The 122,872-nt window shown below is 41.5% G+C and overlaps 1 protein-coding gene across 4 annotated transcripts; it reads left to right on the top strand.

The window, feature by feature from the left end:
- The first annotated feature begins 4,114 nt into the window (after positions 1-4,114).
- LRRC9 (leucine rich repeat containing 9) lies at positions 4,115-93,511 on the top strand. Of its 4 annotated transcripts, none has more exons than XM_032783208.2 (33): positions 4,115-4,159; positions 6,968-7,050; positions 10,940-11,158; positions 11,786-11,926; positions 14,274-14,337; positions 14,944-15,014; positions 16,546-16,728; positions 18,361-18,516; positions 22,190-22,398; positions 24,912-25,043; positions 30,143-30,319; positions 34,166-34,283; positions 38,357-38,489; positions 39,769-39,915; positions 41,325-41,446; positions 42,556-42,768; positions 44,291-44,410; positions 45,667-45,858; positions 47,358-47,483; positions 48,381-48,521; positions 50,566-50,743; positions 52,157-52,377; positions 53,381-53,503; positions 54,057-54,187; positions 60,734-60,842; positions 61,293-61,432; positions 64,925-65,061; positions 66,043-66,260; positions 66,449-66,517; positions 68,353-68,478; positions 78,166-78,349; positions 79,000-79,174; positions 93,332-93,510. In XM_032783208.2, the coding sequence occupies exons 2-33, from the start codon at positions 7,003-7,005 to the stop codon at positions 93,378-93,380; spliced, it is 4,572 nt and encodes a 1,523-aa protein (XP_032639099.1). In that variant the 5' UTR covers positions 4,115-4,159; positions 6,968-7,002; the 3' UTR covers positions 93,381-93,510. The 4 variants fall into 4 exon arrangements, with proteins under 4 accessions (XP_032639099.1, XP_032639100.1, XP_032639101.1 ...); XM_032783209.2 differs by lacking the exon at positions 93,332-93,510 and adding an exon at positions 84,040-84,394; XM_032783210.2 differs by lacking the exon at positions 93,332-93,510 and adding an exon at positions 80,287-80,788.
- The last annotated feature ends 29,361 nt before the right edge of the window (positions 93,512-122,872 follow it).

The following is a 122,872-nucleotide window of genomic DNA, read 5'->3' as shown; positions in this document are numbered from 1 at the left end:
CTAACAGCACACACAAAAACTTCCCTCCCTCAAGATTTGAAAGTATCCTGTCCCCTGATTGGTCCTCTAGTCAGGTGACAGCCAGGCTCACTGATCTTGTTAACCCTTTACAGTCAAAAGAGATATAAAGTACTTCTGTTCTATTAACTCCTACTATCTGTTTATGACAGATGTCTGCTTAGCATTCCTAGTAAAACCACTTTGCCTGCTGCTCTATAAAAAAGATATCAACAGCAGTAAAAGTCAATGGCAGAAATACATACCCAGGCTGCACAGTGATCCAAGAGAACCTGATCAGTGATTTCAAAAGTTGATGCAGCAGTCAGCAAAACTATAACAGAGAGAAGCCCAAAAATAAATGTCCAGTAGTAGAGCATCATCAGCACTTAAACAATTCCCTTCACTATTCTATGAAATGATCTAAAATTATATCGAAATGTTTTAGCAGAATGTACCAGAGCAGAAGGTAAAAGATAACACACTGCAGGACTTTGAAATGAGTAATTCAGTCATTTTGAGAGAGGTTTGAAAATCCTTTACATTAAAAGAGAGGCCCTAACAGCTGCTGCCTTGCAGTTTGAAAATGCTGTACATGCGAACATTATGTAAGTGTTAACAGCTTCATAAACCTGCAGGAAATTATCTAGCAGTAATGTCAGTTTTGCTTCTTGTTGAGTTGAACTAATACTTAATATTGCAATGCTTCTCTGCACGTCTGTAGCTGTTGAAGGGATTAGAGATATTATGCAAGCAGATTCCAATGATAAGTCATTCAGCTACAGGCTCAAAAACAGAGGTGGTTGCCTATTATTACTGTTAGTACTACTGACCATTCAGTTTGGGACACAAGGGCTTATTTTTAATGGGTGGCCGTCTAATCACTGTTTTAAAATTATGAGCCAGATAATCAACTGGTGTAAATCAGTGTAGCTAAAATGGAACGATGCTGATTTATACCAGCTGAGGATCTGGCCCCACGGTGCCTTGTTTGTTGATCTAGAACAGTGGTTTTCAACCTTTTTTCATTTGTGAAAACCTAAAAAATTTCAAATGGAGGCATGGACCATTGTGGAAATTCAACCTGTGGTCCATGGACCTCTACCATGGAAGGCTTAGACTGAAAATTGACTGAACAGAATTCAGCTACAAATGTTACACGTGCATGGCATGGCATTTAATGCACCTTGTGAGAGAAACGGTATTAAACTGAGGACTTCTATACTAATGACAACACTTCCAGGTTTTGACTGTAGGTGGGGATATTTCACATACTTTTGACTGATCAGAAAAATGGATAGCTTTTTCTGGGATCTGAAACTTTATTTTCATCATCATCTTTCATGGACCTCCGAGACATAGTCTGTGGATCACCAGGGATCCACAGACCACAGGATGAAAAACACTGATTTAGAAAATAAATTAAAGTCACTTACTAGGCAAGACAGACTTTTGTTGCAGAACCCAGTGTAATAGCATTTAAATTCGTGCAGCAGAAATAGAAATTAGACTAGGCAGGACAGATAACTGATGGCTGTTTTTTCTCTGAAGTGAAAAAATGAGCATTCTTTTCATCATCAGTCATAACTACCATGCCTTTAACCTCATTTTATATAAAAGGGTTTTGTGTTTCTATGTGTGTGTTATATGTGAGTTATGATTTGTTATGTGGAATGCTAAAAAGGCATATAAAAATTGATTCACTTTATTTGGTACAAAAAAGCCTACCACATTTATGTGAACTAATAAGTCAGATGCAATGCTGATAGCTGGGAAGTATGTAGGTCCCTAATAGAAAATCTTTAATCATATATTAAATGAATAAAAGTTGCATTATATGGAATCAGAGTGACATCTGGTGACATGAAAGAGCGATGCAAACACATGAAAGAGCTTGAGGTTAGGGTTTGTCTAGTAGGCTTGGTTGGAAAATGGGGGAGTTGTGGAAAATTTTGATGAAAATAAAAGAAATTAGAAACATGTTTTCAGACAAAAACATTTTCAATGAAAATTTAAAAATTTCCATAGAAAGCAGATACTTTTCATAGAAAAATTCTGTCAAAAAACAGTTTCAATGGACATCTTTCAACCAGTCCTATTGTCTACCAAGAAAGTTACAGATTTAATTTACTTTTTAAATAGATACAGTTACATGGGTGCAAAAAGCTGTGTGGATACTTATTTCAGCTTAGGAATGGAACATTTTGGTTTACCTTAAATTTAAATTTAAATTTCTAATCAATTTAAGTTATGAACAAATAAGCCACTCTAACTGAAAGAAGAGTGTTTACATAGCTGTTTAAATTCACATTTGAAGTTAAACCTGTGCAAATTTCTTGTGTGTACAAGTGTCACCCAGATCAAGAAAGACAAATGAGCCAGAATAAAAGTATCTACCTGGCTACATGCTTCAGGATAATTGGCAACATTGCTTATAAGCTGACAATGACATATCTAGAGATCCAGAGAGAACCAGTCATCTTAACTGAAACTAATAGTACAGAACTAGAGTTGTATCTTTGGGGAATACCGTGTTTTTAACACAAGTATAAATGTGTTAAATTTTCATTTGTAAAGTGTACAGGATAATACCACCTTCCCTTTTCTTCCCAGTGAAGTAAATGAAGGACCTGGGGCCTGATTCTTCTCTTGCTTGGTCTGGTGTAACTCCACTGAAATCAGGATACTTACACCAGCATAAATCTGGTCTCAGGACAGAATCAAGGTCCGCCATTCTTTTTACCTAACAGAGATACAACACTAGAATCATGCCGGGGGAAAGGGCATAGCAGGATGGATGAGACTCCTTGAATGACAGGTTCAGGGGTGAAAGTAACTTACAGGACGTACCAGTACTGCCGGAGTCCTGGGGGGGCGTGTCCTTATCTGGAAGAGGCATGTCCTATCAAGATTTAAAGGCCCTGGGGAAACAGCTGTGGCTGGGAGACCCAGAGTCTTTAAATCAACCAGGGACTCCCAGCTGCAGAGGTGGCTGGGAGCCCCCCCGGGGCTCAGGGGCAAATTAAAGGGCCTGGTGCTCTGGCCACCAAAGGGAACCCTGAGCTTTGTGGGGCTGGGGCAGAGATTTAAAGGCCACAGAGCTCCTGCCACTGAGGGAAGCCCGGAGCCCTTTAAATCCTGGCCTCAGCCCGGCCACCAGGGCTGTGGCCAGTATTCAAAGAGCTCCGGGCTGCCCACAGCCATGGGGAGCTCTGAGCCCTTTAAATCCCAGCCCCAGCCCTGCCGCCAGAGCCACGGCCAGGATTCAAAGGGCTCTGGACTGCCCGCAGCGGCGGGAAGCTCTGAGCCCTTTAAATCCCATCCATGGCTGGGATTGAAAGGGCTCTGGGCTGTCCGCGGAGCCCTTTCAATCCCCGCCGTAGAAGTCAATGCAGTCCGGCACAGCGTACTGGCTCTTGCCGGTGGCGTACCGGACTGTACCGGCTTACTTTCACCTCTGGACATGTTCACGTTCTACAAGGGTTAGTGCTGCTTTCGGCTCTAAGGCAGATAATTCTACGGAGGGATTCCATGAAGGACTTCAGAGGTGGGGTGGGACTGGAGAGTGCTTTGTATCCTTTCCAGCAAGAGGAAGGTAGGGTAGGTCGCTTCTGTCCTCTGTGCTGCCAGTGCCCCGGTGTGAGCGCTTTGCCCCAGGGAGTAACCCTTGGGGCTGGGCCTCACAGAGAACAGTGTGCAGGGGTGAGCAAGTCTGAGCCCCTCTCCCACCCTGGAGAGAGACTAGGGGGCAGCTCTGAGCCCCCCCCCCCGGAAAGATGGGGGGGCACATCTGAGCCCCTCTCCCACCCTGGAGAAAGACTGGGGGGCAGCTCTGAGCCCCCCCTGAGAGATGGGGGGGCACGTCTGAGCCCCTCTCCCACCCAGGAGAGAGCGGGGGGGGGCGCTCTAAGCCCCTCCCCCTGGAGAGAGACAGTGGATGGAGGGAGGGGCAGATCCGACCCTTCCCGCGCCACGGTGGAGAAAAAGATGTAAGCCCCGCCCCGCCGCTGCTGTCACGTGACACCGTCTTTCCTCCTGGTTTGCTGCTCCTCTGCGGGGGCGGGGAGATGGTTTCCTAGGCGACGGCAGAGGCTGCAGTACACAGAGACCTCCGCTGTCAGCCCGCTCGGGCCCTGCCCATGCTGGGTCATCGGAGGCTCGGGTACGTGACTGCCCGTGGTGGCAACATTCGCACCCCTACCCCTACCCCACAGGGGTGTCCCCCGCCTGGGCCCCCCTTCTCTCCCCCGCCCCCCAAAAGGGATGTTCCTCCACCTTGCTCCCCTTACCACACCCACAGGGGTGTCCCCGCCCCCAAAGGGAGTGTTCCTCCGCCTGGCCCCCTTACCACCCCACAGGGGTGTCCCCCGCCTGGGTACCCCCTTCTCGTCACCCGCCCTCCCAAAGGGAGTGTTCTCCGCCTGGGCCCACCTTACCAACCGCCTACGGGGGTGTCCCCGCTGGGCCCGCCCTTCTCTCTCCCCGCCCCCTCAAAGGGAGTGTTCTCCGCCTGGGCCCCCCCTTACCACCCCTACAGGGGTGTCCCGCCTGGCCCTTCCTCTCCCCGCCCGCCCAAAGGGAGTGTTCCTCCGCCTGGGCTCCCCCGCCTTACCACTCGCCCACAGGGGTGTCCCACTGCCTGGGCCCCCCTTCTCTTCCCCGCCCCCCCAAAGGGAGTGTTCCTCCACCTTGGCTCCCCCTTACTGCCCCCACAGGGGGTGTCCCCCGCCTGGGCCCCCCTTCTCTCCCCTGCCCCCCAAAGGGAGTAGTCCTCTGCCTGGGCCCCCCCTTACCACCCTCACAGGGAGTGTCCCCCTCCTGGGCCCCCCTTCCCACCCCTCACTCCCAAAAGGCATATTCTCAGGCTGGCATCCTTACCCCTTTGCAGAGGCTGGGATCCCCTGAGTGGCACCCACCTTCCCAACACCCCTGACCTCCAAAGGGGGTGTCCCATGCCTGGCACCCTTCTTCCCGATCCTCTCCCCCTCACCTCCAAATGGAGTATCCCCTGCCTGTGCCCCCCCCCATGCCTATCTACTCCCAGGAAAGGTTTCAAGCCCCTGCTGCCTATGTTATCTTCAGCTGTGCCCCCCGCAACTGAATTAAGCCCCCTCTTCATGAAATCCAAAATAGTGAAGGAGTGGGGATGCTTTCCTTTCCTGACCTGATACTCCCAGGGCACAGGACTGTGGGAGGTTGCTGATGGAAGACTCAGTAGTTAGTGTTTTTCCCTCTGCATCAGTCATGAACTGATACCAACTGACATTGTGCCAGCAGGACATTGCCTTGATAGAGGTGAAGTTAGAGATTAAGTAGGTGGCATTTTTCCCTCAGTCTTAGTAGTACAGAAATAATGCCCCCCAAACTGCGCCAGGAGTTATGATGCTGTTGGGTGTGTCATCTTTTGGATGAGTTGGGAAAAAACACATTGATTCTGTGTAGTTCTTTTTGATCCCCAGAGTAGCAGGGTTAGCTCTGGGATTCTATCTACATTCTAACTCTTTTCTCATTCAGTTCCACTTATTTCAATTTCCCCAGCACTTTCAACTGCATAAAATATTCTTCATTTTCAGCCTTAAACTATTGGGTAGAGATACTTTGTGTTAAATATTGCAGCAGCATTTCAAAGATGACTGGGATGATCCGTTGTGTGTAGTCTGTACATATTTTATTAAATAAAATGTGTTAAGTGCTTTCAGATTCTTGGAGAAGAAAGTTACGATGTAAATTACAGTATTGTTTATACTAATATCAAGCTGATAAGGTTAAGGATTAGCTAATGTAACTGTATGTGATCACTTAGAAAATGTGTGAAACAAAAAAGTGGTCCATTCTCAGCAGGACATCTCTGTTATGTTTTGATGTGTTCAGCATATTTTCATATCTGCATGTGGGTTCTTTACCTCTTAATTTGAGAATTTCCTTCTTGAGGAATAATAAATTTATAAAATGTTGTGGCTAGTTTTAAGGTGCCTTTCCTTTACTTTTATTAACAGCAAGAGCAACAAATTAAAAAGGCGGATACTACTGATATGTGTTTTAACACAACAAAATACAAGGTCAAACATCTAGGAACGAAGAGTGCAGCCTATACCATAATGCTCAAACAACTTACCATGAGCTCCCAGTATGATATTGTGGGGAAAAAGGACTTTACTGTATAAATAGGAGAGTAGTGAGCAGGAATAGATAGGTAATTTTTATCTCTGTATACAGCACTGGTGAGACTGATACTGGAATACTGCATATAGTTCTAGTGTCCATCATTGAAAAACTGGAGAGAGAAAAGAGTCACTAAAATGGTACGAGGCTGCAGAAAGTGCCTTACAGTAAGAAACTTAAATAATTCAATCTATTTAGTTTTATGAAAAAGAAGATTGAGAGGTATAAGTACCTTCATGGGGAGAAAATACTGAGTAGTGAAGGTCTCTTTAAACTAGGTGAGAAAGGCATAATGAATACCAATATGTGGAACTTAAAATCAGACAAATTCAAGGGCAAAATAAGGCACACATTTTTAATAGTGAGCGTGATTAACCACTGGAACAAACTGTCAAGGGAAGTAGTAGATTCTCCATCCCCTGATGTCTTTAAGTCAAAACGGGACACTTTCTGGACAACATGTTTTAGTCAAACATGAGTTAGTGGGTTCATTACAGGGGTAACTGGATAAAATTCTTTGGTCTGTGTTATACAAGAGGTCATATTAGATGATCAACCTTAAAATCTGTGGTTTCTTCTGACTTTAAACTCTATGAATATAATTTAAAGAAGTAATTATTCCAAACATTCAGGACATTGCTAATTTTCTTCCATTAACATAACTGTGATCCTGTGAAAGACACACCTGTTGGAACTGTATCTAGTTGGAACTGAGATTTTTTCCCCTCAGTTTATTTGAAAGTCTATGGCTTTTAAATTATGTGGGTGGATACACGACAGATAATTGTATTGTCATTCTTTCAAGCAGATACTCTACTATGATTACTCTTAAATACTCAGAAAATGATCCAAATTGATAACCAAAATACAGAGGAAATAATTAAAGAGCTGGTAAGATTTTTGTTTTTGTTATTTTTTAACTCTTAAAATGTCAGTCGCTGTTAATATTTTTGCCAAAACTATGTGGTGATATATACTTCTCTAACAATGCCATCAGTGCAGGATTCTCACTCCTGGACTGTTCAGAGGGCAGTACACGGCATACAATGACAACAGGGGTCTGCAAGGGTCAAAAACCTTGTGAATGATGGGAGGGCGACTAGTCCCATGCTAAGAAATAAAATCCCAGGAGTGAGAATCTTGCAAGAGGATATAGTCAGAGAAGCAGAATTTCAAGGTAATTTTCCCTTTGTTCATTTTTGTTGTGAAGTATAGTGCAGAGATAGTCAAATATGTGGAAATAAGCTTTAGTAATGTAATTGAACAAAATAAACCCAGCAGCCTTTAATCAAGATAGGCTTTAACTTATCTTGCACCAGGTAAGTTAATGGAAGCTTTGCCACTGACTCAGTTGGAAGCCGGATCAGGTCATTAGTGAAGCTAATGGGAGTTTTACCTGGTAGGTACTAAAGGAAGAGCCTCCACAGTATTTATTCTTTTTTTTGGAAAAGTTGTGTTTTGCTATTTTGTCATGTTTAGAATTTTAATTAAATTTTATGTAATGTTTGTTTTCTGGACAGAGACTTGTCTTTACTATAGCTACACTGTGGTGGCATGAAGGGTATGTGTAGCTACATGATGCAGTCAGTAGCAAGCTGCATCCATGCTGCAGTGTGTGCATATGTCAGTGAAAGGCATTCCCCTGCCTGATTCTTTCTCAGCTGTGGACAAGGGCTCCAGCAGGAGTATTTCTTTGCAGGGAAAGGCTGCAGCACCAGGCAGGCAGCAGGACACTACTCTGCTAAAAACAGTAGTGTAGATGGAGGAGGCACGTCTTGGGCAAGTAGAGATCCATGTAGGGTATGTACTCGTGTATAACCCACACGCATCAGGCATGTCTTTACTTGTGTTACCTGCTCAAAATTCTCTTACTCACGTACTCTAGGGGCACCGACCTTTATCCTGTTCCCCGGACTCAGGCATAACCCTGTTAATTTAGGTACCGACTCTTACCCTTCTGTGGGCTCATGATCTTACACTCTGTGGCTTTGTGGGGTCTTTTACTAGTGAAAGAGCCTTACACAGTAATATCCTACTTAATCTTTATTAGCAATTACCAAAACAGAATGCACACACTACACATACTGTTGCCGGCACAAAGTGCCCGAGGGGGGCAACAGCAGGGGGGTCCGTTGCCCGGTGTGCACCACACCAATGAACACACCAGGGGTGGAGAAGCAAAACACAAGTTTATTTGAGATCTCAAAGTGGTGCTGGGAGAACTTGCCATGCCTCAATCCAGCACAACCTTACAAACAACATCTGGTTCCTTTATATCCATGAGAATTTCTCGCTGACTAGCAAGCCCCTGTTTCCCCTCCCTCTTCTGTCCGGCTGCAGCATTCTTTTCTCACACACTTCTTTGTCTTCCCCCTCCCTCTCCTCCTTCCTCCCCCTGTATCAGTTACGTAAGCGCAGGTGCATTAAGTAATCTTGGCCACTGCAGTTCGTTAGTAAGTTTTCCTTCTGCAAGTTATCTTGTCCTTCTGCTAAAGGTGCACAGGCCTCATTATTTCTGCTTTAGACCAGTTGGAACTGCATGGCAACTGATAAGGGACATTGCACCTGGCCTTTTCTATTTATTGGCCTGTTAGGTCAATTAGAATTTAAACATGGAAGAACTTTTGCTCATCTGAGGCCTAAACAGGGAGACTGTATATCCTTATTGCCTTTTACCTTTTAAGTTACTTACGATTATCCTTAGTGACACCAACAATACAATGCTCAGCACTCCCAATAAGGCAGATTATCTTTTATTGATGGCCAATCAGGATCAGGTCATCAGAAGCTGGAATCTCCCAGCACGGTGTGATTGGCAGGGTGTTGAGGTCCAGCAGCTCTGATTTTGTGGATGTGTCCTGGAGTTGGTTCCCAAGAACTTCCTTTTGGACCCCCGTTTATATAATGAAGCTTGAGTCATGCTTAGCTCTATCTTAAGCAATCATTTTACTAAGATATTTCTAAATAATTCTCTAACCAATCTTATGCCACCACCTTAATTGATTTACAACGAGCAAAATCAATTATGTAACAGACAGAAACAATGAAAGAACTGGACAGAGACCACACAGATAAACAATAGAGAAGTTGGGACCATAAAGACAAAACAAGAAATGGGGATTTTACAACCACAGCTGTTGATAAGTGATTGCTTGCTCGACAGAATGCTGTCAAACTAAGTTTTCTTTAACCACCTTAAGAACTATTTCTTTATTTGGTGATGGTGGGAACTATTAGGACAGGATCGCCTTCTTAACAGCCTGATATTACATTGTTTTAATGTAATTTAGATGGAATATGAGAATGTGACTTCTGCTTCTTTGCTGCTGCTCTCTTAATATGGCTGCAGACAAAGGCCTTAGGCCTTACAATATGGCTACAGGAAAAGGCCTTTTCCTTACACTTGCCTAATAAGTGTCTCCCTATCTACGCTGCTGTTTATATCCATGGCGGGGGGGGCTACCCAAGTATATACTTTACACGCTGCTGAAAGAAGCATGCAGTGTAGACGTACCCTATAATTCATTTGAACCCGGTACTCCAGAACTGAAAAAATAGCTTATTGATCCACTACACCATATATTCCTTTTATCATATAAATATAGTTTAAATGGAAATGTGTATTGGTGCTTTTTATAATATACTCGTTCATAAGCCAAATTTTTTTTCGTAAAAAAGGGATGCGCCAGAGAAGGGGGTTGGCTTATGAACAGGTATAGAGAGGGAGAGGTGGGACAGAGCCCCTCCCCCCCAACAGAGGGAGCAAGGAGAGGCAGCACAGCCAGCAGAGACAGAACGGAAGAGGCAGGGCCAGAGTGTCTCTGCTCCTGGCCACGCTGCTCTCCCCACAGCCTCTGCAGCTCTGGGGCTGGCAGGCTGCAGCCCTGCCGCTCGGTGCCCGCCTCCCGAGCAGGCTGTGGGTGCACCGCAGAGCCCACCAGAGCATGCTGTGGCTGTGCCACCCGGCCCAGCCCACTGGAACATGCTGTGACCACGAACGTGCCACTCGTCTGTCCTGCTGGAGCAGGCTGCAGCAGTGCTGCCCAGCCTGCTGGAGCAGCTCCAGCCAGGTCAGATACATCCTCCCCTGGTCCTCCCCAGGTAAGGTGGGAAGGGATGGGAAGGGGAGAGTGTGGGGGTCCTGCGCTAGGGGTGGGGTCATATGGGGGGTGGTCACAGGGGTTACTCCCCTGATTCCCAGCTTCTCCCCCCCCTACCCCCTCCCCCCAAATTTTTCCCTTCCAGTTGCTGTCCCAGCCTGTCAGGGTAAGCAGCTGGCACGCCGGGACACTTTGCAGATGCTGGAGGTAAACAAGCCGTCTCGGCACACCAGTGGCTTATCCTGATGGCCCGGGAACCAAAGTTTGCTGACCTCTGAATTATAGGGTCGGCTTTTGAACAAGTTATAAAAATTTTCCATTTTTACTTATCCATCTTGGGGGGGTCAGCTTATAAAGAAACCGGCTTATGATCAAGTGTATATGGTACATTAGGATGCAGTTGGATATTTTGATAATGAAACAAGGTGCATTTTGAAGCTAGAGCTGAACTTTGTCTTTTGTGAATGAAAAACTAAACATAATATGTGGCCAAAAACTTTATGGAGTTGCATACATACTTGAAGATGGGGGTAGAAGGGGTGGGACTTTTCAGGGTCACAAATAACAATTAAGCACTTACCTCCAGTTGACTTTCAGTTGGAGTTGGGCATTCTCCTCCAAAATGCATTTTTCATACCAGAGAAATAAAAAGAGCGGTAATAGTTATGTTTTATTTGCAGTGCACTTCTAATGGATTGTCTTATGAGAAAATTGATCAAGAGGGACCAGAAACATCTACACTGGAGATGTTTTTCTCAGGTTATCCCAAGATAGTAGGCATGTCATTTTTTCCAAATTTAACAACTCTCAGTCTTGTTGGACAAAGCATTCAGAAGATTTCAGACCTGGAGTATTGTCCGTTACTCAGAAACCTATGGATTGCTGAATGTTGCTTAACAGTAAGTTAATTCTATGACTTATCTTTTTAGGTAACTCATCAGATTCTGATTCCCTTACTCACACTGAATAGCACGTTCCTCCACAGGTAGTCCCACTGATGTCAATCTGTCTACTCAAGGAGTAAGGTACTACTCGCTGTGAGTAAAGGGTTCAAAATCTGACACTCTATTATCTGTAATCACACTGGTTGTTAAAACAGAATAGGTTCTGTTGTAGATGATGATCACGTTACCTCTTTTGATAATTTTAATATTCTTGCATTGTGGAACCCCACTGTTGTGTTTCTAAAATAACTTTTAAAAAACCGACAAAGAGTACAAACTATTTTTTAGGAAACTGGTAAGAAAATTGTTTTCTTGAAAATTATATCGTTTTAAAAGAACCACTTCAACATTCATCAAGAAGTGCTCCAGCAGCTACAGCTTTTTCTTTGTGGGCCATATCCAAAGCCCACTGAAGTCAGTGGGAGTCTTTTCATTTAGATAATGAGCATTGAATTAAGCCCTCTAAGACTGACTTGCCACATTGCTCTCTAGTTTTCTGTATAGATATACAGAATGTTAACGAGCAGGATGCCTTTCTTCCTTGTTGTTCATTGAGAACTAATACATCTTCCTCTACGGCAGAAAATTGATGGTCTACAATACTGCACTAATTTGGAAAAGCTTTACCTGTACTACAATGAAATTTCTACAATTGAAAATCTGGAGACCCTAATAAAGCTGGAGGTAATTTGGTTGAACAATAACCAAATTAAGGAAATACAGGTGAGACTCCCCTCCCCCCCTTGAAGTCCTTCTAGCTAATCCATTCTATTTATACCAAAGGGATCCTGTAGTATCTGAATACAACTTATAAACCAGGCTATCTTTTAAGGCTATTGAACCACAAAAAGGTCTGTCTTAAACCCACTGTCATAAAGAGTTAGGGCTGAAACATCAAGAACTTATGGTATGCTGCATATACATAACAAATAAAATCGCCTCTGCATTTCCTAGGCATACCAAGGTGATTTCAGGAAGGAACTTGAGCTTTAAATCTGAGTTTTCTTGTTTTTGCAGGTTTTTATCAGACCTCAGAATTATGTCAATGCTTTTTTTGCAATTTAATTTCCATTTTAATAGTTTTTTAGTAAAAAAGGTAAAAACAAAAAAAAAAACCTCCACCACCTAAAACTGTCTCATGGTGGAGAAATATGGGAACAAGCCACCAGTCAGAGAGTTAAAGAGGCCCATTAAGCCAAAAGACTATTTCAAACATCCCACAGAAAATGGTGACCCTATGGAGAAGACGAGGAGGGCTGCTCTAGAGTCTTCAGTGATGTGGGTGATTGATACAGGAAGTCTTCTGCTTCCTCAGCCCTTACATAACTTCTTCCAGTTTAAAAAAAAAAAAAAAATCCCCAAAGCTGGGAATCTGCCTATTTCTTCTGATCTGGCTGCGCTAGTGCTGGGTACTACTACTGCATGGGCTAAATAGCTCTGGGTGGCAGAAAATAATAGATCTCAAGACTGAGAAGCAGAGAGCATAGGAGGAGGAGAGCTCTTTTGCAGAGGCCTTTACTGTCCGATATACTCTAGTTCCCTGAAATTAGATTTTGCACAGCTTGAAGAGTCACTAAGCTGTTTTGCTGGATTGGACCCCTTAGAGTTCTAGTTAGCAAAAGGCAGCCACTTTGAGTATCATAAACTGCTAAGTGAAAAAAGGCAGAATTTTTTAAAAATTAAGAACATTTGGCCTTGCCACTCACTTTACAGCCCAAGGGCACTTGCAGCCTTTAGAACATCCATGTGCCTTGTGGTCCTTGCTGTCACTTGGTAATATCAGACGACCATTTTGCAGTTACCGCTTCCTTTCCTCATGGCGTTATGTCAAAGTAGCTTGTATGCACAAGTTCTACTGCTAATCTTTAGGATGGAGTGCTCATCACAGAGCAAGTGAGAGCTCTTGCAGTCAGAGAGTGTTGTAAAGGGAGGGGAAAAGGCATAAACGCACTCTTCTGCCAGAGAGGACGCACCTGCCAGTCTTCCGCAAAGTGGAGAGAAGAGATAAGTCTCAATCCCCATCTTCATATGAGTGTGGGAAACAGCAGAAGGAGGGAGATTCTGGGCTAAGATGAAGGTTTAGAGAGAAGGAAGAAATTGACAAGGGCGGATTAAACCAGGAGCCTTGGAATTTGGATACTATGTTCAGAGGGCTTCACAGGAAACAAAAATTCTGAGGTAGAGGAGTAAAGTAGCAGCACACCACACAACTCACTTGTGCTGGTTGATACATGTTGGAGTACCCTGGGCATAGGAGATTGAGTGAGAAGTGGAGGGAAAACAGGTGTGAATCCTAATGAGAGGAAGAATGGGGCTGATCTGGACTCTGAGACAACCCACTTTTTTGGTCAATCTAGACTCCATTTAAACCCAATCCATTCATGGACATTAATGGAGAAAGAGGGAAGGCTGATGGGAATGGATAGAAAATGTAATACCGGAGAGATTACAGTGGCAGAGGATATGAGTAGGGAGTGATAAAATAGGGGACAAGATAAGAAGAAAGGGAGATTAGTGCTGTGGAAAATGAGACAGAAAGTAGTGACTGAAGAGTTAGGGCTCAAGAAGAACAAAATGAAAAGAGACAATACATTAACATTGTTATTTATTAGATGGATCACAATAAATAATGCTGACATCTCATCCCAGGACATTATGATCTCCATCACACGCAGAAATGATTGACATCACTACTGCATCCCACTGTGATAGCCCAAGGCTGAGATATGGACCAAAACTTAGTGAATACCCATGACATGGGGCATCATTCTCTTGGGTTTTTGATTATCACTTGTGAAGCTAAAGAGCTGCCAGACTAAGTTTCTTTTTAATTTTAGTATACAAGGCTTTCCAAAGTAATTCATTTTGAGCAGCATTCATTGTCTATTTACGCACCAGAACAAAATGGAGCTTATAATAAAAGCTAATATTGTTGAATAAAAATGTGACTAAACCCTTACCAAATTATTCTTACATTGGAATGATCTGCCTTCTGATTTTTAGTCTATAGGAACTTTATTATTTGCAATATTGTATTAGATTGAAACTTTACCTTTTTTAATATTTACAGGGATTGCACACTCTACAGAATTTAAAGGAGCTCAATCTGGCTGCAAACTTAATACATAAAATTGGTAGGTGATATTTACCTGACGCCTGGCATTTCTGCATAGTAATTCTTACTGCTGTGAAGTCTGTATATTGACTTGATTCTGCTCCCATTCAAATCCACGGAAAACACCTATTGACTTGAATGGTGCAGAATCAAGCCCTGTGTGTCAGTTGCCGCTCCTGCTGAAACCAGTGGCAAAACTCTCCTGGCCTAATTCTCATTTACATTAAAGCCCTTTAACACTGTTTCAGCTGTGTAAAAGAGCCTTAAAATGGATATCAATGGAATGTGCACCCACTTTAAGGCTCCTTTACACTGCCTGAGTAGGGTAAATGGGCTTTATTGACTTAAGTGAGAGTAGAATCAGACACTATATTTTTTTTTAAACAGCAACTAGTAAATCTGCTAATTTTTCTCAGGTTCTTTTTTATGTTAGGTTTGGTTTTGAGTGGAAAAAGAAAAGGTTGCTCTGCATAAGATCTATTCACTTGTAATAATGAATTATAATCTTGTGCAATTGTAGTCTGTGGTTAAAACTTATATGTCTGATGAAAATGTGTACTTCACCAAGTACAGTAGGTGCAACCATGGTCTCTTGAATTATGTGTGTCCTTGTGTTTTATTTTAGGAACTTGCTTTGACCCCAATGAACAATTGGAAAGATTAAACCTCTCTGGTAACAGAATATGTTCCTTCAAGGTATGTTGAGGCTTCACATTTCATTTTTATGTTCTTTTAATTGTCACCTCAGTCTCAGTAACAATCAGGCTCTGGATTCTAGTTGATCAGTCCTGGTGGTTGGAGTGGTGGTCGAGGAGAGGTACCAAGGGTTGAAGCCAGATGTGGAGCTGAGGCTGGGCCAAGGGCAGTGCTGAAACTGGGGCCTGGGGACAAGCTTTGGGTCAGAATCCATAGACAAGCCAAATCAGGATTTTAGTCAGAGTCCAGAAGTAGGCTGAAGACTGATGCTGAGTTAGAGTCAGTCTGTGGGTCAGGAGGTGGGTGCAGGGATGGAGCAAGGTTAAAACAGGACTCGAACAAGGCTGAAGCCTGCTGGAACATGGCTTGGACTGGGACAAGATTGAGGACAGGCTGGAAACCTAGGGCATCTGTAACACTGCAAGGCAGCACGAGGGTTCCTAGATGAGTGGTGCTGCCATCCATCTCCCGTAGTGTCTCCAAGTCCAGTATAAGATAGCAAAAGAAAAGACAACTAAACCTTCAGCTTCAAGCAGGCTGAGCAGGCAATCTTCTTCCTCACAGGGAGGCTTTTTTGGCACTATTGTTCAGGAGCCCTTAGGGTAGGTCTTTCTCCCTGTTCTGAGCTGAGTTGCTCCCTTTTAAGCTTCCTCTCCATCCACAGTTCCAAGCATGACCTCAGACGTGTCTGTATGCAGGAGAAATGGCTGTGAGAAATCTGAGTGGAATAACACTGGTTCTTGGATCAGTTGGTCTTGTAGTGTTCTAAATTAGTGGTTCTCAAACAAGGGCTGCCACTTGTTCCGGGAAAGGCCGTGGCAGGCCGGCCTGGTTTGCAGGTAAACAAACCAGCCCAGCCTGCCAGGGCCTTTCACTGGACAAGCGGTGGCCCTAGTTTGAGAACCACTATTCTTAATGTTTTGTCATAGTTTTTGGTCCAACAGACCCTTTGGGGTGCAGGTCTTTTGAGCAAGTCTGTCAAAGGGGTGGCAATGGTAGTGAAGTTTGGAACGAATCGCTGACAGTACCCTGCTAATCCCAAGAAATAGTGAATTTGCTTCTTTGTGGAGGGGATGGGGCAGCCTGCTAGGGCTTGGACTTTGTCCACCAGGGGTCTCAACTGTGGCCCCCCCACCATTGAAGATCCTAGGTAGGTGATGTCACAACATCAAGGGGAAAAACAGGTAAGTTAATATTACAGGGTTAGGTATTCCCTGCTAAAATTCACGGGTTTGGGGGATACGCTGCAGAGAGAGTGACTACTCCACAATTTGTACTTGTCTTTCTCCACTGTATGGAGCTGGATCCCAATAGAGTCCCTGCAGGGTTGCTTCTCCGGTGCTGGGGGAAGAGGAGAATGATACCCCTGCCTTTAATACTATCCCAGATCTGCTTGATTTTGCCCCCTCTGCTGTTGCATATATCCTCTTAATAATTAAAAGTAATGACCTGCCTTCATGCTGAAATGAAGATGTTTTGAAATAAGGACCACCAACATGTTGTTGTTTTAGTATTTTCATTGTTTTTCCAGGAACTCTCTAATTTAACAAGCCTACCGCATTTAAAAGATTTGAGTCTGAATGATCCTCAGTATGACCCCAACCCTATTTGTCTTCTCTGTAATTATGCTACCCATGTGCTGTATCATATGCCTCAGCTTCAAAGGTTGGATACATATGATGTGTCTCAAAAACAAATCAAGGTCCTGGCAGAGGTAAGGATAAGATTTTCATGACATAGCTATGCCAGCAATATTATGATCTCTTTTCCTCTTTATCTCTCAGTTTTTGGTAACACTCCTCCACTGCCCAAGATCTGTCTTTCAGCCAACAAAATTGAAGTGCTTATGTCAAAACTAATACCGTGCAGTGTTGCCAACTTTTTTGATTTTTATCATGATTCTCACAATGTCTGGTGATTGATTATGAAAGAATCTCAGCATTAATTAAAGAAAGTAAGTTTCTACTTCACATGAGAAGAAAAACTTGAAAACGTGAACCTAAAGGCTCAAGACCTGAACGCAAATAAAACTAGCCCAATCTTTATTATTACTTTTAAAATCTTGTGATCTTGGGAGGCCCAACTCATGCTTGGGGTTTGCATTATTGGCCACCTTTCTTTGTTGGTGAGAGGCAGTGTTGTTGTATTGAAGGAAGCCATTCCCTCCATTTGAAAACCGATTGCAAGGCCTTTTAAAATATATTTTTCTTTAATTAAAGGATCTATTACAGACTGCAAAGACTGCCTTTAGATAGGTATTCTGTAAAGAGATTACAGTTCATAGAATAGCAATAACTACAGGAAAGTTAACTGAAAATGAAACATGACATTGTTTTAAAAAATAAAAAAATCTTACTAGTATTCTCATATACAGTTTCCGTGTATTCATATTTTATATTTTTAAAAACATTCTTCAACGATAATATTTTAACTGGAAGACAATCCAGTGTGCAATATGTAGGCTTGGAAGGATTAGATTTTTATTAGTAAATGTAAATTATACTATACACACACACTGAAAAATATTTCCATTGATGATTATAAAAAATTACAGATAGACCAAATTAGAAAAATGCTGCTTGAGGAACTTAGTTTGATTTAAGGAACTTATTTTGTATATTTTGACATGATGTTGACCACTTGTGTTTTAATGGTTATAAAGCTTTAACTTTTTGAATCTCAGCATATTTCATTAAATTGTTTTCCCCCACTATTGTCTGCAACTGACAAACTTTAAATTGATAAAAATAGAAAAAATGCTTACGTTTGAAATCAGTTGAAATCATAAAGTCAAAATCAAATTCTGCTAAGCCTAGCTGTATACAATACCAAGGGCTTCTAATTTTTAATTGTAACCAATAAGCACTGATAAAACGCCCCTGATACTACAAAAATGAAATCAGTGTTTATCCAATAAACATTGGGAAAAACACTAGAAATGGTTAATTGTATCTAAGGGCTTGACTATATGGAGCAGATGTGGACTACAGGCTGTGATTTCTAAAATGCACAAACATGCATTAATTGATCCATGCTGACTCTTGGTGCACACTAAAGATTCCCTAATGTGCATTAATGTAGTGCTGATTGAAACATTACATTTAAGTGGACTGCAGCATCACAAAGAAATTGAAAACAAACCTCCCAAAATGAAATGAATGAAGCCCTTACAACACCATAAATATCTAGTATACAATTCCTGAAGTAATCATTTAAAATTTTAATGTAAATATAAAATTTAATGTCACAAAGTTGCTGAATTGTTAGAAAACAGCCTGTATGAACAGTTATATTTTGCTAACATTATTCTGACAAATAATGTTTCCTATTTTCCTGACACTTGAAGGCTACAGTGATGAAGAAGATAATGTACTATAACATGCGTGTAAAGAGTGTTCATAGGCAGCTCAATGAGGAGCTTGAAAAGCTAAAAGAAAGAAAATGCAAACTGCAGAAATTGCCAGAAGATCGAATAAAATTGTTCAGCTGCAACTTAAAACATGTAAGTTTAAATAGTCAAATATATCAAGAAAATAATGCATCCTTTGAAAGAAATTTTAATATATATCTTGGGAGGAGATGAGAGTTTGGATGAAGAAATCATTTTAGGTATATTTGGCTAAATCCTGCCTTCAGTTATACCCAGTTGGGTTGGACAATGTAACTGAGTGTAGAATATAGCCCAAAGTTTTTAGGGGCTGATCAGTTGATTAAGTCAATGGAAAACTTACCTTACCCCCACCCCCTTGTGTTTATTTAAATACCTACGCTATATTTAAGAGCAATTACTTGTGCTGCAGTTTCAGTAAGCCTCCACAGGCTGTGCTCATATTGCAGTGTTCTAATTTTAAGGCTTAAATGTTATCTTCCTGTTCTTTGAATACAGTATAAGCAATAAGATAATGGATGAGATTCTATTCTCAGCTACACCAATGCAATCCCAAATAATCCTAAACAGTAAAGCATTTTGTTTTACAGTCTGCGCTCTTTTTTTTATGTTCATACTAAATCTTTAAGATGTACCTTGAATTAGGTATTTTTAAAATATGCCTATTTAAAAATACTCCAGAGTTTTGCTTCTTACATATATCTAAATCTTTCAAGTATTTTGATCGGGGATCTGCACACTTACACTGCGCAGAAAGGAATATTCAGAATACCAGTTTTGTTGATGCTCTTAGGGAAAGTGGACTGAGATGTATCTGAGTTGTGTAATTTTATGGAAACGTTACTTTTGGGAGCTAAATCCTTCCCTACTGTTACAATGGAATAAGGGGTAGGTTATTCTCTTACTCTCACACATCTTGGTGGTTAAAGTTGTTACTCTTAATTGCATCCTCTAGCTCTGTGTTCCATACAGAGGCTTGAGTCTGCTATCATGGTGGAATAACCTAAAAGCTTTAAACCACAGCTGAAGAGTGTAGAAGCGTTATGTGATTGATATAATCAAACATGGTAGACCTGGTTGTAAATTTCCCAGAACAAGATTTTCAAACTTGGGTGCCAAAAGTCAAGGCTCTTAAATCCATATATAGGTACATAAAGAAATGGCCTGATTTTAAGAAGTGTTATGGATGTGTCACAGGGTTCACTTACCAGTGCAATGCCTTCTTTTGGCCATCACATGGATTAGCTCTGCTAGCTGGTGTGCCATCTCCTGGTGATGCCTCACCTATCATCATCACCCCCTGCAGACCCACCTCCTTCCAAGTACTGCAGGGTCCTCTTCCTGACTCAGCCCTCCGGCCATGTCACTGTTCATGTTTTCCCCCTTCCAGGGCTGCGTGGGGCAGGACGTATCTCAGTTCTAGAGTCTAGCCACTTCCCCAGTGATGAGTGGTGGGGACCCAGGCCCACCCTCTACTCTGGCTCCCAGCCCAGGAACCCTTTAGCTAACACCTCCTGCTACCTCTCCTTAACTTCTCACAACTTTGGGCTCCCTGCAGCAACCAACTGCCTCTGGCCCTGCAGCTCTTTTTATATGGATCTGCTGGATAAAACACCCTTGCTCTGCCCCACCTCTGTGACCCTGCCCTTCTTTGAGGTCCCACCCCCGCTCACTCTATCTCCCCCTGCTTCCTCTGTCACTCGCTCTCCCCCACCCTCACTCACTTGCTCATTTTCACTAGGTTGGCTGAGGGAGTTAGGGTGTGGGAGGGGGTGAGGGTTAGGCTGGGGGTGTGGGCTCTGGGATGAAGCCAGCAATGAGGAGTTCAGGGTGCAGGAGGGGGCTCCGGGCTGAGGCAGTGGGGAGGGAAGTGGGGAGGAGGACTCCGCTGGGGGTGCAGACTCTGGTATGGGGCTGAGGATGAGGGATTTGGGGTGTAGGAGGGGCTACAGGCTGGGATGTGGAGCTGAGGTGTTCAAAGTATGGGAGAGGGCTCCAAGCTGATGCAAGGGGTTGGAGTGTGGGAGGGGGTATGGGCTCTGGGATGGGGTTGCACGTTCTGAGGTGGAGTCAGAAATGAGGTGTTTGGGTGCAGGAGCAGGCTCCGTGCTGTGGCAGGGAGTTGGGGAGGGGGAGGCTCCAGCTGTGAGTGTAGGCTCTGGGGTGGGGCTGGGGATGAGGGGTTTTGGGTGCAGGAGGGTGCTTCGGGCTGGGGCTGAGGGGTTCCGAGGGCAGGAGGGGTATCGGGGCAGGGAGCTGAGGTGCGGGAGGTGGTGTGGGGTGCGGGCTTTGGGAGGGAGTTTGGGTGTGGGAGGGAGATCAGGGTGGGAGCAGGGGTTAGGGCATGGGAGAGGGCGAGGGGTGCAGGCACTAGGCAGTGCTTACCTCAGGCGGCTGCTGGAAGCAGCGGCATGTACCCCTTCCAGCTCCTACACAGAGGCATGGCCAGGCAGTTCTGTGTGCTGCCCCATTCACAGGTGTCGCCGCTGCAGCACTTGGGGATGGAGGCAGCACATGGAGCCCCCTAGCTGCTCCTATACCTAGGAGATGGAGCGGGGACATGCTGCTGCTTTTGGGAGCTGTGCAGAGGCACAGCAAGCAGGGAGCCTGCCTTAGCCCTGCTGTGCCGCTGACTGGAGCTGCCAAGGCCCCTTTTCGACCGGGCGTTCTGGTTGAAAACCAGACACCTGGCAATTCTACGTAAAATGAATTTACCTAAATCTCAGTTGTAGTGCTGCTCAAAAGAAATCCTGGATTGCAATAGCAAAGGAGTTGTATGTCAACGCTGTAGTGCTAAGGGTTCAATCCTGGACAGGGTAGTGAGAGAGATGAGAGCACGGCCTTATCGAAATCAATGAGACCAAGATTTCACCCTGGGTGTTTTAGAAAAGTCAGTGAGTCTGCTCAGGTCAGAGCTGAGCTTTTTGTCACCTTGGTCAGTAATAGAGCAGTGTAACCCTGGCTTCACTTCTGCTGAAGTATTGACTTTTTTTTCCCAAGGTGATGGCTACTGAGCACCTCATTACTATGCTGTCGAGCTGAGGTTGGCCCCTTTGTTCCAGAGAAAACCTGTCCTAATTTCTTCAACCCACACCCTTCTCGGTGCTGAGCACCATGGTAAAGAACGTGTGGATGCACATGCTAGCTCAAAGTACAGAGCATGGTTTATCTTTTAATATAACATGCAGTTGTTGTCTGTACCCCTGATGAGCATATCCCCTCTGCACCTTTCTCTATGCACTGCAGTTTCAAGCCCTAAGTGGGGAAACTTGTACAGTGCCTGCCTTCACCATGCCTAACTTTAGATCGTGCTGATAGTCTTTCATTTTCGTGAATATCCAATTCATATAAAAAACTCATAGCCATGACAATATAAGGGGATAAAGGTCCGTGGCAGCTGAAGATATCCCAGAAAGCAAAAAGAAAAAGAAATTCAAATTTAAACACAGTAGTCTATCAGGAAATCATTATTTCATATTCTTGATCATAATATAAGCTACTACAGGCCATAGGAGTGTACATATTTTTACTTGTTTCAAGTTTGTCAAGTTTTAAAGTAACTTGTTACAAATTGCAGAATTATTTCTCTAAATAAAGAAGAAAATTCAATTGTCAAGATAAAATCAAGAAAATTATTGTTTTATTAAATTAGTTTTCCGGTAAATATTTTCATGGTCACTTTATACTATGTAGTTAGAAGACTTATCTTCTGTGAAAAACAAATACTGTAATTTTGTACTGTAACTTCACCTGTTGCCTTTGAATCCTGGTGCATTCTTTTTAACAGCTGGAACGTGAACTGACAGAGCTGCAGACATCAGGCAAAATACAGAATAACAAATCTATTAAAAGTAAAAGGCTGGAAATTGAAAAATCAATTGACGATAGTGAGAACACAGATGAAACCAGTGAGGAGTCAAGTCTTGAAAATAAGTTCTTTCTGAAATTAGAAGCCCTGAGGGAAAGGATAACATTCTGGAACAGAAAACTAGATGAGTATGTTTTAATGATTGGATAAGAGCTGCAATTTCAAATATGTATACATTCTAACTCATTGAGGTGGACTTGGTAATTAAAGGGACTGATAGGATTTGGAGCCTGTGTTACATTTATTTCAACTGAGGACAAAACTGATGATAGTATTCAAAAAGTCATTAATTATATAATATAGTTTGGGAGAGAGAGTTCTGTCCAGAGGACTGGAAGAATGATGTATTTTATAAAATATCAAAGAAAGGCAACTTAAGGGTGTATGATAACTGGCAAGAAAAAAACTACTTTAGAACACGGAAAAGTGTTCTGTAGTATACTGTTGAACAGAATTAACCTGGGCATAGATGAAGTACTGAAATAATAAGCAAGCAGGCTTTAGATTAAAAAAAATGTGTAGATCACATCTTTACCCTGAGATGATTGATTGACAAAGGGCTTGCCTACAGATTAGTCTTGAATTTCATAGATTTCACCAAAACTTTCACCTGCATTCATGGAGAATCACTATGGAAGATCTTAGAACAATATGGGCTTCCTTGAAAGGTAATGTCACTGGTGGAGATGTCATGTGAATGTTCAAACTGCTGCATAAGGACAGAAAATGGAGAGACTTATTAGTTTGATACTACTGGTGTGCAGCAGGGTTGCATCATCTTTTCTGCATTGTGATGGATTAGGTGATGCAAAAAGCAACATCAAAGGGAGATACAGGACATATGTGGAGTAAAAGAAAATTTCAAGCTCTTTACTTTACAGGTGATACTGAAATTTGGCAACTGCTAGAAGCCCACAACAGGAAATTTAATGCATTCAGCCCTCTTGGTGAGAATACTTGGTGTTCGCTTGTGGGATAAAGTAACACATGCTGATGTTTTACAAAGGACTGGCCAACAGATTGCAGAGACTGTGATTCAAGAAAGAAGGCTGAAGTGGTTTGGACATAATAGAAATAAAATAAATGATAAAAGTCATTAAAATGGCTGTTAACTACTCTATGTAAACTGAGTTGCTGGATTCAATCTATTTCCTAGTAGACAGGTGTCCTTATTTAAAAAAAAAAATGATAGGACAAGAATTGAACAAAAATGGCTGGAACCAAAACATTTCCATTCACTAGTCCTACATGGCTAAAAAAAAGTTTACAGGTCTTGAAAACATGTATTGGTCCAGCAAAATGCCTTGGCAAGTTGGGAGGTATTTGTCAAATCTTAAAATTCATGCCAGTCTGATCACAATTGGAATTCCAACATAACTTTAGCAACTGCTTTTTCTTGACATTCTTTAGTTAGAGATGAGTGCTTAATGGGTGAAATTCATCCCTGAGCAAAAGACCAGCACAAGATCTATGCACGGCACAACCCCTCAAAATAGGCCTTAAGTGAGACTGAAGTGGTCCTATAGGGTTATGAGGCCTTTGCACAGGGATGAATTTCATCCTCTAAAATTTGGAAGCTGATATTCCAAGCTTTGAGATGCTAATAAAGCATTGAATTTCTAGTTCAAGGGATTCTTCAGATGGTTGGTACTAAAATCATATTAGAATTCAAGTGGGAAAATAAGTAATGAGAGTTAACTGTTTTTTTAAATCTGATACCTCACAATTTACTAAGTTTAGAAAGGAATGTTTGTTACCAAAGGAAAGTTTGGATTGCTAGCTTAATAGTAGAAAGCATTTTATTATATTCTATGGTGTTTTACAAGACAATAGTCCTTAGGCCTATCATTGATCCTTCAGTTTTGCCAGCACTTGCCTTATGTGCTTTGGTGTCTTGAGCTACTAAAGGCTTAGTTTGCTCTCACCCCATCCCAGGGTGCAATGAAAACTGGGTTGACAAAGAGTTCTGTGGGCCTCAGACCTAAAAGAGAACCAGATCATGCCAGGTTTTTTAACTGGTGAGCTGGAGTTGGTTTCCAGAGGGAGAGTCCTAGATTCCTGTCAGTGAGGAGGGAGAAGACGCATGCACACTTCTACTGTGTCAGTTCAGTAATGGAACAATTGAAGGAGTTGGGGTGGGGAGGTTGAACATATCGCAACCTGAAATGTCCTGAGTAGCCACCTATATCAAGCCTGTGCCATAAGTCACCTCTGGATCTACCAGTGTACCTTTTGCGGCTGCACTTCAGACTAGCATCATTTTCAGTACTTCAGAGAAACTAAACCTCTCTTTTACTCCTACAGATGATCCCTCAAATTAATGTTGGGGGTGGAGTGAGGGCAGCTTGCCTGAAGATGCCTGTGCTGTAGCTGTCTTGTTGATCACTACAGGGCCTCACCCTCCAGTGCTGTAAAGCCAACACCATTCACAAACATCCAATTTTCTTATAATTTTTAAGAAAAATAAATGGAAAGAATAACGAATGTGGCTCCAAGTTCTTATACTTAGAACAAATCATCAAAAGCCATCTCAATCCCTATTTTTTTCTGAATTTGATATAAAAAAGCAAGATGAATTTTGTGCCTGTCCTTAGCATTTATTATATTCTCACTAAAATTTACCATGTTGTTTTTGTTGCAGAATTGAGAAAATTTACCAGATGGAAGTTAAAAAAAAGAAGAAAAGCAATAGCTTAGTAGTGCAGTTTTTGCTGACTGAATTGGAAACAGTGGGCAACACTCGCTTTGAAGAAGGCTCACCTAGTGATTCTTGGTAAAGTTATTTTAGACATTACATTTTAAACCCAGTTTCTGCAGCCCAGTGCCACCCACAATTCTTGATGTCTGGTCTGCTCTCTTCTCTCTGCAGCTCATGGAGGCAGATCAGAGTTTTGAAATGGCATGGTTTGACCATGCCCACATTGCTCCTGCTTGCTTCCAGTTTCTCTGCCTCTATGGCTGCCTGTGGAAGGTGGCAGCTTTTATAGCTCACTTCCTCCTTCACATTTGAACAAGATCGTAGACAATGCTGCAAAATCTAACAGTCCCTCCTGATGTCACACCATGCCTTTGAGAAAGAGTACAGACTGGCCTTCACACAAAGGCATTCCTTTTGGACCTCATCCTCAAAGAAGTACCAGTAAAGAGACAGCAGGCTCCCCAGATGAAAGCTGTGGAACCATGGCTTGGGAAGAAAACCCCTGCTCCTAAAGCCTCTTTATGACAAAGACCACGTATGTTTCCCCCTCAAATGGAAGTTTGGAGGTAGGATTTCCCAGTTCCTGGAGCAATGGGTTGCTTCGACCATGGACTAGAGAGTCAGGGATATTCCCCTGAGTTATGGGTGCCAACCCATCTGTTTTTCATCCAGTCCCTCATCTCAAATGACCCAGTAAAGCACAGTCTAAGCTAGAACAAGATTTCTCACCTTCTGAGTATGGGAGTGATATAGAGCATTCCCTCACAAGAAAGGGTTCTCAGGGGTTTGCTCCATTTTCTCTATCATTTAGAACAGCGGTTCTCAAACTGTGGGTCAGGACCCTGTTTAATGGGGTTGCCAGAATCATTAGACTTGCTGGGGATGAAGCAGAAGCCAGAGCCCCATCGCCCAGGGCTTCAGCCCTGAATGGTGGGGCATGGGTGACAGCCCCCCGTCCTGGGGCAGAAGACCTTGGGCTTTGTCTTTGGTCTGCCCTCCAGGGGTCATACAGTAATTTTTGTTGTTAGAAGGGGGTAGTGGTGCAATGAAGTTTGACAACCCCTGACTTAGGTGCATACAGGGGGAATCTGAGCAATTCTAGATCTCAGAAGGCTCAACAAATAGATGAAGAAAATGAAGTTCTGGCTGAAAACCTTGACTTCTGTAGTGTCATCCCTGTCCCAGAGGGATTTTCTGTCTTTTGTGGATCTCACAGATGCATACCTACACATCCTAGTCAGACCATGCCATCACAGGTTCTTAATGTCTGCCTACAGCAGAAATCATTATCAATATCAGGCCTCCTACTATGCTTACCCTCAGTCCCCAGGTCTTTACAAAGATTTGGTGATAATCATAGCCAGACTCAAGTGGGAGAGCTACCTATACCCCTTCCTGGAAGACATTTTTATCAGAGCTCCATCCTCCCATAATGGCACAAACAGCTGTTTCTGACTTTGACTCTCCTGCAGATGCATGGTTTTGTTGTCAATATCCAGAAAAACACCTTGATTCCATCCACCCAAATAACTTATTTGGGAGTGGACATAGACACCTCGATAGCAAGGATATGTCCATTTCTAGAGAGGTTCCGGAAGATTCAAGACCTCCCTGCATTGTTTTGGAACTGCAAGAGGGCACTATTGCAGGGTGAGCCTTCAACTGCTAGGGCCTCCCAGTAGGGATCATCCTATGGACACAATCACTCATCAGGCACCTTCAGGGCTTCATCTTAAAGGTATGGGACCCCTCCCTTTAATACATGAAAGATCAAATGAGGATCCTGGCACAGGTGATCAATTCCTTTAAGTGGTGATCAGCTCAGGGCATTCCTTATGCCTCCCACATCCCCTGATCCCCACAACTGACTTCAACCTAGAGAGCTGGGGAACATGTCTAGGGTCCCAAACAGCTCAAAGCTTCTGCAGCCTGGAGGAAAGGACCCACAGCATAAAACTCCTATAACTGAGACCAATCAAGCTGGTGCTATGAAGGTTTCAGTCCAAGCTAGAGGGGAACCGCTTGCTGATTTAGTCAGACTACACGACCACAGTCACATATGTGAACAACCGAGAAGGAATAAGAACCCCAGTACTAGGTGCTGAAGTTATGCGAGTTTTACATCTTGGGAATAACTCATCTGGAAGCAAGCAGGAGCTGAGAGAGGGACCTGGCCAGTTCACATGGCTTCTAAACTTTGATCTGCCTCCATGAGAGGAGAGCAGCTAAGATGTGGGAGATGCTGCTAGCAGAAGGGAAATTATTGATAAGAAATTTTCTGTTCTTACAATTCAGAGTTAGTGAATTTTAACAATCCCTCTGACCCTACTCCACCCCCCCAAAAAAACAGTTAATACATTGTGACTTGAAATTCTCTGCAGGAAGTGTTTTCTTCAGATACACATGTAGGGTCAAATCGGGCCTTGGTCTAAGTAAGCATCACTCTCATTGACATTCATTCGGAGTAGTACCTGCTTATGATATGGTGGTTAGTCCTGGTGGTTAAATTCATGACCTCAGCTTTGTATGGGAGAACAACACAGGAGCGTAGAAAGAAATGGGATCAGTACCTATGGGCAGAGCATGGCGTGGGCACACAGCCCTTCTATAAATGCTATTCACGGATAGAGCAGGAGCAGTGAACCCTCTGGACTCCTATAGAGAAGTTTGTGACCTTTGGTTCTGCGCATTTCCATGTCTCTCTACCCTGCCTTATATGAAACTAACACAGAGCCCATCAGTGCTGCATTCAGGGAGTGCATAGTCACCCTGCTCACCTTCAGGGAAAGATGCAAGAAACTCTAATATAGACTTATAGAATAATGGGCTTGTGGAAGAATTTACTTCCTAACCCTCTTTTGTTATTTATTGCCTTACGTCCTGAAGTATACAATTTTATCACCTATTTATTGTGGTATATAAGCTATAATTAACCATCAGTACACTTCAAAGCACTTTACAAAGGAAGTAAATGTAATGATTCCCCATTTTACTGATGGGGAAACCAAGCCACAGAGAGAGGAAGTGATTGTCCAAGGTCATCCAGCAGACCAATGGCAGAGCTGGGAATAGACCCCATAGCTGCTCTGTCCACTGAGCCACGCCACCTTCTCAGAAAAATGCAAAAGGGTTCTTTCGCTTGCTCTGGTACCAGAGATATTATTTAAAATGCAGAGAGCGCTCAAAATGAAAAAAGACATTTGTTCTATAAAACACATTCTTCAAAAGAAATTCAGTAATTTTTAAAAAGGTAAATTAGTCCATTATTTAATAAAATGTTCCAGTACCTATCATCATGACTATCAAAGAGTATATAAATATTTTGGAAAAAAATAGATATTTTGGGTGAGGGGTCCTCTTAGTATATCTAAAACTGAAATGTGACTGTTTTTTATAATTTGTTCAATAGTTATTTTAATTAACATTCACTCCATTGATGCCTGATGTAAAGGCATAAAATGTCTAAGGATTCCATTCACTTTTAGGTAAGTTCTTTGGACCAAATGCAACACCAGAGGTTTGGGGGCTCATCCTGGCCTCAGTGAAGTCAACTGAAGCTTTGCCATTCATTTCAATGGGAGCTGTGTTGGGTCCATAGTGATACTTAGGCACAATAGAAGATAAATATTCCACTATTCAAGATTTTGATGCCTCTGTAGACTTATTATTAGCTATCTTTTTTTATTTTATTTCGCATCCTGGAAATTCTATATAAAATAAGATAGTCAATAAAATTGGAATATGGAAATCTGAAATGACAAATAGCTGTTTTAACTACTGGGGCAGCAGTGACAGCGAGCTCCTGGATAGCTTTACTACTTGTTGTAAAGAAGCATTAAAGGTTATTTACATGGTCTCAGTATAAATAACCTTGGCACTTTATTGAGGGGAGATGCAAATTTAGGTTGGCATTATTTCAAGGACAGTTTTCTGCTTGAGTACTCCAAGCTTGTCCACCTCAGCTGTGCCTTTCCCTTATGTTCAGACATGTCTGCTAGAGTGCTGCAGGTTGCGATGTGCTCAGAGGTTCTCTCTGTACTTTCCTTATAAACAGCGTTCTTTGTTAGTTCTGTCATTTTATATAATTAATGAGTTTATTTTAAAGATGCTTTTTCAAGCCAAGGATTTTTAATATTGACAAGGAGAAATGCTAAATGAGTCCAATGTTTGAATCAGAGTCTTAGTACAGAGTCCTTTAGAGAAAAAGCAGTGTTTTTATTCATTGCAAGTTGATCTGCATTTGTTGTTTTGCAGGAGCGCCGCCACCTTTTTTGCCACCATAGGCGGCAGAAGGTCCCGCCCCCGAAATGCCGCCCTCCATCGGTGGTGGAAGGTCCGGCCGCCGCAGTCACCGCCCCCCAAATGTTAGCGCCTTAGGTCACCTAATGGTTTGCGCCGGCCCTGGTTGGTTGTCTTTTTTCCTAGAAAAATGTCCTCTGATTATCGAAAAAAGTATTTGTTTTTCAATTTGGTTTTCTCAGCTTTTGGGAAGCCACTACATTTCCAGAATGGGCTTATTTTAAAAACTGTATTTTAGCTATCTATCAAAGCTGGTGATATGACCCGTTACTGTAGTATCGGAGCACCTCACAGTCTTTAATGCATTTATCTTCACAACACTCCTGTGCAGCATGGAAGTGCCATTATTCCGGTTTGCTGGTGGAGAACTGAGGCTCAGTGATTGCCCAAGGTCACACAGGAAGGCTATAGGAGAGTAGGGAAATGGTCTCTGATCTCCTGGGTCCTAGGTTCATGTCCTTACTGCTGGATCGTCGTTCCTCTTTTAACCGTGCTCACTTTATGCAGGTAGTCCCATATGACCTAAAGCTGTGGCCATAACCATGTGTGGAGGACTTCATGAAATCTGCGATGCAACATGGTATCCTAGAGGCAGGAGAGAAATGTGGTGGATCACAAACTCATTAACATTAGTGTTTTCTGCCTAATGTAATCTGTATTTGTTCATAATGAGGTAACACAAGGTCATCCATCTCTAGTTGAAAGAGAGAATTTCTAAAAGTATAAAAGAAAGAGAAACTACCCCAAAATATCACTTATAGTATTTTTCTTTCCCTTCATTTGAAAACAGAAGAAAAATCAGGTTCTGGCTGCAAAAAAAAAATGAATTAATAAACATTTTCTTCTTGCTTTCCGTTGTTCATTCCTGGACACAGGTTTAATTCCTGCTATGATTTAATTCTATCACGATTTTGTGCCTGGGACTTCAAATCATATGGTATCACAGGAGTGAAAATAAATCGCATCATCCGAGTGCACAACCGTATTCTGAGGATGATATTTGAAGAGAAGTTTCAACTGTTTTTGGATGAAGAAGTTTTAAGTGAAACAGAGTGAGTAGATGATTTTTAAGGACAATTTAGTGAAGCAGTTACATGGGAAGCAATATGAATTTAATGATTTTAAGTGATAGATATGTTTTACAAAGCAATACATAAACCAGCATAAGGCTGTGAATTCAGTTTAAAGATGTGAATGGCCAGATTTTTTTTTTAAAGGAAAGCCAGAGAGAGAGAGAGTTCAAAAAGAGGACAAAATACATGCATGTATGCAACTGTATTGAACACACATCTCAGTAGTGTTCATGCAGGTACTTGGTTGCATATTCAGCCAGTGGATTTGTATGCTCGAGTGCCGGTGTGTCCAAATTTCTTATATGCGGATTTCAGCCTTTACTTTAGAAAGTTTTGGCTATTATAGTTATTCATTCCACTGCCTTCTAACAAGAAGGTTTAAGACCCTGATACTATAATGAGCCCTGTGCAAGCAGTGGGTCCAGATGAGCCTCACCAATGCCGAATAGAGGGGAATGATCACGTGTCCAAGCAGCTTGCAGGAGTGGGAGCTTAATTACTGGAAAGAAGAGTTTCTAAAGTGGGATTTTTTTAATATATGCTCTTTAATTTAAGTTTTGACAATTTTCAGAGTAATGTATACAAGACGTATGGTAATTAGTCTTAAAATATACAACTGTCTACAGTATAGGAAGGGTCAGAAGAAAAGGGATAATTGAGATGGTATTAAATCTTACATTACAAATGGAAACTAAAGATTGGTTTATACAGAAGTTCCCTGCAGGGTGCATAATATAACTAACAAATGAGTTCACTGGGAGTTCTGTGTGTAGCATGAAAGCAGGATCAGGCACTGAAGCTTTAAAAATTAACAATGATTCTTCTTCTAGTGATTGTCCATATGCGTTCCACTTCTGGTGCACATGCTGCAAGATAGGATTATTTTAGCTAACAAGTATCCATTGGGGCAGTGCCTGCTGTCTGGATGCCCTTGTGCCCACCCATACCTCAGTTTGTTCTTGCCGCCCATGGCTGGGAGATGGAATTCCTGCAGTGTCCTCTTCTGTGTACAGTGTGTGACATCACTGATGTTTTGTGTGTGTGTAAATCAGTTAGTCAACCACTACATTATACAAGATCATTATCTATAGGATAGAGAAAAAAATTTTTATTAGTGTTAGGGAGCTTCCTGGTATCGAGATTTAGCCATTAGGGCTGAAATGAAGTCCGTGGCGTTCAGAACTTGCCTCTCCTGTGATATGACGGTTCTGCTTAATGATGGATGTTTTAAGTGCCTTTTTTGTTTTGGAGAGGAGCATATCACTGATAGATGCTCATTCTGTGGCTCCTTCTCCAAGAGAATTCAGAAACTGAGAGAGGTCCATCTTAAACTTTTCTCCTGGAGTGCTCAACAAGATTCTCAGAGTCCGAGAAAAAGGGCCTATTAGGCCTCAGCAGGCTTCCTCCATCAGTGTGCTTATGAGCTGTGGCTCAGCTCCAAGTTACCAGGCTCACTCTTCAGAGAAACTTCTATCTACTGAGACTGGAAGAGTCGCTAAGCCCTCCCCCACCCAGTCATCTGACAGGGATAAGAAGGAACATGATTCTCAGATTGAGTACCAGTGTAGCTCACCCTCCTGGGACCTAGTAAAAGGAGGCATGGATCATAGAATATCAGAGTTGGAAGGGACCTCAGGAGGTCATCTAGTCCAACCCCAAACTCAAAATAAGACCAGTCCCCAACTAAGTCATCCCAGCCAGGGCTTCGTCAAGCCTGACCTTAAAAACCTCTAAGGACGGAGATTCCACCACCTCCCTAGCTAACTTATTCCAGTGCTTTTATCACCCTCCTAGTGAAAAAGTTTTTCATGATATCCAACCTAAACCTCCCCCACTTCTTGTTCTGTCATCTGGTACCACTGAGAACAGTCTAGATCCATCCTCTTTGGAACTCCCTTTCAGGTAGTTGAAAGCAGCTATCAAATTCCCCCCTCATTCTTCTCTTCTGCAGACTAAATAATCCCAGTTCCCTCAGCCTCTCTTCATAAGTCATGTGCCCCAGCCCCCTGATCATTTTTTTTTTCCCTCTACTGGACTCTTTCCAATTTTTCCACATCCTTCTTGTAGCATGGGGCCCAAAACTGGATACAGTACTCCAGATGAGGCCTCACCAATGCCGAATAGAGGGGAATGATCACGTCCCTTGATCTGTTGGCAATGCCCCTACTTATACAGTAAAAAATACCGTTTAGATCTCCTCAGACTCTTGTCAGCTCAGCCACCAATAGTATTACCTGACTTACCCAATGTAATCTCTCAGAATGAAGGTCAGATCCTACCATGGACCCAGCATTTTTGCATCTAAGAGCATGGAAGCTGGCTGGTTAACTACCATCAACAGAAGCTGAATAGCTGACATCCAAAATACACTAGTGCACAGCAGAAACTGACTTATGCAGGAAAATGGGAGATGCTCTGTCTGAACAGCAAAGTGCCCCCTGTCTTCTTTAGAAGACTCAGTCCAAAATAGCAGGAATCATGTGCTGTCCGTACGCATTCAGGACCATACATCAGCTTCATAAGAATTCATTTAGCATCTATATCAGTTCACCATCCTCCTGTCCAGGGTCACACCATATTTTCCCACCCTACAGTTGTTAAGTTCCTCATGCCCTTTATTCATGTGCTTCCCCCAGTTTGGGAGCTCCCTCTTTCCTGTGACCTAGTCTTAGCGGGGTTAATGGGACCTCCTTTTGAGCCCCTAGAATCTTTCTCTCTATATCATCCATCTTTTAAAATGGATTTTTTTAGTTGTTGGATAAGAGAGATTCAGGCCCTCATGGATGGTGCATCTTACATGCTGTTACATAAAGACACAGTGATCCTTAGGTCTCATGCACAGTTTTTACTAAAGGTTGTTTCAGATGGTCATCTGAATCACATGAATCACCAACCAGTTTTCTTTCCCAAGCTTCACTCCAACTAAGAGAAGCGAAGTTGCATGCCCTTGATGTGGTTAGGATTCTTTCGTATTACCTTGACAGAACAAAACCCTTCAGGAGTTTCCCAAGACTGTTTGTAGCAGTTGCTGATAGGGTAAAAGGTCAGGCAGTGCATACCCGGAGACTGTCTAAATGCATGTCTAATTGTATTAGATCATACTGTGAGTTAGCTAGACTAGAGCCACCCGGGCAGGTTAGAGCCCACTCCACCAGGACTCAGGCACTTTTATGTTTATGGTATGAAAAGCATATCAGTTTCAGAAATTTGCAGGGCAGCTATCTGTGGATCAGTCCTTGATTTCACACACCACTATTCTTTAGCTGAGGCCTCAGGATGCCTATTTTGGCAAAGCTGTCATACAATCATGATCTTGATTGTGAGGTCGCTGCTTGCCAATCACCAGAAGTGGAGTCCATGTGGACAATCACTCAACGAGGAAAGAACGATTATTTCTCTTATGGAAACTGGTTCTTTGAGATGATTTGTCCACATGGATTCCATTATCCACTCTCCTTCCCAGCTACTACAGTAATCTTGCCAAGGACCTCCAGCAAAGAGAAGGAAGTAAGAACTCGATATTTGAAATACAAAAAAAAAAAAAAAAAAAAGATTTTTTTGAGGAGGCACAGGAAATGGAGACCACCCTTATGCATTAAAGGACGAAAACACTTGTTTTATCATGCATTTGATCTTTAGTGTTCACCAGATATTGCACACTGAATATCAACATTATTTGTATTTCTTACATAAGTGGAAGTTGTCTTAATTGCAATCCAGCTAATTCTTAGTGAACATTGTACAACAAACATGCTCCGCTAGGGCTGCATATTATTTTTGCAACAGAAGCACTGAAATATTTTCCTGCTTCTTATTCTTGTTAAGAAACTACAGGAAGATGCTGGAATGTCTCTTCTATGTGTTTGACCCAGACTTGCCAGTTAAGAAGAAGCAACTGCTGCAAGTGCTTGAGGATGGGTTCCAGGCAATGGAAGAGCACAAGGTGAGATAAAATCTGTACAGAAGAATGTATATTACTTTGTAGTTGGTAGCCCAGCTCAGAAAGGTCTAATTGGTGCTGCTCTACCTTCCCCTCTTCTTTCATCTCTTCTTAGCCCTTTGTCCCACTCATCTTTCCCCTCTTTTTCTGTGTTTATTCTTGTCCTTCCTCCTGTTGTCTCCACTTTCTTCTTTGCTTTTCCCCTCCCTGGCACAGAAATAATCAGTGCTTTGCTACTTCTTTTCAACTCCCGTTTCACGCCTTCCCTTTTCTTCTCTGCCCTCTCCCTCCCTTTCGGTTGCACAGCTTCTGTCCTTGTTCATCACGAATTCTCAGTTGGGAGGCAGTCCAGCGTTGTTCGTGGAAGCTTCAGGACTAAGTCTTGCCCTTCAGCTCAGGCCCCCAGATTTTCTGCCTCCAGCAGTGTAACGAGTTAGCAGTTTAGTTTCTCCCAACCAGATTGTTTTATAATTTAATTTTTATTTGTTTTTGTGCAGCAGTGATTTATAATCTTTCTTCTTTCTCCTCTCTCCCAGATTGGGTATTTGACAGCATGGAGACTTCAAAGCCTCAGCTATAGCTATTCAGACTAAAGGTGTTTCACATACTTAGTAAGGAAAGCCCACTTGGTGATAAAAAGTCATCATCTCTGGGTATAATCCTTGCTTGGAGTGAGACATCTGCCATTCTATCCTGGTCAAACCCTTGATGTGATTTGTGACTTGATGGCTACGAGGGTGTTACACCCACAAATAGCAATCAGTTGTCCTAAACAGATCTTGTGCATCCAAATGTACAGGTGAGGAGCTGCTTGGGAAAACTGAGATAAATTAGTAGCTGAGACAGCAGAGAGGTCTCAGCCCTCACTATCAAAGCCAGCATAGCAATCCGTTGGTCACTACCAACACCAAGAGTATTCAAGAAAGAACAATTCCTTTAGCAGAGGGAAAATCTAGAGTAGAAGTTTCCCTACATTTTTCTCCAAACCAACCAAAGAACATTTGTGTATGAGAAGTCACAATCCTTTATAAAACTCTTCATTCAGATCCACCCTCCACGCTAAGAAATAGCTGGTAGTACTTACAGCAAGGCACAGGTCGCAAGTTTTTCTTCTAGACAATGTTCCAATTAATGGCCTGTCTAGAGAAACAGTACCATTTGTAATTGGACAGCAGCTGGACAGGATTCATACTCACCAGTTCTTCACAGTAAGAAGAGCTTTTGACTCCAATGCAGAAAATTGCTCACTCATGGGGAAAAAATAAAATAAAAAAAAAGCCTGGCTCTGGCCACACTTTTACCATCATGGAAAAGATTTCCAAAGACCCAAAAATTCATTGCACTAGTCATTTCCTGACAGAGGTCATCTATAGCAATTTTCTGCAATGAACAGGATTGTTGGTAGAATGCGTTGGCTTCATCCCCCAAGTGGTTTCTCAAAATGCACCTGAAGAAATTCATTCTGGAATGTGGAACCACACACCTGCTACAATGCAAAATTAGGTTTCATTCTCAGATCACATCCAAATATCCCCTTGTGGGCAGGTCAGTACAAACATGTTGAAAGCCAACACAGTTTGCACACTAGACCCTTGCATACTCACTAAGGAAGTAAGCCGTTCAGGTTGAGGAGTATACTTGGAAGACAAATTTCCAAAATCTCAGCAAAATCTTAGTTCACTGTGACAGCTGTCAGTAGTGTGTCTGAACAACCTCCCTACCCAAAACCTAAAAACGTGGCCGCATGGGATCAGATCAGTGGTCCATCAAGTCCAGTATGACAGTGGTCAGTACCAGCTACTTCAGAAGAAGGTGCAAGAAAACACATCACAGGCAATTTTGCCTTTCATGGTGGAAATCTCCCCATTAGAGGTTGGTTTATGATTGAGGCATGAGTGTTTGTCCCTTCCAAAATCAGGTAGTAACAAGAGGTCAAATGTAAGTAATGTTGTGAGAAGAGAAGAATCTGCCATCTTTCAAGATAGTTCACATAAAGAATATAGAAAAGAGGAAAAGGAAGAGTTGAAGTCGTTCTTCTAATCCTTCACTGGTCCAGAAGGCATTTTAGACTTGCTAGATAGCTAAGGAACCCACATTGCATCTACAGAAAAGGCCAGACCTCTTGAAGCAAGTACCCCTTTCATTCAGACCAGGAACACCTACAGTTACCAGCCTGGGCATCCTAAGAAAAGTGTAGTTCAGCATGGATGCTCCGTTGGTCTCTGATACAGTTTAGTATCCAGATAAAACTCAACCAGGAAATTTCATTAATTGACCTGGTCAAATTTATATTTCATGTGCAAGGTGAAACAGAAGGTTCTTTGGGCAGGGACTTCCTCTTTCTACAGAGCGACTGCACTGTGGCCCAGATTTCTGGATGCTACTATAATACAAATACATAATAATAATTACGAAGTGCTGGCTATCTCAGCAACACTTGAGTTTCTCCAGATTGGTTTATTGGAGTCCTACAACCAAGCGCCATAGAATCATGGGTACCAGTCCCAGCCCTAGCAGTGTTCTGTAAGTAGGCACATTGGACTCTTCTGGGGAGGTAGTTCTCCTATCATTTTGTTTGAACACTTGGAAGTCCTTTGGAAGATTGTGGCATAAATGGGCATTCCTAGGGCTCTAAAGTTATAGCTTGGGCATATGGAATACGCCTGCCAGTTGTTTGCTGTTTATTTCATTCTGTCAAAAACATGAAGGCATTAGGGTCTCAGAGTTGCAGCAGGCAAGATGTTAAAATGCTGCACCATTTGGCATGCTTGGCATCTGGGAAACTATTCACAGAAGTCCACAGGGCACTGGGAAGAAAGAGTATGAGTCTCATGTGAGGAAGATTTGCAAAATAAGTTTCCATTCCTCTGCAAAGTCATCCTTGAAAGGAAAGTGCTACTGGGTTGGTTCCTACAAACATTCCTGCCTATTATTCTACTATAATACTAATTAAAACTCTGTTTATTCACCCCTCCCTACCTCCAATTTGTGTGAATCACTGTCTGCTATTTCCAACTGCTGGTGAATGAGAAGAGAAACTGTGTAAAGGAAAGAAAAAACTTTTTACCTGATCATTTTGTTTCTGTTAACAGATTCTCTTCTCATTCAGCCCACCCTGGGAGTCTGGTAAATGACCAGAATACAAACTGAATTCTTTTTCTAAAGGGAGACATAGACATATAACTGTCTTAAAAACCTATTATATCAAGTTATTGTCTTAATGCTAATAATCAGTTGCTGGAGTGTTCCCACAGCTGTGGAACAACTCTTCTGGCAAACGGAGCTGAAGGGTGGGGCTTTGTCTTGGAGTCTCCAGCAAAAACATTGGACTGCCTTGTTGAATTCCATATATAGGGGGCATTGTCTCATTAGTGATGAATGAGGAGAGAAGCTGTTAACACTGAATTATCAGATAAGAAATGTCTCATTCTGACCCATGAAAAGCAAAATATAGAGAGATGGGATAGGAGAGCTGTCTCTCTTTTTCTGCGGCATCCTCATTTTGTCTTCCCTACTTATAACCCACCTCTCCCTGTTTTTCTGTTTTGTGAATAGCTTTCTTTGAGTGGTGGGATTGTATCTTCAGAAATATCTCCCGCTCGCCCTTCTCTCTCTCTGCTTCTTTGTTGTTATTGTGGTAGTGCTCAAAGGCCCCAGTTAGGACTGCCCTTCCCATTGTGCTAGGTGCTGTTCAAAGAAAAATCTGATTCCCGCTCCAAAGAAAAAGGAGTCTGGTGGCACCTTAAAGACTAATAGATTTATTTGGGCATACGCTTTGCATCTTAAGAGGTGGGTTTTTTACCTCATTGTTTTTGTGGATACAGACTAACACGGCTACCCCTTTGATACTGTGCTCCAAAGACTTTACAATCTAACTTTCTTTTCTCCTGACTAAATTGTGATGTCGCAAGTAAATGAGCCTGCCATTGTTTTTTACTCCTCCCTCTTCCACTCTCCACCTCTTCCTTAATTTATTTGCATATTGTAAAGCTACTGATTGAGGATATGTGTCTTGAAATTCTTACAGGGGGCGTTGGTCAAATAAACGTACTTAGACCTTACTTTCATCTTTGCAGCTTTCAAGAAGACAAGCTGTTCTCCTCTGTAACAGTTTAAGTATGTGTGAACGTCCCAGAATAGAATTTTTGCAGCAACAAACCAAGGATGAACGTAAAAATAGCAATGATCTTGAGGAACCATTCAGACATGGTAATGTAATCACTTGGAAAGGTGCTTTAAAACATCATTGATAGGTGTAAGGCTCATTTCATAAATCACTGCAAAGTGTTTTGTCTTGTAAGTACAAGAAAATCTTGTAAATACAGTAGATTGTTGTGGTATACAGGTCTTTTTGTGGAGGGACCCAGAAGACCTGTTGCAATCTGGCCCAGTGCCCTTTCTATTTGAAAATCCCTCCAAGCCATACAGTGGCTTGGAGCTAACTCCTAAACTGGTTCAGAGGCAGCTAAGAGAGGCACTCCTGTCTGGAAGCAAATTAGATGTAGCTTAACCTTTCTAGACTCAGCAGCTTACAAGAAGGGTGAGTTATAGGGAGTGAGGGGGAGACACAAGGGGGTTGTGCTAACTTGAAGCCAGGACAGGGCACTCTGAGGAAACAGGCGTCACTAGTGACAGGATGTATCAACCCTTTACTGGCATCGAATGGGTTAAGACGCTTCTTTGTGCTAGAGAAGTGCCACTGTGCCACACTGGCAAGTCATGCCAGGAATGGAGAAGTTTAAAAGGAGGAATCATTACTCAGCAGTGGGCAGCCCAGGAAGGGAGTAGTCTGTTAAGCTTTCCAGCTCCCAGGAAGAGGCCTGATAACTAGCAGAACCTATTCCCTCAAAAAAGGGAGGACATGTCCCCTATGCTAAAAAGGTGAAGAGACTGTGTCCCATAACTTGTGCTGGAGACCCCAAGTGGTCTCTAGGATGGACTATGGCCCATCCAGGGCCCCTCTGAAGAAAGGGAGGCCAATATCCTGGTTTAGGACTACCTTTAGGTTTGTTTGTTATTTAATTTGCCCTTTTGTTTAGCTCCTTTTGCTGACTTTGGATTGTTTGTTTCACCTGAGACTCTGAAAAGGGGAGAAGTAGCCAGAAGGCCTTGATCAGAAGGCTGAGAGCTGGCCACTGCTAGACTGACGCTGACTTCTCCTGCTAGAAGGACTGGACTTGTGTGAAGTAACATCAAAGGGGGTGCTCTGATGGGACAGATCCTTAATACCTCCCTGTTTGTTTGTTTGTTTGTTTGTTTGTTTTTTCTGAATTTACTGCTTATCAATCTTAGCCAAATACTACTGTTCTGGGAACAAATTGTCGGAAGTCTTTGTTCCCAAAATGTACTTGTTAGATAGTTAATCTGCCAGACCAGAATATAGTCTCGTGTCCTATGGTATTGAGCTGACCACCAACATTTTATTGCCCTGTGTTTATAGAAAATTTGGTAGCGTTATTATTAAATCTTCTTTTCTTTCCATCCTTAGGGAAACTCATAATTGCAAAAGTTTTTCTTGGACATAGTGTTCCAGCTCGTGAAAAAGATCCCATCAGTCAAGTCAACTATCCAGGGGCTAATTCAGTGTTCAGGCCTCGGAAACATTTACTAAGTGATACATCTGATGCTGATGATGGTAACGTATCTGTAGGCAGTTGTTAGCATAAAGTGAAGGTTGTGTCAGTATTATATTCTAAATACTGTCTTTCACAGGTCTAGAAGCCTGTTGTGGAATTTTGATCCTGGTGGGAACTCAGAATACAGTCTTGCTCCAGCCCAAGTGCATGTTGTTTTGAACTAATATTAAAGAGGATAATAAAAGATGCTCACTGTTTTAGTGATTACTTGTGGTAGTTTAATTCACAGAGAGTTTAAAGGAAAGCACGAAGGACCAGATTGTGCTCTTCAGCTATTAGTCCATACTAGAAATAGTGTGGTGTACACAATCCTTCACCCAGCTTTGCATTGTTCAGGGCATGTGTGGGTGTATGTGTAATAATTGGGGCCACATACACATACCTCAGTGGAGATCAAACACCTTCATCATTAAAATCCCCAAGCCATCTCCACTTGAGCAGAAGGAGAATTCCTTTAATGCAGAGAAGCATGCTTTATTGTCTCTAGAGGGAGTCATGATCACCCTCACTAAGTCTGTACTATCGATGTACGATGCAATGATCTTTGAGTGGTCGATCCTGCTTGCTCCATGTGGCAAGTCAACTTTGCAGGACAGTGCAGAGTGGGAACAGGGCCATGATTTCACCTCTTCCCTGTCCAGTTGGGGGGATTTGCAATCATTGGAATACTGGAAGAGAGCAATCCCTTTGTTTACTTGAGTGCAGGAACTGTGATTGTACATGTCCTTCCATGGGCAAGAAGACGAGAAAAACAATCTGTTAGGTGATTACACCATAGAATGATTGAGTAGTTTTAGGTAACAGTGCAGTATAGCAGACTGTGCCTTGGGGGCCGAAGCGAAGTTCCCTTTTCCAACGGGTCTGCCATGAAAGAACAGCTGTCCTTGGCTCCACCTCCTCACTCCAGAGGGAAAATAATCTGCAGCAGGAGAAGATTTCATTTAGCACATGGGGGGGGGGGGCGAGGGGGATGAATGGAGAAAAGTTTCTTGCCCAATCCCCACCCCTGCTTGCCCACTCCCTTCCAATCAGCAGGAGAGGGAGTAATGGCCCCAGAGAGGCTGCCTCCCACTCATGCTGGAACCTGCCAGCTCTGCAGCTCACGCAGGGGAGTAAGGGGACATGTTACTGCCCTCTGAGAATGTGTAGTGCAAGAAACAGGGTTGCCCTAGAAAAATAAAAAACTAAATTATAGGGTTCTGCAGTAAGATTTGGTAAGATTTTTAGATGTTGCTACAGGACACCTAAAGAGAATTAAGATCCTAAGAAAACAAATCTCCCTTAAGTAAACAACTCAAATTAACTTTTAGAATGAGCGAAATGTTAGTTCGCTACATCCTGCAATGAACATGAAACAGTCTTATATTTATTCCTTCCACTTGTGTTTGTTTCTTTTCTTTTGCTGTAGAAATGTATTCTTCCGTGGAACATAGAAACTGTGACTGTCGCCATCGACAGTGTGAGTGGTTTGTGTTTGATCACGAACTGGTCTTGCCCGAATACATCGTTGAATTTGAGTACACTACACTGGTATGAACTTTGTTTTCCCTAATAAGATGTTAGACCATAAGTTTTAGATCTCAAAATCAAGAGAACAACAACTAGTTGAAATTATTCCTCCTTCACTCACATTACCTGACAGGACCTAAGTTCAGGGTTCTGTTCCCTCTAACTGTTTAAAGGCCTGATAAAACTCACGTTGAAGTCAGTGGGAAACTTCATACGCTGCAATGAGAGTTAAAATCAGACTCTTATTTTGTAACATTATCAAGTGTGGCAGGGAAGGCACAGAGACTTAAATGTAGCCTTAGCAGTGCAATGAAGCACAATTGAAAATTAGCTCTTCTCTCACTAAATGCACCATCCATCAAGGTAATGAGACACTAAAATGAATGAGATTTGACTGTGCTCAAAACCTTGCTTCATGGAGTCCTTAATGAGAGAGCAACTCATTTTCAATCTGTGTTTTGGTTCAAAGTGTGATGTATGTAGTTTTGAAGCATGCACAGATATTCTGCTACTGGTTGGGATCCTGAACAGGTTTTTCCTTAATTAAAAAAAGCTTTTATGTTAATTTTTTATAAGCTATGTGGTGGACTGGCCTTGTGGTTATATGGCTATGTAACTTGCTGTTGTCATGCAAGAGTTTCAGTTCAGGTCCTGAGCTCTACTAGCTAGCAGAAGCAGGGTGTGCTGCAAAAGTAGAATATTCAGCTCCCACAGGGGAGCGTGGGGGAGATTCCCCCTTTCTATCACATTTGAGTGGTCCACTGCCAAAACAATTGCAGTACTAATGAGCTCCCAGGGGTCTACATCTAACTCTTTCATTGGAGAGTGAGCTATTGCAGTGCTTGGACTTTGGGGGTTTGGGTAGGGAAGCAGACTTCTGTTGTCCTCAGTGCGAGTTCTATATGTGACAGGATATGGCCCACAAACTCTTCATTACTTTTTGTTCATTACATAATGTAATTTGTAAATGCTTATGCAAACAAAAGCATTGTTGTTCTCTTCTGAAAGTGCTGCATTACCGAAAGATGATTTCCTAACTCTACTTTCGGCATATTTATATGCAATTTTAAATAATTTACTTAAATTAAAATAGAAATTTTACTAATGTTGACCAATATTATTTTGCATAGGTCAAAGTTCAGTCCCTGTTTTCTACACTCAGCAATGTAATTGTAGATGAAAGAAAGAAAAATACAGAAGGATTTATATTGTCTAGTGATTTGCAACGTGATGATGAAGTTATGAACATGGAGCCTACAGTAAAAGCCAGACCCAAAATTGTTTGCTTGGATGAAAAGACAGTGCTTTCAGTTGCTAAGGCCAATATTTACAGTCAAATAGTGGTGAGTATTGTCTGTTAAACTTACAGCAGGACAAGGTATTACGTAATCAGTTTCGTGTTATTCAGATTGCCTCATAAACCAATCAAAAGCAGGACGTCACAAATTAAGGCTAGCATTTGGGCTTGATTCTGGTGTTACACTTGTTGTACATCAGTGCAGTGCTTTGGGAGTAATTGGAGATCCAAAACTAGTGTGAAATCAGAATAAGGACTTCCATCCCTAAATTATGCCATTTGTTTTTCATAAAAATATGAATTTACAAATACTGGGCAGGATTCTGATTTTATTTACTATTGTATAAATAATTCCATTGAAATCACATGCAAAACTACTGTTTGTGAGACCTAGATAAGGCCTAACATGTCAGCTTTAACTGAGAGTCTTCTCAAAGTTTTTTTGGGTGTGTGGTTGTGTCATCATAGTGATCACTCAAGATTTTATATGTCAGTTTTGGCATCAGAAAAATATAAATCCAGTGAAGGGGAGAACTCTTGACAGCCACATAGCTACACCCAGTTTTTCAATATCATTGCAACTGATGGGTCTCCAAACCCCTTATGCAAATTGGTATTTGCATACAAAACTCCTTTCATTGCATAGCTAACTGCAGTTTTGCATTTGCAGTTACTCATTTTGTCTGTACAGACTTGATGCAGGAAGCCTGCTGAACATTTGGCATTTTAAATTGTTAAATAGTTTTGATCTCCTCTCCTGTCTGTGTCTTCGATGGGGTAACAGTTCTCCCCTCCCCCTTGCCCTCACCCATAATTCCCTTTCCTGGGTGCTTGACTTCACTTGGCTGGTTCTTCTCCTCTTCTGGGTGCCTCTATCCCCAAACTGTACTCCAGGCATGGAGGATTTCCCAGCTGGCAATCTTCCATCCAGTCTCCCCAAGCAACAAGATCTCTCCTAGTGGGGAAGGATTGGAAACTGTCGTCCCTTCTTACTCCTACCATTACCGCTTTCAGTGGACCAGTAAAAACCATTTCTGAACTGAATCTCCATCTTCCTAACCCACTGTTACTTCAGGGAGAAGCAGCAAAGAGTCCCGTGGCACTTTATAGACTAACAGACGTTTTGGAGCATGAGCTTTCGTGGGTGAATACCCACTTTGTTGGATGCATGTAGTGCAAAAGTTTTCACCCATGAAAGCTCATGCTCCAAAACGTCTGTTAGTCTATGAGGTGCCACAGGATTCTTTGCTGCTTTTACAGATCCAGACTAACATGGCTACCCCTCTGATACTTCAGCGAGAAGATAGAGGGGAAGAACAAATATCCTTCAAAATAGAAAATAAAAGCAATACTTTGTCCCAGGATCCCTGCAACTGCTCTTCACAAACTTTATTTCACTTACAAGTAACTTTTCTTAGCCTTTTTTATAATCTATAGAATAGAGTTACATTTACTTTTAAACATTAGCAGTTGAAGCTCTTTAATGTTGAAAAGCAGTGAAGGAGTAGCACAGAATTTGGTTGTGTATATATATGGTACAGTTGTAATCTCATTAATTTTTGACCTAGGTTCTGAATTTGCATGGGAACAGCCTGAGCAAACTGCGGGACATCTCTAAACTGACAGGGCTTCGAAAACTTATTGTCAGCTTTAATGAATTTACATGTTTAGATGATGTTTACCACTTGGTAAGAAATGTTACTCTATATTTTGTAAAGGAAATTAAACTAAAGGAATATTTTAATTGAAAAAAATCCTTTGTGTGTACAACTTAAATATATTAATGTCTATTGCATGGCAGCAAGCCTGATTTATATCTAATGGGTGAAGTTCACTACCTCTAAACAGAGCCCTTGTTCCTACTCCTCCTTTGTTGTAGGCAATGTGGACCAATAGGTAGAGTACTGGATTGGGACTTTGGTGACCTGGGTTCTATTCCTGACTCTGCAGTTAGCCTGCTTAGTGGTGGTAGGCAAGTCATTTCACCTCCCTTGCCTCAGTTTCCCAGTATGAACAATGGAATAATGATACTCACCTCCTTTGTAGAGCGCTTTGAGATCTGCAAATGAAAAGTGCTATATAAGAGGTAGATGGTGGTATTATTATTCCTGTCTCCCACCCTTTGTCTCTCTTGTCTACTTAGTTGTAAATGCTTCAGGTTAGAGACCGTTTCTTACTGTGTGTGTCTACAGTGCCTAGCACAATGGGCCCTGATCTTGGTTGGAGTCTCTAGGCGCTATCCTAACACAAATAAATAATAACTAACAACAATTAATAACATCCAAGATTAGACTTGGAGTGAGACTCTGACTGTGGGGCAGGAAGGATGGCTTTCACCTCCAGGCCATACAGTGTTGCTCCTCCAGGGCTGCCATTCTAGTGTAGTTTTTAAACATCCCCTACCAGGATTTCTGGGCCACTGGATCTGTGTGATTGCAGATCATGTGACTAAAATCACAACCTGCCTCCAACCCTCTCTTTTGCCTAGTTTGGGGCCAGTACAGAGTCACCCTACATGAGGGGTACAAGATGTAGGACCTTCCCCCACCTTCCAAGGACTTCCTGTAGATCCCACCACTCTCAAATGATGTGATTGTCTCACTCACTCTGGCTAAAGTAGTGTACGGGGCCTTGCATGGCTGAGCATGCTAGGGATGAATTCCACCCTGAAAAAAGAAAACTAAAACTGTTCTGTATTCTGTTGGTAGTAGATGGATGAGGAAATATCAGAGGGTGGGCTGGATTCAATATACATTCAAAGGTTCAATTGTTAACCAGACTTCTATCCAGATAGGCTTTCTGCTGGGCAAGGGGCGCTTTGGGCATTGAATCTGGATGACAGTGCCTTCTGTGGGACTGTCTATTAAAACTGAGTTTGTTACCAAATCTTTCCTTGCTGTACTTTTTTCTGTACAATTGTTCTCAAATCAGTACTGTCTTGCAGCCCAATCTGGAATATTTTGATGCAAGCCACAACCATGTGATCACCCTGGAGGGTATTAGAGGCTTAAGCAAACTGAAGTATTTAGACTTGAGCTGGAATCAACTGAAAAAAACTGGAGAGGAAATAAATGTCTTACGTAAACACACTTCAAACGTACTCAGTCTTGATATCAGACATAACCCATGGCATAAGGTATGTTTCAGTGCTTAAAATTCTCAGGAAAACCTTCTAGCCAAAACAACAATTAGACCTTATAGTGCTAAATGTTGGTCCTCGTTCTCATTTACATTGAGGCCGCTTTACACCACTCTGGCTGTGTAAGGGGCCTTAAAGTGGATATATATGTAATTAGTGTCCACTTTAAGAATGCTTTACGCTGTCAGGCCCTTTGACTTTGTGAACAATCCTGAGCAAGAGGTTGTGCATAATCTGCAGAGGTGGCTCCTAAAAGCATTGTGACTCAGTGACACTACTCTGAGGCATAATTCCTCTCCTCCTTGCTTCTAGTAGGTGGTAACTTTACTGATGATCTATGCCAGCCACCCTTTGCCCCCACTGCACTGACTCAGCTGTGCTGGCCAGTGAAAGGAGACAGGGCAGAAATAGTTTCCCTCACTTTCAGGGAAAATATACAGTGCCAACCTTCTACCTGGTGACACACACATCCCCCAGAGCGGCAGCGCAGCTGTGCTGGCTGTGGCATTGGGGAGCAATGCAAGACTCAGTCCATTGCACGCCCTCTCCATCCATTCCCTGACTACCTACATAATCCTCTTCTCCTGAATTCCAAGCGCTGTGTAGCCTAGTTAAGAGATGTGCGTACTCCTTCATTCTCCCATGCACAGGTGCATAGTCTCATCTAGTTTATAAAGATTACATTGATCATTATTATTCTGGTTGTTTCAGTAAGTATATTTTCCAGCTAGAAATAAAGATGTTATTATTCACTTTCCTTATGAGTATGATTATCCAGTCTGTGTTTTTCTTGCACTATAATTTAATGGGAATTTTAAAATGTTTCTGTGTAAGAGTTAGGGCTGTAGCTCCACCTTGAGTTTAGACTCACACATCCAAATCCCTTGAGCTTCTCTTTCACCTCCTCTGAGGTCATCAAATTCCTTGCATTTAATAACACTTGTAATACTTGCAAACTTCTGGCTTATAAGGCAGGTGCTAATAACTTTGTTATTGTACCGCACTTAATGTCTTACATAGCTATATATAATTACAATCCTTCAGGGCTACATTTTTATCTCATACACGCATGTAAATCCAGAGTAATTTATTGACATCAGTGTCACATTAGATCAATGTAACCAAACCTAGCCCAAATGTATGTTGTTCCTTATAGTTTTGTACAGGTATGGCAAGACTCAGCCCATTTCCCACCCCTTTTCACCCGTCCCCAATCCAGGTGAGCAGGGAACACATAGCAACCTTGTGGAGGCTGCTTTCCCATGCACACTGCTACCAATGGTAGGCATAGCTGGGACATAGGAGCAAGGGGCACATCTTATGTCTCCTTTTTTACTTTCTTGTGTGAGCACACAGGATGGACCACAATCTATCCCTTAACATACATAACATGAGAGAAGACTGGATTGAAAGGAATCATATGTCCTTTTATTGTATGTAACAATATAGACAATTTTAAAAACTCAATTACATCACTTTGCTTTTTTTTTTCCAAGCCAGTCTCGTTGCGTTTGAGTGTCATTGGCCGATTAAAGGCTCTTACTCGTTTAGATGGCGTCCAGATTACTGAAGAAGAGGCTGCAGCTGCTTCATGTTTTATTGCTGGATCAAAGATCTCTCAGGTATGATGTTCCGTTTTGCTATTACTTGTAGCAAATGCAAGACTGGAAACAAGAAATTATAGGCACAATCTGACTTGTATTTTAAAATTTGTATTTAATCTTATTTTTAAAATCACCTAGTTTCCTATGCCCTATTAAAATGCCATATTTTGTGCTCTGAGTAGCTGGCTGTGAAGCAGCAGTTATTTCACAAACATTGTTCTCACTCAGAGCTTCGCTGATATTGGTAATGATGCTGGTTCACAATGAAAGATATTTCATAATGTTAAATTTTAATAATTTTGAAGTTGTTAAAAATGACCTTGTTTAATTTCAGCTCTATTCAAAACACGGGAAATTAAATGTTTGCCAAATAAAAGAGAGGATAAAGCAAGTAGCAGAAAAATTGTCTAGACTTCTGAGGCCTTGTGTATGTGACGAGTTAGTGTGCAGTAAGCCAAGTGTGGTCTGCTGCGCGCCAGCTTGCCACTCACTAATTCACTGTGTGGACACTGCTACAACACAGTGAATTCTTTTGATCTTTATTCAGATCATATTTTTGATCAGTTCTTACTCCAGAAGAGTCTGATTCTGTCTATTCTCTGACAACCCCCCATTGACTAGAATCAGACTTTTCTGGAATAAGAACTGATCAAAAACAGAGTAAAGGCCTCAAGCTTTGCCCCGATCATTTTTTTTAGTAGAATAATAAACATTAAAAATGGATAAGCTTTATTACCACGTGTCAGATCTACTAGAACTATCAGATCCACAGACATATTAGATCTACTAACATATGATACAGTCTCCCAATCATAAGGAGATTGAGCCATAAAGCCCCTTTCTTCATGTTACACTGTGAAAAATGTACATTATTTATACCGTTATATTATCTATTAAGTATTTTCATTTTCTCAGGCATGTCTTTTAGAACATTCTAGGACTGATGAAGTTCGACCACGCATTCTGAGTGTACATCCTTATGCCAAAATTCTGACTGAAATTAGCAAGAACAAGGTGGATTCACAAACTCATTTCAGTAGCAGCTGGTATCCTAAGGTAAGGCTGTCTCTATTAAATATAATGCATTAGGCCTTAGATTTATCTCTGTCACATTTTTATTTTGTTATATTTGTTGAGTTGATGCATGTTAATTAAAAATACATCTTTCTGAGCACTTAAACATGTAATCTAGTACCTGAAGTTAAGAATATAAAAACATAAGAGTTTCCATATCAGATCACAATCTTTTCTTCTGAGTTGGTAGGATATTGAAACTTTAATATTCAGTGTTCATGCATAGAATTTTCAGTACTGAGCCCATATTACATGAAGAACGGTGGTAGGTCTAATTTCAGGCCTACACACATTGCCTCTTGTCTGGCATGACAACCTACAATTACAACTTCACTACATAACGAAAAGCCATATAACACTACATAGGAAGATCCAAGTTCATCGTAGCCTGCCATAATCCATGTCCTGACCTCTCTTCTGAAATCATGTTAATCTGCCAAGAATAAAAGGTTAAAAGCTCCTCTGTCAGTTCAATTTGTTGTGTAGAGTATAGAATAGCTAGAGGAAAACACATTTCTGCTGATGCGCATAGTGTTTTATTCTGCGTGCATTAAGAAATGCACATTTACAGACATTGCCAAGAGAACCAACATTTCAGCATATTTTGTCAACGTTACACTTTGTGACATCAAAATGAAATAGGGTTCATACAGGGATATAGTACGTTATTGTAGAAAGAGAAAATTGTCTCCAAAAGGAATATCACCTAGACAGAAGAGAGAACATAAGTTGTCCTTTGGCTATTAGCATAGCCTGTATAAGAAACAGCTTTGAATTCTGTAAAGGTTGTTTGGCATAGGTAGGAGACAGTGTTGAATATCCCAGGCCACCAGAGACTCAACTTGCTAAATTAAGCTACGTAGCCATTTTTTTTCATCATTGCATGATTGGTTAACCTGATGAAGAAAACTGCAGCCTTACTCAGGGCTGGCATTAGACTCGCTGGGTCCCAGGGCAGAAACTAAGAAGTAGGCCCTCACAGAAGGCGTTTGTGATGGTCTCTGGGGGTGCAGCCACCGGTTGACACTGACCCACAGGCTGGATGACCCAGTGAAGTGAATTGGAGGGTGAAGGTGGAACTCCCTCCCCGAGTCCTGCTGCCTGGGGTTGGGGCTCGTAACTTAGATTTGTGGGAACTCCGGTTGCGTCAGGCCCCGGGCAATTGCACTGCTTGCCAGCCCTGGCCTTACTGGTTGTTTTCTGAGAAAGGGTGGAATCATTAATTGGTTGCTCTCTTTCTGTAGTGTGTGTTTGTTTACAGCCAGTGTCTGTGAAAGAAGGTTCTGTGATGACACCAAAGGATTAAAAAAGTGTTTGGAATCTAATTTAATTTGTTCCTGCCCAAGAATTTTGCAAAGAAGAAAACTAGAATGAATTTGGATGTTGCGTACAGCAAAAGGAATGCTTATCTGTGAACCAAAACTGTAAGGGATAAATCCTTCCTTAGCAAGCACTCAAATGCTGCCAGAGCACTGACCTAGAAAGTTACTATATACAGGGTGAAATCCTGATCCCATTGAAGGCATTTCTGTTTTGCCATTGACTTCAGTGAGGCCATGATTTCACCCCTAAATCGTAGAATAAAAACATGTGTAAGCAGGCGAATCAATAATATAATCATATGTGACATTGGTAGATGAGGTTAAATTCATCTTAATACTGAGGTCTGATCTACCCTAGAAAAAATGTGAACCTGTTTGTAAACTGTAACTGCACAGGTGCATTTGGAAGCTGGTTAGTTTATATTGTGGAGTCATTGCTTGTTCTGGTGCAAGTTGCTGAGGTTTTGGTGTCGGTTTGGGGTTTCTTGGGGGTTCAAAAATGAAGTCCTGAATTGCAAAATGAGGGCTCTGTGATGTCCAGTATCCAAAAAGAAATGCTTTGCTGACATTACTGGGGAACGTCTATGAAGAATGTGAAGGCACTATATGGTCCTCAGTGTATAATTTGATGTATTTTCCATTAGTGCCTATGTTGGAATTAATTGACTGAGATCTTTCAATACTAAAATTTAGTTTTTTCACAGATAACGGTCTTAGATCTGGATGGACAACATCTCTCCAAAATTGCCAACTTAGAAAAATTGGAGAATTTAAGATGGGCCTCATTTAGCAACAATAATCTCACTAAAATAGAAGGACTGGAATCTTGCCTTAATCTTGAAGAGCTCACTTTAGATGGAAACTGCATCTCAAATCTAGAAGGTACTGTATTTAGGAAAAGCAGCAGAGAATCCTGTGGCACCTTATAGACTAACAGACGTTTTGGAGCGTGAGCTTTCGTGGGTGAATACCGACTTTGTCAGACGCAGGACTGCGTCTGCGTCTGACGAAGTGGGTATTCACCCACGAAAGCTCACGCTCCAAAACGTCTGTTAGTCTATAAGGTGCCACAGGATTCTCTGCTGCTTTTACAGATCCAGACTAACTCGGCTACCCCTCTGATACTTGTATTTAGGAAGTTAGTGAAAATCAAGACATTAAGTTAGACACAACAGAAATGTTCCCATATAGTCCAGTGTTCCAGAGGGTGACTTTTTACTGTTAACTTTATCAGTTGCATACAATTTTAAAGCTTTCATATTAAAAAATATGTCATTGCCTTCTCTTTAGCTTTGTGGTGAGTCTTTAGCAGAAATGAAGAAAAGAGACAAAGCAGACTGATTGTGTTTCAGAAAAGCAAAACCAATGTATTTATGTTAATAGGAATTTTTTGGAACTGATAAGAGTGCATGATTTTTAGTATGTAGACTTACTGACATGTAACATTCCTGCAGTGAACCATAAATTTTCCTATGACAGTTACATGTTGGCTCAATAATTTCTAAAATAAGTTAGTAAACTAATGATTCCAAAAGGTCAAAAATTCACTTTTTAAAAGAACAGATTTACCTTATACACACTATATGACTATTCCAAACACTACTGGGTAGTTGCTACGTTTCCTCATATCCTCACATAGGTCATGGCAGCTACTGTTATTGTCAGTTGATTTTAAAATTAGGTTCATAGACCCAGTTTTTTAAAGGTATTTGGGTGTTGCTGTGCTCAGTGTTGCAGTGCCTAATGGAGTTAGGAGCCTAAATGTCATTTTCTTAAAGTATATTGGCACTTAGGAATCTAAATACCAATGACTGTCAGTGGCCTTTTGGCTCCTAAGTGCCTAAATTCCTTTGAAAATGAGATTTAGACTCCTAAATCAGTTAGGCATTGTAGTGCTGAGCTCAGCAACACCTAAATACCTTTTAAAAACTGGGCCATAGTCTTCTGTATAGTGAAAGAAAGTCCAGCTGTAGCATATGAAGGAAGAGGGAGCAAGGAAAAGATCCTGCTGCCTGAGAGATGAGTGAAGAGTTAATCCCTCCCCCTCACTATGCTCTTTGCTACTCCTGGAGGAAGAATCAGAGGGGTGAAATGGACTGTGAGTAGCCTCTTTCTGGAAAATGCTCTTAGCTATCACAGAAGAGCAGGCCACGAATGATCTCTCCTGATCCTGCCTGCATCACAGCCTGAGTGTGCAGGCCATCACTCATGTGTAGCTTGTTTTACCATCCAAGTTGACCACTTCTTTTGCTTCTCACTATATATGCTTTAAGAACATCTTATTGATTTTTCCAGGAATTTCAAAACTCACCAAACTAACACGACTTAGTGTAAATAATAATCATCTCACCACCCTGGAAAGACGCGTTTTTGAAAACTTGTCTCATCTTCACTACCTCTCTCTTGAGAGCAACAGAATTACTTCATTGGTTGGTTTGCAGAAAGCCTACACACTAATAGAACTATACATCAGCAATAACTACGTTTCTACCTACCAAGAGATATATCATTTAAAGGTAAATGTGGACTTGATTGCTTTAGGACTTGCGGGTAAAAGTAAATTCACAATTTGCTTGTAACGTCAGTACAAATATATCTTTCCCGTTTTTAAATATGGGAAGCCATATTTTTTTAAATGGCTGCCTAAATTGTGCCTGCAGTTTTGTTGCAGCCAGGTCGGTCCGAGGATATTAGGGAGACAATGTGGATGGGGTAATATCTTTTATTGGACCAACTTCTGTTGGTGAGAAAGAGAGACAGAGCTTTTCTTCAAGTCTTTCTTCAGGACCTGAAGGACTGCTTTCTCTGTGTAGCTCGAAAGCTTGTCTCTCTCACCAACAAAAGTTGGACCAATACCTCACCCACCTTGTCTCTAAATTGTGCTCGAAAGTCTTCTATTCGCATATGCAATTTAGATGTCCACGTTTAAAAATTGGGCCCAGAGGAATTGTCCTTCGTAAGAGCCTTAGTCTGAACTTCCTTTTGGAATTGAGCGTGCTCAGTGCTTTGAAGGAGGTGCTGAGTAACTAACAGGATTGAACCCAGCATTTTCCAGGTAGAGCCACGCACCATGCATCTCTATTGTGCCTAGCCTAACTCTGTAATTAGAAGAATTACAGTGGAAATAAACTCAAGAGCACAAGCATGCACACATGCAGCAACCCCAGTTCCTTTCACCTGGAGCTGCTGGCATATATACAAGTATTACTGTTGTGATTGGAGACTGGGGGCCTGATTCTCAATTATAGCACTCTGGTAGTATAAAAGGAATTTAAAGTGAGGGTAAGCGTAACTTATGCCCACTTTAGTGCTCCTTTACACTGCCGGAGTTATGTAAAGGCACCTTAATGCAAATGAGAATGAAACCCTGGGTTTTATTAAATGGTGCTTCATATTTGACACATGCAGTTGTAAGATGAAGAGAATGATTAAAGATAAAGGGAATAGCCTAGGTTTCATTCCTTAGAAACATTTAAAAATTATACTATTAAACCTTGAACTACATGTTTTATTTCTTAGGGTTTAAATAACCTCGTCATGTTGGACATGTCTGGAAATCTAATTGTGTGGAAACAAGATAACTACCGATTGTTTGTAATATTCCATCTTCCATCTCTCAAAGCCTTAGATGGCACTGCAGTAGTAAGTTATACTATAGATCATAAGATTATTGTAATTGTTAAAACCATCCTTTTTTACCAATCAGGATGGCATGGGCATCCTGATGATTTCTGACCCTTATTAACACAATTACCTAATATTATTTTAGTGCATGTAACAAATCTGTAGTTTAAACTTAATTAGAGCATGTGAATATTTCCATAATCTGTTCAATAAGAATATAGAATATCAGGGTTGGAAGGGATCTCAGGAGGTCATCTAGTCTAACCCCCTGCTCAAAGCAGGACTAATCCCCAGACAGATTTTTGCCACAGATCCCTAAATGGCCCCCTCAGGAATTAAACTCACAACCCTGGGTTTAGTAGGCAAATGCTCAAACCACTGAGCTATCCCTCCCTCTAGATGGTATAAAGCTAAGGTGATGGTTGGGGAGACACTTTTAGTTTAAGCCCTGATTTTCAGGCACTTTTTTTTTAAACTACCTTTTGGGCTGAAAATTTTCACTCTTAACTTCTTATTATAGTTCTAGGTCTGCTTTAATATAACAAAATTCATTTTAAATGTCATTATACAGGAGACAGCAGACATCGAGAGTGCTAAGGATTTATTTGGTGGCAGACTTACCTGTGATATGATTGCAGAAAGACTAGGACATTCAGACTTCACTAAAATGCAAGAATTAAATTGGACAACCTCTACGATCAGGTGCAGTAATTTTCAAATGTGCATAAATAGCATTTAACATAATGGCTAGAAAAATATAATTAAAACCAGAGCCTAGGTTTAGATAATTCCGTTCATATGTCTCTCTGATTATGGGCAAAATCCTCTTGTTTGATCCACAGAGGATCATATGAGCCACATGGAAAAAAGGTGACTCTCTTCAGTTTCAGACTTTCCTAACTCTCAGCAGATTATTTCATTTGTCAAGCAGAGATTTGTGTGGCCTCTGCACATTTTGGACAGGCAACTCTAGAAGAGAGACTTATTTTGTTCAAAAAGGGCATATTTGCCTTAACCTGTCTCTGTTCTGAATCCTTCTATCCCAAATCTAGCCCAAATGAGGATAGCCATGTTAAGTATAAATGAGGTTTTCTTTGAGTGATGGCCTCTGTGTGCGCTCCATACGCTGGAGTCAGGTTTCCTTAGGAGTGTCTGTTGACCCATACGTGCATTGTACATCCCCTTGTGCTCCCAGCCAAGGTTATAATAGGCTCTGCGGGGCAACACTTTTCCAGTTCCCTCTTACTGCCACCTGGCCTGAGTCAGAACCCCCTGTTCGTTCGTGCTCTTAGTCTGTTGTATATAGTTCTTCTTTGTTATTTTCTTGTAGATAGATAGTTGTAGATAGTAGTTGTCGATAGCATTAGTTTACCTCGTCTGGGGTACATTTCCCGTCCCCACCCCCCCTAGCCCATAGACTATGCTCCATGTTCTGGAGTTTAAAAGCTATGTTTTGTGCCTACGCTCTTTCTCTGTGAGCGACAAGCACCAGCACTGTCTTTACTGCCTTGGGGAGGCTCATATCGCTACTTGTTGCATGATTTTCAAGTCTTCCCCGGACTCAGACCTGGGAAGTGCAGGAGTTCCACCTCAGAAAATACCTCACGGAGGAAACCATGAGACTGTACACCCACTCGGTTCCAGGATCGTTGGAACCATTGGTGCAGCTTCACTCACCCGTGCTGTGTGCTCCTCCCAGCACTTTGCACGCACTGGATCCAGCAGCACCACTGGCTAAGGACAATTCCATACAAGAGGGTAGGAAGCACTCTTATGGGCTTAGGAGCAAGTTTCCATCGAGGACTGCTTCTAAGCATAGCATTCCTCCCCAAGCCAGGTCGGGTGAGATGTTGCGCACAGAACTTGTCATACCAATGCCCAAGCTTCTCCGCATTTAAGTTAAAGCTAAGCTCAAGAAGAATCTGGCGGTACCGCTGGTTGCCCCAGTGCCCGTCCACCTGGAGCAGTCTCCAGCACAAGCACTGCCTGTCCCACGACCAACTCCGCGACCTTGGGTTCCGTCGGCCCCATGGATGTGGCTTTGATGTTCCAGCGTTTCCAGGGGCACTCCTTGGACTCCTGGCTGTATGGAGCCTCTTCTCTCTACAGAGACATGGGAGTTGCCATACCCATCCTCCCCGGTTCTCTCTGGTCTCTCGCTCACCTGGGGGATCCCCATTCTGGCAGATGAACCATTCCTGCTCCTGTTGGACCAGCTCCTACCAACTCAACACCGTGTACTGCTGGCTCCACTGCTACTGGACTCTTTGGACTTCAAGGAATTTTCTGAGCCAGAGCCCTCCTTCTCTCCCATGTCCAGGTGCAGCTCGGACTCCCATCCACGGCCACCTTATCCTCCAGCTTATGACCCTGCTGCGATGGTGTGATACCGGTACCTCTAAGGCCCGCTGTACCCCCAGACTCCCACTCCTTGACCACAGTGGGAGCCATCTTGCCACTTTCCAAGCCTTGTACCACTCGACTCAGGCTCCTTCACCAGTGGTGTCGGGCTCCGAGGTCCAAACCACTATAGAGCACCTCCTCTCTGATGAGGACAAGTTGTTCTATTACAAGATAAATGAGTCCTTTCACTTGTTAAAAGACTGCCAAGCCATGCTACAGTACCTGGGGAGCTATACCGTGGCCCCACATTGCTGTCAACAGTTCCAGCCCTCCCACGTGCGCCCTATCAGGCCTACTACCAGTGACAGCAGGAAATCCCATCCCAGCAACAGCGACTCCTGGCCTCTGCTATGGCCATCTCCTTGTCCCCTGCTCACCAACAACCTACATAGTTTTGATGCATCCTTTCAGAGCTCCGAACTCTCCCTGTTGCCACCCGTGGTGCCCCATGTTATCTTTGGGGGGTGTCTTGCCCCATTTGCCCACAACTGGGGCAAGATCACCATGGACCATTGGGTACTGGAGATTATCCATCATGGGTACTCCATAGAGTTTCTTTCTTTTCCCCTGCATCACCCTCCCCCCCCAGAAGCCTCCAATGGACCCTTCCCGTCAATACCTTTTCCAACAAGGAAAGGGCACCATTGAGGGAGTGGCACCTCCCTATGAAGGGAGAGTCTTTCTACTCCCCGTACTTCCTCATCCCAAAGAAGGGCAGAGGGCACCACTCCTATCTCAGTCTTTGGCTGCTAAACAACTTTATCAGGAAATCCAAGTTCCGCATGGTGACGCTGGCATCTGTTATCCCTTATCACCCTCCTGGTGTCTGGTTCGCGGCACTCGATATGAAGGATACCTCCTCCCACATCAGCATCCACCCAGCCCACCAGAAATTTCTCCATTTCCAGATCGGACAGCACCACTTTGAATTCAAAGCCCTCCCTTTTGGCATCACAATGGCTCTGCAAGTCTTCACGAAGGTCTTCGCGGTTGTGGCAGCACAAATGCACCACCTTGGCTACTTGGTGTACCCGTACCTGAACAACTGGCTCCTGGTTGCAGCATCCCAACAAGAACTTGCCTCTGCCATCCTTCCTGCAGGAGGCAGCCCAACATGTTGCTGCTTTCACTGCTCAGTTCCCGGTAGAGCCCTGCAGCTCTGCGGATATTCAGTTTATATCCACACCCACAGATATCCACATCCACAGATATAAATTTTGTATCTGCACAGAGCTCTACCCAAGGAGCAGCTGTGGATGCTACTCTGGGCCATGCAGTGCTACAGAGTGCAGTTCTCTTGCTTCCCCACACCCGTCTCCACACTGATCACTGCTCGCTGCTCACCCGTTTTTGAAATGCATATAGGGGCTATCATTTGAAGAAGAAGAAGAAGGGTTACTTTCCTGTAACTGGAGGTTCTTTGAGATGTGTGGTCCCTATTTGTATTCCAAAACCCGTCCTCCACCCCTCTGTTATGGACTGCATTACTCAGCAGTACAAAGGTCACTGGAGGAGTATTGACTCACATGGCCTATTATAACCTCGGTTGGAAGTTTGAGGGGACACATGACACCTGTGGGTCAACGGACACTGTTAAGGAAACCTTCCAGTGCCAGTGCATGGCATGCATGTACACCTACATTTGGAATACAAATAGGGACCATGCATCTCAAGGAACCTCCAGTTACAGGTAAGTAACCTCCTCTTTGGTTGCCACTATTTCCTTATTTGTGAAAGATCTGGCTGATAGCACCCTATCCTAGATCTTAAAACACCTCACTAAATCATCAAGAGCAATTACTTTTTTCAAGACCTTCTCATAAACAAACTAGGGAAATATAACCTAGTTGGAGCTACTATAAGGTGGTGTCACAGGGTCAGAGCAGGTTTGGGCCTGCACCCTGTGTTTAGGCTGGTATTATAAAGAGTCGTCCACTCTTCTTTTGTTGGATCACCCAAGTGTCTTTATTTACAGTGCTTGTGCAGTTCCCAGATCCCCCAACAGTTAGTGCCCCACAGACCCTCCCCAGGGTCTCCTGGCCCTTGAGGCTTCCGTGTTGGCAAGAAGACAGAGATACTGCCTCCTGTCTCCTCCCGGGCTAGCCTCTTCATTTTGGTTCTCCCAGGGCTTTTATAGCCCTCGCCTGCTCCAGCCCAGCTGTCATTACTTAGCTCAGCATGTTCCTTTGAGTCAGGCCTCCTTAGGGCTTGCAGCTGGGCTCCCTGCTAAGTACCTGCATCTCTACATCTGGCCTCCTGGCCAGAGAGCAGGCTACAGACAGCATTTTGGCAGGGCTTTAAAGGGGTTTTTACCCCTGCCCTGCCACAGGTGGGTGCATAATTGATTGGAAGACCATTCCCAGAGAGTAATTGTCAGTGGTTCACAGTCAAGCTGAAAGGACATATCAAGTGGGTTCCTGGAGGGATCAGTTCTGGGTCCGGTTCTATTCAATGTCTTCATCAATGATTTAGATAATGGCATTGAGAGTACACTTATAAAGTTTACAGTTGATACCAAGATGGGAGGGGTTCCAAGTGCTTTGGAAGATAGGATTATAATTCAAAATGATCTGGAAAAACTGGAGAAATGGTCTGAAGTAAATAGGATGAAATTCAAGAAGGACACATTAAAAGTACTTCACTGAGGAAGGAACGATCAGTTGCACACAGGGGCGGATCTATGTATTTTGCTGCCCCAAGCATGGCAGTCAGGCAGCCTTCAGCGGCTTGCCCCGTCAGAGGTCCACCAGTCCTACGCCTTCAGCATGCCCACTGTCAAATTGCCACCAAAGCCGTGGGATCAGTGGACCTCCCGCAGGCATGCCGTTGAAGGCTGCCTGACTGTCACCCTTACAGCGACCGGCAGGCTGCCCTTCCGCGCCTTGCTGCCCCAGGCACGCGGTTGGTGCGCTGGTGCCCGGAGCCACCCCTGGTTGCACACATACAAAATGGACAATGACTGCCTAGGAAGGAGTACTGCAGAAATGGATTTGGGGGTCATAGTGGATCACAAACTAAATATAAGTCAACAGTGTAACACCTTTGCAAAAAAAAAAAGAAACATCATTCTGGGATGTTTTAGCAGGGGTGTTGTAAGGAAGACACAAGAAGTAATTCTTCCGCTCTACTCTGTACTAATATGGCCTCAACTGGAGTTTTGTGTCCAGTTCTGGGTGCCAAATTTCAGGAAAGATGTGGACAAATTGGAGAAAGTCCAGAGAAGAGCAACACAAATGATTAAAGGTCTAGAAAACAAGACCTTTGAGGGTTTGTTTAGTCTGGAAAAGAGAAGACTGAGAGGGGACATTATAACAGTTTTCAAGTACATAAAAGGTTGTTACAAGGAGGAGGGAGAAATATTGTTCTCGTTAACCTCTGAGGATAGGACAAGAAGCAATTGGCTTAAATTGCAGCATGGGCAGTTTAGATTGGACATTAGGAAAAACTTCCTAATGGTCAAGGTAGTTAAGCACTGGAATAAATTGCCTAGGGGGGTTGTGGATCACCATCACTTGAGATTTTTAAGAGCAGGGTAGGCAAACACCTGTCAGGGATGGTCTAGATAATACTTAGTCCTGCCATGAGTGCAGGGGCCTGGACTAGATGACCTCTCCAGGTCCCTTCCAGTTCTATGATTCTATTGCTTTGTGTTCATGGTGTGAAAATGCTTAGTATACCATGCATGCTCTGCCCTACTGTAGCACAACATATTATACAGCAGGGTGTATGCTTTGACTGTTTGCCACAATTGATTTGTGATTTATATTTTTTTGGAAAGCATTTCTGTGGTATGCATAGTTGTACATCTGTCAATGAAAGTTACCTCCATTTTGTAGTATGTAAAGATGTCTTATCTTAGCTCTTGCTGTGGCTGAGAGCTATATCCCAATTCCATTGATGCCAGCGTCAAAGCTCCCATTGACTTCACTAGGTCATGCCCATACCCATGACCATATTCATAAACAAGTCTCTACTCTTACCAGTGCAACACTTTTGTATTTGAAAGAGACCATTTTAGACACGAGGGCAGACTATTTAAACACTGCTTTGAGACTGAGTCTCTTCCACCATAGACATTCTATCTCTGGAGACTTTGGCTGTCATGAAAGGTTTTAAGGCAATATTAAAATACCTCTTGTGTATCGTTGATTGTATAGCTTTCAGCTTCTGTAGAGGGATATTGTGTCACGAGGTCTAATTTCTCGAAGTAGCTTATTTATAACACTGCAGATGAGGGAATCCATTCAAGTGATGGTATTCTCTGATCTGGGAGCTGTCCCTCTTCTGCTTTCTTTCTCCTCAGTTGACTCTGCCTTGTAACAGACATCTTCAAACTAAGCAAATGATCCAGCTGGAATACTTTCACAATCTACACAGTACTGCAGCAGGCTGTGGGGAGCATGTAGACTGGAGGGCGGGACCACTGTCTATATAAATGCAGATCCTGTGGCATTACTATACCATGCAAACAGCACGGAGGGCGCTTCAGCCAGTATTTTAGCCCATGCAGTGGAGAGGTTGCCATGGGAGTCTGCAGCATACCTGCAGTGGGGTAGATTTCACTTCCTCGAACCCTCACCTCTCATACTTCACACACTTAAAGTGTAAATACTCAGACTTTATGTGGGTGAAGTGGATTTTGCCTTTAACATAGGAATTATATCAACTCTGTATTACTACACCTCAGAAAACAGCACAATGTATTTATTGTAGAGTTTTATCAGGATGCTCTTGTAAGAGGAAGATGTTAGATTTCTGGCGAGAAATGTAACATCAGTAGACCTGCTCAGGAAATCTGTGTCACTTGATACCTTTTTCTGTAATTATTTTCTTTATCCAATTCAGAACGGTGGATCTTGCACCAGCAGATCAGTTTAGAAATGTTTGTAATGTGAATTTACAGAACAACAATCTCACCTCTTTCAGTGGTTTAATCTTCTTGCCTAATGTCAAGGTGAGTTAATCTGTGCTTTTCTTTTCTATTTTTATAGTGACAGTAAGTACCTTCTCTCTTTATATAAAGTTCTAAATCTCTTTATTCCTGCCTGACAGGTTTCTTTTATAATAGAGCAAGGGGAAATCTTTATTACATTACTTATATTATATACTAATTTACTAAATATAGCTTTCTAAAATTATTTTAGTCAGCAGAATTCATACACTACAAATGAGTCACAAAAAGACTAAAAACCACTTATTTAACCATGTGCTGAAATAAATTGACCACTAGCCTATCTATTGCATCAAGAATTTTTGAAGCCCTGAATACCAGTGATTCAGCACCAATCTGTTGTTAGCTCGTTATCTGAATTTGAAAGAGCAGAGATATGTTGTAACTGGCATCTTAGCTACTATATTAGCAGGGCAGTTTTCTGTTTCATTTCATGTGGTTTGCTTTATGCAGATATTGTGTCTGAATTACAATCACATTGAATCAGTACTGCCGAGACAAAAGCCTCAAAATCACTTAACAAACAGGCAGCAGCTGTACCAGAAAGTGACCTCTAGTGGCTATGGACAGCAAGGACCTTCAAAAGGAAACAGGTACTGTTACATTTTAAAATGAACTTTTGTAATTCTTGTATTCTTTTGCTGAAAAAGACAGTCCCTGGAGGATGACGAGCCAGGGATGCTCTCTTCTCCCCACCTAACTTGAGCTGCCTTCTGGCAAGGAAGCCAGGTGGCCTTTTGCCACCCACTCAGGCATCTCTGACATCACTGGGAGCATCCAGCCAGTCTCTCTTCTAGGCTCTTTGGCTCACTTCTTCCATCCTCAGTTATTGGGATGGGAGGGGGACCGGCAGTGTAGGATTGCCCCTTCTCTCCCCACTCCCTTCAGGGAGGAAAAGTGTGCTACTCCCAATTTGCAACAGCAGTGGCTACTCCTTCAGCTGCCACTGACCCTTTAACTCTGTGGCTCAGAGATACCCTAGAGTGCACTGACTCAGACTGAAGCACAGATAAGTTGAGTGAAGGTCAGTCTCTGGCAGACCCAGGAACAGAAAACAAGTGCTGCTTGCTCTAACCACCAGACACAGTGCCTCTCATAAGCTTCTGGGCCCAGAACTAATTATCCCAGTCTTCTCTCCTCCCACTCTCCTTGTACAGCATTGCATAACTGGACAGATATATTATGGGGCTTGTTTGTCTTCCTCTCAAGCATTTGGTATTGATCACAAGCAAGTTATCTGACTCTGTGGTCATAGGTTTGATCTGGTATGACATGTTCATAGGTCTCTAATTAGGCCTGGCAGGGACATTAAGTACTTGAAATCTTCAAAAGCTGGATAAAGTCCTGCTATAATATTGAATCACTGTAATCTTGATACTGAGGTAATAGTACTCCTCTTTGAGCCAAAACTGTGAAAATTCAGCTACTTTTAGACATGCAAGTATTCTGATGGCAGTCACAACCACTTATTAGAATCTGTGAGCGCCATGCCATAGTGACTGATTCATGCTACTATTTGTATAATAGAGTCAAGCAGTGCTTCTGCATATTCATCCAAACTTCCTTCTTAATATTGTGTCTAGTCAGAGCAATCTTTTCTCTGCCAATAATCCCTTCTCCTGTCCCATCTCCTAAAAGAGCTCTTTTTCTCATCCCCTGCAGCAGAAATCCATACCGATTTTTTTTCCTCTCTTTTGGCACCAACACATTAGGTCAATTTATGTCCTGAAGAACTTTTTCAAATCAGCTTTCAGTTTGCATGTCTCATTTTTGCATTCTACCAGGACTGAAACGTCAGGAAGATGTCAAGTTTCATTCAGTCAGGTCTTTACAACTTTGACAGTTTCTATAGCCAATTTCAGTTTAATCCCATCAGACAAGACTTGCCAAACTGGTCCCGAGAGTTCCCTCCATGCTTTTAGGAAATATTATTAGTGACAGAGCAGCACAGAGAAATGTAAGATTTGGTTGTGTATATGTGTATTTCTCAAATGAGTGTCTAGCTCTTCCTACCTCCATTTTTTTGTGTTCATTTGGCATATGTATGTTTTTATTCTTTGTCCCAAACTCTCCTCCTTCTCTAGGGGAGATGATTAATTGAAGGGACAGTGAGATTCAGCTGGGAATGGGAAGCTTCTGTACAAAAGGCATGCGTTTGTTTTTAGTTCTTTTTGGGGGAAAGGGTACTGGCTGAAATAGGCATGTGGAATTCTTCAAAGAGAGTCATATTTTTGGAGTTTGTTGTACCCTACCCTATACACATCCACATCATGTATTATTTGAAAGCTTATTTGATGTACACTAGGATCAGGTGTGATGTGGAGCTGTCAAGTGGTGTCGTAAGATTGTAGGCAAGGTGAAACAATGGTACCCAAAATAAGAAAGATGTCATTCTTTGCTCAGTTCCAAAAATACTGCACTATGACTAGTTTTTATTAATTTCAGCACCATAATGTTGTGTTTTATTGATCAAAGCTGCCAAACAACAATGTATTATAAGATTTTTATTGGTTTTGCATAGACAACTATTTTATTCAGAAATGATTAAGCAGTTTAGCATGCAGCAAAAATAGCAAATCTCAGCATTTTGCTGTATACTAACAATGTTTTCACATTGCATATTCTTAAATAAAAAAGTGTCTCTCAAGTGTTTACAAAAGCATTTCAATTGAAATGTACTGACCAGATCTGTCTCGTACTGAAAGTTGTGCACCAGTAGCAGTAGATTGCTGATCAGTTTGTACTGCATAGTGGGTAGATATAAATGTACATTGGTGTAGGTTTTAATTTGCAACTGCTATGTATACAGTGCTAGCTTTTGAAATATTCTAGAAAACTAGCTTTTTAATTCAGTGACACTTATGCAAATATAACCTTTCTGCCAGGTGGAGCCAGCAGCAACAAGGGCCAGGTTCAGTATCTAGGGGTTCCTTTTCAACAGTACAACCAGCTCGAGCCCCTACCCAGTAACCTGGGACAATTACGCACCACCCCCTGGGCGCCTCTAAGAGGCAATACTTCCCCTCTCGCAAGCACAGGGTCTGAGGGTAGCAAAAACTTTTAATAAAAGGAGGGAAATAACTCAGAATTAATTTGGGAAAACACTGCAGCTAGGGTTCATAAACAAACCGTGAGCAAAAGACCCACCCCGAAGTAAGTTGGGCAGTGTCCTTTTCCCCTCTGGTTCATAAGTTCAGCAACCCAAAAGTCCCTTAAACATTCCCATGCCTCCTCTGCACTCCACTCACAGTTGCTGTGCTTGGCCAATGCTTGAATTCTCTCTTCCAGCTGATTTGGTTCATAATTATTAGATGTGTGAAATTGGCTTTTTTAAAGCATTAAGTATGTTATAAATCACTGGTTTGAACTTTACTCTGCACATAACAGTGTAATCAAGTCATGATCACTTGCACCTAAGCAACCACTAATTTTAGGGGTTTAATGAGAATTCAGGTTGCTCTGCACCTTCAGGAAACATTCAGCTACCTGTGTGACTGGGCCATGAGGCAGTGGCAAAGCTGAAATAAGAACTCAGGAGTTCCTGCCAGTGCCTTTCTCAGTCTATCATACCACACTCCTTCATTATGGTCATATGTTACAAAAATGAAGCTTTTATAAGTAAAGTAGTAAGATATTGCATGCTGTTGTTTGGTTTTGCCACACCATCACATGGCTGTTGTGAAAATACAGCCAAAGGTTACATAAATATTTTACTAAATTAAACAGCAATTTTCAGCTGTTCCCATTATATATATTCAGGCCTTTTGTGGGCAGAAGAGTGGTTTTCCATGTTTGTTTGATTTCCATGGTCTGCATCCAGTAAAATCTGGCCTACCTTCCGTAAGCACAGAAGTCTGTATAAAGCTATTGAAACTTCAAAAACTAGATTTCTTTCAGTGCCTTTTAGTCTCTGTAGTAGACAGATATAATTTCTATTGTGCTGGTCCAGTTAGTAAATTCCTGTTTACCTACATAAAGTGTCTATAACTGATAATAATGGGAGAGAAATGCTTAAATTACTGATTACAGGGGGAAATGTTTGGAAATTATCTGGCCTCATGTTCCTACTTGCTTCATTGTTTTAGGGATGCAGGATTTGGTGAAAATCTGCCACCAATAATGCAAAGTTTAGAAGTTCTTCATTTGGGCTACAATGGAATTAGTAACTTGGCCCAGCTACAGCTTAGTCGGCTAAAAAATTTGAAATTGCTGTTTCTACAGGGTAAGTAATAAGAGCATTTGTTTATATTTGTGCAGCCAGTATATAATGTTCTACAGGGAAGCTAACTTTGATTCCAGTCCTGCAAACACTGGGCAACCCAGAGCCAAGCTCAACTCAACTATGGGGATGCTCTAATTTATGCCATTGGTTTAGGGTTCTTTAGGTATAGTATAATGAACCTCCCCACACCCTCTCATAATCCCTCCCCAACCCTGACACACCCCTACATTGAAAAGAGAAGGGACAGCGAGTGCAGAAAGATGCCTCTGCCAGTTTTATGCCAGGGGTATTCCCCTGTGCCAAAGAAATTCCTTGCTGGCTATTTGTGGCTAGACTCTTTCCCCTTTATGCCCTGGGGTTGAATCTCAGTTGAGAATCTCACTCACAGCACTTACTCCAATGAGTAGCTCCGTGGACATCACTGGGACTACCCATGGTAGTAAATGCTTGTAAGACTGGAACCATTAATTGAGAGAGCTTGATCCTGACAAATATGATACCATGTCATTAAAATCCAGCTATTTTACAGCATTGGAACAATCATGATGATTTGATCTTAGTCTTCTTCAGCAGCCTAACTATTAACTAGAAAAATAATTTGCTTTAAATAAAGATTAGCCAAGCAATTTTGGACAATCAGATTTCTAGAAGCATGGAGGAACTTCCTAGTAATATAAAGCAAGATAATACTTCCCAAAGGAGAAAGTTCAAGGAGCAACTCTGCAGTAGCTGTAATGGTATAGAGAAGGCCCATTGGGCACTCAAATTCATCCTTTTCTGAACACAGTAACGAAGAGGCACTCTGTGGTATTGGAAGGCAGTACATTTAAAATGAATCAGAAGAAATGCCTTTTTACACAGTGTATAGGTAATCTGGGAAGTTCTCTACCACAGGCTGTGTTTGTTAAGAGTTGTTTTGTGCTACAATCAAATATCAACTGCATTTCATCTCACTTCCCACATATAATCTTGGTTCATCAGGTAATGAAATCAGTCAGATCGAAGGACTTGAAGGTCTACAGCTTCTGCAGGAGTTGGTATTGGATCATAACCGTGTCAAAACAATTGCAGAGGGCTCCTTTGCTAGACAGAACTCCCTTTTGGCACTTCACCTAGAGGAAAACCGACTACGAGAACTGAACAATTTACAGCCTTTAGTAAAATTACAGAAACTTTTCCTGGGACTTAATAAAATTCAGGTAAAATATATTGGTGTTGATACTATAGAGTCAATGGACCAGATATTGAAATCCTTATTCAGACAAAATTCTCATTACCTTCAGTGGTTTTGCCTGGGTAAAGACCCCTGCATTTGGCCAAAGTAAATAAATTTGGCTCAGAGGCTTTGAAATGTGATAACATAACTTATTTTTTAACTTGTGAACAGGAATTGTCTGAACTGGAAAAACTTGAAGGTGTTCCTAGTCTTAGAGAGCTTTCAATATATGGAAATCCAGTGAGTATGTTACTTTGTATGATCATGTATACTAGATATATATTTAAGTTTATGTTTTGGGTAATTAACCTTTCTAATTCATTATAGTTGGGAATTTCTCCTTAATTAACTACTAAGTTCCAGTCACTTACCGTTTTGTAGTCATAATATGGATGTTGATTTATCTCTTAGTGCCTGTCAGGTTGGTGATTTGAGTGCAATCATGCTTTTACATATTATTCTTTTCAGTGCTGCAAGGTAAATTCAGAAAGTGAGTGCATGGTGGTGAGCTGTCTTTTTAATATTCCAAAATAGGTCAGGTCTATGAAATAGATCAACAAATATTAAAGGAGATCTGAACCATTTTTATAGATTATAAGAAGATGTTCCCTGATAATATTATTTGTTTATACAGTGCCCTTCATGAAACATCCAGGATTTTTAGGTTTGAATTTGTCTCTGGTTACAGTTGTTTGGCTTCTTCTCTCCTAGAGAACACAAAGTTTATAAGATTATAAAATAGAAGTGAAAAACTTGTCCTCAACCATTTCCACACTGAAGGTCCTGCGCCCTTGGTCCTACACATATATAACTATGGATCCTACCAACCCTTACGGACATGAGTGGGTCCAATCAGTCAAATACCGATTGACTTTAAAGGGGCAGGAGTGATCTGACTGGGACCACATGCTTGAGTAAGAATTGCAGGATCTCAGCCTTATGTAATTTGCCTTATAACTAGCACACACACAAAAAGACACCAAATTATTTACATGTTTATTTGCACCTACAGTTTGGGCCTATAAAAATTTAAGGTCAGGAGCTAAACGTTTGACCTTTAATTTCTTTTTGCCTCAGTTTCTCTCTCTACAAATATGTATAGCTACAAAAACCTTTTTGAGATCCTTGGATGAAACACACTGTAAAAAGTGAAAGGTATTATGATTTGCTTTTTTTAAAAAATGTGCTAATCGTAAAAGCCACATAGTTATATTAGAATGAGCCCTGCAGAATTTTGAGAAGGTGCTTGAACCTGGAACGATGACAAAAATTTTCTGTAGACCCTACTGTTGTTTGTTTGTGTTACCTTGTTAATAGAGAGAAACCCCTGCAAAGAGGTGAGATTTGACCCTGTAGACCATGTGCTGGCTGTGTTGTGTAGCAGGGTGGAAATGCCATTTCCTCAAATATGTTTCCTGGAGTTGTGAGATTTTTCAAATTTTCCTCTAATAGAGCAATGTAAAAAGGGAAAATGGATGAGATTCTGAAATGGATGAAAACCCAGCAGAATCAACTCCAGCAAGTTCAGGCAGTAGCCCAGTAAAAGCAGGAAAAAACCTGGGTGCAATTTATGAAGGAGCAGAAAGCCCAACAGGAAGTGCAAGAAGCCAAGCAACATCAAGTCCTGCCCAAACTTTCTCTCCAGACTTGGCTGTTTGTGGTGTTCCTTCCTTAGAATTACATAATTCCAAACCCTAAAACCCTCATTCAGATGGGGCACTCTCACCTCTCATGTCCAAGGTGGTATTAACAAGGTACACCTGCTACCATGAATCACCAAGCATCTGTTAGCAGGGTTCAGACACAGGAGAACAGGAGAACCCTATTTACAGATCCTCAGATAACATATTTATCTTTCCTCTTTCAATCCTATTTTGTGCTAAATTATAGAATATAATTTTTATGTCCTCTTCTGTCCGTAACACTGCCTGGGACAGGAACAGAGCATGGTCATTTCCGTTCATTTTTGGCTCTGTGGTTTGGTTCAGCTATTTATTCTTGAGGCAAGTTATTCTCAGGTTATCCTTCTGGATCAGGATTCCATTTTTAGAATAACTTATGTTCTCTCTCCTCAGGTTACTTGCAAGATGTCGCACCGTCCACTGCTTGTGTTTAGATTGCCCAGCCTGCAAGTGTTAGACGGAATGACAGTGAGCACGGAGGAGAGAGCAAGAGCTGAGCTTCATTTAATAGAACAACAAGTAAAGCAAAATTCAACATTATTAGAGTCAAACTGAAATATTAGAACTTTGAAATGAAAAGACCTGTTAGATCCAGAAGGTCCTCTCTTTTGATGAAGGATTGTTTTCACATACACCATTATGCATTGTCCAATTCAGTCTCAAGTAGTGGAACTTCCACCACTTCACTTGAGAGGCTATTGCATAACCTAACACTGTCAGGAAATTTGTCCAGGTATTCAGCCTAAATTTAACCTTAATTTAGTCCCATTGCCCCTAGTTTTACCCATCTTTACTATTCTAATAATTCCTCCTTCCACCCTTAGATATTTGTAGAATCTTAGCATGATCCTCTCTACTTTGTTGTGTAGACTCTTTTAATCTTTCCTCCTAAAGCAAATCTCTAGTCCCTTATCATTTTTTATGCTTTCTCTATGTTCCCTTCAATTTGTAAATGGCTTTCTAGTAATGAGATGCACAGAAATGAACACGGTACTCTGGGTTCTTTTATACAGCATTGTATAGGCAAGGGCTGAGATGAAGAAATCGGGTCGCCACTGAATTTCATAGGCACTTGGGCACCCAACTAATTTAGGTTCCTTTGAAAATCTTAGTCTGGGACTATTACTTTCTACTTCCTGACAACGATGGCTCTAAATATGCTGTCCAAAATTTCACTGGCCTCTTTTGCTACTAGATGCATCACAAACTGGTACCTATTTTGCTCTTCACTTCTTAAATCTCTTGCCACCCATGACAATCTTAAATCTCTTTTCAGAGAAAAACAGGGTTTTTTTGTTTGGTCTGCCTCTCTTATTTATAAGATACACTTAACCTTGACATTGTTATTTGGTGAGCCTTTAGTACAATGATCTTGCCTCTTATTTAACTAACAATATCACTGTGCTCAAGTTAAGACTCGATGATACTATAGCTCAAACAGGTTACAGGCTTGATGCAGAAATTACTGACTGAGGTTCTGTGGTTTGTGTAGGTCAGACTAGATGATCACGATGGTCCCTTCTGACCTTAACATCTCTGACTCTAAGATAAATTCAAGTTTTCATGAAATGTGGATTTCCGATGCAGGCCTGATGGGCCAAAACCAGTCTTTGTGTGAGGAGGTATAACTCCATTCATTGTCGTGGAAGGAGTTACGACCACTTATAGTAAGGCTGAATTTGGACTGATATGTTCAGGGGCCTTTTGCATGGAGAGAAGTGTATTTATGTGGAACTTACTAATTGCATCCTTCATCTGATACTTTTATAAAAAGTTCCAGGAAAATCCAATGTTATTACCAGTACAATGTTATTACCATGATGTAATATTGATAGTTACAATGACTTCGACACAAATGTACTGTCCTTTTTGGTTCTGATAATACCAGACTGATATTGCTTCCATCAAGCTTTTGATACAGCAAAGTGACAGAAACAGGACCTGCCATAGGAGGGTCCACTCGCACAGTCTCTGTCATCCTCCTCATTGGATCAGTCCATAGTCCCAGACTCATCTTTCCTATTTCCAGAAGACTTTAAGTCTTACTAAGACCTTCTGAGGAGGATGGTTGCAGAAGCCTTGGACATCCAAGCTTAGTTTGTCCAAGACAATACTCAAATGTTTGGACATTCTTCAGTCCTCAGCCCCCGGGATGGTTGCCCTCCCTATAAATGAACCTCTCTGGGAGCCAGTGAAGACCTTGCGGCACATGCTAGCTTCCTTAGTTCCCTTGACCAAGCATGTGGGCAAGCAGTAGTATGGCCCCATTCAAGGCTTTGAATATTTCTCCTCTCTCCTGGGTCCAAACTCCCTTGTGGTTACTGCCACAGACAGAAGGACACAACAGGGAAGGTAGAAATTGATGCCCAAGGAGAAAAAGGCCAAGAGACTGGATTTAATGAACAGAGAGATTCATTCCACCTTGTCTCTCCAAATGTGCATAACTAATAAGAGGCTCTATTATCTAAGTATGATTTTGTGAACTGAACACATTGGCCAAATTCACCAACAGACTGCCAGAAGATGCAAGGGAGAGATGTAAGCCTTTCCTGGTAGAAGGCTACCTAGTAGCAAAGACATCACTCCAGCTGGTGCTTGATGTACCAGACGTTTCTTCGAGGATTATGGCCTCAGCTGTAACAATGAGAAGAACCTCCTGAATACAGAACTCCGGCATGGCCCTAGAAGTTCAACAGGATATAGCAGACCTCCCCTTTTGATAGGTGGTTTCTGTTTTTTGAGAAAACCAGTGAGACTCAACGCTTATTTAAAGATTCGTGTTACATTACGCTCTTTTTGGGGGAGGGGAGATCTGTACCCCAGCCATCCAGAGATGGAAACACAGGGGTCAGCAACAATATGCTCAATACTCCAGCAGTATTTCAGACACCTTGCCTATTCATGGCAGCATGCCTTTGCAAAGAGGAGGCATAAATAACAGAGGAGGTGGTTCTCTGGTTCCACTTCTAACGAGCCAGCTCATCCTCTATCAGCTTTGGGCAAAAAGCCCTTTTGACTTTGGCCTCAAGGACAGTATTCTAACCACCAGCAATCTCCCTCTCATATTCCCTTTCTCTGGGGACAGACTGTCTCACTTTTGCTATGATTGGGAAGCCCTAAATGGAGGCAAATGGGTCTTAAGCACTTTGAGAGTGGGAAATACTATCTAAATTCCTCCCATCCCTTTTCAGGGATCCATCTAAAAATTGTTACTTCATCAAGAACTTCAAAGGTCATAGAAGAAGTCCTTCTTCAAAATTGGGGGATGGTGTTTTATTCCCGGTAGTTTTTGATCTCCCAGTTGAAAGGCGGGGTCTGAAACCCATACTTGATCTTTGAAATGGCAACGAGTACGTCATGTATATTAGGTTTTGTATGGTCACTCTAGTGACCCTCCCCTCTCACCTGCCCCTTGTTAGATCACGGTGGCTGGTTTGCTGCCCTCAATCTTCAGGACCCCTACTTCCATATGGCACTGTTGCTGAGCCACAAGAAGTTGCTGAGACTTGTAATAGCAGACCAACATTAGCAATACACAGTTCTCTCCTTTTGCCTATCCTCTGCCTTGCATGTATTTACTAAATGCCATATCTCAGGAGGGAGGGAATGTCTTCCTTAATGGGACTATTCACTTGTGCAGGGCAAATTGGAAGACCAAGTCCTTAGTCACATCCAGTTTATACCATGTCTCTTTGATCATCTGGAACTCATCATATACAAATGAAAATCCATATTAGTTTCAATACAGAAAATAGAGTTCATTGGGTCCCTACTCGACTCCACAAGTTTGTTGGCTTTTTTCCTGAAGGAGTGGTTTCAAGACAATTCACCAGCTATGCCTGTGCTCAAATCTTGCCCCCTCTCCACCGTCTAAGTATGTTTGAAGTTGCTGCTCCACATGGCCCCTTGTACTTATGTCATTTGGCATGCGAGCTTGTCTCCATACTCTTCAGGGAAGATTAAAATCGGTTTTAATGCCCAAACTGTCATTCTTTGCACTTTCTAGGTTGGGTGCCTCTGGCAGTCCTGGCATCCCTAGAGCAGCAGGCAGATCAGAGCAATATTTGTGCAGTTGTACATTTTGCTCATTTCCACTCCTCCCTGCCCCCAAACACAACCATAGTTACGTTTGTCTCGATGATAGGCTGATGTGCATGTCTGGGGACACTGAAAGCCCAACCTTTGTGGAAAGAACAAGAGACATAAGAACATGAGAATGGCCATACTGGGTCAGACCAAAGGTCTGTCTAGCTCAGTATCCTGTCTTCCAGCAGTGGCCAAGGCAAGGTACCCCAGAGGGAATGAAGAGGTAATCAAGTGATCCATTCCTGTTGCCCATTTTCAGCTTCTTGCAAACAGAGGCTAGACACACCATCCCTGCCCAGCCTGGCTAATAGCCATTAATGGATCTATCCTCCATGAATTTATCTAGTTCTTTTTTGAACCGTGTTATAGTCTTGGCCAGGGGTAGGCAACCTATGGCACGGGTGCCAAAGGTGGCACGCGAACTGGTTTTCAGTGGCAGTCGCATTGCCTAGGTTCTGGCCACCAGTCCAGGGGGCTCTGCATTTTAATTTAATTTCAAATAAAGCTTCTTAAACATTTTAAAAGCCTTATTTACTTTACATACAACAATTGTTTAGTTATATATTATAGACTTATAGAAAGAGACTTCTAAAAACATTAAAATGTATTCTGTCGGAGCACGAAACCTTACAATCTAGTAAAATGAATAATGAAGACTCGGCACAGCACTTCTGAAAGGTTGCTGACACCTGGTCTGGTCCTTCCGCAACAACATCTCTCTGCGAGAAAATGTCATTCAGAGAATGGTTTAGTGCGCCTGTGTTGAACGAAAATACTTCCCAACATTACAATGTAGCTTAGTTTCTAGTATGCCCACTGTATACTTTGAGTGGAATAGGTTTGATCAAGAGAAAACATCGCCAAATAAGGACTGCAAGAATTTCTTGGTCTGCGCCTAACAGCTAAATTCTAGGACCCCATCCATTTTATAACTGTAGTACGTTGAGATTGTTTCCAATGTGCATACTATGCATTATCACAATTACATTTCATCTACTGTTTGTTGCCCAGTCACCCAGTTTTGAGAGATACCTTTTGTAGCTCTTTGCAGTCTGGTGCGCTGGGGCTTTTAAACTATCGTGATAGGTTTTGTATCATCTGCAAATTTTGCATCTCACTGTTTACCACTTTTTGCAGATCATTTATGAATATGTTAAATAGGACTGGGCCCAGTGCAGACCGCTGGGGGACACCACTATTTACCTCTCTCCGTTATGAAAACTGACCATTTATTTCTACCCTTTGTTTCCTATCTTTTAACCAGTTACCAATCCATGAGAGAACCTTCCCTCTTATCCCATGACTGCTTACTTTGCTTAATAGCCTTTGCTGAGGGACTTTGTCGAAGGCTTTCTGAAAATCCAAATGCACTATATCCACTGGATCCCCCTTGTTCACATGCTTGTTAACCCCCCCCCTTAAAGAATTCTAGTAGATTGGTGAGGCATGGTTTCCCTTCACAAAAACCATGTTGACTATTCCCCAACAAATTATATTCAGCTATGTATGACAATTTTGTTCTTTACATATCATGCTACATATCAGTTTTCTAAAGCTTTGAGCAATTTACAGTGTTTCCCATCCCTTTCTCCTTTTCATCAGGGAGCTTTTCCATTTGTGTATTTACCAACAATACAACAGCAATGTATTATGTGAACAAGCAGGGAGGAACTCGGTCCAGTCAGCTCTATCAGGAAGCGATTAAGCACTTTTGCATCAAGGAAGATATTATCCCAATGACTGCTCACTTACCTGGGTCCCAGAATCAGCTGGTTGACCACCTCAGCAAGAATTTCTCCAGAAATCTCAAGTGGTCTGCGAAGAACAGCATCTTGAGGTCGATTTTCAGGGCCTAGGGCATTCCATCTGTTGACCTATTTGCAACAAATGACAACAAGAAATGCTCACAATTTTGCTCTTGGGTGGGTCAGTCCCTGCTCTCTCACTGATGCCTTCTAACTGAGCTTGGGGTTTGTGCTAATCTATGCCTTCCCTCCCACTCTGCTCATTCCTCAGGTCTGTCTCAAACAAACAAGATCATGCCAAACTGATACTCATTGTGCCAGCCTTGTTGAGATAATGTCAGTTCTCCAATCTACTCAGTCCAACCTCTAAGACTTCTTCCTCTCCTTCTAGATCTTCTGTCAGAACATTGCGGTCAGATGTGTCATCCAGATCTGGGCAGCCTGTACCTCATGGTGTGGATGCCAAATGGTTAGATCAAGCAGAAGAGAGCTGTTCAGAAGCAGTCCAAGTTGTGCCTGTTGAACAGTACAAACCAATGCACTGGATCAAACCTACTTGGCCAAATGGAAACACTTCTCAATCTGGACTGCTGGTCAAGGAATTTAGCCAATGGAAGCCCAGATTTAGGATGTTTTAGAATACCTGTTACACTTTGAATTGTCAGACCTTTTTCTCAGCTCTCTGAGGGGCCACATAGCAGTGGGTTCAGTGTTTCAACCCCTGATCCAAATAAAGGTTTTGGGTTTTTTTCCGAACTCTGTGGTAGTTAGGTTTCTGAAAGATGTTACTCGCCTCTTCCCTCTAATAAAGAACACTGTTCCCTTTTGGGACCTTAACACTGTGCTCACTGCCCTCATGGGTTCCCCATTCGAGCCTACACTGCTCTCTCTCTGTCTTTGATGAAAGATTACCTTTCTTGTTGCACTAATATCTGTCCAGAGAGTAGGTGTACTTCAGGCACTGGTGATAGGACCTAGAATCATAGAAGAAACATAGAAGATTAGGGTTGTAAGGGACCTCAGAAGGTCATCTAGTCCAACCCCCTGCTCAAAGCAGGACCAATCCCCATATACCTTCATATACCCAGTTTTTCAAAGGCAAAGTAACCTTAAGGCCACATCCAAAATTAACTAAAATGGTAACAAGCATTTCATCTCAACCAATTATTATACTTGCCTCTATAGTTTCTGAAGCCACAGTCAAATACAGGTGTCTGTGCCGTGTGTCATTCCTATGGAAGAAAGTCTGTTTGGAAATTTGTTGATTTATAAGCTTGAAAATTATGATTTGGTACTGAGTCTGCATGTCACAGGTGCAGCAGATTGCTTAGCTTTAAGTCTCCTGGTTGTCCGGTGTCAATCATTTTGTTATAGTAAACCATAATGAATTTTTATTAAAAATATATGAAGTTATCACAAAAATGCTCCCGACATAGACTGATTTTTGCATTTTATCCTTTAAAACATCCAAGAACTTCCAGGAATCTATGTGGCTCCAGGACCTTCCTCCCTTCTCACTGAAAGTTCCCCACCACCACCACTGAAATCTGAGACCACTGACTATCTTGCTGCCCATTTAATCTTAATATTTCCTTGTGCTGCCCCATCAGTCGGTCTGTATCCACCTGTTGTCTTACACTTGGATTGCAAGCTCTGTGGAACAGGGAGCATATTTTCATTTTGTGTTTGTACAGTGCCTAGAACAGGGGGAGCCTGATCCATAGCTGGGCCTCCTAGGTGCTACCCCAATATGAATAATATCAGTAGGGTCCAAATAGGAGACTGAGCCAACGTGCATCCCATTGTCCTTATGGTCCTGCTAGTTAGCTCAGAGCCATGTAGTGAGAATTCTTTGGTTCCATTGCAGACTAGTGATTTCACATCACTGGGTGCACTTTCTTCAGATTTTTGTTTAATTGATCCATTATTTTCCTGCTGTTCAGAAGGTAGGACACATCCATCCCTACCACAGCGTATGTGTAAAATAGTGAGAAGAGCTGGGTTCATTTCTCAGCTCTGCCACTTACTTGCTATGTGGCTTTATATTGGACAAGAGACTTTAACCTCTTCATGCCTCAGTTTCCCTGTTTATAAATCACAGTAGCACCACTTTCTCACTTGGGTAAAGCATTTTGAAGTCAATGGATAAAACACTGTAAGTAGTCAGGATTATTATAGGCATCACTATTCTGCTTTTATTGCCCATTAGTCCAACTTTCCCCCAAACACCTCCATAACATGCTGTCCCTTATGTAAGAGAGGCACTCCCCATAATATCTACAGATCCATTATACTCCAATATTCTCCTTTAAACACAACTTTACCAGGATACCTACAAAACATGTGGCCACTGCTTGCACTAATCCTAATCATCTCACTGTTGCCTTGTGCTCCCCATCTGCTTGTAGTAATTACCCATTCTCTCATCATGCATTTAGACTGTAAGCTCTTGGGAGCAGAAACCGTCTTTTTGTCATACGTGTATAACATGCTTTATTGCAGTAAGGTTCTCTTGGTGCTACAGCAATACAAATTATAAAGGTGTCAATTTAATCAAGGTGTAATTGCTTTCCCTGATATTAGGGGTAACATTGATAGTAAATCACACTCAGTCCAGATATGCCAAAATCCCTGTATATCAGGCTCTACCTTAAACCTGACCATGCAAACACGTGCTATCACAGACCTCCTTACGGATATGCTAGCATGTCAATCTGTAGGATCAGGGCCTTAGTGAGTTACTTTGCTAGTGAACGCATTTTTGCCACTTGAAGCCACAGTCCTTGTATACAAGAGTTCAAGGCACTTGTAGATTGAGTCACTGCAGGTGTAAATGTTTTATTTCAAAACTGACCTGTATTCTTCTACATTGGACATCACTTAAATAAAAAACATAGCAGGATTAGCAAAGCAGGAGAAGTATGTTAAGGCAATATCTTTAGAAATATCTCTGTTTTATGTTAAGGTTCAGTGAAGATGTTATACCTAGTTAGCTAGAACAGAACTGAGCCATTATCTCATTAGGCCATTGAAGTGGAACAACACAAAAGATTTTTCAAGATTGTCAGTTGCATTCTAGTTGTATTTTTTCAAGTCCTTGTTAGAAAGTAAGCTGTGAAACTGTATGGTGTCATTTAAGTGGAAAAAGTGCTTTTGATGTTAAACTTAAAAAAAAATTCTCAGCAAAAAGTAGGTTAGCACTTGAGTTACTACTACTTTAGGTTGTTGGAACGCTTTGTACACAGTATACCATTCTTTTTTGTCTTTATGCTTATATTTATCTCCTATAGTTAATGCTTTTCACTATTGAATTGGAGATGGTTTTAATGATGGACAGTCAATTTACATGCATATTTTATAGGGTTTTTTTACGATTTATTTCTGCATTTAAAAACAATAGTAAATTTCTTTTAACCAGACAAATGAGCACCAACTTATACGCAGCATTATATTAGACCGTAAGATTTTACTTATGAAACAGTACACATAGATTTATTTATTAATTGGTTGGTATGGTATTATAAATATCTTTCCAACATTGCAATTTTACAGGCCCTCTGTTGGTCATCAGTTTACACATTAGATGTATTTTTTTTTTATTAATAGCTCCGGTGTGCTTTTGTAGCTTAGCTCCCAAAGAGCTCCCCAAACTCTATCAATCCCCAGATTTTGTAAACATTTATAATTGTTAATCCATTCAGCATGCACAGCTTCCATTTTTGTGCTACAGTTCAACTGGCAACTAAAATAAAATCATAGATTATTATGGTTGGAAGGGACCTTGGGAGATCATCTAGTCTAACCCTCTGCTCAGAGCAGGACCAATCCCCAACTGGCCCCCTCAAGGATTGAACTTACAGTGCTGGGTTTAGCAGGCCAATGCTCAAACCACTGAGCTATCCCTTGTCTTTATGTAAAGGACTGACTGCTCGATCCTATAATCCTTTACATAAAGTTTTCCCATTGACATTATTATGATGAATTATTTGTATCACAGTAGTGCCTAGAGGCCCTGAACAAATTGGAGCTCCATTTCGCATGGTGCTAACACAGACAGTTCCTGCCCCAGAAATCTTACAATCTACATTGACAACAAGAAAGATGGGAGAAGGAAAATATTATTATTCCCGTTTGAAAGCCAGAAGTTATCTAACTTGCCCAAGGTCACATGGAGTCTATAACAGAACCAGGAACCTAACAGAGTTCTCTTCAGTCCTAGTCTAGTGTCTTAATCACAAGACCAAAGACTTCTAGTATTATTTTTGTATAAGGCTTTTTAGGATCATGCCCTAATACAGTATCTATGCAGCTTATGTATTTTGCCTCAATACCAAACTATGAGACCTATTTACTTGCCTTTTGTTTTATTATGTAGGGAATCCCAGCTGCAAACTCCCCTATGGACTCTGGATTTCCTGGATTACCAATTACCTTTTCAAAACATCCTCCCTTAAGGGTAACAAATGTGAATCTGCTTGAAGGCATCAACCATTTATTTGGCTCTGACCTCATGTTTCCTCATGTATTTGAAGATCCTTTGCAGAATGAGGCAAATAAATGTGAGTATAGTATTCTGGTTCCTTTCCTTTCCTGAATATAAAATATAATTATATATTTTCCAGTACTGGACATTACATATAGGATAAACTGAATAATTTTAATAAGGACATTTTGACTTGCCACAGATATCTTGGAGACTGATCTGGAACTAATGGCATTTCAGTTGCATTTAAAAGAAAGATAACATTAGTTCTTTCATAGTTGACTTTATTTTGTAGTACTTATATATAATTAAATTTTTGTGCACATCCTACAGATGATTATGAAAAACTCATAGGTTTTCAGAGAAAAAACGAACAGTTTGTATTTTTTCCTAGCTTTTGTCATTCTTCTGAGTTGTTTTCATTTTGGGGCATCTGTCAATCTGAAGAATTTACATAAGAATTATCATATTTCAACTTTTTGGGGTTACTAATTTCAATCTGTGAAAAAACTAATTATGTTAAAAACTGAAAAGGAAAGTGATAGTATGACCATCAAGGTCCTTGTTATGCCTGTTAGGAAGCAATAAGAAAGATACAGAATTCTAGAAACCTACAGGAAAAGAGGAACGGATGGAGTTCTTGATGATTAGAAATGGGCATGTTGGGGTTTGGCTGGAGTACTGTTGTTATGTTTGGAGGGTATCCATATACATTTTGTGATTCAGATAAGAAATCTAAGAACCCAGGAATGGTGACAACTAATCCTCGAAGCATCCATGCAGAAATAGCTCTCAGGCAAGTAAAAGGAGCAACAGCTAATCTTCTAAACCAGTTGACACAACAGAGTGGCACTACCCGAACTGCATATATGCACCAGAGCAGCAGAGAAAATGATGGCAGGTGAGGCTCTTATCAGCAATAAGCATTGTTTTTCCTATTTTTGCTAGCGCGATGCCTCCCTTCTTCCTTAATCTGGAGAAAATCTGACTATTTCTTCTTTTCAGGGCTGACAGTTTTCTTTCCTCCAAAAGATGTGTTTTACTTGGGTTATCGTTCCCAGCTTCCCCTGAAGGATATGTTTTCCTCTATCCCCTGATAAAGCTCCTAATGTGATCAAAAAACATGCAGATAAAAAGATTAGAGCTAGAACGATTACTCATTTGGCGTGAGATCCAAGCTGGTTCTGTACTGTAGCTTGCTCGAGCCTTCTTGTTTCATTTTTTTGTTTTCTTCAGTTCCTAATTCTTTGTTTACTGTTTTAAAAATTGAATATATCACTGTAGCAGCAGTCAAGAGTGAACCTGTTATTGTGACCAGGAATGCGCAAGGTTAAAAATGATTATCTCAAAATAAAGGCCCGCCCCCACTAACACTTACTACCAAGCACAGTACTTATTACCTTCAGACTACAAGCCTGTGAGACTATTAATAATAATAATGTGCAATGATTATTTATTTGTGTTACAGTTGGACCTAAGAAACCTAGTCACGGAGCAGGACCCCACTGTGCTAGGCACTGTACATTGCAATAAGAACTACACTAGATAGCTGGTGTTTGCAAGATCAGGGCCCAAGAGAGCATTTGTCTCAGGACAAATTTCACACATTATTGTACCTAAAGACCATAAAGTTCAATGGCAGCTTAAATCCCATTTTGTGTGTCATTGCATTAGCCCTACAGTGTACTATCAGTTGAAAGAAAAACTCGAAAGGTGTTACGTAGCAAGGATACTGCCTATCATACTTTGAGAGTTAATTCCGTGCTTTTTCTTACTAGAAAAAATTGCATGAAGATGGAGGATCACATTTTGCCCCTTGTGCTCAAAGCACACTGGCAATCAAAATGGTAGGATGTAAAAATAATTGGATAGAAAATAATATCTCAAGGACAGTTAGCATTAATAGGTCCACTTTGTGCTGACTGGCTCAGGTACTCCTGTAACCTTAGACAACTCTTAGTTTATTTCAAGGTGAGCTCTGGGAGTTTCACACAAACCTATACTTCCTTGCAGGTGGGCGCCCTTGCCTGAATAGTTCCATGCTAACACAGATGTTCCAGGGCAAATGGTCTGAGGAAATGACCAACGGACATTCATAGCTAATGCCTAAAGGGTGAATTTTACCCCCCAGTGTGTAGGCCTTTTGCTGCCCCTCTGTGCAGGACTAAATGTCTCCCATGCTATTTAATTAGAATGATGTTGTTCTGATGTGTGCACTTATTTTTACTTGGGGCAGAAGTATTTTTCACTTAAAGCTGTGTACATTATTCTTTCCTTGGCACGTGGATTGATTTACACTAGAATAGCGGTCCTTTTTATATAAAAAACACCAAAAAACCAGCCAACTACACAGAGATTGTTTAAATGTCGGACATGATGTGGGAAGGATTCTGCATTATAGAAATGGCTGCTTTACCTGAAATGGCACATTTGTTCCTAAATTCTCTTCCAGCTCTTTTGCACGATGGCCATGCTTTCCTTGGTGGTTTTCTTTATTCTCTTTATGAAGACAATAAACATATTAAGACCATTTTGTTGTAATCTGCTTACTATTGTAGTATAATTAAGTGACAAAAATACATTAAAATGGATTAAGGTTGAGAGGACATTTCAATAACTTAATGGTGAAAAAACGTTACAGGGATGTTGTAACATCACAAAACCATGCATTGTAAACTGAGGAAAGTCAAATTTAAGGTTACACTTCAAAGAAATCCAATCCTGTTAAGGTAAGAAAAGCACAGTGAAGACACTATTGCATCATGCAATAGTCATATGATTTTAATGTTTGTGATCCTATTTTGGTTCAAACTGAATCTAAAGACATTAGATTTTTTTTTAATATCCCCACACACACACCATGACATCATTACCAGGCACCGTTAAGGCTCTTTGTGTGCCTTAACTGTACATTTCTTAACTTAATGTGTTCAGAGTTCTTTAAAGTATAACCTTAACTGAATTTCCTGGGCTTATAATGCTTGGTTTGGGAATAATTTTTACATTTAAATTACAGACATACACCCTTGACCTTATCTCTATTTTACTATAATCTTTTGCCTGGAGATTTTAGTTTTTTTTTAAGCATATTAAAAATGTCAGACACATACAACAATAAAATGATAAACCCAAAGAGAATGTGTTTTTAATTTGAAAATTTATAGATCAACTTTAAATCATTTTTTATTTTAACTTCTTCAGGCAGCTTCCCAGTACTCCAAAGAAGTCAGAGTGTACCAGCCAGTGAAGTTGTGTTTTATAGCTGCTTTGCATCACCAAAGCATCAGAAAACAGCTGAAGTGTGCTGGTGAATCTGGCCCTTAATTTACAATTGACTGATTGGTTTACAAGGCGTGTAAGTAAGATTGTGCTATGCAAAGAGCTCATGGAGAGCCCAGCCCAAGTCCAAAATCACTATGTGTTAAAAGCTTTCCTGTCAATTCCACTGGCTGTGTGCTTCAGTGCATAGGGGTTCTCCTTCTCTCCACTCAAGCACTGCTGCCCAAACTAGCCTGTAGCAATAGAATCTTTAAAGAGCAGTTGGGACAATTTATCTAGCAATGAGAACTTTAGATACCTGTGTATCCCTCCTACCAATGAGTCATTACCACTATTTGCATGAAAATTAACTGTAGTAGAACGATTGGCTGATTTACGTCTGACACACTAGCACTACTTAAGAGTTACCTGTGCTGTTGACCTGAGCCATCCATGACCTACAGAATTACAACAATTACAGACAACAAACAGTAATACTTTAGCTTAATTACAACCTAATTTATTCAAATACAGCCTGTACACAAGATTTCAATTAATTTTACATATATGAAAAATGTGAAGTGTGTTGTTTTGCTGTTAATATAAGATGGATCAAAGAAAAGTCTCACAAAGGATGCTACAGTTTTTCAAAGGACAGCATTTTTAATTAATTTATAAAGTAATGAATAGACTGACTTGTCGATTCTCGAAAATTCATTCTGCAGTCAGAAAGCAAGTGCTGTAAATTTGGGGAAGATATACCCTATTTTTCATACAAAGCAAGAGAGGTTGAATCCCTAATTTAAGTGCAAAATGGAACTTAACCTCAACTGTGAAATCCCAAACAACACCTTCAAAATATAATTTGTTTCCTATCTTTGTTCCCTAGAGTGGTTGAATATTAAAACATTCCAGGCGTCAATTTGACAGGTTTTCAACATTTTATTAATTTACATGTTAGTCTAAAAGATACTTCATGTAAACGAGATACTGCCAAGTCAATGAGAGCTGCACCTTTCAAAAAGAAAATCAGTACAGCTTCATTTAAATGCCTAAAGAGGGTTGTAAGCACCTAGCAGCACACAGCTATGTTTTAAAATATTGGTTTTTACTTCTTTTTAAGCTAAGGTAATAGTTGGAGACAATTCAGGGCGCTATATCCCCTGAGCAGGAATGGAAAATCCTATCAGTTGGTCATGGAGGGGAATATAAGTGAATCCCACATTCTAAAGCTGGGTGGGGTTCTTGCAAGTCACATAGTGGAACATATAATCAGATGTTGAATGTTGTCATTTCTAAGCCAGTAATGGCACATTTCATTTGCTTAACAGCTGTGAACCAGCTAGTCATATATATGTAGGGTAAAATTTTCAGAAGCACCTATGTCACAGGGTCTGCAACTCACTGTTTGGCTCAGCTGGGGAATTACCTCACCACTGTCCACACCCCGTCTGGCAGTTGCTCAGCCTGTTACTTCAGTCACTCGCCAGGCAGCTGCGCTGCCGTTAGTCCGAAGCTGCTGTGCCTCTCCTTCGTGGCTTAGCACTCTGGCCAAGTCATCATCGTCTGCCTCTTCAGGGTTATTACCAGAGTCGCCTTCCTCAAAGTCTCAGGCAGTCTCCGACTCCACTGTAGTGGCTGTGTCACTCCCAAAGTGGCTGGTAGGGGAACCCAGGCCCATCCTCTACAACACCAGGTCCTAATCCACAGACCCTTGTACCAGCAATTCAGATCTATCCCTCTTGGACTTTGCGGCGCCTTCCCTGGACTGCTTCCTACTCTGCCATTCTCAGGCTCCTACTACCCCCTTGCATTAGGGAGCGTGACTGTAGGCTTACCTCCCTGCAACCTCATTCCAGCCTCAACTCCTAGGCTTTATAGAAACCCCGCCTGTTCCTGCCCAGGTGAGATTCCTTCTCAGTCTCATTGCCCCTTAGCTTGCCAGCAGGTGTGATGTAAGGCTAATTGGCCTCTCTTGGCACTTTTAACTGCATCCATGCTTGTGTGAGGTATGCCCCATCACAGCACAAATCATGAGCTTAAGTCTCAAGTTAAAGTCAAAGGGATTTAGGCTCCTAAGCGACTTAAGAGCTTTTCAAAATGGGATTTAGCCATCTAAATCACTTAGACCTTGCAACACTGAGTGAAGCAATGACTAAATACCTTTACAAATCTAGGCCTGCATGATTTAGGTGCTTTTGAAAATTTTACTCATAATCCTTACTTCATAGGATTAGCTATGAAAGTATTCACAGATCAGAGGGTAAAATCCAGTTCCCAGTGAGGTCAATGGTAAATTTCCTCCTGAGCTCAGCAAGGCCATGATTTCACCCATATATATGGGAAGGTAATTGTTACCTACGCATATGATAGGAATAAACATCAAATTAGTTGATTTGTTATTGTGCTGTAAAATTAAGAGTTATTGTTTCCATTACTGCTCTAAATTAATTCCTCCTTTATAAAGCTGTCACTATGGTTTGACTTTGTAATGTTTCTTTCTTGCAGGATGCCAGCCAATAGCCCCTCCAGGCCAAATCAAATGTAAACTTCTATAAGAAAAATGGACATGAGTGAAGTATTGAGTCAAACTCATCCCTGGTATTATTCCATTGACTTTAGTGGAGTTACACCATGGAAGAATTTGTCCTATTCTGTTTATATTCACAGATGCCAGGGAAAAAATTAATAATGATTGATATGAAGTGTGAATTAACTAATTAAGTTCCTACGGCTGGTGAAGCAAACATTCATGCACATATAACATCATAATCCAAACAATGGATACGCCTTGAGACAAATACTGCTTTCACTTATGCTGATGTATATCCATTGAATTCAGTGGAAAAGATCCCCTGAATTACTTCCTCCAGATTTAGCTGTAGCTCAAGGCAAAATTTGGTCTCTCCATCTTTTACAGTATTTTTTTTCAACAACCTCAGGAACTTTCACAAAAATGTGAATCAATTGCTCTTTGATTTAACTGGATTGGAAAAAATCATAGTATGGTACGTCATCTTGCAACAGTAAATGAGAAGGAACAGTATCACTAGATAAGGGAGCAATCCTGCAAATTCTTACTCTGGCAAAACTCCCATGCAGGATTTGGGCAACTGATCTGAAAATATGACTGTCAGTCTACCACTTAGTTATAATACATTTACCTATTTTATCTACAGTGGGCCTTTCGCATTCACATGTATTTAAGTATAGCCACTGAAGTCAGGAGGAGTCATGCACGTATAGCTGAAGCCAGAATATGGCCTCTAATACTGAGAACCCAAATGTACCTGTTCCTTAACTTTTTTTATTATTATTTTTAAGTTATATTACAGAAATTTAAAATACCAGATGATATCACTAGCATCAGTGATAAAGCCATCAAAATTCCATTAAACTGGTTCTGTTTTTTAAAAACTTAAGTATGACTGTTTAAATAATTATTTGAGTAAACCGCCATGTTGCACTTTGAAATTAAAGCAGTGAAAGACATCAGAGCACATATTTTAATGTAATAAAGTATACCATTCAGAGCTTCATGTAATTTTCACAATACATATTTTACATGTCAGGCCCAAAGTAAATGGTTACTAAAATTATTGCATTTTCTGAAAATTTCATCAGTTAGACCTGTTAATATTTTGGAAATTCTGGAATTTTGGAAATGTGTAATTCTTGAGAATTACACATCTTAGAAAATGTTTAAAATTAAAATATAATTTTATTTTTCCTTTGTGTAAGCACTGTAAATGTGTAAGAAAGAACTGGTGTTTCTTACAGTTAATTATAAATGAATATATAGCTACTAAAACACAAAGACTGCTTATCAGGCCACTACTATACACGATTGTGTCAGATAGCCCTTTTTGGTGGCATTTTCCTTTGTTTTTTTGTAGTCATTTTAAAGATGTGCAGTTTGCAGGACAGCCACCAGGTGTCTTTGTTGCACTGTGGATTTTCTAGAGCTTTGCCACAACGTTAGTCATTTAGAAATTGGATCAGTTTTTGCTCTGTTACACCCATGTAAGTCCAGAGTAGCTCCACTGATTTGAGTAGTTATTCTGGATTTACACTGGGATAAGGGAGATCACAGTTTAGGCCATGCAATTTACAGGGCAGACTGCTGCATCTGTGCAGAGTCAGCAGGGTTCTGCACAGGCAGGGCAGTCTGCCCATGCATTGTAAATTGCAGGTTCGGGGCCTTAGTTACTAGGTAGTGACATATGTCCTATACAGATTTCCATTGTTATTTGTATTATGTTGGTGCCTTGGAGCCCCTATCATGCTGGAGCTATACAAACCTGGGGCTTGAGCCAAAGCCTGTTAAAAGCAATGGAAAGGCCTGTATGGTGAGAGTCTGAGCCCTAAAGAGCTTGCAGCCTGGATGAAGACGTGATACACCAGGTGGGTGTAGCAGATAACAAAGAGGATAAGGAGGGGGAGACAAGGGTAGCAGAAATGGGAACACGGGTTACATAGTACATAGACTATCTATGGGCTTGATCTTGTACCACTGGTGTCATTGGGAACTTTTGCCACTGACTTCATTGGGTGCAGGAGCAGGTCTAGTGTGGCAGTCTTTCATGGGCATTGTGGGAAAGGTAACAGGGACCTCGGGGAGGACAGGGTACTTGCTTTGGGGTGATCATTCCATCACTAAGGGCAACATGGAAGAAGATGCTTGAGAAAGGCAGCCACAAGCAGCCACTGAAGGCTGGTGTTGTTAGTGGAACAAAAGGGATGGAAGATGATCCTGTAAGTTATGAGAGTGGACAGGCTGTGAAGGGACCAGTAGTTTGTGTTTGATTTGGAGAAGAGGGAGTAATCCCATTGTTTTCAGTCTGACTACTAATGGAGTGAGGTAATATGTACAGGCCTCAGTGTGCTTGGCCCTGTACAAGCACAGTCCTTTCCCTGTAAAGCTAACAATCTAACATTAACGCAAGATGCAATACATGGGTTTAACAACAATTGGAGGGAGAAGGGGAAGGGAAAATGACGGTAACAATAATAATAGCAAATGGTTGTGCATACAGGATATTCAGGACAGATCCCTGCTCTTGGGATGCTCATGTGGACTGTGCACTGGCCGTGAACCATCTGGAAAGCCACGAGTATAACTTTGAATGGAACTGTCCCATGCATTAAGGCAGAGTCTTGGTGCCCCCAAACAGTCAAAAATTGGGCAGATACCGCAAACTGGTGGTGTGGTCTATAATTCGATTTCACCAACCCAGTAACAAATATGAACTCCTGGATCACTGTAACAGTCTTACCATGGAGTCACAAACAGTCCTCTTGGGTTCTCCAGTTTGTCTTGCCACTCAATCAAGTTGGACTTAGTGATAAATGGTCATTTACACCAACCAAAAATAAAAAAATCGCAAAATAATCAGGTTGCTTCCAGTCCCAAGAGACCAATCACTTACCCCAGATCATTTGGTAGCCTAGATCTTACACCAAAGAGAATGCCTGTAGCCAATCCTGTAATAAACTATCTAAAGATTTATTAACTAGGAGAAAGAAATGAGAGTTATTTACAGATTAAAGCAAGCAAGCGTAGAACACAAATGAGTTGCAAACTAAATCCTAAGAGTGACAAATTTGTAGAGATCTGTCAATTCAAAATGTCTTTCAGGGCAAATCTAGGGATAACCCTGGGGAATCTCCCACTTCAGTTTAGAGTCTCTGGCCCTGTGAGAGTTCAGATAGCATTATCATTTTTCTGTGTGAAACATTTTTATATCTTCTTCCCTCAGAAATCAAGCTGACAGCAACAGTTTCCACCCAAGTCCCTTCTTCATGGGGTGGGGAGAAGAATGCCCTAATCAAAGTCTCTGATCTTTGATCTTGTACAATGGCTCATTTGCATATAATAAACAGAATTTAATCTCTTCTTGTTAGAGACCACCCTCTGCATTACACAAGGCTTTTCCCTGTTTGATGAGATAACATAGAGGTTTACAATGCAAATGCTTGTTATCACTTTATAACATGGGTTATAGGTGAGTGAGAACAATACATGCAGCATCCTACAAGCATTATATAAAACACTAAACACTTTCTATCAAGTTATCTAATATTTATTTTGATAATGCTAACACACAGGTAAGCAAGACTGATTTGCTAGCGCAGACCAGGCCTACTTGGGCAGACAACCCACAGGCAGTTCAGCAAAGACTCTCTCTGATTAGATTGCTCATAAAAAAGGGGTAAACCTCAAAAAGAGCCAACACCAAGGACTTAAAGTCCAACAGTGGAGACACACTCGGTTCCCTAGCTGGAGGCACACCTAGTGTTCTGTGCACATCTATCACTTCTTGTAAGGAGAAGAGGCTTAAAGAGACAGTGTGCTCAGAGTAGCTTTGCTATACCTTCATTACAGTCAGCAAGCTTAATTCCATTGAAATCAATGGAGTTGCATCTGCTTATGCCAGTGATGGATTTGGCCCTATGCATCCACTGAAGTCAATGGCAAGTTTTAAGTAGTGAAAGAAATGGCCCTTGGTTTTTGTGGCTACAAAGGTTAAAAAAAAATAAAAATCTATTTTCATTGTTAAAAACACCCTTTGCAGCCTGGCTTCCTAGAAACATTCACTTTTTTTTAAATGAAGGCTTAGATTTGAAGGTCAAAAATGCTCTGTGAGGCCTCAGTTCTGTGATTTTATCCTTGTGCATACCTGTTAATGCAGGAATGAGTATCTCTAAGGGCAACCGTTGCTGCATTACATACGCAGATCATGATATATATAAAAAAACAAAAGTGGAAGCTCCCTAACTCTGTTTGTGTGTGGAGACCTTTAAAAGGTACTGCTATTTTCAATAACTTTTGTCTGAAAAGTGTCATACATTTCACCTAGCATTTAATTCTTCTAAATGGATGTTACTCTTCCTCCCATTATGGATTCCCTATGCTTCTGTGAAACATTATTTGCATAAAAGGAATTGAATAATTTATAGTGTTATGTGAGCAGGAGCTAGCACACATCTTGGTAGGGGTTTGCTGGTAATCCCAGTGAGTCTAACACATAGCTCATAGCTTGTTTAATGGGATGGAAACTGACAGTTTTTTCTTGTACCTCTGCTACAGAACTCATAGCTTCTGAATGACCTCCATGTACTTAGCTACTTTTCTTGTTGATCTTGCTGCTCTTTTTCTCCATTAATGGGAGAATTCTTAAAGGAAAACATGCACTCTGCTGCAACGTGTGCGCTCAGTATTCCATAAAATAGTTGAGGTCTGGCAGTATTTCCATTGCTTATATAAAACAGTAATAATAATTAAAAAACCCTTCATGAATTGTATTGCTAAAGATAATGTTACATTGCTGTGGCTATGCTTTCATTTAACAGAACTAAAGGTTTGATCACGGGTTATATTTATTTTTAATAGTCTCTGGTGGGAAGAACTAGTTTGGGGGAGTTTTTAAACCTATTTTTTGTTGATTAATTTTTGAGAAATTCTTCTGCATTTTAGACATTTCAGTATGGTGGAGCTACTGCCAAAATGAATTTATAGATAGTGGGATTTTTTTTAAAAAAAAATATTTTGAAAAAAGCTGTTAGCTTGTAGATTAAACCTATAGGTTTCAAAAGGCAATTGTTTGAAAAAAGAACTATGAGAAATTTAAAATCCAGTAATTATTCTTTTCTATAATCATTAGAGCATTTAAATATATATTTACTGGTAATGAACAGCAACATTGGGAGAATTTAGAAACAGCTTGATCGCTTGGTATCTTGTTCACTGGAGGGAGCAGTCTCAGCTGCTTTGACAACCTCGCTGCCATTTTCAATTTAATCACTTGTGATTCTGAAGCACTTGGTTCCTTTTAAACTTTGTGCACATCCCTCGGGATAGTTCTCTTTTTAAAGTAAGATTCATTTCCATATGTTCATACAATTTTTCTCTTACAAATTATGTGCTGTCCAGAAATTACTCTCCTTCCTCCTGGGGGGTGACTTGCCAAACAGGGTTTCTTTGTTAATTAGTTGCACATGTACTGAACATTAGACATGCCTAATGTTTTCAGCTATCGCACGTAAGTCTTTTCACTGAAAGAAGCCTTAAAGTTTCACTTTTACTGAACATTTTTGTTTTAGTTTTTAAAGCAATATCTTACCCACTCTTTCTAATCCTGATAAATGTGTTGTGTAGTTTAAAAATTACTCATGTAAGCTTAAAATTAGGTGACTGGCAATATTAACTAAAGAGAAACATTTTGAAAACAAGAATTATTTTTCCCTTTAAAAAATAATGAAAGTAATAACAGGATAATCTAAATATGTTAGTTAATCCATTTCCTCTCGTTAGGGCTATGCCTTATGTTTAAGAAATGAAAAGGTTTTAAGTAACAAAAATCTACAGGATGGCACATTTCTCAATATTTTATTCCCCAAAATTTTTGAATGTACTCTGCTAATTCACACAAAAATAGGTAGCATATAAACGTGTATCAATAGCGTTTTTAAGTTTTCAATTCTTTCTTATTCTGTCCCATCAATTTGGCTGAAAACAGGTATTTGCAAACACTGGTAGCCTAATTTCTTATGGCTTTTCATTTTTTATGAAGTGTTTTCAAAAGGTTTCAATCAACCTTAATGGTGCATTTTTAGTTAAGGATAAAGAATAGAGAGAAGTCAATTTAAGCTCCCCAGTGAACAAGTGTGTACAGAAAAAAAAAAAAAAAAAAAAAAGGCATAAATGGGCTTAGAAAACAGAGCCAGTACAAGTAAAATGCAGCAAGCAGATCACTCAGGGAAGCCAAGATACAATGGAAAGAGTAAAATACTGCAGAGCTTTTTAAACTATATACAATTGGAACAATGGCCTGGACCCAGACATCTATGTTAAACTGTTAGCAGATAGGTGAAAAGGAAGCTTCAATTCTATAATGGGTGCCGGAGAACACTAGAATGGAAGGATTTAAAGCTGAAGAAAATAAATGTCCGGTAGTTCAATGGGATAGAAATCAAGTCAAAATTGGTATATTTTACTGTTTAATTTACCATGTAAAGAATTGTCTCCTGGTTTTATGTATTAATTAAAGCATTATCAGTCCTAGCCTACAGCTTCCTTTATGACCTCTCTGAGATAATAAATCTCTCTTCTGGGGCACCCCAAAGCTCTTTAAAAAATTGAATAATTAAGTAATGTAGCCTTTGCAGGAATAAATCATATATCCACAAATATATATATAAATAGAGATTCACCTGGGCAATTATCACCTGCTGATTGTTCAATTGTCTACCATAATTGAAACCTGGCATTACTAATACATCTAATACATTTTTCCAGAGTGTCTCAACTATACTGGTGAAAGGGTAAGTACGTACACATTAAAAATCTAAAGACAAAAACAATTCAGATCCACAAAGCCAGTATGATGCATGCTGTCAGTTGTCTGGGTCCAATCACCTCTTTAAAACAAATTACCGTACAGTGTACTGGCAATTATTAACACTTGTAATGTAGTGTATCAATTTATACTATGCTTTTATGTCATCTTACAGCGGAGTGCAGTTGTTTTTAGTGTCCGCCTTACATTATGATTCAATCCATTTGGTTAGCTTAATGCAAAGATTTCATAATGTATACAAGGGTGAATAGTATTAAGGCAGTGCACATAGTACTCATTCTTTTAATGTGAATGTCAACAAGAAGAGGAATTAAGAAGGAAATCATTGTAACTCCAAAAGAACATCTGACTAACCACTACAGACATGTTTTTCTCCCTTTTTTATCCTCTTCACAATCTATAAAGGAGGATTTTTCCAAAACAATTCATTTGGTTGCCAAACCCTTCTTAATTCTAAGGAGATTTAAAACTCATCTACTTGGAGACTGTCTATAGAGAGAGAAACCTACAACCGGATTACAAGATATTCCATCATATGGTAGTTGTTAGCCTGACTGCGGTTACATGGCACATAATAGGACTGCTTAAAAAAAAGAGGAAGATATAATCCTCTCTACGCCCCCCAAAAAATCTTTTCATTAAATCTACTAGCACCTTCAGCATTTTGTTATTTGCATGACTTTATCCTCAAAACCAAAAATGTGGCAGAATAATGGAGATGGCAAGAAATTTTAAAAAATTCACCCAAGTAATGTTGATATAATTTAATACAATCACAGCAAATGATATTTAAAGACCTAAAAGCTCTGAGTTAAACCAGCCATGTACAGCAATGTGTACTGCAATGCATAACAAAATGGGGTGTATTAAGAAGGTTAAGGTGGCTCATCTTTGTGTCTAGGTATTGGAGAACATATGGTGAACTTCCACTTAAGAACATGTTGGTTTGCAACACAAAATAAGTCCTATCTTAATTCTTTTAATTATTCTGTGTGAATGCGTGTTTGTGGAGTGCCTCGTTTCTTTGGAATGAGTTAATAAAATTAAAAAAAAGTCTGACATCTTTGATCCGGCTTCACCCCTCTGCTTTAACTCCATTGACTTAGCATTGGGATCAGATTGTTGCTGCTGCTGTTATTGTTTTTCCCCCTGATAACAGTAGATGGGTCACATTTAGTATTTGGTCCTTGTACACCAGGGCAAAAAGTCATGCAGTAAGGAAGTCCTGAACACCTTACAGTTCTCAAATAAAGGTTTAATCCTGAACTGTAATTGCTTTCATTGGCTCTCTCATATCCTTAATGTTCTTTCAATGTATTTTTTTAGTTCACTTCAGGCATGTAGTAGTTGTTATTAAGCTTTTAAGCATCACCTATAGAAGCCCTTAAAGTGCAGTTGCATGCCCATCAAAGCAGAAAATTAACAGGTACTGATAGGCACTAATATAATACACTTCAGACTTAGCAAGAGTTGTGGTTTCAAGCATTAATAGAGAGGTCCTCTTTACCCACTAGATTTTTTTTTTAAAAGAGAATTTAATATGTTAGTATTCATGAAAAGTGCCAGGTTTACAGGCCTAGAGACTCAAGTCCCATATTTGTCAAGAGAATGGATACTGTCCTTGAATGTTGCAGTGCAAGATTCCTTACACTGCCTTACCAATATTCCTCAACACTGATCTGATGATCTATAAGGGTGTGGATATAGTTCCTGCTCCAGACCATTAAATCTTAGCTCTCTCTTCTGAAACTACTAACAAGCCAAAGGATGGACCACTGACATTTCATTGAACAGCTCTCAGAAAGGAACTTCTTTCAAATACTTCTAACCTGGGCTGGATTCAGAATGAGTGCCTAGAACTGAAAAGAGCTATATGGCATTACCAGGGGTGAAAGTAACTTAAAGGACTTACTGGTATGCCGGAGTCCTGAGCAGAGGCATGGCCTCAACCAGAAGAGGTGGGGTCTTTCAAGATTTAAAGACCCTGGGGCTCCAGCTGTGGCTGGGAGCCCCAGGGCCTTTAAATCACCCTGGAGCTCCCAGCTACAGAGGCGGCTGGGAGTCCCAGGGCTCAGAGGCAAATTAAAGGGCCTGGGGCTCCAGCCACCGCAGAGCTCTGGGCCCTTTAAATCCGAGCCTGGCAGCTGGAGCTCCGGCAGCGCTTTAAAGAGCCCAGGACTCCCTGCAGTGGCTGGAGCCCTGGGCCCTTTAAATCACTGCCACAGAAGCCGGTTCGGTCCGGCATGGCATACTAGCTCTTGCCGGTACACTGGATCGGACCAGACCGGCTTATTTTCACCTCTGAGCGTTACTAATCCCCTGAGCCATACAGTCCTCTTGTTTTCAAATTTGTGGCTGAGTAAGGATCATCATCACTGATAAATATCCCTTAACACATTTTTTCTCTCTTCTGTGCTGACTTCTTTTGACTATTCTTCCAGGTTTAAATTTAGGCTGAGTTCAAGTACAGAGAAGAGTTACTTGGGATGACTCCAGACCTGGCTGTCCAATACACATCAACACCTGAGAAAATATCTGGCGCAGCTGAGTATTTCAAAAGAAAGAATAAACAAGTTTAAAGAAGACAGGGAAAAGAAGTTGAAATTTGAAAAGTAGGTTGGGTAAATTATTAGAAGATAGATTCTAATGCATTCTGAATGAAAGAACAGATACATCTAGATCTTCTAGTCATACTGCAATCTGAAGGGATGAAACGTGGATGGGAGGGTGTACATGTGTGAAGAGGATTTTGATGTGAGGATCTATATCATTTAAATTAATTTTACTTTCTTCTTCGAATGCTTGCTCATATCGATTCCAATTAGGTGTGCGTGCGCCATGTGCACAATCATCTGAGAATTTTTACCCTGGCAACACCTGGTGGGTTGGCTGTGGAGCCCCATGGAGTGGTGCCTTAATGGCACTGGATATATACCCCAGGCAACCCAGCACCCCCTCAGTTCCTTCTTACCGCCTGTGACGGTCGTTGGAACTGTGGAGTGTGGCATAGCTGTCCTCCACTCTCCCTAGCTTTTGCTTCCCAGTTTTAGATAGTTGTTCCAGTTGTTATAGTTGTATAGTTAGTATAGGGCAGTAGTTTTTTTTAGTTATAGTGTTTGGATTTTAATTAAACTTAGTGGGTTGGAAGGGGTCCTCCCCCTGCCAGCCAGGCTCATGCCCAAGGCTCCGGGTTTTAAACCGTGTTCAGCCTGTTCAAAGTCTATGCCAACAGGAAACCTCCAGGACTCTTGTTTGAAGTGTCTCAGGGAATCTCACCAGGCCAACCAGTGTAGGATCTGTAAGGTGTTCAGATCTCAAACCAAAAAGGAGCAGGACTTTAGGCTCAAGAAGCTCCTTATGGAGGCGGCCCTTAGCCTGGATCCCACATCGGCATGCCAAGTTCCGGCACCGCTCACATCGGTGCACAGTGCCCTGGCGGCAGCTTCAGGTACTGCACCATGGGGAGACTCGGATAGAGGCCTGCGGCACCGGACCTCTCCAGCACCGTGTCCAGTACAAATGACTCGGAGCCATTCGCTATCACCAGGCCCGAAGAGACAGCGTAAGCTGGAGGTGACTGCCTCTCAGCAACAGGCACTGGCACCGCCTTTGCCAATGTCGGAGTCACATCCAGTACCGGAGCGACCAAGAGTGCAAGCGCTGATATCGGCACCATTGACTCTGGCACTGAGGGAGGAGCCATTGAGTCTGGCACACGCTGGCTCCCCGACCTGAACTGTGGTTGAGCCCTGCCCTCTATCGACACCGAAGACATTTGCAGCAGCGAGAGACCTCATTGCCCTCACAATGTCCTCCTTCTCCATTCCAGTCTGTCTTGAAGCAATTCCTCAAAAACTCCACAGCTAATCAAATCCTTTTGTATGACATCTATCCATCCAGTTTTGGGTCTTCCAACCCTTCTCTTACCCTTTAGTGCTAAGTTTACCCTCTGTTTCCCATATAGTCTTCCGATCTTCCTTTCACATGCCCAAATCATCTAAGCCTAGATTCCTTCAGCTTTTCTATAATTGGTACCACTTTCATACTTCCTGTAATTCGTTCATTTCTAACCGCAAGCATCCATCTTAACATTTTCAGTTCCACTGTGTTCAAGCTCCTGTCTCTTTCAGAACCCAGCATTGTAGATCTTATCTTTTGATGTGATTTGATTTGATCGGCATTCTCCTATTGCAGATCACTCTGTTGACTTCTCTCCATTTAGTCCATGCCTTTCCTGTTGCTTATAAGTTGGTTATTGAATTCACCATTATCTGGTATTATAGCTACTTGAACTTCTGTAGTAATAGTGGCTGGTCCCCAGACTTAGTCTCATTGTCTTCCTGCAAGGTATCATCAAATCTAGAGACCACATACTCTGTTTTATTTCTGCTGATTTTCATGCCATTTCTCTCAAGTGCACACTTCTGTTTCTCTAAATCTCATTCCAATTCCTCTTTGCTCTCTCCCAAAGCACCACATCATCTACAAAAAGCATGCACCAGGTTGCCATTCTGTGGATGTTTTCTTTGAGCACCAATGTGAACAAAAAGGGGCTTAATGCCAAGCTTTGATATACTGTGATGCTTGCTAGAAACTGTTCAGTTTCTCCACATGGCCGCCTTTTAGCACCCTCATACATATCCTGGTCAAGTCTGATATAATCTTCAGGTAGCTGTTTCGTTCTCATACAAGATGACTTCTCTCCGAATATGTTCAGAAGCCTTCTCAAGACCAATATATATTACGTGCAGGGGTGTCCTCTTTGTATTTTTCCACAAGTAATCTTAGTGCAAAGATAGCATCCACTGCTGACTTGCCTGGCATGAATCCAAACTGATTGTTATTGACCTTTATTTCTCTTTGTAGTCTCTTATCTAGAACAATCTCCCAGATCTTCAGCGTGTGGCTCATGAGTTTTTAATGTCGCAGTAGTTCACACAGTCTTGTATGTATCCTTTTCTCTTAAAAATTGGTACCAATGTGCTCTTTCTCCAGGCATCTGCTCAGTCCTCATGATAAAATTAAACAGTTATGTCAGTATGTTCACCTCTACTTGCCACAGGTACTTCCACACTTCTGCTGATATGCTATTGGGGCCAAGAGCTTACTTATTTTTCATGTTGCTCAATGCTTCTGCAGCTACTTTTTCTAAGACTGGTACCACCAGACCCAGATAGCTTGATTCTCTTGGGTTCTATTCAGTCATAAGACTTTCAAAGTAATTTCTCCATTGTTCCTTACTCTGATTCTCATTGATTAACATAGTTGCACTTTCATCTTTAATTACTGTGATCTCACTGATATCTTTAGTTCTCTCATTGTGGGTCTTTGCCAGTCTATATATTTTGTTCTCACCCTCCTTTGTTTCAAGACAGGCATATAAGCTTTCATGTGGCTGCGACCACTTCTTCACTATTTTGTTTTCTGTTTTTATATATATATGCACTTCTGGAAATCCTGCCACTGAAGTATCGCTTGCCAAAATTGAAAGCACTTTTTTTCTTTTCTTTTGCAGCCTCTCCAACTTTCTCATTTCACCAGATCTCATTGGGGGAAAAGGCTCTTGCTTTTGTTTCACCAGCCAGGCTCTTTGCACATTCTTGAATTTTGCTTGTAATAAGATTCCACCACTGATTCTTATTTTCTCTTAACCCTTCTAAAGAGATCTTCTCCAACACTTTGATTTTAAACTCCTTGCTAACTTAATTAAGCTTCTACTACTTGGTTTTCTGTACTGCTTTGGACCATTTTCATCCCCTTTATAATGTGTATCCATAGTCAAAAACCAGCATTCTATGTTCTGTGTTCTTCAGCTCAGCTCAATTTATCATGAAGTAATGTGCACCCCCATACCACCACTCTTATAGGTAATCAAATGTTCTTCCTTCTTAGTGAAAAATGTATTAATGTCTATCAAATCATATGTCTGGTAATACTGTAAGATAGTTTCCCTTCCTTCTTTGTATGTCCATATCCACAGCTGCTATGGTACTCCTTGAAGCATTTACCATCTCTCCCAAGTGACCATTAAAGTTGGCTCCAATGATGACTTATTCATTTTTTTATCACTTTCTGTACAAAAGTGTCCATTTTTCCCCCAGCAATCGTTTGTTTGTTTGGCACATCTCACTTGGAGTGCATATGCATGCATAACATATAGGTTATTTTCAAGAGCAACTTCTCCAAAATTATCTTGTCACTTTCTATACCCACAACCACTATGCATTCCTGCATCACTTTGTCTAAGACTATACCAAATCCATTTCTCTTGTTCAGCATACCATAGTATGGTAGCTTATAGCCTTCCCTGATATCTTTGCCTTTGCTTCCTTCCATTTGGTCTCCTGAATACATGCAGTCTGTACTTTCCTTTTCATCAGTGTCTGAACCAGCTCTGCACTTTTTCCATGTAATGTCCCATATTACTAGATACCAGTCTTATTTTCTGGATTCTTTTCCTTGATTGCATCTGTCCAAAATGAGGCAGTAACCCTCGCAGTAACACTCTGCTACGCTTCATCTCTCAGGAATGCCCTCATTTCATAGGGGGTATATAAAGGTCTCATTTCATGGATTTATTTGGCAAATATTTACTGCTGGCTGCCAGTCTGATGCCAACTCTCCTCCTTTTTCACCCAAGGGCTGATACTGTCTATGGGTGGAGTTTACTTCCATTAAATGCAAATATATAATTATATTTAACAGTTACATATTCAAGGTACCCATGAAAGCTCAAGAAAAGCTAAAGCATACTTATTATTGTACTAGTAGCTGAAAGCCCATGCTGTCGCAAGGACGTGGCAGTTGGGCCAAGTAATCCACCATCTGTGCAGTCTGCCTCATACAACCAATGAAATTGTTGCATACAAATCAGCTGTGGAGTGAGGTTGGTGACTGGCTGAGTTAGCTCTGATACCTCCCTCTGATATCACAGTGATCTAGGACTCTTGGCATGGCATTGATACATGCCTTACTATAGCTGTACACCACATGGATGTAATTCATTACGCCAAAATGGCTGAGAAGTAAAAAATTGAACCTGGTGCTATTTTAAACAAAAAGAGCTCTCAGCCATACCCGTGGCTTTTTCCATCACTTCATACTAACTCAACAGACATTCTAGGCTCAGAGTGACATACCGACAGAATGACAATCCTGTAATCTTATTATATAGATACTCTAATACATAGGGACAAATCTGGGCATCACTGAAGTCAATGGCAAAACCCCTATTGACTCTATTGGGACCAGCTTTTGTCCATTAAGGAATATTTTAGTATTTTAGTTAAATCCTTTGTTTAGATTGGGCCCAGTTCTGTCACCCTGTTGAGTGGTACCTTAACCCATAATCAGTCACATTGAAATATATGAAACTATTGCCAAATAAGACAGTATTCATGAGTGTGAGTGGCAGGACCAGGCCCATATTCTCTGACCATGGCTCTCCAACATTTTCAGTCTTCAGATGGGCTCATAAGAGAATGACGCAATTAAGTGGACGTCCTTCCCCAGACCCCAATTGTTCGTGCCTTTTTCTGTTCTCCCATGGATGAATTTTCTTGTTGGGCTTATGACAATTTACAAATCCTGGAGGCTTTCCAAGCATTCCGACAACTATAGTCACAAATAATTTCTAGTCCAAATTCTTCATAATTTTGATACTTACATTTGCTCTGCTATGCTTACAAATTAATGCTGCATTTTTCCCCCCTAACACATCTAGAGAGGTTATATTGGGAAGAAGAATATCACTGTGTCCAATCACTGTGATTTTATTTCTTAGTCACAGATACTTTAACGCTATGGTTTGTCCTTAATTCCTATTTTATAGTAAAACTATAAAGGATACTGAATATTCATCTTGAAATAACAGAGGTATTTTGCTATCCCCTTTTTATCATTTTGACCGTAATATTTCCTTGTTTTGTTTTCAGAGCTCAGCTGTTCCATATTGGTATCTTTTGGGATGTATACATGTCTTTCATGTTAGATTTTTGCTACTTGTGACCATGTGTTTCATTCCTGTTTGACTGTACAAAGGTGCAGTTCTCCCCAGAGAACTTAGGAGCCATTTTAGGACTTGGGAAAGGGGCTGGAAGCCACGTGAGGGTCTCATCTTTGTGATCCTGGATTGCTCCAGGACTTACCCTCCTAGGCCAACTGAATAAAGTTCTCTTCGTCGTTAGCGCTTCTCCCTATTCTGCTCTGTGTCTCCTGGATGAGTTGTGGCTTTGTAGAGTGGTTGGGGACCCCACATGACTCTTGGACTCAAAGCTCCATGCCCTACCAATGTTAGGGTCAGCTGGCTGCGAACAGGCAGGGCATAATTTACCCTCTTCAGAACCTGTTACTGGTGCCTCGCCGTTGGAGTACCTTTCGGACTTAGGCTGGTGCTTGCATGGCTGCTCTGCCATGCCTGAAAGAGAGCGAGGGGCCTGGTAAGGAGGCACTGCAGCAGGGACTCCAGGTGACTACAGCCACGCTGCTGCTGAATGCCTAGTCCAGGAGGAGAGAGAACAAAGAATGCTGCTTACAACTGCCTGAAAACTATTAAAAACAACAAGGCAAAGGAAAGGATGGGAGCAAAGAATGGCCAGTGACTGCTGCCACAGAATCAAGATCAAACTGGAGAAGGGAATAAGGTCAGCCTGGCTGTGCTGCAGCTTTAAACACCTCCAGAAACTGCAGACAGGAGGGGAATAGCCCATTTGTATCAGAATTGTGGGAGACAATGGGCTGCAGAAAGGTGTGACAGACCTTGACAGGTGTTTGGTGAAATTGTATCAAGAAAACTAGATATGAATTACAAAACAAATGGAGTCCTAGCATTTTACAGTTTTAATGACAGTGAACAGAAACGTCTGGCCTGGCTCTATGGGACTCACTGTGTTTAGGCAGAGGAGTAAGGGGCATAAAGTGCTATTCCCTTGTGCAGGTGGGATGCATTGTTGGTCTGTATGTGGATGCAGAGAGCAGCTGATGCTGAGCCACCTGTTCCTCCTCTCACACAGGCCAGCTTTGTGCCCCTCTTACGCACTGACCTGCTGGAGCAGTGGGGGAAGCAAGCTGCACAAATTACTCCTTGCCCATGGAGCAAGAGGGAAGCAAGGGCTGAACTGTGACTCTCTGAATCACAATTCAGCCCAGGGTCTGTTCCTGGAGAAGAACAAGTCTGCACTGCCCCTGACACGTGGCTCCTGGTAAAGCCATAGTATGGCCCTGAGTAAAGTAACTAGTCTGTCCCCCCTATAGCATGGGAGCAAATCCATTTCATCTCCCATCTCACCTTTCCTCCTCATTCCCCACTAACAGGGTGAACGCTAATAAAAAAGTGACTTTAATACACAGATGACATACAGGCCAACATTTTCAAGTCTTGAAATTCAGGCATTTAAATCTGCATTTAAACATCTAAATATACATGAGGCACCCAGCTTCAGGCATCTGGAGTGGTGTGAAAAGCCCCAGGCTCTGAGGGGTATGAAAGTACAATACATTCCTGCCTTCACAAAGAAAATCATTGGAATGATGCAACTTCCACACATAAATATACTTTTTCAGGAAGCATATAGCTAAGAACAGTCTATGCTGACTATAAAAGTCTTATAGAAAATATTGTTTATGAACAGTGCATGTTTCACAAGTTTTTAACATGACAGAGCTGCAAAATGGGGATTTAAAATTCATTCTAAAAGTCCTTTTTTTCCACCCTTTACATTTTTCTATTTTCTGTACCTCTCTAAAGTTTTACACCAATCTGTTAATCAGTAACTATAAAGGCTCTCTGAGAATCAGCCTAAGAGTAAACCTGGACAGAAAATCTATATACGGTACAGAATGCAGTGTCTCAGAGAAAGCGTACAAAATCTGCAGCCTAAACAACCCCGACACTCATTCTAGTATTCAGGCCTTGTCAGTATTCTTCAGAGGCTGTAATAACATTATAATGGGACTGGTAGACAACACTGACAAATTCTTTCCAAGACAATCGTCTAGGCTCATCAGCATAGACAATCATTCCTTTCGTTTCTACAGTAATAGGAAGATTTTAAGCAATATCTTTTGATTGGAGTTGGACTTGAAAAATGACTTAGTTGGGGGCCTTATTTTAAATGCAACGAGACTGAAATGTAAAGTGCAATTTCCCATGCAGTCTCTGCAAAGAATGAGGCACTTGTCCCAGTTCACTTAATTGTCCCTGATTGCGGTTTGTGCAGCACAGTCACTTCTCCATCTTCAAAATCATCTTCAAGGGTTCCAGCACTTTTCACTGCTGTTTTAAATCAAGAAGGGCTAAACACCAAATCATTTGACCATTACGGGTCTTTATGTTATTTATGTCTTTATGTCATTATGTCATTAGGCTTTAAAATTTTGTTTATTTAATTGACCTTAAATGGTATTTAAATAATAGTTTTGAGAACACATCAGAGGTACTCCATGCATGTTGATTACAGTGGGACACAAAATGACAGTTAATATTTTGTACCAGTTTTTCCCAGGAGTAGCTACTTGTATGGAAAAGGTGCTCATTTTCTACAAATATTTAAGGCTTGATGATTATGTTTGGTCTTTATTCACATGGTACCATTATTTCTGACTTGCTCTGTGAGAGATGAGGCAGAGCTATTTTTATGCTTCCAATGCCTTTCTGTCTAACGCCCCAATCCCACAATCATCTAGGCCCACGTATAACTTTGCTCACATGAGTAAACCCAGTGACTTCACGGAGCCTGTTCATGTGAATAAAGTTATAGTTCAGCTTATGTTTTCTGATTTAGTGCTCTTCCATTTACTCAAGAAAAGTAGCCTGTTTTAAAAAATATAATAAAAGCCATGACTAGCCGTGCTGAGCTTGGTGAACAGGAAGCCTTAAAATCGTGTTCTTGTGTCACTCCAAATCTTTTTCTTAAAAGTGAACTAGTTTAGTTCAAAATGGAAGTTCAATCAGATGGAAGAAATCAAAGAGAGCGCTCCAACTCCTGGGCAAATGAGCTAGGCAGCATGAACAATTCAGGTAGCTAACGGAGGGAAGGCACAGCAGTGAGTGTTTCAAAGACTGGTGGTATTTGAGGATGCAAGGAGACCACTTTGACCTCTGGAAAAGGGAGAGCTATTCACGGTCTATAGTGGAGTGGAGTGCAGACCCCTGTACTCTTAAGTTGTCCAAGGCAACAAAAGTCCAACTCAGTCTGTTACATAAAATTGTTCATGAAAGTCAGCAAAAGTTGGAGACAGACTGGAATGAAATTAATTAAGTTAAAAGAACTGTGCTAAGGGGTCTTCAAGGCTTCTAGTAAAATCACAGGTTGATGAGACAATGAGCAGAAAAATTCTAGAAATGGAAGGAAATGTTCATAATTGAAATCATTGAAGTGTATTTTCTTTGGCTACTTCTAATGGAATGAGGTTGCCACACCTGCTTGGATATTGTTTAGCTTGGGGTCACTAAAAGGGAATAGATGGGAATGTATGGACTGGAAAGGAGCAACTTTTACTATCATGGCTGCTACCTCCACTGTCTCCTGCGATTCCAGGATCCACCATGACACCAGCGGCATATTAACGCTAGGCCAACAATGCCTAGGCCTAGGGCGGCAAATTTGCTCATGTCCCCTCTCCAACTCCACCCCTTCCCCAAATCCCCGGCCTGCCTCCTCCCCCAGGCGCACCGTGCTTCCCGGCTTCCACCTCCCTCCCAGGCTTGCCATGTGAAAGCGCTGGGAGGGAGAAGTGAGTAGCGGCACTCGGAGGAGGTGGAGCAAAGGTAAGCTCGGGCTCGCAGGAGCGGGGAGTAACCTGGGGGGGGGAGGGCGGGAACCGCTCCCCGCCCCAGCTCACCTCCGCTCCACCACTGCCATCCCCCGAGCGCCACAACTCCCCTTCCCTCCCAGACTTGCTGCGCGAAAGTGCTGGGAGGGAGAAGCGAGTAGCGGCGCACTCGGGGGATAGCGGAGGTGACTTGAGGCCGGTGAGTGTGGGGAGTAACTCTTCAGGGGGGCAGGGAATTGCTCCCTGGCCCAGCTCACCGTCACTCCACCTCCACTATCCCTGAGCACGCCACAACTCCCCTTCTCCCGCCTCCCTCCCAGGCTTGCTGTGGGGGAGCGGAGGTGAGCTGGTGCGAGGGGGTGGCAATTTTTTGAGGGCCTAGGGGCAGCAAATTTGTTAACCACTGCATGACACCACTGGGTCTTTGTAATCCTGATCCTGAAAGGCATCCTGACCAGACTGGGCCAGAGAGAGGGGAACAGATAACATCACCCTCTACTGGCTTTAGCTAAATCCTGGACAACACTAGGCATGTGAGTTTTGGGTGCCTGCTGTCACTCAGTTCCTTGTGTGTTATTTTCTTTCCTCGTCTTCTTTATTCTCTTTTCTATTTCTCTCATTTTAAATAAAGGCAACAACAACAAAAAGAGTCTGGCTTAATCGCTGAGACAACACCTTTTTCAACACTGCCGGGGCCTGTGATAGCAGAGGCAAGAGAAAAGCAATACTTTAAACAGACTGATGCTGGTACAAGTTTGCCAGCTCTCAGAGTGACTGATCAGACCACGTGCTGGGCCTGTGTTTCTCCAGCAGTGAGGTTGCAAATAAAAAAATCAGCACCAGACAGAAGCTGCATTTTCTATCTTTGCTATTGTTTTCTTTCCTGTTTTGTGAGTTTGTCCTTTTTGGCTCAAGGAAAACAACGTCAGGCTCCAACAGCAGCAGCTGACCATCTCACTAAATTGTTATGTTTTCCCCTCAAAAGGGCAGTCCATATAGTCGAAAAATCTGTCATGCATGACTTGCTCCCTATAAAAAGCTCAATGGAGGAAAAGGAAATAAATCATATTTTTTAAATGAAGACCTTACTTAGAGCACTTTAAAGCTAAAGTATTAACTGTTTCCCCCTCACTTCCATTTATTAAAAGTTTAAAGAGATTTTTAGTGGTGGTTGGAACAATGAGACTAAGCCAGTGACAATTTGACATGAAACCCTGAACTACACGTAGCTGTTCCTTGTTGTAGCAATGAGCAAGGCTTTTATTAGTTTCTTGTTGGGCCCAATACACCCATTTTCAATGCAACAGGAACTTGCTGTCCATATTTAGGGGGGGAACTGTTTGTGGGGGATTTTTGTCTTCTGACTTGGAAAGCTGCTCTTTAGGAATAACTGGACACAAATACCTGGGACTGCTAACATTCTCTGGGAGAAGCAGAGATGTTAAAATACAAAACTTCATCAAAAAACAGGCCCAAAGGACATTAAAAAGTAAACCTGAAAAACCTTTCTAATCCCCAAACTGATCTCTGTGCTATTGTTTCCCTCCCATAACACAAGGAGGGAGAGGAAAGGAGGCGTCTTTTAGATGTCGTTTTGGTCACCAAGGGTTTGCCTACACTGCAGTGTAAGCCCAGAGTTTGAACTCTGGCTCAAGCCTATCCCCACTCTTCCCTATACACACACATTGCTTTAACGCAGGGCTCAGACCCAGGGTCCCAGGACCCCATGGGGGTGGAGAGTCTGAGCTTGAGTCAAGCCGAGACCCAGAGTTCAAGCTCTATTGCTTTGCATTGTAGATGCAGCCCCACTAGATCTGTGTTCTGGGAATCCAACAAAAGTATCTCACAATTCCATGGGCCAACTTTGTCTTCTGGACAGCTAAGTTTGATCGACAGTCAAGTTTTCCCACACTGCACCATAAAAAAAAGGGTTAAAGCAGCCACATTTGGGGAGGGAGCTGGGAAGTCTAGAGTATGGGTGGTTAGACTCAGTCCCACATAATGCAGTGTAGATGCTGGCACTCCAAGTTGGAAGCCAGCGTACATTTCCTAACCTGGGGTTACAAATGGGTGTAGATGTTCAAGCTGTAGGTAAAAAACTCAGGATCTGCTAACTCAAGTTCTACTAACCCTGGGCTCACATAGCAGCGTAGAGAGACCCCGACTCTTGACTTGGGTAAGAGAATTCTAAAGGCAGGAACCCGTTGCTGAGGACAGCCTGCTCCCTAGGCTTTGCTGGTTGCAGCTGTCATGGTATATAGGTGGCTGCCATAGTCTGTACTTGCTACAATGTCCAAGTGGTTTGGGCATATTGTAATATTCCAGGTGTGAGGTGACAAACATAAGTAACCACGATAAGATTCACATATGAAAAAAAGGGACCAAATGCAAATGACAAGCTCTTCATAACTGTTATGGCCTGAATATCTAGAAGCAGCTGGAAAGCCAATGAGACACACCCACTCCCCCCATCCTTCAGATTGGAGACCTGATCAACAAATAGCAAGCAATCTCCTACTGCATTTTGGGATGCTGATAGAATGTTTGATCCTTCCTCCAGGAATTATCTCCATCTTTTCTTAGTTGAGCCTCAATCAGCTAACCCTCATCCCTGCTGCAATTTCCACTGGGTAAGCCACCAAGCTGCACCAGCAGGGATAGGAAGAGATGGGAATATGAACACGTTTAAAACACTGTAGCCCACACACACTTACTCACTTCCTAAAAGGCCCATTTGTACACTCGGCGGGAACAGTGAGAAATTGCCCATTATTCCTGTATAGAGTCTTTTGGAAAGAGGGGAGTGAAGCTACTCAAACAGACCCATCTGCCCCTGAGAGCCTTCACAGTCATGCCAGCAATGCCCCATAGTCAACTACGTTGGAAGCAGCCGATAGAGTAAATAAAGAAAGCAGCATGGTCCCCTGATCCTCATACAAACCTTAGCCCAGCATAAAACCTAAGTGGCCTGGTTCAAAGGGGCCTGAGAGAACTCCAGATTTTGCTAGAATTATCATCCCTAACCCAGACTCAAGGCTAGGCAATGTCTGGAGGGATTGTTTGTGGTAAGAGATGGTTTCTGGAATACGGAGCTAACAATCATTTCTTTAAGAGAAGCTGGCAGCTTGTACTCCCTCAAAGAAATACTGGCAATCATATGCAACTCAATACCTTCCCACTGGCTTTCACCAGCCACGGGGACCATAGATCTGAGTCACACAAACACACTACCCATTTAACCTGTGCACACATGTCCACACTGAATCGTTGCTAATGCTGCTAAGGTTGTAATTAAGATTTTGTGCCAAATTGTGAGAGATTACTGTGTTGTTTTTAGTGTGGTGCCTTAGTTTTTGGAGGCAGAATGTAGTACTTTGCAATGATCCAGAGTCTTAATAAGCAACAAAGAGTCCTGAGACACCTTATAAATGTCTGTTAGGCTTTAAGGTGCCACAGGACTCTTTGTTGCTTTTCACAGATCCAGACTAACACGGCTACCCCTCAGAATCTTAATGTTACTCTCAGTGGGAATGTGCTGTTTGGGCATTAGAGTACAGTTAGAGGTGTCCCATAACTTGGCTTTTCCTTGTTTAAGGGTTTATGGTGTGGCGACATTACACTTAACCAACTTCACTTCTTTTCTCAGTGAAGCTGTTGTGTATAGCATTATATTGGGAATGCAAAGGAAATCCTAGCAAGAGGCAAGAGCTTTTTCTGGACTGACACATTAGAAAATGTGAATGATGGCACTAAAATAATAGAAGCATAGAAATGTAGGACTAGAAGGGCCCTCAAGAGATCATCTAGCCCAGGGGTCGGCTAGATGATCTCTTGAGGGCCCTTCTAGTCCTACATTTCTATGCTTCTATTTATTTATTTTCATTTATTCACTCTGATTTAAGTCTTCATTTATTCACTCTGATTTAAGGTTTCACATGCCAGTAATACATTTTAATGTTTTTAGAAGGTCTCTTTCTATAAAGTCTATAATATATAACTAAACTATTGTTGTATGTAAAGTAAATAAGGTTTTTAAAATGTTTAAGAAGCTTCATTTAAAAATAAATTAAAATGCAGAGCCTCCTGGACCAGTGGCCAGGACCCGGGCAGTGTGAGTGCCACTGAAAATCAGCTCGTGTGCCATAGGTTGCCTACCCCTGATCTAGCCCATCCCCCCATGCTGAGGCAGGACTAGGTATAAAATGGTCTACTGATTTCATTTTTAGTTTTTTATCTGTTACATGGAACTGTGCTTTAAAAATTTAAATGATTTTCCAGCTACATACACTAAGAATTGTGTTTTTACTTCAGCAGTCCCAAAAGCAAAGCGAGCTTCTATGACTGAATAAAGTGTGCATACGTTTTTTTGTAATTTTCTGTCCTCAAGAGGGCACTAAAAGACAGTTGGGAAAAAATGGAGAAGATCAGCTTTATCTTAGGCTAGAAACACTCCTGCAATGAGCATATTCTATTTACTGTAAATAAAAACAATCTCATAGCAACCAGCTGGTCCCTCAACTCTCTTCCCCAAAGAAAAGAGTCTGCAGTTTCCCCTAATTAAAACCCCAGGGACAGATTTGTATCCTGTCAACATATACTTCCTTCTTTGTAAGGGTACGTAACAAGAGTATAGTAGAGAGCATTAGCAATAAGACTCCTAGGCTCAGCTCTCGGGCATTTCCTTTAGAAACTGCCCCATTTCATAGTTTTGAAGAAGGGGGAGACAACGTTCAACCCAACTGTGAATTCAGTATCATTTGATGACTTATGAAAGCATCTCACAAATTCTAATCAGCTGTTACCTGTCACAAGGGAATATGTAATAATTTTTGTTACTCTAGTTGCACAGTAGGAGGGTAAACTTTACTTTACACGCTCACCAGGGATGTTACCAAAATTAAATGAAACAGACTTAGGAAAGTATAGTGCATTGAGGTTAATCTGGTGTCCACTCTCTTGGTCTTATCGGCACAGAACATTAATAGAATAAGAATACTGAGCACTTACTTAGCCTCTCTCATTCAAGGATCTCAAATCACTTTTGCATGCATTAATTAAGCTTCACAAGACCCCGCAAGGTGGGTATTTTATCTGTTTTACAGATGGGAAAACTACATCACAGAAAGGTTCAGTGTAGAGATAGTCCTTAGCTACAAGAGTGGGATCCGAATTCTGAATGCTCTTACTCTTAGGAGAGATTGGATTTCGGTAATGTGAATTTTTTAAATAGATGGGGCCTACAGCACCAGAAATTCAGTGATAGAAAAGGACAAAGAAGTAAGATCAAATTATTCCCCCCTCTGTTTAGAATGAGGGTTTTTTTCTTTACTCAACCATATAACACTTGTGTTATAGCAGTGGTTCTCAACCAGGGGTACACATACCTCTGGGAATATACTGAGGTCTTCTGGGGGTACATCAGCTCATCTAGATAGTTGCCTAGTTTTACAACAGGCTACATAAAAGCACTAGTGAAGTCAGGACAAACTAAAATTTCACACAGACAATGACTTGTTTATACTGCTCTGTATACTGTACACCAAAATGTAAGTACAATATTTATATTCCATTCAATTTATTTTATAATTATACGGCAAAAATGAGAAAGTGAGCAATTGTTCAGTCACAGTATGCTGTGACCCTTTTGTATGTCTGATTTTGTAAGCAAGTTGTTTTTAAGTGAGGTGGAACTTGGGGGTACACAAGACAAATCAGCTTCCTGAAAGGGGTACAGTGGTCTAGAAAGGTTCACCAGCATTCCACATGTATTTTGCTGGTAGAATGCTGAGAAACTCCAAGACAGTTGCCACCACAGGGAAACCAAGGTGCTGCATAATAATACACACATTTGACAGCTCTCAGGTTTCCCCTTTTGACAATGAGGGTGCATTGGTATGTGGACTTCATTAATATTGTTGAATTTGCGGCAGAAAACTCAAGAAAGAAGGCCAAGAAATTTTATATTGAGTGACTGGAAAAGTGAGTACAGTACGTTCGTCTATTGAAAAAAATATGATGCCACTGAATCAAAGGAAAGGGACTAGAGGTTTCTGAAGTAGCTTAAGTTACTTGAGTAAAAACAAAAGTAGACAGCTGGAGACTTCAGACCTTAGAATGGGCCAAAGGCACAGGCCCCACTGAACTCAATGGCCAAACTCCCACTGACTTCACTGATGGCCAACATTTCACCCCAAAGAGCCTTGGTGAAGGATTTTGGTTCATCTATTACAAAGCTAAGAAAGCTGGATTCAGGTTGGAATCCAAAACACCAGTTCAAGGGATTTAGTTCTAAGTCCCTCTCTAGCAAAAAGTGAACAATCCAAGGTTGGTGGCAGAGCTGGGGAAAGAACCTGAGAGCCCTGACTACCCGTCCACTCCATTAACCATTAAATACTCATCCCAAGAGCGACAGATGGCAAAACAGGGGTAAAGAAGAAGATGGATTCACGATGCATTTAACTTTAATCATCCGTTTTATGGAGAGTCCAGTTTATGAAAAATTTACAGCTTCTGTGTGCACATAATTAGCATAACTAGAGACACCCATCAGGGATGTCGCACTTTCCCACTATTGTTAGATAAGAGTGCAGAACCAGTGGGTCCTGGCTGGCTGGCTGAAAATCCTTAGAGAGAGACTACACAGTGTGAGAATAGGTATGACTCTAAATCCTTCACGAATGCAGAACATATTTTTATTAAATTAACTATTGCAGGAACAGGATTTTCAGATACAAATGAAAATATAGGAAGTTAAATATCCAGGGAAATGCTTTTTGCATAAGCTTAGTCAGTCATTTTCTTATTTACTTTTGCTATGATATCAGATATTTGAGTTTTGAACAGGAACATCCTGCTTTATGACTTGGCTGCTCCTGCATGACACTGCTATGAAGTCACACTCCTGGGCTTAGGATGGCATGACATGCTGTCATGGACAGGAGTGTGGTGGCACAAATTCAGAATTATAGTGTCATTGAAGGAGTAACAGGCTGGAGCAAACCATTGTTTCATCAGAAATCTTTAATTATTGCAAGAGAGTCACAGGAAAAAATATTACAACAACTGAGGATCCATAGACTTTTGTTGAAGTCTAACATCATTAAGACTCCCTTTTGCCCACCCCCAATCTTTAATTACTTTCTACTAAGGATTCCCTTTAATACTCCAGGTTATTGATCTGAGTAGATTATGAGAGTACTAAAGTTTGTGTTGTGCAATAGGAAACAATCTTTGGTCAAATTGGTGCCACTCCCACAGTTGAAAGTGGTTGCTAGAAATTCACCAGGAAATCTGAGGGGAGTACTGTGGGTTTCTGTTGGAAGGACTTCCAGTATAAATGCTACAGGGGCAGAGTCTGAGGCCAGACACTGGATTTCTTAATGTGGCTCTAGAAATGTCTGGAATGTCACTAATCACAACCAAATAATTGCACATGACAATGACTGGCCCATGTGCTGGAGTCAGAAAGCATGGTGAGAAACCTCCATGTCCCCACTGTGCACCCAACACAAGGGCATGTCACAGCTGAAGTCCCTGTGCTCTGGGGAGTATGTGATCTGGTCCATCAATATGCCCCAGCAGGCTCAAATCACTTCTGCAGCTCTACCCTTTTCCACAGCAAAGAAAGCAGCTTGCACTATCCTCCAGGGTGGGGTGACCTGTACATTGCCCAGCCCGTGCACTGGGGAAACCCAATCCTTTTCAGATTGTTCTCTCCCAGAATTCCACCCACACTGTCCCTATGTGTGCCAGTCCCTAACAATGATGCCGTAGCCAGCATCAACATTAACTATTTCACTGCTGATCATTTTAGCAGAAATATCCAGCTACTCCAGAATTGTGTCTGTAGCAGAGAGAGGGAGAGGACTAAGTAACACTGAACATGTTTCATTTTTCAGAGCTTTTATGTTATAGTACCTGAGCCTCTTAGTGCATGAGGAAAGACGGGTGGGGGAAGAATTGTGCATGGCAAGTTCCTTCCCTCTTCCGTTTTCTGTTTCCTGCTTAGACCGTGAGCTCAGTGCAGGGATCGATCTTCCTTTATAGCCACAGATGATTTTGTTGCAAATCTCATGTTTGTTTGTTTGTTTATTTGTTGTGGGGGGGGTCTTAAAGCCCCAGCTCCTGTAATATGTTTCCGCTTTCTTTTTTTTTTTTTTTTTTTAAAGTAGCTTTTGAGCCCTCATGGTTCCATGGAAAAGCTTGAAAATGTAACCTCTAAAGACTCAAAAAGCAGAATAAATTTCATCATTTTTAAATCAGTTTGATACTTTTTTGGGATTGACTCATGATTTTTGAACATTTGTGGTTGGGAATACTGCATAAAGGAGATCCTAAAATACATCAGATATATCCTAATGTGCACTTTAGGGCTCTATAGAAATAATACCTTACATACAATTGTGTGCTGTTAGAATAACCATAGGAATTTATTCTTGTATGACAACATAGTAGCATTGACCATTATATAGACATTTCTGTTCACAGTATTCAATGTATTTGATAAATATGCCCATCTGACCCCTACTATATATTTGACACTAAAATTTGGGGAAGTTGTATGATCTGTGATATACGGGAGGTCAAACTAGATTGTCATAATGGTCCCTTCTGGCCTCAGAATCTATGAAATGAATGAAAGAAAGCTGGACACTGAACAATTACTTGTTTTGAATGATTAGCATGAATTTTTAAAAGTGACTAAAACGGTCATTAGAAAAGAGACATTTGGGACAATATAAAACTTTGGGCAGTATCCTGTAGCCTATACTTTTTTTTCATCTAAGTACTCTCTATCTAGCTTCTTTTGGACTATGTTCACATTATAATGATGCTTTTCCACATGTTAAAATACAGCGTGGAAAGGAAGGTCTTTTAAATTCCCTTAGTAAGTTTCACTAAATCCCTTGTTGATCTTGAGCCTTTTGCTTTCTTGGACAGTTTTGCACAACAGATTTTGACTCACATCAGAGTTTTATGCCCCTGAGATTAGGAATATAGCTTGTTATCTTCACTTATTTGAGACAGGATTGTGGGAATCCTAGTATTTAACATTCAACTTCACCAGTGCAAGCATAATTTATGCTTGTTGGAACTCTTCCATGAGGTCCTGATTCAGCAAAGCACTTAAACACATGCTTAACTTTAAGCATGCGAGTAGTCCCATTGCCTTCAGTAGGATTAGGCCTTCAGTTAAGGCATCCATAGGATTTATCATGCTTAAATTATGCACAGGTCTAAGTGTTTCGCTGAATTGGTGCCTAAGCACCTGGGAAACTGTGTGCAGCAACTGGACTAAAATAAACTGCCATTTGTTTTTCAACAACTAAATTTGCTTCTTTTGTTATAGCTACAATATGCAACAGACTCCTGAAACACAAACCAGAATTTGTCAAAGATGTTGCATAGCTAAAATAAATGAGATTTAGAATTACATGGAATTTCAGATTTTCTGATTAACAAAAACAACTATAGTTGGAATAGTTGATTTTTATAAAATCACTTGAGATGGTCACAGAATCGTAGGACTGGAAGGGACCTCAAGAGGTCATCTAATCCAGTCCCCTGCACTCAAGGCAGGATTAAATATCATCTGGACCATCCTGACAGGTGTTTGTCTAACCTGCTCCTAAAAATCTCCAATGATGGAGATTCCACAACCTCCCTAGGCAATTTATTCAAGTGCTTAACTACCCTGACAGGAAGTTTCTTCTAATGTCCAACCTAAACCTTTAAGTGAGAATACCTTAATATGAGGAAAGTAGTTGACACTGAGAATGGGAAAGAAGTGCATTTTGTATGGATAAAAGCAAAATATTCTTCAACAGAAAAAAACCCTGCTATCATATTTATATCACAGACAGACATCAGATATCAAACAGTATTTTTGGAAGGAGCTGGCACACCTTATGAGCATGGATGGTGTTTACACTAGATCTTGTAATGCATAACTGTCAAGAAAGTGAAACAGGCATAGTGCTTATGCCTCACATCATTCATTCTCTACACTTTTTAAACTACATCACTCCAGGGGTCCATTCCCATATACAGAAGACCCCTAAATACTAAGAGCAATGTCACTACAGTTTTAAAGTTGATATATACAGAAACCATAATGAAGCAGCAAATCAAAATAGAATATGAGATAATACTTTGAGAATTACAACCATTAAACCTCACAATAGCCATGCAAAATGGAGACTAAAGAACACACAGTCTAAGAGACTTGTTCAGTATGATACACCATATTCCTGGAAGAGCTATGAATAGAATCTTCATCTTGTTTCCCAGTTCCCTGTTCTAACCACTAGACAATTCTCCCTACACAGCTCCCTTATACATATCTACCATATTTAACTCAATAGTGGTATCATCAGCATTGAGATCAAACAGTCACTAAACTGAAGAACAAAAGCGACAGGTGTTTTGCAGTTAAATATCAGTTTCCCGCTCCCTCCCTATGCAAATGTGAGGTTTCCCATCAAAATATCACCTCAAAAGATACAGAGGAAACAGGGAAGAGCCTACTGCACAATTCTGGCCTGTCACTGCATGTGAACCTAGTTTCACACAAGACATGTTCCATGAGAGTGACTGACTAAAACTACTGCAGACATTGAGTCAGTTTGTCAGTCAAAGCATACTAAAATAATTCTGTAAAATAAGACTTTGATAAGCAGAAAGTACATATAACTACATTTTCAAAAGACTTTTCTGTACTGCAGTGAAAGAAGAAAAGCCTCAGTGGCACAGTAATTAAATAACATATCACATAACACCCTTCCAAATGAAGAACTTCAGATTACAAGAGAAAAATAAGGCACCACCTCCAAGACAGAAAGGAGTATCATTTGTGTTCTAGTTCCATGTTCTTTCTAGGAAGTTAAGAACTCAAGAAGAGAGACGAGCCATACAGAACTAGTTAAGGTACCTGTTCAAGATTATTTGGAAATAGATTGATAAACTTCCCAACTTGTTGCATACTTCTGGATGGAAGCCATCAAAAAATCCATTGAGCCAAGTTCTCAATGCACAACAAGAATTCAATTCAAGATGAAAAGAAGCAGTGTTGGAAGAGATACTGACATTCAAAAGGGGAGGAGAATAAAAGAGGGAATGAGGTTACACAGGCTCAGCCTGCACCATTACTAAAATTAGATCATTCCTTTTGTTCTCCTGAACTTTCTGCTCTATTTGCAGGGAATTGTATTAGCAATAGAAACTGTGAGAATCTGTCCAACCTTATTAGAGAAGTTAGATAAAAATAAATTATGAAAATCCATTTTGAATTCACTCGCACACAAAAAAGGCAGTGTTTTCGAAGCTTTAAAGAGTAGACTAAAAAGAAATTGTGACCCATTTTGGAAAAAAATGAATATCAATCTGACAAAGGTTATTTAATCTTATTAGAGTACATTAAGCACCAGACCATAACCAATGAGTACGTTATAATTTGTGCACATATATCTTTTTACCATTTAGGCTCCATTGTGCGCAACTATATACAGGGATACTTCTTGCATCTCCCCTATAGCTGTCTGCTTTCTCAGGAATGTCCTCTCGTGCAAGCAACCCATCTATTACTACAGTGGCTATCCAACTGAGACCTAGACAACCTTTTTAATACCTGCAAGCATTTTTGATGCTTTGTTCCTTAGTTTCTAGAACAATGTCTCACTTCTCCATTCTCTTCCAGTCGCCCTGCCTCATCATCAGCTCAGTCATATTTTCTAGGATTTTTTTCATGATTTTAGCACAGTAAAAAAAAAAACATAAGACTTCCTTGTTGCCTGGATGACAAAGCATAGCTTTCTAAGAGTATTTTAAGTGTTATAATGGAAATGTGTTTAGACAAAGATGCAGATTTAGCGGTCAGTCTAATGGTTTTTAATGCTATGGCAGCAAGTGGAGATTGTGATGGGGATTGTAATGCAATGGTTGATCTCTAAGTGTTGTGGGAATTTTACTTCAGAATTTTTCTAATGAGATCACACCCTTATTCTTCTGCTTGCTTGGGGGATATAATCAGAAGAGGAAGATAGTTAGTACCTATCAACTTAGGGACGAAAAAACAAATAACTACAGTAGAATCTCAGTTACAAAACACCAAAGTTATGGACTGACCAGTGACCACACACCTCATTTGGAACCGGAAGTATGCAATCAGGCAGCAGTGGAAATAAAAAAAACAAACAAAAAAAGGCAAATACAGTACAGGGCTGTTAAATGTAAACTACTAAAAAAATATAAAGGGAAAGTGGCATTTTTCTTCTGCATAGTCAAGTTTCAAAGCTGTATTAAGTAAATGTTCAGATGTAAACGTTTAAAAGAACAACCGTAACGTTTTGTTCAGAGTTACGAATAACCTCCATTCGCAAGGTGTTCGTAATTCTGATGTTCTACTGTATCTATATACTGTGTGTGTATGTTACACACACACACACACACACACACACACACACACACACACAACCTGACACTAATTATCTTGCACGAGGAAAGTAAAATAATGTTTAAAAAGGAAGTATCTGGGACTATATGCCTAAATGCATGCAAGATCAGGACTTTAGACTGGAGAACGTCTGGAGCAAATTTTACCCAAAACAAACATATTAGATTTGTCTGACTTCATTTTGGTTTAAATAAATAATCATTTCTTTACTAATTTTTAGTAACTCACAAAAGCAAACCAGTTCACAGCTATGTTCTAATGCTCATTAGCCTAAAACGGACATACAGCATACTAGGCTGATGTTTTCCTCCAAGTGTTTTAAGTTGTTTTAAATTTTTCGCAGCAAGTTTGGTTTAGCTTTCTGTAAAGTACACCCGGGGTCTCCTTTCCCAGAACATTGAGACAGGAGGGAAACCCAATCATAAATATGGTCGCTTGGAATGAATCACACAGTTTGGTAATTTGTTAGGTAGAGTGGATGTCTACTACTGCCCTCTACTGAATGAAGTGCTCAAGGGCATGAGATGTAGTAGCTTGCACCCAAATAAATAAACACTAATACTACTATGGCAGCTGCAAATTGTCCTTAAGTTCTAGTGGTGGGGGTCTGTGTTCTGGAGCAGAATGTCTTGCATTCTATCTTCACTTATATAACTATGAAGTCTATGTGGCCACGGAATAGAGTATAAATGACAACTGTGAAATCTATGTGGCCTTAGAATTTTTACACTCTGTCAAACTAAAGACACAGAATATACCTCAGTCAATACTGGGCTGTCACTTGTGATTCAAATAGCACACAGATTTGCAATTTGTAATTCACTCTGTCCTCAGGTCAGTCATAGCTTTCCAAAACACTACAATTGAAAGAGACTTCCAAGACAGAAGAGCCCTTCCCAAAACATAAAATATTCAACTAAACTGCCTCCATAATCGGAGATTTTTGTATTAACTGCAAGCAAGAGAAAGTGAGAAAAAATCTAGCTATCTAATCAACGAAAAACATCATTTTTCATTTATCCTAAATGAAAACTGAGAAGATGAAAGGAAGATAACTGCAAATTTTTAACTGGCTTTTTGTCCATTTACAAGTCTATTCTCACTCCACTTGATAATAATAATAATATTGGTGGTAGAATATATTTCTGTTTGTAAATTCCAAAATGCCTTTACAGTCCTGCCTTGATAGGGCAGATACTTTCCATATTACATTTCTTTTTATGCTGTATGGGATTAGTTCTTCAGCTGTGAACTGATGAAACAACTCAGTGTTTATGCTTAGTAGATAGGCTGTCAGTGAGTTGAAACTTTCATCAACAAAGTTCCTTACACTAGAGGAATGTAAACCCTAAACCTTGCACAACATTTTTAATGATAATTTAGAAATATTACTGAAACCCTCTGCCACTACAAAACCAGGCACAGACCTCACTTGCAGGAAAAAGTTTAATTATTTGTAAGGTGGCTTTATTCTAATGAAATAAAATCAGCTGGAAAGAAACAAGCTCTGTAGTGTGTGTTGCAATAATTGGACCTACACGTTTACCGTAATTGCAAACTCAACTGTAAAAAATAAGTATAAATTTACAAAGTCTCACAATGACCTATAAAAATAAATGTTAATGGAAAAAGGTGCAAACTAAAAAGCTTACTAATATAATTCAAGGACTGTCTTAAAATCATGCCCGGTAAACAAAAAAGTGTGGGACCTAATAGCAATAAACCAAAATTAGCATGTCAAAAACTAGGCCTAATTGGTGGACAAAATAGTGAAAGGACAGGCTATTCCACCCAGCACTCCTTTTGCGGTCCACAAAAAGCAAACACCTGGCTCTGCCTTACTAAAAAAAGGAAAGGTGCAAGCTTCACTGTCTTGGCTGCCACCCCCACCTTCTCCTGGAACTCTGGACCTTCATCCCGATCCCCAAAAATGTCTCCACCAGCTAAATCCTGAACATCACCTGGCATGTGAGACAACTCCAGTCCATCGTAATTATCTTCTCTTTTCCCCAAAAAAAGACAGTTGCTACCATCTTTAATAACATCTACAAGACTGTCAAACAATGAGAATGGGTGACAGGGGATAGATCACCTGATGATTACCTGTTCTGTTCATTCTCTCTGAAGTACCCGGCATTGGCCACTGTCAGAAGACAGGATACTGAGCTAGATGGACCTTTGGTCTGACCCAGTATAGCCATTTTATGTTCTTAAAACAATGTGGTTTTTTTTTCAAAACTCTAGAGCCAAAGGGAAAGGGAAAAAAAGATGTTAAAATAAAAGCCTTATTTTTATTTCATATTTTATGTTTCAATTGCTTTAACTGTTTCCTTTATTTTTCCGTATCTTTAATAGTTAAAAAGAATTGTTAATGGTGTGTTTGCCATGCTACTAAGCAGGCTAAGGTCTCTGTATACCAAACTCCAAAACTTGTTTAAAACTATTTCATGTTGGACAGCTTCAAGGTCAACATCTTTGATTCTTGGACTCTTTATTACACGGGTGGCCAACCTGAGCCGGAGAAGGAGCCAGAATTTACCAATGTACATTGCCAAAGAGCCACAATAATTCATCAGCAGCCCCTCATTAACCCCCACCACCAATCCCAGTGCCTCCCGCCCACTGGCAGTCCTGCTGATAAGCGCCTCCTCCTTCCTCCCCACACCTCCCGATCAGCTGTTTCGTGGCGTGCTGGAGGCTCTAGGAGGGTGGGGGGAGGAGCGAGGTCACAGCAGGCTCGGGGCAGGGGCAGGAAGGGGTGAAGTGGAGGCAAGGCCCATGGCAGAGCCAGGGATTGAGCAGTGAGCACCCCCCGGCACCTTGGAAAGTTGGCAACTGTAGCTCCAGCCTCAGAGTCTGTGGCTATACAAGGAGCCACATATTAACTTCTGAAGAGCCACATGTGGCTCTGGAGCCACAGGTTGGCCACCCCTGCTTTATCCATATAAATTAACATCTTGGCAGTACCTTGTGGATTAGCAGGATGGGCAGAAAGGCACAGAACAGGTAATGAGACCACTTCATCAAGAAGGCATATATCATGGAGCCAGGGCTGTGACCACTCAAGGAGCAGAAATGCTGGCACTTCCTGTTGGACTGTGTGGCGAACAGATCTATGTGGGGAAAGCCCCATCTGTGGAAGATGCTCATAGCAACATCCAGGTGTAGGGACCACTTGTGATGAGTTAAGAAGGACCTGCTAAGCCAGTCCGTAAACTGGTTCTGTACCCCTGGCAGGTACAAGGCCTCGATCTTGATTGAGTGTTTGATGCAGAATTCCATAGATGAACAGCTTCCTGACACAGGGGAAAGAATGAGCCCCTCCCTGTCTGTTGATGTAGTACATGGCCAATGTATTGTCCGTGAGGATCAAGACTGCTGGGTTCGCAATATGGGGTAAGAATGCCTGGCACGCCAATCGGACTGGCCTGAGCTCCCTGACATTGATATGAAGCAATAGGTCCTCCACAGACCAATGACCCTGGGTCTTGAGCATCCCTAGATGGGCTCCCCAGCCCATCTTGAGGCATTGGAGACAGGTGTGCTGATGGCTGAGGTTTTGTGAAGGGAATCCCTTCCCAGATCACTTGAGGATACAGCCACCATGACAGGGAGCAGAGAATATGAGGTGACACCGTGACTGCCTTGTCCAGACGATGTCTTCAAGGGGAGTAGACCGCAACGAGCCAGGATTGGAGAAGTCCGAGTCACAGCCTCATGTGATGAACAACTTATGTGCACAAAGCTATATGTCCAAAAAGGTTCAAACAAAGCTTGACCATGGTGATTTGCTGAGACTGCATGCAACGTATTGTCTCTGTGATTACTTGGAAACAACTCACTGGGAGGAGAGCCCTCGCCACTTGGGAGTCGAGAAACGCCCTAATAAATTCTATTCTCTGAATAGGTATCAGGGTTGATTTCTGAATGTTGATCAAAAGGCCCAATGCCTAGAAGGTTGACTGGATGAGGGCGGTGACTGACTGCACTTGCACCTGAGACCTGCCCTTGATGGAGGCAGTCATCTTCTCCTGAGGAAGGCCGCTACCACTGCCATGCATTTGGTGAAGACTCTCCGGGGCCACCAACAGGCCAAACAGCAAGGCCACAAACAGGTAATGTTTTTGATTTGCCATGAACCTCAGGAATCTTCTGTGTCCTTGGAAAATCAATATGTGAAAATTTGCATCTTAAGTCAAGGGCAGCATACCAATCCCTTAGATCCAGTGACAGAATGATTGACCCCCAAGGACACCATGTGAAACTTCAGCCTCTTGAAACGATGGTTGAGTCGATGCAGGTCTAAGATGGGTCTGAGACCTCCCTTGGCCTTGGGTATCAAAACATAATGGGAGTAAAACCCTTTTCCTCTTGGATGTAGCTGAACCTCCTCCACTGCTCCCATGCTGAGGAGATATTGAACTTCTTGCTGCAGAAGGGGTCCCTGAAGAGGGGCAGGGAAGGTAGGTGAGAAGGTGGGGTTGAAATAAATTGGAGGGTATAACCAAATTCCACTGTGTTTAGAAACCAGCAGTTGCAGGTGACCTGTTTCCAGGCCTCTAGGAAGTGGGAAAGATGGTCCAAAAAAATAGGGATAACTGAATCTAGACCATGAGGAATTAGTACGACAACCCCATCAAAACAAATGTTTCCAGGTGCCCAAGTAATGGAGAGGATCTGGGGAATGGGTTTAGCAATCTAGATGGTGGAACACAGAGAGCAGCTGGCCCTAGGAAAAGTATGGCTGCTCCTGTGGTCAAGGCACTAGACTGAAACTCAGAATATCTGCATTCAGTTTCCAATTTTGCCATAGATTCTCTGTGAAGCCTTGAGCAAGTCACTTGAGACCTGATCCAAAGCACATATAAATTAATAAGAGTCTTTCCATTCACTTAATTGGACTTTGGATCAAGCGCTAAATGTCCCCATGCCTCAGTTCCTCACCTGTAAAACAGAAAATGCCTGCTTTCTGGCTTCACAGCAAAGTTGTGAGGACAAATTGTAAGCTCTCTGTGGCAGAGACCAACTTTTTGTTCTGTGTTTGTACAATGCCAACCGCAATCTGGTTCTGTGTGGTCCTTGACAAGGGCTCCTATGCATTATGATAATACAAACAATAAATTATCATTTCTTTATAAGGTGATCAGATATTAGGTTATGGGGGCCAAGAAAGAGCTGATTATGTTATAATTATTGTTAATTTCTGGGAAATAAAACCAAACTCCAGGAAAGGGATGAGTTTGGACTCCACTTTCTGTGTGAAGGATGTCTGACAGCAGGCTAGGAGAGGAGACAGAGCTTTCTCGGGGCTGGCCCAAGACTGTGGAATGAACTCCCAGAGGAAATAAGGAGCATCACAAACCTCCCCGCCTTCTCTAACATAAACATATAGCAGCAGGTGTATATATTCTTTTTTAAAAATCCACAAAACACTTCACTGCACACACTTCTCCTCCTGGGGAAGAGGATGAGAGAACAAACACATGACAGATATTAGTCACGTTGCTTAATGCTTTAGTGGGAAGCACTCATCCTAGGGTCATGAGCACAGTACAAGAATCTAGAAAGAACAGAACAAAGGCACTTAAATACAAACACCTTCCCATTACATAGTACTACAATAACTGGCAACTCAGATATTCTCTTTCACAAAAAGGACCCTGTGAATGTAAATCTGTCTTCTAGGACTACTTGTAGATTGGTATCGCTGATAACCCATTTTACCTGATGATGCTGTAGAATTATAATGTTAAGATGTTCCTCATATAATAACTAACAATACATTTGATATTATTATGCTTAGATCTGTCCGGAATTAATTAGTAACGTTAAATTAGTTTGTTTTTCTTGTTTAATTGGTTAATTTACTTTGTTTAAAAACACATTTTAAAAATATTTTAATAAAAAGATGGACCAACATTTACAAATGAAAATTACCTACTAAGGACAACTTTAAATGTTTAGTATACTATGTAAGGCTGACAATAGCTATATTCCTGTATATGTCTGAACACACCCATACATTGAACATTTTACAATCAACGCTCCTCTTGCAGTGACACCAAACTCATCTTCGTTTCTTTCACCTAATACCTGATCCACCTAACCCTTACTCATGGGATGAAAGACGGGCAGGAATCAATAGCTTAAGAAGTGCAGACTATGGCTGTCGACATCTTACATTTAGAAAGGCCAGTAACAAGGTAAATTTAGAGTAGCCACTGGCCATCTTCTCCTCATCATTTAATTTCATAACAGGTTTAAGAAGTCTGCAGTATACATTTGCAGAATTCTTAAATTTTAGGAAAACACTGTACCGATCTATGAAGCCAGTTACAAGTATATGATTTGTCCAATGGCTAAAACTGATTCTTTTTATGTCAATGTTATAATTTCATGATGTGGGCCTAGGAGGTTTGCATACATAGACACATTAGCTCTGTATGTACAGATACTTGAATTGTAGATGTCACATCAATTAGATTTGTGGTTAGATACTACACTGATAAGTGCCTTACAAAAACCTATGGAGAGATGAACACATGGAGTCTTAATGAAGAATAGAAAATGATGGTCTTTAGTATGCTGCTTGCCTACTAAGAATTTTATACAGTATGTCATGCGGATGCTGGATAGGCATAAAGAACAGGAGTACTTGTGGCACCTTAGAGACTAACACATTTATTTGAGTATAAGCTTTCGTGGGCAAGAGCCCACCTCATCGGATGCATGTAGTGGAAAATACAATAGGAAGATATATATATATACACACACAGAGAACATGAAACAACGGGTGTTATCATACACACTATAAGGAGAGTGATCGGTTAAGGTGAGCTATTATCAGCAGGAGAGAAAAAGAACTGTTTGTAGTGGTAATGAAAATGGCCATTTCCAGCACTTGACAAGGAGATGTAAGGAACTGTAGGGATGTGTGTGAAATAAACATGGGGAAATAGTTTTACTTTGTGTAATGGCCCATCCACTCCCAGTCTTTATTCAAGCCTAATTTGATGGTGTCCAATTTGCAAATAAAATTCCAATTCAGCAGTGTAAGCCGGTCGGTTCGGGCCTCGTCCCCCTCAGGTGCAGCGGGGAGCCAGGGCGCCTCCTTCTATGCAGCGAGACGGGTTCCACGCCGGTCCTGTACTCAAGGGTCGAGCAAATGCGGTCTATGGGCCCGGGCCCTTAGACAGGGCGGGTCACCAAACGGTTCAGGCGCTGGCCCTTTGGGGCAGGGCAGAGCAGTAGCAAAGTCTAGAGGCCCTGGCCCTTAGGCAGGGTGGGGCACCAAACAAACTGTAACACAGCTCAGGGGCTCTGGGTGAAGGGGGAATTCTGCCACCCGGTTACGGGTGGCAGGGGGAACGCAGGCCCACCCACTCCTCTGCGTTCCAGTCCGGGGCCCTGATAGCAGCGGTAACCGCTAAGGCGGTCAGTGGGGACCCTGACCGAAACACAACGGCCATAGGCTCAGGGCCTTCTGCGGCCTGACTGTAGTCAGCCGCCCCCGAGCTACTTCCAATTTCCCCCTCCCCCGGTACCTGTCCTCCGTCGGCATAATTCGGCGGGTCCCAGACCATAGGTTCCTCGGAGAACTGCCGGGGAGCAGGCTCTGGCGGCTCCTCCGGCCAACGGGCGCAGGGTAGTTCAGGCTGAGGGTCCTCAGGATACCCAGTAGGGGGCGGGTTCAGCCAGCACTCCTCTGGATACCGGGCCCGAGGCAGGTCCGGCCAGCGCTCCTCTGGATAGTGAGCAC

This window comes from Chelonoidis abingdonii, chromosome 4 (genome assembly GCF_003597395.2).
Source record: "Chelonoidis abingdonii isolate Lonesome George chromosome 4, CheloAbing_2.0, whole genome shotgun sequence".
Classification (NCBI taxonomy): Eukaryota; Metazoa; Chordata; order Testudines; family Testudinidae; genus Chelonoidis; species Chelonoidis abingdonii.
The sequence above is the reverse complement of the archived record's forward strand: the minus strand, read 5'-3'. Positions and strand labels throughout refer to the sequence as shown.

What these genes read in the sequence shown, in the direction of transcription:
- LRRC9 (XM_032783208.2), top strand. Translation starts at nt 7,003, where the DNA reads ATGATCCAAATTGATAACCAAAATACAGAGGAAATAATTAAAGAGCTG. An exon ending in TAGATGATGTTTACCACTTG is followed by an intron (nt 44,411 to 45,666) that starts GTAAGAAATGTT and finishes ACTGTCTTGCAG; the next exon opens with CCCAATCTGGAATATTTTGA. An exon ending in TTTCAATATATGGAAATCCA is followed by an intron (nt 66,518 to 68,352) that starts GTGAGTATGTTA and finishes CTCTCTCCTCAG; the next exon opens with GTTACTTGCAAGATGTCGCA.